The 144179-nt window shown below is 38.6% G+C and overlaps 2 protein-coding genes across 2 annotated transcripts; one reads left to right on the plus strand and one right to left on the minus strand.

The window, feature by feature from the left end:
* Nucleotides 1-10175: 10175 nt before the first annotated feature.
* LOC149142370 (pentatricopeptide repeat-containing protein At1g18900-like) lies at nucleotides 10176-115624 on the minus strand. The gene is made up of 3 exons (XM_089447105.1): nucleotides 115185-115624; nucleotides 12333-13184; nucleotides 10176-12203 (listed from the first exon to the last, which is right to left on the minus strand). Exons 2-3 carry the CDS (start codon nucleotides 13179-13181, stop codon nucleotides 10323-10325), a joined length of 2730 nt encoding a protein of 909 aa, XP_089303231.1. The 5' UTR covers nucleotides 13182-13184; nucleotides 115185-115624; the 3' UTR covers nucleotides 10176-10322.
* LOC149142371 (uncharacterized) lies at nucleotides 81909-83330 on the plus strand. Its single transcript, XM_089451464.1, has one exon. It carries the CDS (start codon nucleotides 81909-81911, stop codon nucleotides 83328-83330), a length of 1422 nt encoding a protein of 473 aa, XP_089307590.1.
* Nucleotides 115625-144179: the final 28555 nt, after the last annotated feature.

Raw genomic sequence — 144179 nt, forward strand, 5'->3', positions numbered from 1 at the left:
AAGGAATCACATTTTGTGATAAAACTAAAAAATGGATTTGGTATACAAAGGTAAGCTTCCCTTCAAGCACTTTAATTGTGGGAAAGTAGGACATTTTGCAGTTAAGAGTCCATAAGAAAAGGATAAAACCAGCGATAAAGAATAAGACCATAATGTAAATAAAGGAAGCAAACATCAACAACAACAAAAAAAAAAGCCACAAACATGAATATTGGGTAAAATATATTATTATAAGTTTTACCTAATATCACTCCCCACCCCCTCAACCTTTGGTGCAAGGAATATTAGGTAAGACATATTATTATAGGTTTTCCCCAATATTCTCAGCTCACCCTCATATATATGTGGGAGTGGAGGAGAATATTGGGTAAAACATAATATATGTTTTACCCAATATTTCCACCTTGGGCCCCCTTCCTCATACATAAGGGTGGGAGTGGTAGGGAATATTAGGTAAAACTTATAGTAATATGTTTTACCCAAAATCCCCCCCGCTCCCACATGAGGGGATATTATGTAAAACATATTATTATAAGTTTTCCCCAATATTACCACCCCTCACCCTCATATATAAGGGTGAGAGTGGGTGTGAATATTGGGTAAAACTAATAAGATATGTTTATCCAATATTCCCATCCCAACCCCCCTCCCTCATACATAAGGGTGGGAATGGGGGGAATATTGGGTAAAACATAATATTATAAGTTGTACCTAATATTCTCCACCACTCTGAACCTTATGTATGAGGGAGGGGAGACATGTGTGGGAATATTGGGTAAAACATATTATTATTAGTTTTAACCAATATTCTCCCCTACCCACACCCTTATATATGAGGGTGGGTGAGGAAGAATATTGGATAAAACATATTATTATATGTTTTTCCCAATATTAGGTAAAACTAATAATTTTTTTATTAGCTAGTATTCCCTCCCACGATTGTCATTATTATATGTGAGGTGGTTTACATATTTAGGTTTACAAGATGGCAAGAGGCTAAGTGCAGGACCCCTCCAGCTGAGGAATATTGGGTAAAACATATTACTATAGGTTTTATCCAATATTTTCCCTGTACCCTTGTGTTCTACACAATATTTCCACCCACCCCATCGCCCTTATAATTGGTGGTGGTGGGGGGCTAAATATTGGGTAAAACGTATTATTATAAATAATAAGATTTATCCAATATTTCCCCCAACCTTATGTTCTACCTAGTATTCCCTACTACCCCTGTCAGCCTTATCGATTGCTGGGGGGGGGGCGCGGGTTGGTCGAATATTGGGTAAAACATATTATTATAATTTTTACCCAATAACCACACCCCCTACCCCCCTTCCCGCAAATATGTGAGGGTGGGGTTGGATGGGAAATATTGGGTAAAATTTCTAATAATATGTTTCCCTCACCTTCCCCCACCCTCACACAATATTTTATTAAACATATAATTATAAGTTTTACCCAATATTCCCCACCCCCCACCCCCAACTACCCTTATCAAAGTTCCTCACTAAAGCATATTCTTCAATAGTAATTGCTTAACTGATCATATAAAATATATAATCACAATATATTACCTTTCAACAATTTAAAATCATAAATATTCTTCTTCATTCAACTCCACATCTATATCTACCAGTTGAAAATAGAAGTTGAAAGGATTGGCCATATCAACATCATCATCAATGTCATTTTTGATAATTTTATCTCCAAGAACAATGTCATCTACATATATCTAAACTTCTTCGACTTCTTCATTTGACACATCTACTTACACCAAATCATCTACATCATCTTCTTCTCCAATATCATCTCCTTCTACATTTTAAACACCTTCTTCTCGGATCATATCTAACAATGTACAATCAACCCACTTTACCTTGAACCTCTGAGTAAAAAACCTACTCACATTGGCTTGGAAAAACATAATTCTCAAACTCAACTAAATCATCCTTGTATTAACCACGGTAAAGCCAATAACATGCTTAATAATAGTTCTTTTATGAACACATTCATTCATCTATAACTTATACCATTTGACTTCAAACGAGACGATTTTAAATGATTTACAATCACACTCATGTATATCATCGAAATACCCATAGTATGTATTTTCAAATGCTTATGCATGTATGCTACTTCTAGAGGAAACATTAACAACCTGAAAGATTATAGTTATTACACAATCAAAAGATTTCTTCTTGTCAACCAACTCTTTGATGCAAAATTTATGGCCATTACACCAAATAGACTTAGTGGTGTTTCAACTACAATATGTCCACACATAAAAATGCATTGTAAGTTAATAAATATATTTATACATATAAAATATTTAAAGAAAAAATAAACCACATACATTAATATAAAGGAAAGAAACAAAAAATTATCGGTGAATATGCTTACCTGTTTATCTTTTAAGCCATACGCTAAATCAATTTACCTATGGATAATATTAGTAACTTGATTAGAATGAGTGTCGTTAACCATTGTAGCCACCCCCTTCCCATGATAGCCTATTGTAACATTCTATACATCATTATATCCATACCTAGATGAGGTTAATCTTCCTTGCAGTTCACTCATTTGCTCTTAGTAGGCATGGGTAGTGTTAAAAAGACTATTGGAAGTGTCATGAGCCATTATGGTCTAGTGTCTTTATACATATGTTGTTGAGTTAGTTTCCCTTGGTCCTATGCCTCATGCAACGTTAGGGATATGCCATCACACAATTGTACTATAATATTTTTATGCTTTGTGTTGTGGGAGAGGTTTTCATCATTGCCTTTGTCTCTGTAGATCATTCCTTATCAACTTTGGCACATCATCTAAGGATTGATCTAGAAGCTAAAGTACCTTGATGAGTGTTCGCCTCATTGGTGATCATCTCACATCTGACAGGGCTAAGCATTATTGGGTCCTAATTGGATGATCTTCATCAAGGGTTAGACCTTAGATCATCTTTTCACACTGATGAGTTGTACATGACCTTAGGACCCATTAGCCTTATTGGTGGGTTCCTTCACGTCTAGCAGATGTTTTCATCATTGGCACCTGACTAGATGACTTTCTCCCAGCTATCGACTTCAACTCATTTCCTATTGGTAGGAGTGCACTATCAAGACAATTTGTAGCTTGTAGGTGGGAAAGCATGGTCATTATTATATTTTCAGTTGAGAAACAAAGATATCATATAGTTGCTTCATAGCTCAGTGGATAGACAATCATTGAAAATTCATTTCTCATTAATCAATGACACAGGTTCATGTACAAATATTCAGTGGTTCTTAGCATCATGTGCGAGGATATCATCACCTTGAGTCGCCAGTGTTAACCCTAATAGCACTTCTTGCGACTAAAGGGATAAGTTCCAATAAGACTCAATCACACTAACCTATTTCTAGACGATTCATGGCATAACCGTTGATCATAGGAACTTATATATTCAATTTCATCAGTGTCTAAGAAACTACTATTATGGGCAATCTGCGTTTTCAATATTCAAACCGTTAGGGGCCCATACATCATATTTGACTACTTCTTGATTTTGGTGAAAAAGCGAGTCTAATGAGGTTGTTTTCACGCAAATATTGAATGACAATTTTTCCTCTGCTTTTGTTCTTTTTTGTTTTTTTGTAATTCTAGCCCAATATGTCATTTGGCCAAAACTTGTGCTTTTGTACCTTTTGCTTTTCTGAGGACGACTACCTTTTTAGGCATGTATATAATTAGTAGATTTATACATCTGGTAGGTGCAAGTGTTGGTCGTGGTTCCTAGCTAGCAACTGAGGGGTGGTATGGGCTTCCTTTGCATGGAAAAGTGAAGAGTTGAGTAGCATTCTTGTCATCGAACTTTATCTTGATCTGACACTTGGTGTGGATCTAAATCATATCTTTAGATACTTTTTCAAGAAATATGACTTCAAAGTCATAAATTGTGAAATAATTAAATAATTAAAATTTTATTTAACTATTTAATCACATGGAAAAGGAGTCAAATAATTTTAATGAGAGAATAAGAACTTTTGCTAAATGTCTTCATGAGTAAAACTAGAAGAAAAACAAGATTTTTCCAATGCAATGAGGAGATGTTGATGTTTCCACTCAATACTTGAAGCAAAGAAAGAAGACTTTGTGTTTATGCCAAAATAATTGCAAGTGGAAAAAGGAAGAAATGATGGATTTACTTATAAAGCTTTTGGCCTTACGAACTTTTCCTTGTTTTGAGCCATTGGATCAACTAGTTTGAGAAGGGAAATATTTCCTCCATATATACATATTGGAGCACCAAAACAAGTGTTGAATTTTTTTTCTTAGATGCTTTGGCAATAGCAGAGATCTCACCTTTCTATGTTATTGTCTCTCAAACCATTACCACTACCACAAGTGAAGAAATTCACAACAACCTATCACTCAATACTCATTATGGTGCAACCAAATTCTTGTATAATTTGTGTTTTTATTCAATTATGTTTCATGATAACTCTTTGAATGTATTAGAGGCCATTGAATGATTTTTTATGCAATGTGATGGTATATTGAAGTGCACTTACTTCAAATTATTTCACTCGAGGCACACATTTGTTTCTTGTATCACTCTCAATTTTGTTGCTACTATTACTTTCACAAAACTAATGTCAACCATTATAAATTTCATTCTCAAGATTTACTTCACCTTTTGTTGCTTATCAACAAGTCAAAAGTAAAACTTTGTTGTATGCTAATCAAATTGAAGTTTTACATAGAAATATTAAGTGGATAATAGCATACAACATCTAGGGACAACCCTGGACACTGGAAAACACCAATCCAAATGGAGAGTTTTTCAACTGTGACAAGATTCACCGTCTAAAAGTGTCATGCAAGTTCATCAATACATATTTTCGCGATAACAAGTAGCAAATTCAATTTCAGGACGTGAAAAGGGTGGTAGTCATAATAATTCTAGATCAAATTTCAAAATGTCTCAATACCTACTATTAATGTTTCTAAGTGATCAAAATTAATTTATAAAAAAAATAAAAATAAAAAGAAGAAGATGATATTTTAGCAATATCCATACCTATGCCAGTAAGCCTTGAAAGCATGGCATATAGCATGAAGAGGTTGGCAATAAATCGTATTGAGGATCCCTATCACAATGAGACATGAAAGCACAACATATGGCATATGATATGAGGAAGAAATTGGCCTTTCCAATTTTTCCTTGTTTTAAGCCATTGGATCAACCAGTGTGAGAAAGGAAATATTTCCTCCATATGTGCATATTGGAGCACCAATACAAGTGTTGGACAATTTTTCGTAGATGCTTTCGCAGTAGTAGAGATCTTACCTTTCTATGTTCTTGTCTCTCAAACCACTACCTCCATCACAAGTGAAGAAATTCACAGCAACCTGCCACTCAATACTCATTATGGTGGAACCAACTTCTTGTATAATTTGTGATTTTATTCAATTATGTTTCATTATAACTCTTTGAATGTATTGGAGGCCATTAAATGATTTTTTATGCAATGTGATGGTATATTGAAGTGCGCTTATTTCGAATTATTTCAACCGAAGCACACATTCGTTTCTTGTATCACTCTCAATTTCGTTGCTACTATTACTTTCACAAATCTAATTTCAACCATCATAAATTTCATTCTCAAGAGTTACTTCACTTTTTTCTTATCAACGAGTCAAAAGTAAAACTTCTTGTGTATTAATCAAAGTGAATTTTTACTTAGGAATATTAAGTGGATAATAGCATACAACATCTGGGGACACCCCCGGACACTGGAAAACACCAATCCAAACGGAGAGTTTTTCAACTGTGACAAAATTCACTGTCTAAAAGTGTCATGCAAGTTCATCAATACATATTTGCATGATAACAAGATAACAAGTAGTAAATTCAATTTCAGGAAGTGAAAAGGATGGTCGTCATAATAATTCTAGTTCAAATTTCAAAATGTCTCAATCCCTGCTATTGATGTTTCCGAGTGATCAAAATTAAAAAAAGGAGGACGATATTTTAGCAATATCCATCCCTGTACCAATAAGCCTTGAAAACATGGCACATAGCATGAAGAAGTTGGTAATAAATCGTATTGAGAATCCCCATTACAATGAGACATGAAAGCACAACATGTGGCATATGATATGAGGAAGAAATTGCCCTTTCCAACTTTTCCTTGTTTTAAGCCATTGGATCAACTAGTTTGAGAAATGAAATATTTCCTCCATATTTGCATATTGGAGCACCAATACAAGTGTTGGATAATTTTTCTTAGATGCTTTGGCAATAGCAAAGATCTCACCCTTCTATGTTATTGTCTCTCAAACCACTACCACTACCACAAGTGAAGAAATTCACAACAACCTATCACTCAATACTCATTATGGTGCAACCAACTTTTTGTATAATTTGTGATTTTATTCAATTATGTTTCATTATAACTCTTTGAATGTATTGGAGATTATTGAATGATTTTTTATGCAATGTGATGGTATATTGAAGTGCACTTGTTTTGAATTATTTCACTTGAGACACACATTTGTTTCTTGCATAACTTTCAATTTTGTTGCTACTATTACTTTCACAAATCTAATTTCAACCATTATAAATTTCATTCTCAAGAGTTCACTTTTGGTTGCTTATCTAATCAAATTGAAGTTTTACATAAGAATATTAAGTGGATAATAGCATACGACATCTAGGGACACCCCTGGACACTGGAAAACAACAATCCAAACGAATAGTTTTTCAACCGTGCCAAGATTCACAATCTAAAAGTGTCATGCAAGTTCATCAATACATATTTGCGCGATAACAAGTAGCAAATTCAATTTCAAGAAGTGAAAAGGGTGGTAGTCATAATAATTCTAGTTCAAATTTCAAAATGCCTTAATCCCTGCTATTGATGCTTCCGAGTGATCAAAATTAAGAAAAAAAAGGATATTTTAGCAATATCCATACTTGTGCCAATAAGCCTTCAAAGCATGGCACATAGCATGAAGAAGTTGACAATAAATTGTATTGAGGATCCCTATCACAGTGAGACATGAAAGCACAACATTTGGCATATGATATGAGGACGAAATTGGCCTTCCCAACTTTTCTTTGTTTTAAGCCATTGGATCAACTAGTTTGAGAAAGAAAATATTTCCTCCATATATGCATATTGGAGCACCAATACAAGTGTTGGACAATTTTTCTTAGATGCTTTGATAGTAGCAGAGATCTCACCTTTCTATGTTATTGTCTCCCAAACCACTACCTCCACCACAAGTGAAGAAATTCACAACAACCTATCACTAAATACTCATTATGGTGCAACCAACTTGTTGTATAATTTGTGATTTTAGTCAATTATGTTGCATTATAACTCTTTGAATGTATGGAAGGGCATTGAATGATTTTTTATGCAATGTGATGGTATATTGAAGTGCACTTGTTTTGAATTATTTCACTCGAGGGACACATTCGTTTCTTGCATCACCTTTTAATTTTGTTGCTACTATTACTTTCAGAAATCTAACTTCACCCATTATAAATTTCCTTCGTTTCTTGCATCACCTTTTAATTTTGTTGCTACTATTACTTTTAGAAATCTAAATTCAACCATTATAAATTTCCTTCTCAAAATTACTTCACTTTTGGCTGCTTATCGACAAGTCAAAAGTAAAACTTTGTTGTATGCTAATCACATTGAAGTTTTACATAGGAATATTAGGTGGATAATAGCATACTTCATCTAGGGACACCCGCAAGGACACCTCATACACTAGAAAACACCAATCCAAATCCTGACAAGATTGACTGTCTAAAAGTGTCATGCAAGTTCATCAATACATAAACTTTGATGTATGCTAATCACATTGAAGTTTTACATAGGAATATTAGGTGGATAATAGCATACTTCATCTAGGGACACCCGCAAGGACACCTCATACACTAGAAAACACCAATCCAAATCCTGACAAGATTGACTGTCTAAAAGTGTCATGCAAGTTCATCAATACATATTTGCGCGATAATAAATAGCAAATTAAATTTCAAGCCGTGAAAAGGATGGTAGATAGTCATAATAATTCTAGTTCAATTTTCAAGTTCTCTCCATCCATGCTACTGATGTTTCTGAGTGATCAGAATTTCCGGAGAAAAAAAGGAGGATATTTTAGCAATATCCATACCTGTGCCAGTAAGCATGGCATGTGGCATGAAGGAGTTGGCAATAAATCGGATTGAGAATCCCTGTCACAGTGGGACATGAAAGCACAATATGGACATGAACGCACAACATGTGGCATATGATACGAGGAAGAGAATTGTATTCGATTCCTGAACCATAAATCGTATCCTCGGGAAGAACGTCAATATCAGTGGGACTCCTGCCACTTGCATTGACAATTTCCTTCGTCCTTCCACTAGAACTTCCACAAGGTGGGTCTTGGGAATTAAAAGAATAACCCTTTATAGCGGTTTGTTGTATTTGGTCCCACGCAGACTTATCCAATTATAAATCGTCCAGTGTCGTCACAGTGAAGGGCAGAAAACTGGCTCTTGTTTTATGTAAAACCAAATGGAAGAGAGAATTGCGGGAAGTTGCCTACATCCAAATTGCCAAAAGTTTCACTGATGTGTGGTGGAAGTGGTGCTTACCTATCGCATAGATCGCGACTGAGTTGTCAAGCGCTTGCATTGATGATTATCATTATTACTATACTGATGCCCTTGTGTCTTAAGTTATTCTTCTTCACCCAGTAACAATTTTGAAGGCTCCGATAAAGGTGAACTGAGACATCTAACCATGTCTATGCTTTTGTAGTTGGAATATGTGGCATGCATTCCAATAATTTTAATACACAAAATGCCTCCTGGAAGGCAGAAAACTATCCATTTCTAATTGATGGATGAACAAGGCTATGAAAAATCGTCGTGAAGCTCGGGCTCGGCAGTTACAAAGCAACCGAAAATTGCAACAGAAATAGTGTCATGGGCAGTATTCTTATCATCTTGGTTTGCTTTTTATCAGGCTATATTTTGGTTTTTTTTCCAAATTTATTTCTGGAAGCAGAAATGGATGCAGAAGCATGATGTTGACATACATACGCACATTATAGTGCCTCATATCCAGAGTCTGCACCAAGTCGATTCCGTCCAACTCGAATTACGACAACTATCGTTGTCCCTCCAGCAACTCCAGCTTGTCCAGAAAGACTTGCAGTCAATTGGAAATGAAACGACTGTAGGCATTGTTGGTGAAGGTGCTCTCACATCTAAAGCTGAGATGGTTTCTGGACACAGCATAGTGGTTACGAGCTAAAGCAACACTTCTTAATCCAGGCAAAGCAAATAATTATCTTTTTCCGAAGATTTGGACGGAGTGCTAGATGCATTCCGTATCGATCGGGCGGCTTTGATTGTTAAAATTGAGGGTGAATATGCTGCACCCTTCAGCATTTTTTTGTTGACGGGGAATCATTCTCTCAAGCCCTCTACAGAAGAATGTATAAGTTATGCTGTGTTTTTTTATATTAGATTTTGGAAGGCAGGGCACATGAGATGGTATGTTGCGCTTTCATAGGCTATATTTTGCAGAGCGGAGTGCGTGAAGAGACCGTAACTCCATACGTTTGGGCTATGCATGAAGTGAAGGCAGTGCAGAACTAGGAACTAAGATGGTGATGCCATCACATGTAGATCGGTGGAATGGTCACCATGTCAAGACCAAGCAGGAAGCTTCCAGAAATAGCCATGAATCAGTGTAATAAATTATTTTCTACGTTTAAAATTCCAAAAAATAGATGAAAATAATTATTCTCTGTACTATATATGAAACACTATCAGGAAATTTGTGTTAAAAATCAAATTATTGTTAAGTCAGGTTTCACAATTTCTAGCATTTGTGCATTTAGCAACGTCTAAATTGAAACTTATTTAATACAAAATGAAGTATTGAAAGTTAAACTCCCCTGATATGAGACCCAGTGAGACGAACAAGCATGTGATTGGTGCAAATAAAATATTTGATAGATTTTCAAGTTGAAACATAGGGAATAGTTTAATAAAAATCTCCTTTGACATGCAAATTAATGGTAAACACATTAATTGATTCAAAATACTACAGATTACAAATGCTAGAGGAAGAGATGAGATCTCTGAGTTTTGGATTTAAAAAAGTGGCTACACAAAATTGAAAGACAACCAAAACATCCGTGTCATCTTAATTTGAAAATTTTATGTACAGTTAAAATACAATCAACACCTGCAAAACTCAAACCACAGGGCCATTAAAACAGTGTCCTCTATTTGGTTTGTTAGTCCAATAGTTGTAGACTTTCTAAAGCAGATGCATCCGTGCCACGTATGGCTGATGCAACCAAATGATCAAAGGATTCCCAGATCCAACTAAGCATCCAGAGTTCCCATCCTCAACCTGAAAAGGAGACTCGAAAAGATTAAGTAAATGTTCAATTGATTGTTTTACTAGAGAAGATCCTATTACTCTACTCCGTCTACCCCATCCTGTTATGATATCAATACGATCTGGCCCCAGACCAGATATTAGCAGATGCTCTCTAAACCATGCCAGTGTTCTAGACAATGCAATTAGGGCAGTTCCTATTGACATAACATGAAGGTTGATTAACCAGTACATAGGTGCCTTCTGGGTCACAGCATAGGGATAAAGATTTTTCTGCAATGCAACTTCCCACACAAATCCAGCCTCTTCTTTGAGATCTGATTTGTGAAGAAAATTGATCACTGAATCGACAAGACCCCTCTTACTCTCCCGATCTTCACTGTGAATCATATCAAAGAAACTGGCTGCATGATCTCTAACATTCTGCCCACCAGGTTCAGCAGCAGGCAAACCCAATAGAAAAGAATGTGCAGGGTGTCTTGTGCTAGCCATGAGACTAGAGCATAAATCCCTATCCTGCTGACAATAACTCTCAGTGTAATAGCTTAGTAGCAATGTATATGTCTGCAAAGATGGATACAGGTTCATCTGTAACATAGTCTGGAGTACCTTCTGTGCATCACTAAACATGTGAACTCTCAGAAATGCACTAAGAAGAGAATTGCATGTAGGCACATTTGGCCTTATACCTGAATTTAGCATCTTGCTATACCATTCACTCGCTTTGTGGACATTACCAGCTTTACCCCACATGTCCACCAGAAGACCATAAACTGTTTCATCGGGAATCCAGTCACCCTGCTGCATTTCTGAAAATAATGCTTCTGCTTCCTCAATCTGACCACAATGACCAAGCACCTCCATTACAATGCTGTAGGTTACCTTGTCTGGGGAAAACCCAGCATTTTGCATGTCTCTATATAGCTTTAAGGCAGTTGCATACTTTCTTGCCTTTGCATGCAAATCAATGATGATATTATAGGTAACCAAGTTTGGGATGCAACCATGATCAATCATCTCACAGAAAATCTTGTATGCAGAAGATAGATTACCTGCTTTGCCAAGGCAATTTATAATGACACCATAGGTGAAAGTGTCTGGCAACAGCCCGGTCTTTTGCATTTTGTCATACATATCCATGGCCACATCCAGAAATCCAGCTTTGGCATGTATGTCAATGAGAGTACAATAGGTAACTTGATCAGGTTTGCACCCTGCTTCCTGCATTTCAAAAAACATATTAACAGCATCCCTTATGTAATTAGCACGACCATAGCAATGAATCAGACGATTGTATGTTACTACATTGGGTTCACATCCATCTCTCCTCATCTCAACAAGCAACTTCTTAACAGCCCCAAACTGCCTTGCACGCCCCAGAATACCAATCATAGTGGTGTAAGAATGTCCATCGTGCTTGAACCCACTTTGCCTTTTCATCCAATAGAAAAAGTTAAGTGCCAAACCAGGATCCTGCTGCAATTTAAGGATTTGATTCACTTGATAAACATCCAACTTTAGATTCAGATTATTAGCAAGAGCCATTTCAGTTGCAGGTCCCCAGTTCATCTGTCTCAGTATATTTGCTACCTGCTCTATTGAACCTCCACCTAAAGGCCGCCAAGCCCGCTGAATTGCACCTGCATGTATCTGCTTGTTTCTAGCCTCGCCTTTATTAATGCCCCTACCAATGTTCTCAGAATGTCCCATATCACATCCATCCGTCCAAAACTTCCTGGGATTATTGCCAGTTGATGTAGAACTTGCAAATTTCCTAATAGGTTTTGAACCTGCAGGCTGACAAACATGGAGATAAGTACCAGACACCAGAGATGGAGCTCAAGAAGTTAAATCACCAAAATATTGTTGCTTACTTCCAACGAAACAAGCAAAAGGAATTTGCAATTCAAGAGATTTGCCAAATACCTTTTGCTGCACATGGGCCCTGGACATATGACTCCCAGCATTCACATTTCTTACAGGATTAGAACCAATTGATTCCTGGCAGTGCTTCTGGGAATTAGTTGGAGCCTTTAGTTTTGGGTTTACAACATATGTTGCACTTTTTACAGATTTTGAATGCGAAGGGCCTCCATCATATCCCTCAGAAGCAGGCCTCTGGTTTAGTGATGAACCAGTGCTTCTATCCAATACGTTCACTTCATGCACATCTCCTCTTTTTATGGAAGACGTTTGATAGGTCCTTGAGAAAATACTGGCTGACTTTGGTTTTCCTCGAGGAGCTCTATTGCTTGAATAGGTTTTATCTGGATTCACCATAAAAAGCACATTATTGTTTTGGAAATATGCCAGCCCTGAAAGAAAATCCATGGTTGCAAGGCCTGCCCAAACAAAATTGTCAATAAATGATACTGGTTGGCATGCCCCAACAGGACCCACAATATGCATCTGTGCATTTTTAGTAGTGGCTTGTGCCTGTGTTGGACCTTCTAGCAAATTTTTTGAATCCACAGTATCCTTAAAGCAAAGTTTAGTAGGTTGAGGGTTAGTTGGAACGCCTCCAGGTGAAATAATGCTTCCAGTTGACTCTTCAAGGCCTTTCTTAAGAAAGCTCTTTGTTGCAGTAATGGATGGCAATATGAAACACTTCTGAGCTGGATCACTAGATGAGATGTTGAAATCAGCTTTCGAGTTGCCTGTGTCATCCTCAAAAAAAGAAGATGAAACCTCATACACAGATTTGTTTTGTAGAGCAGCTACTAGCAAGGCCCTGCCACCCTGGCATAAACAAATAAACTGTTTTGGCCTCAACATTGTCTGCAAACATGGAAAAAGGAAATTTATTAGAACTAAATTCAAGATACATCATACTACTAATAACCCCTGTAATATTTTACAAAGTTCTAATAAAACTTTCAGCATCTGTTATTTTAAGAATAATTTTAACTTTCAAGACAACTTGACAGTCGGTCTTTTTTGGCAAATCATGATCACTATGGCTATTTTAAATCTACAATTTATAATCTAAAGTAGTGTGGACTGAAATCTCTCAAGTCAAAGGAAGTTATACATCAAATAAATCTCAATTTATGGATTCACGTCACTTTTCACCTTTCTAACCCCTACAATCTATCCTCAAATCTGTACTTTCTTTTGTCCCATCATAAATCTTAGAAGGTCAAACTTTATTGCTCGAATCATTCTCCTCCTCGCCTCCCAATTTCTAATTAAAGTTTTGTATCTTTACCAAACTCTCTCTTTTTAGATGTTATCTAGAATAGTTGTTGGTACAGAAACCTAGATCTGGATCTAGAACTGTGCCAAAATGTGCAACTATTGTAGACATTCCACCCTTCTTTTTGTTCAATTTTAGAATGATGAGTCTCTTGTCTAGATCTAGACAAATTGATATCATGGAGGAGGAGGTTTTCCAAGTTAGATTGGTTATTGGGGGTAACCTTGCAGGGAATTAGTATAACAATATGGCTGGTTTAGATATCTGTTTCCAAGGAAATATTTATTTAGAAACATTTGAATGATACTCCTATGGTGAGCACTGAATGCATGTTGGCAAAGTGACCTAAAGATTTAGCTCAGTGTTCATCATGCTAGTATTATTTATTTCGACAAAGAATTTTGACTAATGGTATAACACCCAAGCATGGTACCATTCTTCTCACAAGGTGTGCAACGTGGATGTATTGAAGGTAGTGTAAATTTTCCCTTTAAAACGATAATGCTTCAACAAGAATAGTACTTATTAGTTCTAAAATAAATCTCTACAAAATTCATCTTGGTGATTTGGTATTGATGGTTCATGGATACACTATGGGATGAATTAATAATTAAAGGTTCATTATGTATCGACGGTTCATGAATACATGCTTATCATTAAAAGGTTCGTCATTTAGAATTGACAGTTCATGGATACAAGTTTATTATTAAAATTTCATATATCATCAACAGTTTGTGAGTGCTATAATCAGATTTGGCACATAGTCACAGGTTTTCAATATTCTTGGAGTTCTTGCAAGTGGTCTTCAGGAAAGCTATATTCAGAGAGAGCAGGATCAGCAGGTTATATGCATATCAGTGCATATCTTGACAGATTTTACAGATTTCTCCAGTTCAGTAGTTTCCCCACGCTCGAGTTTCAAATGCAGTGCTTGGTGCAGGCATCACAAGTGATGACTTGAAATGGGTAAAATCAGATATTCAAGATTCACTTTCTTCAAAAAAAAAATTTTTAGAAAAATTACCTTTCTTGAAATCTAATCACATATTTGGACACACTTTATGAAAATATGCATATGATTCAATTTTGGTGGTATTTAGAGAGTTAAAATTCTGGTCAAAGTTAGGTCAAAATAGCAGTTTCTGCACTTTGAAAAATAATTATACTTTTGGATACCTTTATCAAGGTTGATATGTAGTGTTTTGATTTATGTGATGATCCGAGACTACAAAAAATTAAGTCAAATTAGAGTTTTGAGATTTCAGGATTTGGTCATATTTTTGAGTACCCTATATGGTGAACAGAGTGGGGATCAAAAGTCAAGTCAATTAAAAAATTCAATAAAATCAGGTTTTATGCACCTTCTACAGGCAGCGATTGCCCCAAGATTGCTCATGATTTTTCATGATGATACTTTAACCTAGTAATGTTTTCCTTGCTTGATAACCAGCCTAGATCCATCTTAACTCAAAATCTATCAAGCACCGAGAGGGATCAAATCTCTCGAGGTGAAAACCTCTTTTTTGAGTGCAAAATTAGAGGAAATATTTGCACCTTGAGCGATTTGATCCCTCTCGGGTTTGATTGATCCAGAGTTAAGCTGGATCTATGCTGGTTTGCAATATCTATACATTGTGACTTTTATATGTTACATATTATTATTATATTTTTATTTCTCTCATGATCATAAAATTAAAGAAAAAGTCCTCCAATACTAAGTCCATCCAATCTTTCTTTTCAATTTATCATTTTTTAATTATAAATTACAATATGTAAATATTTTATTTTAATAAAATATATTATAAATCTACACAATATTTATTTTCTATAAATTAAAATAAAGTAGTAAAGAGTTTAAATTTAACATTTTAACGACTATTAATATCTATAAAACCCTTTGAAAACACTAATAACCTAAGTCACATGCCACGAGGACACGGGACATGAAGGACACGTAAACGAGTATTCGACGTGAGACATAGTGACCTCGGAAACAGGACACGGGGGACAGATTTTATATCTATATATAGATATATATATATATATATATATGTTACACCGGAACCGCTCCCGAGAGGTGGGAAACCCGTTCCAATGGTTCCCGTGTTCCCGGGAGCTTTGGAACTGTATGGGAACGTTACCTTTTCAGTGGGAGTTGCAGTGGGAGCTAGGGAAAGTTCCAAGAGCTTTAAAGACTTCTTTTTTTAGTTTCGGCGTTCCCTGGGGTTGGGGAATACAAACCCTGTAGAGAAATGTGCTGAACTGCCCACTAAACATGAACCTGTGTTGAAACCTTCGCAGGAAGAAAGGCCAAAGACATCCTTAACACCGATATCCTTAATTGAGAAACTGGAGCAAACTCTTGATGGGTTAAGGTAGCGTGTGGCACCTCGACGTAAGGGCGATATCTGGGATGTCATGCTGATGAGTATTTCTTTTGTTGTTTATGTATATATATATATCACATAAGATTGTGTGTGCATATTGTATGTGGCAGTCAATGCTTAAACATTAGAGTTGTTTTGCTTTTTCTCTTAAGAATAACCAAAGAAACATATGTAAAACTATTCATTTGTATTTTTAAGTCAGATTGTTTCAAAGACTAGTCATGTGTCAGAGAACTGATAATGAACTTGACAATTTATATATATAAAAGGGAGAGACTCAGGGAGAGAGACACCCAAAGAATATTTTTATATATAAGAGAGATTGTATATTTATTATTTATATATTTAAATTGATTTTAATATTTGAATATTTTGATTCAATATTAATTTTGATTATTATATAAATTATATAATTAAAATAATATTTTTTATTTTTATATTTTTAATTTTTTTATTATATAATATTACCGCTCCCGATTATCCGTTTTCTGTAAATTTTAGAGAAACCTCTGGCCGTTCTCGACACCCATACCCAAATTCCCAACGTTCCCAAATTCCAGAAACTCATGCAACCTATGAAACCGGATTCGTCCAAAACCCTGGACGAATCCCGAATCGGACACGATTCTGTCCTGACACGTGTCATTATGGAAGGACTCGTCGTGTCCTCTTGTGGCACGTCGTGTCCAGGGGCGTGTTCAAAAAATCGAAAACGTGTCACGATTTTCAGATCGAGTCCTGGTTTCCGATTCGTTTTCGGGTCTGCTGCTAGGTTTAAAGGGGTTGTCTCTCCCATTTGACGGCAATTGCAAAGGAGTCGGGGTCGTAAAACAGTACCGGATCTATTTTTCTAAGTTACCGGATCCAATCCTTTGGGGTCTAGGATCCACAGATCTGATCCGGATTCACCTAAATGCGTCCCATAACCAACACGTGGTGTATCTATGTTGCGTGGAAATGAATCTTGAAATCTGGAACCAGATCCTGAAATATGGAAACGGATCCTGTGTAACTTTTCCATGAGCGTATAATTGGAGTCATCTCAACGCGTAATGTTTCCCCGCGTTCCACATTTTATGGACAAAGCTCATTTGAAATCTTTAACTTTTAATGTAATCTTTAATAATTTTATTAATACGAAAGCACATACCATTTTTAATTTAATTTTTAATATAGTTTATATAAAATATCTCTTTGTAAACATAATGATAAAGAAAGATAGTTGACGGAATAGGTGATGTTTTCATTCTTGTGCTTAAAAAACCTACCCATTCACTTTGAATCAATCACAGTTTGGCTAGAATAATAATATGGCTACGCAAATTAAAAATATATACATGTACGTGAATTATTAAAAAAAAAAGGTGGATGCATCTCCATCCAAACCAACAAAGGATAAAGGGAAGTTATAAGCCATGTTCGTACAATTTTGTACACAAAGAGGTTAAAATTATCTCCCACGTGTATTTAGTACAGTTTGGGTTCATAGCTACATTTATTTGAATTTTGTATGTACTATGCATGCTAATAGCTATAGATGAAGAATCAAGATCTATGTTTGAACTTTGAAATCAATAAATTATTAAATTTGTATCATTAATTAAAATTTGTATAAGAAATATGCTAATATCTAATTTTTAATGTATATATATATATATATATATATATATATATATAATATTTTTATATATATATATATATATATATATTTTTAATAAAATAATATATAACGTGTCCTAATATGTCCTGTTCCGGGGGTCAGCGTGTCCCGAATCCGACACCACGAATCTCGAATCCTACGTGACCCGAATCCCCGTGTCAGGTGACTTAGCATGCAACATATACATATATATATATATATATATAAAAAAAAAAATATTGAAATATAGTGTCTGATCCATATTTTTTAGAAATTAGAACATCTACAGATATGAATCATGATGATATCTATTTAGTAATTTACTCATTCAGTATTTACAATTTTACAATTTTAGAACTAGTTAGTTTATTAATTTACTACATCAATGATGTTCTCAGTTCAATGTTCATTGTTCATGTTATTAACAATTGTTCAAGCACATAGGAAACTAGAAATTTAGAAGTAGAACTTTGATATTAAAACCATAAATTGCAGATTTTTCATTGAGTCTTCAAAATCAAAATGTATTACATTGATACCGAGGGAATGCCACTGGAAAATACAATATATAGAGCAGATATAAAATGGGTAGGAATAGCATATCTCGTCAATGGCACTGGCCATGACTCACTAGTCACGACTCTATCAATAATCCAGGTCCTCCTCCATGTCATAATCACCATCACTACAACTGTCATTTAACTCTGCTCCATCCTCCTCCTCTATGCCCAATCCAAGATCTCTTGCTGCATTTGTTGGTGTGGAGGATGACCCCTCAAGAGACTCATCATCAAAAGTGACTGGCTCTAGCATTGGGTCATTAGGGTCCATGTTGGCTAACGCCTCACGAACAAACACGAAATTGATAGAAAAAATGAAAAAAAATCAAGACGCGATGTTTTTTACTTTGGGATTTTAGTGGGACACGTCCTAAAATCAGGACACGTTGGGGCATGTGTCCGACATGGCACAAACACGTGCCTTGATTTTAAGACATTGAAAAATTTGTCAAACACGTTTTATGGGTCGTGTCGTGTCGTGTCCGACACCCAAAATACGGGACACAAGACCCCTAAGGACGTGTCCTGTGACTTAGCTAATAACCTATACAAAACAATATTATAAAATATTATTTACATTAATAATTAAAAATAATAAAAAAATCTCATTGTTGAATTTTATAGTTAAATTTATTAATTAATAAGTTTTTTGCATGTTATAAAAATGTTTAACCTTAAATTTTCTTCACATATTGGTAACATTCTTCATATATTGGTAACACTACAGAATTAATCATTATCACTTTGAATGCAAACATAGTAACCATTGATTCAAAACTTGATTATGAGCCTAGATGTGTGGTCCAAAAAAATTAAATAGCCATTACTTATGATGCATTGTTGAAGTCGGTCTATTTTATTTTTGGGTAAAGTGAAACAACACACACCAACTAAACCCAAAAAACCATTCCACCAATATGCCCTAAACCCCAAATCCTATTCCAAATATCCCTGTTGCCACCTAAATCCAAACCTAGGTTAACGTGGTGAAAATCTTTAACTCCACTTGGTGTGGCCTTGGGGGCAAGTCTCGAGTTAAGTAGTTGTCACTGAAATCTCAAATCCTCCATCTAGGCTAACTCCAAGCGAAGCCAAAGGGGTTGGACCCTATGAGACAAAATAAACTAAGGCTTGATTAAACTAAGAAAAGGAAATCAAGTTCTAAGAGTTCAAAAAATTAGACAAGATACAATCCACCATCAACAAAATGAACCATAGCATATACTTCAAAGCATTCACAAGTAAATAACCATAAGCATCATGAATCATAAACCATAGATTTAACATTGCTAAACAAATGAATGAAGTACTTAATAAGCCAAAGATATGACCAATAAAACTAGTGCCAAGAGAGTGCTCAAAAGGTAGATGCTTGAAATAAAGTACTCCAAAATGTAAAATGTTGGAAAGTTAAGTACTTGGAAAATAAAGTGCTTGAATTGAAATGTACTTGAAATTGGAAATGACAATTGCCTCAAAGTATAAAAGCTTGCAATGTAAGAAGGCAATGATACAATAATCAAGTACAAAAATTTTGCAAGATAGAATGTGATGGAGTGTACTTGGTTGATTTTAGATCAAATCAGATTTTCACTTGAGATTAAGTTAATTCAGTGTGTGCATGCACAACATGCAAATGTGATTGCAAAAATTAAAACTAATCTATGATTAGCTTTCTCTTCAGGCCTTATCCTCGTTGGGTTGAGGAGAGTTGCAAGGGGATCCTATAAGGGGAAGCCTAGGCTTCAATGAGTACCCTCGAGAGGCCACAAGTCAGGCCACTTGCAAGGAGGTCCAACTCTAAGTGAACAAGCCCAAAGTCTTACTTCTCAAGTCAAGCATTTACCAATTTCCCCCAATCTTAGAATAAGAAGACATAGAAGAAAAAGGGTCCCTAATTAATCTACTTCAACCAGCAAGTTGTTGGAACTTGTTGGACGTTTATTACTCTTTGCAAAAATGAAATCTAACTAATGCAATAAGATATAATCTAAAGCAAGAAAGGAAAATCGCTCTAGATTGCTTCAAAAAAATGGAAACTAAACTAGATATCAACTAGAATGTTGAAATGAAAGAGAAACTAAGCTAGATTGCATGAAATGAACGAAATTTGCAACCTACTCTAATGTTATGACGCGATTATCTACTCTAAGTTAATTTTAAATCCAACCACAAAAGCAACCACGAGAAAAATGGGGAAGATGAATGCTTAGGGGGATCTCCCTTAACTCCCAAGAAAGGTTACAATGGTTGATGAGATCCCTTATGAATAAAGGGTTCAAATCAAAAGAAGAAGTACTCCCTCGTGAATAAAGGGAGTGAGAGTAATTGGAGGAGTTACAAATGGATCCCTTGAAAAATCAAAGGGTAGAAAAAGCTCTTGAAGAGGTTACAAAGGTAAATTTCGCTTGTTTTCACAATAGGTTCATAGTTGCTCTTCTTCGGGTGCTTGAAATGTTCAATCTTGGATGAAAGTTACTAGCATCTCCCCTTGTTATGGTGAAGACCTGCTAAAAAACAGCAAACAAATACCTCCAAGTGTGATAGAAACGAGTTTTAGAATAGGTGAAAAAAGATAGCATGTTAGCAAATAAAACTTAATAAAATCCCTAAAATTAATCTACCAAATTCCTACTCTAATTTGCTAAGGACTTTGTCATGTCCCTTCCCAAATACATTTGTAACATGTTTATCTCTACACAATTTTGCACATTTTTGCCAAGGAAAAGGACCCAACAATTTTGACTTAGGGACTTAGGAGAAATTTCAGCCAGATTAGTTTGCTAGTGGAAGGTAGGGGCCACCCATGTGGGAATTCGAACTAGGCCATTTGAATGGCTTGGAGGGAATTCAGATAGCTGATTGGAGGGGCCCACATGAGGCAAAGGAAGGCCCACGAAGTCATAAGGAGAAGGAGACTCTCACTTGGTCGTTCATTCACTCTTGTACATCGAATTTACTTAACTGTCTGCTTGAGCTGCTTAGCTGAGTCAACTGGCTGTTCAGCCACGAATCTCTCAAGTGGGAGATTCAACCTTACCTTCGGGGGACTTCGAGTGCCACCCTAGGAAGGCAGTTCCACAGCATTTTCAGGAGTTCCGAGGAGTATCTACAACACAGTCACTCAACTATCTTCAGGGAGTGCATATTTCTGGGCCAGCAGTGAGAACACGCAAAGGGAGATAGAGCCACCTTGGGTCAGCCATTAGTTGGAGGAGCCAAGGAATCTGAAGGACATTATTGGGCCAGCATTCAGGAGGAGTTTTGGGGTTACAGAAGGCAGCAAACCAGCAGTTCGAATTCCAGGCTTGGAGGACAACGCAGAGGGCCAGTTCAGCTAATTCGTGGGTCTTGAGGGAAAGAGCTACAACCCGGAAACTCATCCGGGAAGGAAGGAGATTTGTAGGAGGGATCATCTCAGAGTTTTGGGGCACTTTCAAGGAGGTCTTACACCTCATTCCAGTAGACCAAGTTTTGCAATTGCAGTTGAGGTTGGGCTCCTTGTGGGTCGAATTTCAGAAGTCTGAACCAACTCAAACCCTTCCTGGGTTTTTCTGGGTTTAGGCCAAGGAGAAAGGAACTGAAATCTCATAATTTATAAGCACGAGAAGTAGTGATTCCAACCCTTCGAAGTCAGCAGACGATGAAGTTTCTCGACAGTGTAGTTCTGTTTTGGTGCAACAGTTGAGGCAGCGTTCAATTCAACATTTACTCACCTGGGTTTTGTCATGCTTGTCCATTAAGATAAGCCCAGGAGCACCATTCTATTTTGAAATTGTATCTTCCCTTGAAGAATTAATAAAATGGCTCAGTAGTTCTCTATTTCCATCATTTTAACTTTTCATGGGTGCTTGATGTATATTTCGTTTTTCTGATTGCTGGATTGTTTGCATGCTTTGTATATCACTTAAATTCTTGTTTAGGAACATTACAGTGGTATCAGAGCCTAGGTCTTGGCTCAGCTGTGGGGATTTTCTCCTATGAGAGAAGGGGACCAACAAAACATCACATACAGGAGGCAGAGGTACCAGAGTAGAGAAAGAGAGTTGGAAATAACTCCAAACATGGAGGACAGGCAGAAAGCAGTGGTAGTAGAGGAAGATATAGTAGAGCCCAAGAGCAGGGAGGAGATGGCTTTTGACAGCCTCTTGAAGGCTTTAAATGATTTAGCGAAGGGCCAAAAAGAGATGCTGGAGGAGATAAAAATGCAGAACAGAGAGAGAACCACCCGTAGAGGATTCTTATTTGGGGAAACTTCTGGAGCCTCCCAGCAATTCGATCACCCTTCACCGGTAGCACAACCCCCATCAGCTAGTGGGCCAACTCGAGCCACACTGCCCTCTTTCGTACCTGTGGCACAGATCGAACCAACAGGGGGTGAAGACCCCACACAGATGGGAGAACACTTTAGAGAGTGGCAATCTATGGGTGTAGACTTCAGGGAAGCATTCTCTTTTAGAGATTTCTACAAGCTCAAGCAGAATGAGAAGAGCAAGGGTTATCAAGGACAGGGCACACAGAGCTATGAGCTACAGAGGACCATAGGGAGGATGTACTTCCCTACATTCGATGGCACTACCAAGTGCACTGCTAGGGCTTGGGTTGAGAAGATGGACACCTATTTCCAACTCAACCGAATGACAGAGTTGGAAGCCATCAAGATGGCCACGCTGCACATGGAGGGGGAAGCCCATGACTGGTGGTTTCATGGTTTGGCCACCCTAGGGCATGCCAATGTGGCTTCATATGAGGATTTCACCAGGAGGGTGGTGGAACGCTTTGACCAGAGAGATCCGGAGACCCGTTTTAGGGAGTTGACCCAACTGTGCTAGACAGGCAACCCATGGTAGTGGCCATTGCAGGGAGAGAGCTGAGGCAAGCTCTCATCGCCATACTTACATAAGAGACAGCAAGGGAAGGTATAACCACTTTCGATATTCGAATGGTCATTTCGATTATAGTCATGTTGTTAATGATGAACGTAAAACATGGCATCGAAAAACATGTACCTTTTGTGGATGAGTTGACCCAACTGCGCTAGACAGGCAACCCAGAGCAGTATATTTCAGATTTTTTGCGAGTTTCAATGATGGTCCGGACCTATCGGAATCTCGGAGGGTATATACTTTCATAGAGGGCTTACTTGAGCCCCTGCGTTGACTAGTGAATTCACGCAGACCCTCCACGCTGCAAGAGGCAGTTATGTGCACCATAGATCTACAAGAGGCCATCCCCAAGACCAGAGCGCCTTTCCTTGCACAAACCCCTTTTCCACATAAGGGGCATGACACTAGACCCCCACCTCAGAGAACCACCCAGGGACAGGGGCAACTGGATGGCGAGACACGGAAAGACCTTAAGAGGAGGAAGTTGTGCTTCATTTGTCGACAGCCCTCAGCACCAGGCCATTGGTGCACTGCTGGCAAAGCACATTATATCGAGGTATTTTCAGACAATGACCAGGAGGATGAGTTGGAGCAAGAGTGTGGTGTGGGAGACGTGAGAGTCTGACAGATAGGGGACCACCACCACCACCTCCATAGGGAAGGGCATCCTTTGCCCCATCTGGGGGAATCCTTGCTTCTTTATGCGGGGTCCCCAAATTCTTGACATTGAGGATCAGAGGCACTATATAGGGACAATGGGTGTCGGTCTTAGTTGACAGTGGGGCAACCCACAACTTCATAGATGCCCAGTTGGTTCAGAGGAGGGGCCTCACCACGACTGAGCTTGAGGGCTTTTCAGTCCTAATACCAGGTGATCGTACCATGCAGTGCACTCGATATGTGCCTGCTTTGATAGTGGTTATGGGGAACTACTCTATGACGGACCACTTCTTTGTGGTCGATGTGCTAGACACCAATGTGGTGATGGGTGTCAGTGGTTGTACTCCCTAAGGCTGGTCACTACAAATTGGAAGAAACTGGAGATGGAGTTCACCAGGCTGGATGGAAAGTCAGTGGTCCTTAGAGGCATGCATTCATATCCACCCCAAACAGTCTCAGCGCATAGGATGGAGGTAGATCTGCGACATGGGGACATAGCATGGGCAGTGGAGTTGAGGGTTTCAGAGGTTGGGGGACAGGTCCAACCACCACCTCCAGACATACAGGCCTTGTTGGACAGGTACACAGTGGTGTTTGGGGATATTCCACCAGGGCAGCTGCCAGACAGGGGATTCGAGCACACCATTGAGTTGGAGTCGGGTGTGTAGGCGATGATCACTACCCCTTATACGCATCCTAAGGCCTATAAGGAAGAGATTGAGAGGGCCATCAAAGATTTGTTGGCATTGGGCCATATCAGGCCAAGTTCCAATCCCTTTGCTTCTTCAGTGGTGTTGGTGAAGAAGGATGGAACCTTGTGCATGTGCATTGACTACCGGGCCCTCAACCGGAAGACACTGAAGAACCAGTACCCCATCCCCCGCATAGATGAGTTGATGGATGAGCTTAGAGGAGCCAAGTACTTCTCTAAGATAGATCTGCGTTCGGGGTACCACCAGATCAAGGTGAGGGATCAGGACATCCCCAAGACAACTTTTCGGTGCCATTATGGGCATTTGGAGTTCCTAGTCATGCCATTTGGGCTAACCAATGCTCTGGCTACCTTCCAGTCGTGTATGAACCATGTCTTCCGAAGGCAGTTGAGGAGATTTGTGCTGGTTTTCTTTGACGATATCTTGATTTACAACAGGACTTGGGACGAGCATCTCCAGCACTTGGAGGAGGTTTTGCGTATTTTGGAGGATCAACAGTTTTATGCCAAATTGTCCAAGTGCCAGTTTGGCCTGACAGAGATGCTCTACTTAGGGCATATCATTGGTGCAGATGGGGTGAAGGTCCATGAGGAGAAGATACGAGCTATCCGTGATTGGCTAGTACCCAGAGATGTGATAGCGTTGAGGGGCTTCTTGGGTATCTGCACTTATTACCAAAAGTTTGTCAAGGGGTTTTCACAGTTGGCAACACCCCTAACAGATTTGACCAAGAGAGGGGCTTTCACATGGACTGATGGGGCACAAGCAACTTTTGATCGCCTCAAGGAGGTGATGAGCAGTTGTCCAGTTTTAGCACTTCCGGATTTTTCCCAGCCCTTCACCGTGGAGTGTGATGCATCTGGGGAGGGAGTTGGAGCAGTACTATCATAGGATGGGCACCCCATTGCTTTTGAGAGTCGGAAGCTCGTCACATGAGCGACCATATTCTATATATGACAAAGAGATGTTGGCCATCATGCATGCATTGGCCAAGTTCTAATAGTATTTGGTGGGTACAGGTTTTGGGTGAAGACTGATCACAATAGTCTTCGTCACTTCATGGGGCAGCAAGGCCTCAACGACAGGCAGTAGAGATGCTTCAGCAAGGTGCAGGCCTATGACTTCGACATAGAGTATGTGTGGGGAAAGCATAATGTGGTGGTCGATGCTCTATCACAGAGACCCGCAGGTTTGTCACTCATGAGCATCTGCCATGATTGGAAGGCCCGACTATTGGTGGAGTACTCAAAGGACAGGAGGACATGTGAGATTCTGGAAGGTACCCACACAGATGAGCGCTGCCGGGTGATGGACAACGTTACCACAAGGGGCGCATATTTATGGTGTCCAACTCGCAGTTGAGGGAGAGAGTGCTCCAGGCAACACATGACTTGCCATTATCAGGGCATCAGGGGTTCCGGGAAACATACATGGCAGTCAGGGAGAGATTCACATGGAAGGGCCTCAAGGGGGACGTGCTGAAGCACGTACTAGAGTGTGAGGCATGTCAGAGGAACAAGGGAGAGTTGATTCACCTTGCCAGATTGTTATAGCGACTTCCCATCCCCGAGGGTAAATGGGAAAGTACATCCATGGATTTCATCATGGGGCTCCCCACAGTGCAGGGCAAGGACTGCATTTATGTAGTGGTCGACCAGTTGACCAAGTATGCCCACTTTTTCGCCATCCCCACCAGATATTCGGCTGCACAAGTTGCAGAGTTGTTCTTTAGGGAGATCTTCCGGTTACACGGGCTTCCTAAGAACATTGTGAGTGACAGGGATAGCAGGTTCATGGGAGGCTTCTGGCAGGAGCTTTTTAGGTTGGTCGGTACCGAGCTCACTCCTAGCACGAGCTACCACCCCCAGACAGATGGCCAGACAGAGCGAGTTAATCAGTGGTTGGAGGGGTATCTGAGGAACTACGTGACTAGACAACAGAGGGCTTGGATCCAGTGGCTGCATTTGGGCGAGTATTGCTACAACACCACCCACCACATGTCCATCGGTATGACTCCTTTTCGTGCCTTGTATGGTTATGATGCATTATCTTTTGCTGATGTTGTTTTTGGAGACAGTCGGGCCCCAAAGGCCAAAGATTGGATCCAAGAGAGCCAAGACATCCTCAAGGCTCTCAAGGATAACTTAGTGACAACACAGAACCAACAAAAGGTGTACGCAGATCGGCACCAAACCGAGAGACATTTCGAGGAGGGGGATTTGGTGTACCTTCGGTTACAACCGTACAGGCAGTCCACGTTGAAGCAGAAGGGGGTCGAGAAGCTACAACCCCGCTTCTATGGGCCATACCGGGTGATCAGGCGAGTTGGGGAGGTGGCCTACGAGCTGGAGCTGCCTCCGGGGAGCAAGATTCACAATATATTCCATGTCTCGTGCCTTAAAAAGGTGTTGGGGCAACAAGTGACAACAACAGTAGAGTTACCCCATTGGATGATGAGGGCCACTTGGTTTTGGAGCCTGAGACCATCTTGGAGAGGAGGGAGAGGAAGCTAAGGAGCAGGACCATCAGGGAGTTCTTGGTACGCTGGAAGAACTTGCCAGATGAGGATGCCACCTGGGAGGGTGAGCACATTTTGGAGCACCCAACTCTGAAGTTGCTTGAGGGCAAGCAACATTTGGGAGGGGAGGATTGTCATGTCCCTTCCCAAATACATTTGTAACAGGTTTATCTCTACACATTTTTGCCAAGGAAAAGGACCCAACAGTTTCGACTTAGGGACTTAGGAGAAATTTCAACCATATTAGTTTGCTAGTGGAAGGTGGGGGCCACCCACGTGGGAATTCGAACTAGGCCATTTGAATGGCTTGGAGGGAATTCGAATAGCTGATTGGAGGGGCCCACATGAGGCAAAGGAAGGCCCACGAAGTCATAAGGAGAAGGAGGCTCTCACTTGGTCATTCATTCACTCTTGTACATCGAATTTACTTGACTATTTTCTCGCGCTGCTTAGCCGAGTCAACTGGCTGTTCAACCACGAATCTCTCAAGCGGGAGATTCAGCCTTACCTTTGGGGACTTCGATTGCCACCCTAAGAAGGCAGTTCCACAACATTTTCAGGAGTTCCGAGGAGTATCTACAGCATAGTCACTCAACAATCTTCAAGAAGTGCATATTTCTGGGCTAGCAGTGAGAACATGCAGAGGGAGATAGAGCCACCTTGGGTCAGCCATTAACTGAAGAAGCCAAGGAATCTGAAGGACATCATTGGGCCAGCATTCAGGAGGAGTTTTGGGATTAGAGAAGGCAACAATCCAGCAGTTCGAATTCTAGGCTTGGAGGACAGCGCAGAGGGCCAATTCAGCAAATTGGGCCTTGAGGGAAAAAGCTACAACCTGAAAACTCATCCATGAAGGAAGGAGATTTGTAGGAGGGATCATCTCAAAGTTTTGAGGCACTTTTCAGGAGGTTTTACAGCCTCATTCCAGTAGGCTAATTTTGCAGTGTCAGTTGAGGTTGGGCTCCTTGGGGGTCGAATTTAACAAGTCTCAACCAGCTCAAACCCTTCCTGGGTTTTTCTGGGTTTAGGCCAAGGAGAAAGGAGCTGAAATATCATAATTTTCTGAGCACGGGAAGCAGTGATTCCAACCCTTCGAAGTCAGCAGACAATGCAGTTTCTAGGTAGCGCAGTTCAGTTTTGTCGCAGCAATTGAGGCAGCCTTCAGGTTGCTCACCTGGGTTTTGTCATGCTTGTCCATTGAGACAAGCCCAGGTGCACCATTCTATTTTGCTATTGTATCTGCCCTTGAAGATTTAATGAAATAGCTCAGTAGTTCTCTATTTCCAGCGTTTGCATGGGTGCTTGATGTATATTTCGTTTTTTTGATTGCTGGATTGTTTGCATGCTTTGTATATCACTTAAATCCCTGCTTAGGAACATTACAGACTTGGCCTTTCTTAGCACGAAGGACTGCAGCTAGGACAACAGTGCAAATACAGCCTTAGACGTTTGATGTGACAATGTAAGGCACAACAAAGAACCAAGACATATGTGATAATCAAATGAGAAAGGAAGGAGAAAGTTTGGGGAATATTTAAAGCCCACTTGAGATCTTTTTGACAGCCCTTTGGAGATCACTTGGTGTGGTGAGAATAGTGCTTCGCAAATGGCTGGAAGGTGGTTGATTCAACCGAGAATATGGCCAACTCCAAGCTTAGAGAGTAGCTTATATCACAATAAAAGAAAATTTGCACAACAACATTAGTAGCATAGATGACTACTTACATAATGACAATATTAAACATGTTATTCAACCAAGAATATGCATGTCCTAATCAAACCTAGAATATAAGCAAGCCAAGAAGGCAATAAACACTTATGACCTTCTCCTTTGACAACAATGCCCCTAGCTAAGACCTAAGCTACGAAATTGAAAGAAAATTCAACATAAAAACACATACAAGTTGCCTCCAATAAGCTCAATGCACACCACACAAATCTTGCACCATTAGACCTCCAAAGTCTTTGTTTATTGAATGATATGAACGAGTACAAAATAATATTGACAGTGGTTCCCCAAGCTCAAGCTTCCAACACTCCCTTGCAATGAGAGGTGGGGGTTACATTTATACAAATTTGGGACAAATCCCAATGAGAAGATGAATTACAAGTGTCCAAGAGTGATGATCCCAAGGAGCTGCACAAATTTCCATGTGGCTGAGTGACTGCTGTGTGTGGCAGTTAGGAGGAGCAGTGTATATCTAATGAAGGAGCTCCACAAATTTTCATGTGGCTGAGTGACTGCTGTATGTGGCAGGAGGAGCAGTGCATATCTAATGAAGGTGGCAGCGTAGATATCAAGCAGCCAAGTGTAGAAGAGGTGAATTGAAGGGGAGACAAATCCCCACTTAACTCGTGGTTAACTTAGCCCATTACCAAGTCTAATCCCTGCTGTCAATCCGTGCTAGATCTAGCTGTCAAAAACTACTGTGTGGACTGCTAGAGGAGGCTGCATATGGCCTTTGTTGGAGCTGCTAGAATGGCAGCATATTAGATAACTGCCAAGTGTGAAGCAAGGGGAAGATAAATCCCTCCTAACTGCCACCTTAAACAACCAACTGACAGCAAACTCGGGCCGTCATATCTCCAGTGATCTCAGTCCCTGCACATGGGCAACTCAACCCTTTTAACAGGCAGTCAAGGGGCAGCAAACTCGGCCCCCCTTAGGTGGCCTCCAAGTCAGCTCTTAATTTCAATTTCCAAGTCACTTCACTTGACTAGTGGTGACTTTCTTTGACTGGGAACATGTTTTTAATGTGTCCCAATTTATTAATTTTTCAATTTTCTGTGTCTTTTTCCTCACTTTTAAGTTTTGAGTAAAAGTGAATTTTGGTGAGGAAAAATCAATTATTTGCACCCCAAAGTGGGTACTAGGATAATATTGGTACTCTGAGTATGAATTTTGTTTTGAGTACTCATATGTCATGCAACATTTCCTAGTGCCACTTTTTAACTTATTACATACAAATTAATTAGAAATTCATATTCTGCGGGGAATTTTTAATTATTAAAAAAATCTAAAAAGTACCTAACACAATTCCATAAGACTCTGGGAAATGCCTAGCATGGTAATATACAGTGACCCTAAACTTAGAAACACACTCAAGGCTCAACTATTAAGACACTCCAACTTTGGAGGTTATGAGTTTAAAAACTCGATTTAGTTATTTATCGTTGAAAATTAAAAATAATTAATAAAGTAAAAAAAAACTCTAGAGTAACTTCCTTAGTAACCAGGTGTTGATAAATCTAGGGCATTAGCATTAGGTGATTTCTCTTCTATTAGTGACTGCTTGTGAAAGTTTTTTACTTCTTTAAATTAGGATCTTCTTCTTCTTAGTTTATTAGTGTTCTTCTTCATCAAACAATGACCAATGCATGAACATAAATAGACAAGAGACACAAAATGTAGGCTATGAGCCAGGGCCAAAACCTCTCTCTTTGAGAGGAAAACCTGCACAAATTCTTCTTATAGATATTCCAATTGACGGATACTAAGACCAAGACCCTTGACCTATTAGCCACTCCAAGACCAAGACACTAGTTCTCTATTCTTCTTCTTGACTCCTCTTCGACCTTCTTCAAACTGAAATCATCTCTTCAACGAATTGAATATATATTAGGCATGTCACCAAAACATGTCAATGTAAAGTCACCAAGATATGACCATTGCAGCAACATTGAAACACAGTAATATACCATTGAGGAATAGCTCCTTCAGAGCACCTGAATTGTGGCCTCTCTATACTAACGAACTATGGTTTCTTGACCAACCTATGATCTACTACTGTGGCACCCAGATTCTCCTTCTCAAGTCCGAATTGTTGTTCCTTTACTTGTCATTACCACTGTGATCCGAATTACATAGGTGAACAGAACTTCTTGAATACTCACCAAACTATAGCCTTCACTCAAACCATGTGACTGTGTTTAGGGCATCGAAACAGTCACACTAATCTTAAAGATAATTTGAACTTCTTGCTGCTTTTGTTCTTCCGAAATCATAGAGGGACCCATCCGAACTTCACTGTGTCATCATTCGAACTTCTCTCTGTCTTTGTCTACCAAAAAACTCAAAGATATATCAAATTGTTCTGTGTGCTAATGCGAAAATCCTTCACTCCTATTTATAGTGGTTTGTCCCATATATTAAGCCAACATGACATTACGAATAGATGTGTTTCCATATAAGCTGAGCCGACATGAGTTTCTTTTCTGTTTTGAGGCCGACTTCAAGAGCAGAACTAGTGCTTATCGTTCGAGGGCTTTCTAGGCATATTAGAGACTCAAATACATTGTTATATCCCAAAGAAGGGTTCTTCATACATGACATAGACTCTTTGACTTTTAATGACCAATCCTAAGGCTCTCAATGGGAGCCATCTAAAATAAATCACTTGCTCATGAAACCCATGAAAGGCTTACAAAAATAATTTTATTTTCTCATTACATCATTTACAAAAGTCACAATTACATGTGATTATGAAGACTGAACCTAGTTACACTTTTCAACACTCCCTCTTAACTAGGGAGGTATTCATAATGGTACTTGGTCATTTTCAATCTAAAGAGTTTCTCATAAGAAGAATCGGATTGGTAACCCATCTGTCTAGCATCATATCAACCAACATTGTCACATTGCAAGGCCTTGAATAACAACTCTATCCACGTGATCAGAGCACAATGATGACGAGACCAATGATTCACAGACACCATAATCATTGTCTCTTAAGGTACATGCTCTGCCTGGGTGTTCACAGAGTATGACCTTCTTTAGACTATTCTTATCTTGGGTAGCTAATCCTCATAGAAATTGTATGCCCTATCTCAGCCTCAAAGAGCATCGAATGCCATATGATTACTTGATCCTCCATTCTGTCTTCCCAAGTGAAGACCAGAATTATGTGTCTATCTGTCCCTCTCAATTAGAGAGGACATATCAATTCCAACAGTGAAATGTACTCATTCCTATAGAACAAATGTACCTAAGCTCCCCCTTAGCTTAGGAATTTGCATGTTTCTTCCAAGTAAGAAACTTGTTTTCAAGCTCCCTCTTAATTAGGACCTACAACAACTTCGCAACCAGCTACCTTCCTTTGATGTCATGAATTTCTTTGCATAGACCATCCATCACTTTCATCCATCAGCCAGTCATGTCATTATTCCTTTCATCAGAAAGTGATCCATTAACCTTCATCTAGCCTTGCTTCATGTCATGTTGCCTTCTTCATGCCATATTTTCCAGAAGGATCTTACATCCTTCTATATGGTCCTCTTGGAAGACATCCACAGTTCTTCCCTTGGAAGACCTACATAAACCCATCCAGATATTTGTTCAAGAATAAGAAATTAACACTTAAATCAAAATTACCTTTGTGATGGTCTTTCATCATGACATCTTCTTGTAGGTATCAACGTCCTGCATATATGTTTACACATCTCCCAAAGATATCCATTGTCAAGGGTCTCCATCTTTTTCAAACTTCCATCAGGGTCTCCATATCTTTCTAGGAGATTTCCTAGTCAAATCTTTCTTGGTCTTCTGGATGTTGATTGTGTTTATCATGGTTGCATATCTCACAATCTCTTCCTTCCTTTCTTCACACATTCCATTCTCAAGAGCTTCCAATCAAAGTTCCTTAATTGTAATCAACCACCTCATACTCCATATGAGGACATATTATGTTGATTTCATCTAGTGTGACTTATGCCTTCCTGCATCCTTTCAGAGGAGGAGATCATTTTCCCTTGATCATGCTTCTCAAGATAGAAGTAGTGATCCATGTTACCTGCAACCATATGACATGACATTATAATATTAAATACAAGCATACATACCTCATTTACCTTTAGGTCATCTAGGCTTCTTTCAACAACTTCCTTGATTGAAAAGATCTTCAACCCCTTGATCTGCTTCATCTCTTATGTCATCATACCATCATCCCATGAACTCCACAAGTTGGAGTCCCTGATGAAACACTTGCTTCTTCTCTAGATCGGTGAACCCTCTGATGAGGATTCCATCAGACAATCTTGAGGATCTTGTATATCCCTATCCAGCAGATGTTTCCTTTTTTACTTGAGATATGATGAGCCTTGTCCTAGATGACTTCTTCCTTTTCTTAAGTTTGCAATGAGGTTCCCAAGAGCTATATCCTTAATATTTGATTGTCATGAATTTTGTTCCATCCGTCCTTCATGATTCCCTATGGTGATGTTACGAGCTCTTGATTTTTAATGCCTCCATGATGCCACGATGCATCTTATTATTTATTATAGCCATATCCTATGACATAAGATTTAGAAGTTATGTCAAGACCTTTTGTGAGGGAGACTATCTCAGTCATAGTAGAGATCTCTTACTTCCTCTTTTCTTGGACTTCTTCTCTTCAGCTTCCTCCACTTCTTCGGTGATATGGGCTTCTTCTCTTCTTTTGATATTGTTCCTTTAAGACAATCTTTCTCGTAATGTCCATAATTTTTACATCCATAGCATTGAATCTCATCTATGCTCTTTTTTCTTTTCTGAGGACCAAACTTTCCTTTCTTTCTTGCAAACGTTTGAGTCCTTTAACCTTCAACACTTTTGCCCCCAAATTGTCTTTTTCTATCTTGCATAGAAACCACAAGTTGTCAAATGAGGTAACTTTCTTATCCCCATGGACATTTGTTACCTTGTTCATTCGATAGTGCATTTAGAACAATGATGATTATCTTCTTATCATCTCTCCCAGATCTCGCAGTTGAGATCTTATGAAGATATCCCTTCATTCTTTGATACCTTCAATTTTGTGTAGATCAAATCTAAGTCATGTGACCTTCTTTATCGCATCTTCAGAGAATATTCTTACGAGCTTATCATATACATCTATTTGATGTCTCAAATATTGCTATATGAGGGGACCTTTCATAAGAATCCCTTTCCATGAATTTAGAGGAGACCTTTTTCATTGATGTGTTCAATGACTTCACTTTCTTTGACGACTATGTCTATCCTCCTTTTTCATGCAAGGAATTTCATGACCCAACCAACTTATGGATCTCCTTGCAAACATGAAGTCATTTTACCAAATTGATTAAAGAATGAAAGATACTTTCTTGACAAGTGAAGATGAAATCTTCAACTTGATCACTTTGATGATGGTTGAAGAAGATGTATTAGTGCTCCTTTTGGATGATCTTCTTCCAAATGAAAAACCCTTCTTCAATGAGAAGAGATTGCACCTTTTATGATGGCAATGCCTTTAGATCTAGCTCTCTTTGATGATGGTGATAGATGAGGATGTTTTGTTGCTTCCTTGGATGATCTTCTTCAAGGACAAGGAGAGGATCCTTGCTTCAATAAGAGGGAACTTGCCTTATAGCTTTGAAGATGATGGTAATGCCTTCTCGCGTTCAAGATACTTCGACTTCTCTCGTAGTGTAGACCAGAAATGCTTCTAGGATTTCGACCAAGATGATGTGATCTTCAACTTTAAAGTACTTCGAGCTACCTTGCTTTGTAGATAACTTGATAAGGGTCTTTGTGGTCTTTTGACGATGACTATAGGATCAAAAGCTCTTGTTGTTGTAGACTGCTTCTTCGATCTAGGGTTTAATTCTTCAATGTAGATCTTGATCTTTTTCTTTGATAACCTTCGATTTGCTTTGATGCCTTTCTTGAAACTTGATCTTTGAATGTCTCTTTGATTAAATGTCCTTGCTTTGACTTCAACACCTTAGCTCTGATCCCATGTTGAGAAATCTAAGACATTAGCATTAGGTGATTTCTCTTCTATTAGTGACTGCTTGTGAAAGCTTTTTACTTCTTTAGATTAAGATCTTCTTAGTTTATTAGTGTTCTTCTTCATCAAACAGTAACCAATGCATGAACATAAATAGACAAGAGACACAGAATGTAGGCTATGAGCCAGGGCCAAAACCTCTCACTCTTTGAGAGGAAAACCCGCACAAATTCTTCTTATAGAGATTCCAATTGACGAATACCAAGACCAAGACCCTTGACCTATTAGCCACTCCAAGACCAAGACACTAGTTCTCTATTCTTCTTCTTGACTCCTCTTCCTCTTCGACCTTCTTCAAACTGAGATCATCTCTTCAATGAACTGAATATATATTAGGCATGGCACCGGAACATGTCAATGTAAAGTCACCAAGATATGACCATTGCAGCAACATTGAAACGCAGTAATACATTACTGAGGAATAGCTCCTTCAGAGCACTTGAACTGTGGCCTTTATATACCAACGAACTGTGGTTTCTTGACCAACCTATGATCTACTACTGTGGCACCGAGATTCTCCTTCTAAAGTCTGAACTGGTGTTCCTTTACTTGTCATTACCACTGTGATCTGAATTACATCGATGAACAGAACTTCTTGAATACTCACCAAACTGTAGCCTTCACTCAAACTATGTGACTGTGTTTAGGGCACCGAAATAGTCACACTAACCTTAAAGATAATCCTAACTTCTTGTTGCTTTTGTTCTTCCGAAATCATAGAGGGACCCATCCGAACTTCACTGTGTCGTCATCCGAACTCTCTGTCTTTGTCTACCGAAAAACTCGGAGATATATCAAATTGTTCTGTGTGCTAATGCAAAAATCCTTCACTCCTATTTATAGTGGTTTGTCCCATATATTAAGCCGACATGACCTTACGAATAGATGTGTCTCCATATAAGCTGAGCCGACATGAGTTTCTTTTCTATTTTGAGGCCAAATTCAAGAGAAGAACTAGTGTTTGTCATTGGAGGGCTTTCTAGACATATTATAGACTCAAATACATTTTTATATCCCCAAGAAGGGTTTTTCATACATGACATAGACTCTTTGACTTTTAATGACCAATCCTAAGGCTCTCAATGGGGGCCATCTAAAATAAAATCACTTGCTCATGAAACCCATGAAGCAAGGCTTACAAAAATAATTGTATTTTCTTCATTACATCATTTACAAAAGTCACAATTACATCTCATTATGAAGACCAAACCTAGTTACACTTTTCAACGCCAGGTCCCAAGGGTCTAAGCTTGTTGCATAATTTCATCATGCTAGTGTCATTTATTATAATTCTCTCGCAGGATTACAAAATTTGCATAGAGAGAAGATGGACAGAAAAAGGGGTTGACATGCCTTGTTCGACTTCTGATCTTCAAAAAAATTAATAATTGCTCTGTTCATTGGGCAATGGGTCTTTGTTTCTCGCCATATACACATGAGCATGTAACAATGCCCAAAAAATTGGGAGAAGAATTTTAAGAGTGTGAAAAAGTGAAATAATGTGGTAAGAGTTTATAATTTAAATTTTAATGGCTCTATTAATATCTATAAAACTCTTTGAAAACATTAATAACCTAAACATAATAATATTATAAAATCTTATTTACATTAATAATTAAAAAAATAATAATAATAATAATCTCGCTCTTGAATTTTATATTTAAATTTATAATTTTTTTGCAAGTTACAGTGCAGAACCGAGTCAATTATAAAAGCATATAAAAAGATAAAAATGTTTAACCTTAAATTTTCTTCACATATTGGTAACATTCTTCATATATCGATAACACTACAAAATTAATTGTTATCACTTTGAATGCAAACATAATCATCATTGATTCAAAACATGATTATGAGCCTAGATATGTGGTCCAAAAAAATTACAGTCATTACTTATGGTGGTGCATTACAGAAGTTGTTCTATTGGGTAAACCCAAAAAACCATTCCACAAATATGCAAAAACTGAACCCTAAATCCTATTCCAAATATGCCCAAAGATATGGGAGAAGAAGTCTAAAAGGGGAGTAAAAACATGGTGAATAAAAAAATGGTTGATTGCTACTCAACTTTTGTCTATGCAATCCTTTCCTCCAGACTACCCGCAAACTCTGTCCATTTTGTGTATCCTTTCAAGTTTGATTGCACATATTGCTTCTAGTTTGTGTTGATGCTTTAAACCAATGTTGCACGAAGCGGGAGCGAAGCAGAAGCGCGAAGCGGAAGCGCGGAGCGCGGAAGCGTCATTTTCCAAAAATCTAGGAAGCGAAGCGTCCGCGGAAGCGTCTGCTATATATATATATATTTTTATATTTTTTTGCATTTATACTCAAAACAAACATCCCAAATACCAAATTAATTGTAGAAGACATGAAAACATGCATATTTTTGCATAAATCAAGATAGATATGGCATCCATGATTCCATTGTAGTTACTAGTATGTAGTATGTACAACAATCATCTATATTCTAGCTATTACAAAAATACATCAAATTTTTAAGCATATTATAAAACATAAAACATTTAAGCATATTATAAAACATAAAACATAGAGCATATTATGATTTATCTAGCAAGTGAGCAACTGTCAACATTTGTCATGTCCAAAATTCAAATAATAATGTTTACAAAATATGTCACTTGGTCACCGCCAAGCCAAAAAGGTTCAAAATTCAAATTCACAAGTCTACAAGTCTAATGAGTAATCTATGACAAAAAGTAGTAGTTCACAATCTAATGAGTAATCTAAGAATTTAACATTACCATGAGGGAGCATCTGCTATATTTATATTCTTTTTTGCTTTCATTTGTCACCCTAACCCAAGGTGGACCCACCCCCAACAAGCAAACTCACCTAAAATTTAAAAAAAAATTGAAAAAAAAACGATTTTCTAAATGCTTTTCCGGAAGCTTTTCTGGAAGCGTCCAGGAAGCGTCCGGGAAGCGTCTAGGAAGCGCCGTACGAAGCGCGCTTCGGCGCTTCGGAAGCGCCAACGCTTCCAAATTTCCAGGAAGCGTCTAAAAATTTCGGAAGCGCGCTTCCGGCCAAGCTTCCTAGGCGCTTCCGTACGGGACGCGCTTCGGGGCTTGGAACCGGGGGGGGGGGGGGGGGGCGCTTCGTGCAACACTGCTTTAAACCTAATTTATAGTGAGCATTTTAAATATTAAATGAAATTAACCCTAAGTTGTAAATTATAAAATATTATATTGAGAAATATATTATCCTATGTCTCGTGCTTTAACCCTAACCAATCGATATAAATCATATTAAAAGATGTTATGTATATTTTTTTTTTTGAAATGGTCGGTTGCTATATATTATATTCTGAAAAAAAAACGAGGATGTAGAATCCTCTTGTACATAGATTGCGCAGACTGAGAGGAGGCAAGGGGTTTACAAAATGAGGCTGCCCCCTTGATCCTTAGATTACTTTTTTCCCTACTGCTAGAGATAGCGCTAGTATAGATTCTAATAAAGGAAGATAACAGAAAAATACATTTGAAATTCATTCAGTCAATCATTATGTGTTGTATGTGTCTTGCTGTTGATTCTTCTGGCTTCTCATCTTTGGCTCCATGATTTGCACTGGAGGAGCTGGTGGCGATGGTGTGCTTTTCCAGCCAGAATTTCAGAGTGGAGAGCGATTCCTCGACATGGCCACAGCGGTTTGAGAGCTGCTCAAATTGCTCTTGGAGGGAGGACACCCTATGCATGAAGAGCTGGATTTCTGCTTTATACTTCTCGGTATTGATGCGGTCCTATTCATAAAGTCTCCTACTGTGCTCATCAAGGCGCCTGTCGTGCTCTTCTAATCTTGCAGCTAGCAGACCCTGCTTTTCCTCTATCAGTGACTGCTGAGTCCTTATTTCTTCAAGCTCAGCTTGAAGGTCAGCACAGTGTAAACAATCCTCACTGCGCGCCATAGAAAGGAAGATATAATAAGGGAAAAAAGTCCAGAAGGCGGGAGAGATTAGAATGATGTTGAAATTGCTGTCTTGGAGACGGAGATTGGAGACGCTGTCAGAGAAGGTAATAATTCCCACTTCCTGAGCGACAAGGGTAGAAGGTAGATTGGGCGGGGAATAGGCGCGCAAGCCAGAAAGAACCAGAAGACTATAGGGGCAGATGGGGCAGAGGGGAGAATAAGAGAAGCGAACGGTGGAGAAGAGGGAGGCGGGAGCTGGGGGAAGCTTGCTGCAGGGGCGAGAGGATGATATTGAGAGCGGCTGGCAGAGGCGATGAGGGGAGAGCGAAGAGAGCAGGGATGGTGGAACAGCTAAACGAGCCACCCTGCAGAGACGGTTCCTGAAAAACACCACAACAGAAGTTAAAGTGGAGTTAAACAAAGCAAAATGAAACAATACCAGAGACTGGTTTCTTCTGGGATTCTGAACAAGAGCTCCTGCGTCAGGCCGATGTAGCTGCTCTTTCGCATAACCTTGAGTGACAATTCTTGGCTTGCTTCTGCCCATATTTATAGAGTGAATCCAACGATAGACTGAATGCCTAGCTGGAACCGGACCCTCGGAAGTGATGAGATATTTTTCGAAATCTCTTATGCAATCTCCAGTTGCAGTGTTTTCGATCTTCAGGCCAGCACTGTATTGATTTGTTTTCCTTGGATGGTAGATTATTCTTTGGATCGATGCTTGGATTTGACTGCTTGTGCATTTCATGCTCTCTGCAAATTGTCCTGATGCTGTAGAAGCCATGCCCTTCGCACACTTGATGGACCTGCGAATCTGGGCAAAGTCAGGATTTTCCTGAGTCATGGCAGGGGTTGGAAGGTATCTCTTTTGTTGTGCCTCAACGCACCTTCCTGCTTTCCCACTGTGTTATTCGCATGCTTATCTGCTTCCATGTTGAGCGTGCGAAGGATATGATAAAGTTTGATGTTTTCAAAAAATTGGAGGAGGAGTTTAATACGTCTAATATGTTGCTGGAGGCTGCTGTTCGGAGATCTCTGGTTACGATTCATGAGGCGAATTATTATAGAAGAGTCTCCAAAAACTAAAGCTTTTCTAATACCCAGATTTTTTAATTGCAACAGACCTTGATAGAGAGCTAAGGCCTCTGCAATGTTGTTTGTTTTTTTCCCCAGGCTCCATTCATAACTGCAGATTTCTTCCCCTGATTTATTTAATATTACTCCTCCCGCTCCTGCTGGTCCTGGGTTGGACTTTGAAGCACCATCGAAGTATAAAATTGGACAATTGTTGCTCTGGATCCACATCTTATAGTCCTGGGTTGGGAGTCTAATTTCCCACTCCCTAATCTGATCCTGATGCTGTCTATCTGTTCTTTGGGTATCCTGCTGATGACCTGGTTGATCTATAATGTGCCTGATAACTGATCTCTCTTCCACTGAGTAATCTGCTGCTTTAATTTTTCCTGTGTATTTTGCTGCAATTGTCTCTTGCGCCAAGATGTGAGCTTTGTTGCATGTCATCCGGACATTGCTCTCTTTGTTTCGGAAGATTTTTTTATTTCTTGTGAGCCAAATTTTCCATAGAAGATTGTGAGGTATGATAGCCCAAATTCTTTTGACAATCTTGCTCCTCTTGTCTTTCCATGGGCAGTTCCTTCTCCATTCTTGAATTGCCTCTGCAATGTTCTGTTGGGGTTGCCAATTTATATTGCCCAAGTTGGACAAGTTGATCCAGCATCTCTTCGCGAAGGGACAATCAAGGAACAGATGATGGATGGTTTCCTTTGCTGAGCAGCAGTTGGGGCAAATTGAAGGTCCATTGATCCCTCTCTTTCTTAAATTTTCAGAAGTGAGGACTTTGCCTTTTAACAACAGCCATATGAAAAATTTAACTTTGGGAATGGCCTCGGATTTCCAGATTGTTCTCCATTGGTTCCAAATAGGAGTCTGATAGGTACTGTTGCAGATATATTGATAGCCAGACTTGATGGTGTAGCTTGAGCCCGTGGGATCCCATCGAAATCCATCTGCTGCTCCTTTTTTAATGGGTGCTCTATTCTGGAGATTTTTTTGAAGGGCTTTGAAGCTTGGTTCTAGATTTGAAGGGATGACTGGAAATTCCCAACTAATCCAGGCTCCTGTATCTGCATCCCATTTTGATATTTGATCAAGCCTCTGAATGCCTTTACTATTGAGATGGAGAATGTAAGGGATGGCTTCTTCAATTGTATTTAGAGGTTGAAGACCCATTATCTTGTCAGTAGCATAATTGATGCTGTCCCCTCCCCCAGGGATCTTTGAGATGTTTTGCTTGAGGATGGGAATTGCTTTCTTGCAGAGATGCCAAATCTTAGTGGAGTCTCTGCTGGGAATGTCAATTTCAAAAGTCTTTGCCTTTTGCCGGTAAGGTATTTGCTTTCTATGACCTGTTTCCACCAAGCTTTTGGCTCATTAATTAACCTCCAGGCCATTTTGATCCCAAATGCTAGATTTAGGATTTTAGGAGCTCTAATTCCCAGACCACCTCTATCCTGAGATTGGATTACGCTTTTCCAACTGACCAAATTGAATCTATTTTTTTCTTTTTTCCCTCCTTGCCATAAGAAATTGCGGAGGGCAGTTTCCAGCTTGTGATAAAATGTGGCAGGAGCTTGGTAAAGAGTAAATCAATATAGAGGTAAGGAGGATATACCTGATTTGAGCAGAATTAATCTGCCTGCTGGATTAAGCCATTGAGTTCCCCATTGCTGAATCTTCCTTTTGACTTTGTCTATTATTTCATTCCAGGTAGCGGCTTTTAAAGAACCCAGGGTGACCGGCATCCCAAGATAGGTGAAGTGATCCCAGTTTGCTTTGTAGGCAACTCCAAAAATGTTAGCTATGCTGTGAGCAGTTTGATTGGAGATATTCCATCCATAGATGCAGCTTTTTTGAAAGTTGACCTCTCCCCCTGAGTACTCCATGAATTGGTCGAGAAGGGTCTTGAAGCGCCTTGCGATAGTAGTGGAAGCTCCTCCGATGAGCAGAGTGTCATCAGCAAATTGGGAGTGATTGATGTTCTTAACTCCGTTTCCGAATTTGATACCAGAGATGAGGCCAGCTCTTCTATTGTGATCTAGAGTACTGCTGAATGACTCAGCCATAATAATAAAAAGATAAGGGGAAAGAGGGCAACCTTGCCTTAACCCTCTTGAGGATTGAAATGCTTCACAAGGGCGCCCATTTATGAGAGGCGAAATCCAGGGACCTGAGATACAAGCAGCAATGGTGCTAATGAAGGCAGAATTGAACCCCATTTTCCTCAAGACAGCAAACAAGAAGGAGTGTCTTACTCGATCAAAGGCATTGGCTAAGTCGAGCTTAAGAACAAAACCTTTCTCTTGCCTTGATGTGCTGGAATGAATGGCTTCTTGAACCAAGGTGATGGTGTCATGAATTTGCCTGTTTGACATGAAACCTCCTTGATTTTCGGATATAAGGGAAGGAAGAAGGGGTTGGAGCCTAGTAGCTATAATTTTTGTGAAGATCTTATAAGAGGAGTTACACAATGAAATTGGTCGAAACCTGGAGAAGGAAGTGGGGCGGTTTTCCTTGGGAATGAGGACAAGGAATGTTGAGTTTGTGAAGCCCCCCATTTTCCCTTTTCTTTGAATTCCCCTCATCATCTTTACAAGGTCTTTTTTAATCAAGTGCCAATGATCCCTGTAAAAATTGATTGGGAACCCATCTGGACCTGGAGACTTGTCCAGTTGCAGGGTCCAGATAGCTTTTCTGGTTTCCTCCTCTGTTATTTCTCGATTTAGACTGTCATTCTCCTCTGAAGAGATTCTTTTCGGTAGATGCTGTAAAAGCGCCGAATAATCAGCTTCTCCTTGATTTTCCGTGAGGAGGCTTTTGTAGTGAAGGGAGGCAGCTATTTTGATGGATTCTTGGTCGTTATGTTGGCTGCCTTGACTATCCATTATAGTGTTTACATTGTTTCTTGCTTTTCTAGCAGTGGCTTGCTTGTGGAAGTAAGCCGTGTTTTTGTCACCTTCTTTCAGCCATAGTTGTCTCGATTTAATTCTCCACTTAATTTCTTCCGCTCTCTTGATTTGCATTAGCTGCCCTTGAGCTTCCCATTCTTTGCTTTTCAGCTGGTGGGTGAATCCTTGATCTTCTATTTGTTTTTGGATTTCCTCCAAGTCCTGCTGTATTTTTTTCCTAATTTTTTCTGGCTCTTGATAGCTGCCTTTTGCCCAGTCCTTGAGAGCTTTCCTTGTATTTCTGATTTTTGTTTCCCATATATGGCTTGGGGAGCCTTCTACATGATGTTTCCATGTTGCTTCTATGATAGCTTCGGCCTCAGCGTTGTCTCTCCACAAAGGATTGTACCTGAACGGAATTGGTCCCAATTGAGAATGGGAGTCCAGCGTTAAGAGAATGGGAAAGTGGTCTGAAGTTGTGGCACTGAGAATTTTTGTGTGGCCTGCAGCAAAGGAGGAAAGGAGGGAGACATTAACCAAAATTCTGTCCAATCTTTCCATAATATTGCCTGGCCCCAACCTTCTGTTATTCCAGGTGTATTTTCTGTTTTTTGGGATGATATCCATCAATTCATGTTCGGACATTATCACTTCCATCTGTCTTCTGAAGGAGTCGGGGGTGAAATTGCCCCCTCTTTTCTCATTCGCATGGAGGACTAAATTGAAGTCTCCAGCTAGAATGACATTTGTATTCTGCTCGTTGTCTATATCTTCCTTCAGTTCCTTCCAGCACTGTTCCTTTTCCCGATAATGATTGGGGATATAAACATTATAAATGATGAGGTCACAGCTCTCTTCCTTGTTACTAAGATTAGTCCTTACCCAGTTTTGATTGAGGACGGAAGACTTACAGTCCCAGTACTGATTGTTCCACATGGTTGTAATTCCTCCAGAAGCTCCTCTGGAGTTGCTACTGGCCCCTGAGAAGTTTTTTTGGGCATCTACAATTTTTTGCATTTCGCTCTGACTTTGTTTGGTTTCCTGAATCAGAACAATTTCAGGTCTTTCTGTTTGAAGAAGATCTCGTAGGGCAGCTGATTTAGAAAAGATGTTATGTATATTAAATTGTATTAACCGTAGGTATAAATTATAAAATTATATATAGAGAAATATATTATTATGGTCGTGTCAATGCTTTAACCCTAACCTGTGGTTATGAATTATATATTATAATAAACGTTATGTATGCCAAATTAGATTAATCGTAAGACACTTGTAAATTATTAAATATTATAATTTTAGCCCACTAAGAAAGATAATAAAAAATGTTGACATACATACTTTCTTACATTACACCTACACATTGTTGAAATTCTAATGCAAGAGGATTTCTAGACATGATAATTACTTGTGACTATTTGTTTATATGTTTTTCATTTATTCATTACTTCATTCATTAGGTCATCAAGCAATTATACAAATGCAAAGCACAAATGACAAGAGACACCAAAAATTAGGCCAGAGGCCAAGGCAAAACCCACAAGGGGAAAACCCATCAATCCTTTCCTTATAGATTCTTCATCAACAAGAGAAATCCAAGTCAAACTAACCAAGGTTCCAAGTGCCAAGTCAGCCCTCCAAACACTGTCATGTTTTGTACATAAGGTAGTCAACCAATCTGTCATATGTCTGTCATTTAGATGCCTCGTCCCATAGAGATATAGCTCATATTTCATAGAAGTTATACCCTTCTTGCAGCTCACATTATACACAGAGAATAGCCTTCATATAGCTCACATCTTAAACAAAGATTAGCCTTCCTGTAGTTCGCATGATACACAGAGATTTGCCTTCTTGTAGTTCACATCATAAATAGAGATAATGTTACTCTTGTAGCTCGCATTCTTTAGCAATCATGGTCTTCTTATTGCTCGTAATTTCACAGAAACATAGTGTCTTATCAGGCCCATGTACCACAGAAAGGTATTCCTCATATTTCCAAATTTTTCTTACACAAATGTGCACCAAATTGCTTGCCAAATGGAGGAGACTAGGTGCCAATATATTGTTGTTCTAAATTTGGGTTTATAATAAAGGCAGTTTACAACATGCAAAATGTATGATAATAATAGCAAAAACAACCCACAATTAATGATAAACAATAAATAATCAAGGGTTATTAAAAGGGAAAACAAGGGAAAAGGTCAAAGCAACTTTTCAATGGCTGAAAATGCAGAAAAAAACTATGAAATCCTAGATGACAGCCGTAAAATTATGGCTAAAAATGCATAAAATGATATTTTCCTTTTTCAATTCAAGAGATGCAAACCCTAACCCTAAGATTATGACATTTAAGGTATTTTATGCTATTTAATACAAATTTTGCCATAACCTAACCCTAGTTTACCATGAAAAAGAAGAAAAGATAAATATTTTAAAAAGATTGGCACATAAGGACTAGTTGCTTATCAATCTTAGGTATATGGAGTCAATAAAGGGCAAGGTCAAAGGTGGAATACCTTAGGTGGAGTGAGTGAGAGAGACAAAACCTCTCAATCAAACCCTACCAATTTTCAATCAATTAAATATTTAAGGTCATGGAATGTTATTCTAAGTTTTCTTAATGGATACTAGGTTGCAAATCATGCAAAGAAGATTTTAAAACCATAAAATATTCAACATATCATGAAAACTCCATGGAAACCCTAATTCTACAACATTGCAAAATGGAAGAAGATACTCACAATAAAAATAGCACAATTCACCATAACATCACTTCATCAATCCAGGAGAAAATCCTCCAAGAAATTTTATCCTCCCCAAGATGATTCGCTATCCTTTGGTGATTGATTCCATCCAACAGACAAGAGAACTAATGCGCACTCTCTCAGAAGAGAATACATGAGCGTTTGTGACAATGATCCTTCTAAATCAACTCCTGTTTATTTATTTGAGGGCAATCAAGTTGATTTAGGGGAAAATTATACTAAAATCCCAAAAGATAATATTTTACATGTTTACAAGTTAAGTAGGTCACAAGTTGGCCTAAAAATTATCTCTCTCAATAATAAAACATAAGAATTAGCCTCTTTTTAACCCACATGTGTGAGTAAAAAAAGGCCTACAAGTGTGATATCATCCTCTAAAAGTGAACATCTCCATCAAAAGGTGCAAATGACGGGTCACATGAGTGCTCTTCACTCAAAGCCATCTCCTCATCAATAAGGTGTCCAATCATCAAGCCAAACCCTCCTCATCAAAGATATCACCGTCAACTAAGCCCATGTCATTACACTAAGCCTCATGAGGGTAACCTCACAAGGTTAGGGCATGACGTCATCATCAAGAAAGGCGTATTATCTCTTCAAGAGGGATCTCAAGTCATTGTCATCATCAAACTAGCTAGGAACAAGGCAATGTCCATCTTGTGGTCTTGGGGCACATCATCTTCCTCGACAACGTCCTAGCTTCATTGAGCAATGTTGCAGGCTTTGGAGGATCAATCCCAAGGACAACACTTTTCTCAAAGTGATCAAAGTCTTGGCTATTGTGCCCTGAAAGGTCATTAAGTGGGGTTAAACATGCACTCTAATGTGCTAGAGAAGTCTCATTCAATCACTCAAGGGATAACAACTGTACTAGGGAGAAGACATCTAAAATATACCCTCAAAATCAAGTGAGATCATCATCATAGGTAAAGAAACCATAAAAGTATCACAGTGGACCATATTTAATGCAAAAGGCATAAGAGTACTTCATACAAGCATCATCTTCAAATGTATTTCTAGCTTAGGGTTTGTAAACAAGCTACCATGTTTAGGTATGGCAGGGTTATCCAACGGCCCTACTAGGTGCTTCCAACCTTAAGGCGGGGAATAGTTGTTAAATTTCCATTAAACCTAGCAGTCAGTAAATCATTAACCCAGCAAATTGCAGATCTACTAAATAAACACAACGAAGTTCTTAACATTCAACGAAAGCAAAAAATAAAATAACCAAACTCAAAAAAATGACACAGATTCTGCCCAATCAAAGTTTTTCATCAACAATCCAAACTTACTTGGGCTCTCTTCCTAGGATAATGGCGCAACTAAGCAATTACATACAACCCTAGATCTGATCCAATTGATCAACCCTCCTTGGCTAATTTAGATCTCTTTGTTGCCCTTCCTTGAACACAACACACTAACTGAGAAGCCTCTCTCAATCTTGTGTTGTTGTATTGCGTCTTTCCCATCTCCCTAGCCTTGCTTTTATAACTTTACATTGAGCTAAATCCCCAACCCTAAACCTAATCTCCAAGGTGATTAACGACCAAGATTATATCTCGCCTCACTTGAGATAAACAATTAAGATTAAAACATAATCACTAAAGTAATTTACTTTACTTTTACTAAGTTTCTTTAGCTCAATTAGCCAACATAATAATTATTTGTTTTTCCTAAGTTAAAAACTTAGGCTAAGTTACACCAACAACTTGCTGACACTTGAGCAAGTGTTCTAAGGAGATCATGGGCAACTTCTTGCACGCCTAGACACATAAGCCTATGTAGAAGTACTTGTCCGAGCTACAAACATCAACATTCTCTCTTAGTGAGTGAAGTACTTCTCCCCCCTAGAACTAGTTCTGATACTGGCCTGCATTTGTTGCCATGGATACTCCCTTTGAACTAGAAGACTTCCTTGCTATAATCCTTGGGCTTGAAGAGTGCTCCTTGTGAACTTGTTCCTAGAAGCCTCCTACTCGTGGACATCCTTTAAGGTCATCTCATACCAGGATACCTTCTTGACAGATTTGGTATCGACTGCTCCTCCCCTCCTAAACGTGAAGGTGAACTCCCTCAAAGTTGCTCATCCTTCAAAGCTTCCTGCTACTTGTTCTCTGTCATTACTCTGCTTCATGTCATTGTCCGAATAGGCTGGCCCTTTAGCCTATACATGTTGCTCTCTCTAACTCCAATATCGTGGACATCGTCTAAGCTAGATCCCCTTGTTATGTTCAATGCCAGTCCATCTTGGAACGCTACACCAAACCCATTCTTCTCGGTCATAGACACTGAGAGCAATATCGACCTCAATTTCAACACCCATAGCACGTCCTTCACTTACATCCTGCCTCCTTACTCAAGTTGGAATACCATTGTTCCAACCCCCTTTACCGCATGCTTCGTATCAACACCTAACTTCACAACCAATTTTGAGTCCCACTAGGTTAGAGTGGTGGACTGCTCTTGTGCCCTTATCATATGTCTTGTGGCACCACTATTTAGTAGCCACACACTAATTAGTGAGGTGCTAGAGGAAACATAAGAAACAAATGCAAACTCCATTTCAAACTTCCTTGCAAACTCTTCCCAAGCTTTTCTCGACATAGCTATATTTGACTGTGTGTCTTTTCCTCCCTTCTTTCTCTCTGGACATTATGAAGCATAATGCCTTGTTGTCACCCAAATTGTACAGGAAAATGCGACAATAACACAGGGCGGAGGTTGCCACTCTAATCCTTGCCCTCTCTGTTCTAGTTGTCTCTCTACGTAGGCTATGGGGGGTAGTCCCTATGAAATGTGAAGATGAAAGGATTATCGGGAACTAACAAGTTCGGAAGACACAACTGAATGGCCTAGCAACTTGGTTAATGATGAATAACAAGTTTAATTACTAACACGATTTAACTAGATTATTTGAGAGACCAGTGCCTTATGGAGTCAAATCACTTGCGCAATATAAATTAACTACCAAGTTACCGGATGAAAAATTGTTGATTAGGATGCACACTATCCTATATGCGATGCAACACCTAAAACTAAGTGAAATGCAAACTCTTGGTTGATTTTAGATTAGATGCCTATCTAAGTGAACCCTTTCTCTCAGCTGATTTGAAGCTAGTCTCAATTGTAGGTTGTGGAGAAAAACCCAGGAGAAGATAGAAAAGGCTATATTAACGATACCTCCATTGGAGTTTTAACCACTTGAATGCCTCCAATGCTACAGACTCTGTGGCTCTGACGACCGCAAGGCCACCGTGCTAACCACAAGTGAGGGTCTAATTTCACAAGTTGGATGAAAAAGGTGATCCTATCGTCTTTGAACCAAATTTATACTTGGAGGTAAATTAATTAATGCACCACTACTCCTAGAATGCAAGTGCAAAATGAGTGATTAGCTTTGGGTGAGATCGTTAAATGCTTTAAGTACTTTAAGACAAATTATCCCAAAAATATTTGATTTTGAGCAATGAAAGGAAAGTACTTAACAATTACAAGGACGATCTTCACCAAAGATAGTGCCCAATGAACCAATTAGATGGCGCCAGAAAATGTTGTATAACGCAGTTCAAGATTAGCAATCTAACAATGGGAAATCACTTGTGAAATGAAAAAATCAATGTGCAATGTTAAAGGGCCAACTGGATAATGTCAATCCTTTAACAAGATGTCAACACAATTAGAAATTCTTGAAATTACTTAGATTACTCTTATCATAATATGGAGATCAATCAAGTGCTTTAAAAGTGAGTTACAATGTTGCAAGATTATGATTTTAGATAATGATGCTCACTTGCAAGATAATAAGTTAGTATACTTATTACAAGAAAAGTAAACAAGAAATGCTAATTACGACAATAACAATGCAACTACTTATCCAATAGCCAATGATAGCAATGACAAACACAATTATTCCTCTAAATCCAATGTCACAAGAAATGCTACTAATGCTTTTCAATGTCAATGAAAGGAAGAGAGCATACCAATTTGATAACCAATGTAAGAATGCTTGCAACTAGAAGCACTTGGCAACTTATACTCAACAATATTATTCTTTACTTGATGCTTATGATATTAAATGAGCAAGAGCAGACTTATGACAGTAGTAAGCTTATGTTATGTTAAGAATTCCAATTCAGTCCAAGTGATTATCAAGGAGCATTTATCTTTTTATTTAGACCACATACATCTTGTTAATTAGATGAGATTCCTAACAGTGAATTACTTAGGAATGCAAGAGTGCAATAGATGGATGCAAGAGACCAATGATGACAGCAGCAAGAAGACTACTTTGCCCACTACAAAACCATTACCAAAAATGCAAAGAATGCTAAGAAAGAATTGCCCAACAAAATAAGATGGCTGCTAATTACTTTTTATACCACTGTTAAGTTTATGATCAGACCTTACAGTGTTTATATCAGACCTCCAATTAGTATAGCAGTCCTCCAAAATCAGTGAGATAACAAGCAATGTATTAAGCCCAACAATGCAAATAACTTGCCAATGAGATGCGATGATTAATGATTACCCCTTATGCCACTGTTATGTGTCTTATGCCACTGCAAAAGACGTATTTTGAGGATGCAAATGAAACAGTGATGAGAAGAGAGGGTAAAGAGGCAAACCACTAGACCTTATGGCCTTGTTGGTGACTAGTTTGATTGCTAGAGATCTTCTAGTGAGTCTATCCACCTGCAACCACAATGTTAGCTCCAAAAAACCACTGCAAAACAAAATGTTAGTGCAAAATACTAATGCAAGGCCAAGCAGTGATTGAATGAGGTCTAAAGAGGGCAGCGATGGAAGAGAAGGGCTGGAAATGACCCTGGCTTGAGGGATCAAGGCCCAATGAGGCCACGGATGAGAGGGAGAAGGCCTTAAAGGCCTGCGGAAGGGCATAGAGAGGCCACTAGGGCCTGTGGCACACCAAAGAAGGGAGGAAGAGGAGCTGCCAAGAGGAGAGAGAAGGCCTATAGGCCTGCAGCACCAAGGAAAGAGGCCTGCGGCAGAGGATAGAAGCCCTCTAGGGCTGACGACAAGGCTAGAAAGGGCCTCGACACAATGGAAAAGGACCTTGAGGACCTATGGCTCACCCAAAGACGAGGAATAGGGTTGCGGCTTAAGAAATAGAGGCTCCACCCTTCAACTAGGCCTTGGAGACCTCCAAAAGAAATCGGACCCCTACAAACACCAAAAGAGTTAGCAAATACACAGAAATTCACCTTGAAACCTCAAAAAATTACCTTGTAGGGCCTATGGCCCTCCTTGGCTGAACGTTGAAGTTCTTGGGCCTTAGGAGGCTAGATCTAGGCTTCTAGGGCTTGGATTAGCCCTTCTCTTGTTGAAGAATTCGTCCAAAAGGCTAGACAACTTCTCTTGGGGTAAGAAACCCTTGAAACCCTAGCCTCTAGGCTAGCTTCATCAATCAAATTCAAATTTCCTTTGATGGCTTGAGAATTTTCTTGCACAAAATGAAAGAAAAATTCCTAAAACCCCAATATATACAAAATATCTTAAAACCCCAAAACCCCAAGTACTATAGAAAAATTAAAATTAAAATATAAGAAAAATTATTCAAAATTATTTACAATATTTACAAAATCAATTTTGCCCTTACCAGAATGTAAATTTCGTTATAGCACGAGAGAAAGAGATTGAGAAATTTTGTAGAGATTTTAGAGCAGATGATATGGATGAATAACTTCGAAAAATCACTGCCCAAAACCCTCCTGTAAAATAATTCGTCAAAATGAAAGCCCAAGGCTCAAACAAGGTGGATCCTTCCCCATAGTCTGTGAACCTGAAGTCTAAGGGCTAGTGTACCTGTAGATCTCTATTTAATCTTGAAAATAATTGTTAGATCATATGGTGAACCAGATCACCTAAGATAGCTCGTACCAATAGAATGTTCTTATCACCAACAAATGAAATAACTATTATAAATTTTTGGCACAATATAGAGCATGAAAAATAAAATACTAGCACATACCACAGATCAACAGATAGAACACTGTGATCTAAAAACCCAAAGTCTTTCTATTATGAGAAAAATAATTCCAGCAGAACAAGGCTTAGCACAAGCGCTACAAAATTACATCATCCGGAGATTATCCAAAGATGGGAAATAGAAGCTTGATAGCTTTCTTATATAGGGAAAACACTTCCAAGTGGAAAATAACAGCTAGTTGGCTTGATCCTTGTCAAAATAATCTCGTCCATTGAAAATAACTTGATCTTCTTTTAATCTCCACTGTTGATTTTTTATTTTAGAGGAAAATTTCGAACTTTTATGGAAAACCCTTTTTTATTAATCCAAAAATTAATATTTGGGATTAATTTCCTCAAAAATTTGACTTTGATTTAACCACCAAGGTCTAAGGGGTCAATTTTTTTTTTAAATCCATTTTTCCCTTTGTGGAGGACCTCCAAAAATTAAATCTTTTTTGACCCACGATTTTTTCATTATTTCCACTTGGAGAGAATTTAATTTCTCTATAATTATTTTTTGACTCAAAATTAATTAATTTTCTGGCTTAGTATTTTTATTTAATTTTGCCAAAAAAAATAATTAATTGACTCTAGAGGGGATTAATTATTTTTCCACCCTCAAATATTTTAACCATGGTGTCTAACTATGAGTAACCATGCACTAAATATTTTTAAAATTTTACATCAAAATAAATTAATTCAACCCTTAGAAGGGGAAATACACGTTTAAATTAGACCCTCAAGACATTAGCCAATTTTGCAATACAATATGATCTAGTATGAAACCAAGTGTGTTTATAATAAAATAATTTAGTCATGGTGTCTAACTATGAGTAACCACGCACTAAAATTATTCCTAAACACAGTTTTACATAAACTCGATAAACACTGGGACTCCCCTAAGACCTTGTCAACAAATTTCGCCCTAGCTTTAAGGTTATAGCTGGAAGAAAAACTTTGTCGATTATTCATGTTTAAAAACACACATAATTCGGGGAGGTTAAAAAACTTCCTAGGATGAAATCCTTTGAAAAAATCATAGTTTTACCTAGGTGCAATTACATGATTCAATGGTCATACTAGCAACATTTAAAATAAACTTTGCAGGAATTGGGTTTGCAATGATATAACTGGAAGATTAATGATGATGTTGATTTGAAAAAATTTGATTTGTTGCTTTGTACTCAGCTTCTTGGACTATTGACAAAGTGTTGTCAACATCTAGCTCTACTTGGGGACACATTGCTTCATTGAAGAAATGTGAGAATCTAGAATCTTGTATCCAAGAAAACAAAGATACATTAGGTAGATATCTACTCAAAATCAACATCATCATGTATACATCATCAAATATAGATCATTTGCTGAAATAGAAATCATATTCTAACAAACGACATAAAACATAAATGCATGGAAAGAAAACTAACTAATGACAAAAATAAAATCTTATCTAAGAGAGTAGGGTTAGAGATACAATACAAAGGATGCCCTATGGCATCAAATGCCTTAAACGAAGTGCACACTGAGCATCTACCGACTTTTAGGCAAGTCCATGGGTTGTTTTTATGATGTGCCATGCTAGATTTTGAAGATCCTAGAACTTTGACCTATCCGAATATCATGCTGCTCTCAGCCATTAGATGGATCAAATTTATTTATTCTTTTCTACCTAATCTGTAAAATGCTCATAAGGAAAATTTGGAGCATCCAAGACTTCTATGACATGCTCTTCTTCCTTTTCATGAACCTACTCTATCAAGGCCAATGGATCAACCTTGCAAGCCTCAACCTGATTTCCCTCAGTTTCCTTCATGCCTGGGTCATCTTCATTTAGCCATTTCTCAATGAGATCAATGACCTCTTCATAACAAGATGAAGTTTGCTTAAGCAGATTGGGATGCTTATGGTCTATCAAAAGTTCTTTGTTCCCTTTATGTTCATCATCTGGTTTATGTTGAAATTCCTGCGCTTGTGATCTTTCCATTTTGTCCAGCCTATCCTGAATAGCAATCATTTCTTTGGCATTATTTTCTTCCATGGTATCTATCATGTTCTGAAACGCGATCATCTAATTATAATGAGTAAATCCCATAGCCATTAATCTGTATTCCATGGTACTCATTTGCTTAGCATGATCTGTTATCGATTTCTCTTGACTGAGTTCAACGGTTTTCATTAAATGTGGTTGACTGAATTGCATGTCCTTGATCATTTGAGTTAATGCATTGATAAGATGCTTATCATTTTCTTTCTCGTCACGAACATGGTCTTCTATAGACAAGTGAGGTTTCTTATCAACAATATTAATTTGATCACTAATCCTTGATTTTCCACTATCGAGGATTCTTCTTGCAACAACACAAGTGGATTCACCATGAAATTTTTCACAAGGTCTGCAATATGGAAAAGATTGATACAACTCATTCTCTTGAAACCTTTCCAGATTATTTAGACGATTTTGAAGAGTAGTGACCCAGTTCCTATGATCAACTTTCATGTTCTTAACGAGTTGAGTTAGTTCTTCAACAGGATAACTTTCATTTTCTTTAATCTTTGTTTCTTGTGATTCAAGCTTCCTAGATGCTTTTCTGAACTTCTCTATTTCCTCAGCAAAAGTCTGAGCAGCGTTTACAATAGCACATTTCCCACGCATCAGCTCATAAGAAGTGTCAGCGTCAAATGCATCAATGAAAGAGAGCAACATAGACTTGTTAGGAGGTTTGTAATCTTGAGATAAATCTCTCACAATGTCATTAAACCTCTTATTAAATTCTTTAACAGTAACATTCTCACTTTTTTCATATTGTAAATAGCGTGAAGTAAATACTTTTGGTTCTTTTGATCTCCATATTCATTCATAAAGGCATTGATTATAGCTTGCAGAGAATCAAAAGAATCATTAGGAAAATCATGAAACCAATCCATAGCATCATCTTCCAAAGAAAGGGCAGAGAGTCGCATCTTAATGTCTTCATGATTATAGTTCACAGTGTTGCCACACAAATATTAAATTTCTTGAGATGATCGTTAGCAATAAGTGTGTTATTACACTGAAAAGAAGGCAAATTATCAATGGCCTTCTCTAGAATATCATGAGGATAGCCTTGAATGTTAGTAAACGACCAAGGGCGAACAAGTCATTCATGATGACTTGCTTAAGGGCAAAAGGAGCTAATGGATGTCAGAGAAAGATCCCTATTCAAGAAAAACAAGAAGTCTACAATTAGCGAGCTTCTAGAAAAAAATGAAAGAAGTGGAGTCACCAATTGAACATGAATCTAACTCTAAAATCCAAAAGGCAAAAACCGAAAAGTTAGTAAAGAATCAAGAACAGAAAAACTCTATTCCTAGGTTAGGGAAAAAGCAAGTGGATATTGGAGAGGGCTCCCTATCTAAGAAAAAATGAATGCTTACTAGAATGTAATTTGTTTAACCGAGCTCCGAGAGCAGGGCTAACCAAGCTCCCAGGATTTCTTCTAATATAAGCTCTTGTCAAAGGATGAATAAGTGGAGTCACCACCCAAATAGGAAACTATCCCAAATATCCAGGTGCTAAAGGTGCAGATAGAAACCATAAAATGATGGTGATGGTGGATCAAAGGATAGAAGCAAAGATGATGTCAAAGCGCCAGAAAATATGCCACTTAATGGGTGAAGAAGATGATAATGAGAAGATGAAGATGATAGATGGAGAAAATGTCGTTGAAGCGCCAAGAACAAGATAAATTTATCCCCGGCAACATCACCATAAAATGTTGTCGCCCAAATTGTATAGGGAAATGCAACAACTCAAGGTGGGGGCTATCACTTTGATCCTTGCCCTCTTTGTTCTAGTTGTCTCCCTACAACAGGCTATGGGGGGTAGTCCCTATGAAATGTGAAGATGAAAGGCTTATCGAAAACCAAAAAGCTCAGGAGACACAACTGAATGGCCTAGAAACTTGGTTAATGATGATTAGCAAGTTTAATTATAAGCACGATTTAACTCGATTATTTGAGAGACTAGTGCCTTCTAGAGTCAAATCACTCGCACAATATAAATTAACTACCAAGTCACTGGATGAACAGTTGTTGCTTAGGATGCGCACTATCCTCTATGTGATGCGACACCTAAAACTAAGTGAAATGCAAACTCTTGGTTGATTTTAGATTAGATGCCTAAGTGAACCCTTTCTCTTAGTGGTTTTGAATTTGGTCTCAAGTGTAGGTTGTGGAAAGAAGCTCAGGAAAAGATAGCAATACCTCCCCTTGAGTTCTAACCCCTGAATGCCTCTGACACAACAAAGACTGTGGCTTTGACAACTGCAAGGTCACCGTGTTAACCACAAGTGAGGGTCTAATTTCACAAGTTGGATGAGAAAGGTGGTCCTATCGTCTTTCAACCAAGCTTATGCAAAATAAGTGATTAGCTTTAGGTGAGATCATTAAATGCTTTAAGTACTTTAAGACAAATTATCCCAAAAATATTTGATTTCGAGCAATGAAAGGAAAGTACTTAACAATTACAAGGACAATCTTCACCAAAAGCAATGCCCAATGAACGAATTAGATGGCACTAGAAAATGTTGTATAAATCAATTTAGGATTAGCAATCTCACAATGGGCAATCACTTCTAAAATGCACAAATCAATGTGCTTCTTAACAATGTTAAAGTGCCAATTGGATAATGTCAATCCTTTAACAAGATGTCAACACAATTAGCAATTCTCGAAATTACTTAGATTACTCTTATCATAATATGGAGATCAATCAAGTGCTTTAAGAGCGAATTACAATGTTGCAAGATTATGATTTTAGATATGATGCTCACTTGCAAGACAATAAGTTAGTATACTTTTACAAGAAATGCTAATTATGACAATAACAATGCAACCACTTATAATAGCCAATGATAGCAATGACAAACACAATTCTTCCTCTAAAGCCAATGTCACAAGAAATGCTACTAATGCTTTTCAATGTCAATGAAAGGAAGAGAGCATACCAATTTGATAACCAATGTAAGAATGTTTGCAATTAGAAGCACTTGGCAACTTATACTCAATGATATTATTCTTTACTTGATGCTTATGACATTAAATGAGCAAGAGCAGACTTATGACAGCAGTAAGCTTATCTTATGTTAAGAATGCCAATTCAGTCCAAGTGATTATCAAGGAGCATTTATCTTTTTATTTAGAGTGCATATATCCTGTCAATTAGATGAGATTCCTAACAGTGAATTACTTAGGAATGCAGGAGTGCGATAGATGGATGCAAGGGACCAATGATGACAGCAGCAAGAAGACTACTTTGCTCACTACAAAACCATTACCAAAAATGCAAAGGATGCTAAGAGTGAATAGCCCAACAAAATAAGATGTTTGCCAATTACTTTTTATACCATTGTTATGCTTATGATCAGAACCTATAGTGTTTGTATTAGACCTCCAATTAGTATAGCAGTCTTCCAAAATCAGTGAGATACCAAGCAATCTATTAAACCCAACAATGCAAATAACTTGCCAATGAGATGAGATGATTATTGATTACCCTTTATGCCATTTTTATGTGTCTTATTCCACTGCAAAAGATGTATTTTGAGGATGCATATGAAACAGTGATGGGAAAAGAGGGTAAGGAGGAAAACCACTAGGCCTTATGGCCTTGATGGTGACTAGTTTGATTGCTAGAGATATTCTAGTGAGTCTATCCACCTGCAACCACAATGTTCGCTCCAAAAAACCACTACAACACAAAATGTTAGTGAAAAATACTAATGCAAGACCAAGCAGTGATTGAATGAGGGCTAGAGGAGGGCTAAAGAGGGTAACGATGGAAGAGAAGAGATGGAAATGACCCGGGCTTGAGGGATCAAGGCCTAATGAGGCCACAGATGAGAGAGAGAAGGCCTTAAAGGCCTATGGAAGGGTAGAGAAAGGCCACTAATGCCTGCGGCACACCAAGGAAGGGAGGAAGAGGGGATGCCGAGAGGAGAGGGACCTATATGCCTGTGATACCAAGGAAAGAGGCCTTAGGAGGCCTCCGGCAGAGGATAGAAGCCCTCGAGGGCCAACAACAAGGCTGGAAAGGGCCACGAAACAAGGGGAAAAGACCTTCGGGCTTGCGGCTCACCCAAAGAGGAGGAATAGGGCTGCGACTTAAGAAATAGAGGCTCCAACTAGGCCTTGGAGGCCTCCAAAAGAAATTGGACCCCTGCAAAGACCAAAAGAGCTAGAAAAGACACAAAAATTCACCTTGAAACCTCAAAAAATTACCTTGTAGTGCCTACAACCCTCTTTCTTGGCTAAGTGTTGAAGTTCTTGGGCCTTAGGAGGCTAGATCTAGGCCTTTAGGGCTTGGATTAGCCCTTATCTTGTTGAAGAATTCGTCCAAAAGGCTAGACGACTTCTCTTGGGGTGAGAAACCCTTGAAACCCTAGCCTAGCTTCTTCAATCGAATTTGAATTTCCTTTGATGGCTTGAGAATTTGCTTGCACAAAATGAAAAGAAAAATTCCCAAAACCTCAATATATACAAAAAAATCTTAAAACCCCAAGTATTATACACAATTTAAAATTCAAATTCAAGAAAAATTATTCACAAATATTTACAATATTTACAAAATAAATTTTGCCCTCACTAGCATGTAAATTTTGTTATAGCACAAAAGAAAGAGATCGAGATTTTTTTAGAGATTTTAAAGCAGATAATATGGATGAATAACTTTGAAAAATTACTGCCCAAAACCCTCTTGCAAAATAATTCGTCAAAATGAAAGCCCGGAGCTCAAACAAGGTGGATCCTTCCCCATAGTCTAAGAACTTGGAGTCCAAGGGCTAGTGCACATGTAGATCTCTATTTAATCTTGAAAATAATTGTTAGATCATATGGTGAATCAGATCACCTAAGATAACTCGTACCAATAGAATGTTCTTATCACCGACAGATGAAATAGCAATTATAAATTTTTTGGCACAATATAGAGCATGAAAAATTAAATGCTAGCACATACCATAGATCAGCAGATAGAAGAACACCGTGAATTGAAACCCCAAAGTCTTTCTATTATGAGAAAAATAATTCCAGCTGAGCAAGGCTCAACACAAGCGTTACAAAATTACATCATCTAGAGATTATCCAAAGATGGGAAATAGAAGTTTGATAGCTTCCTTATATAAAGCAAACCCCTCCAAGTGGAAAATAATAGCTAGTTGGCTTGATTCTCGTCAAAATAATCTTCTCCATCGAAAATAACTTGATCTTCTTTAAATCTCCACTGTTAATTTTTTATTTTTGAGGAAAAATTTGAATTTCTCTTGAAAACCATTTTTTATTAATCCTTAATATTTTGGATTAATTTCCTCAAAATTTTGACTTTGATTTAACTGCCAAGAGGTCAAATTTTCTTAAAAATTTCAATTTTCCTTTGGTGGTGGATCTCAAAAAATTAAATCTTTTTTGACCCATGATTTTTTTATTATTTTCCACTTGGAGAGAATTTAATTTCTCTATAATTATTTTTCGACTCAAATTTTTTTATTTAATTTTGTCAAAAAAATTAATAAATTGACTGTAAAGGGGATTAAATATATTTCCACCCTCAAATATTTTAGCCATGGTGTCTTACTATGAGTAACCATGCACTAATATATGTTTACATCAAAATAAATTAATTAGAAGGGTAAATACACATTTGAATCAGACCTTCAAGACATTACCCAATTGTGTGACACAATATGATCTAGTATCAAACCAAGTGTGTTTATAATAAAATAATTTAGTCATGGTGTCTAACTATGAGTAACCATGCACTAAAATTATTCCTAAACACACTTGTGCATAGACTCGATAAACACTAGGGCTCACCTAAGACCCTGTCATCGAATTCCACCCTAGCTTTAGGGTTATAGCTAGAAGAAAAACTTTGTCAATTATCCGTGTTTACAAACACACATAATTTGGGGAGGTTAAAAAACTTCCTAGGATGAAATCCTTTAACAAAGTCATAGGCTTACCTAGGTGCAATTACATGATTCAATGGTCATACTAGCATCATTTACAATAAACTTTGTAGAAATTGGGTTTACAATGATATAACTGGAAGTTGAATGATGACATTGATTTGAAAAAATTTGATTTGTTGCTTTGTACTCTGCTTCTTGGACTATTGACAAAGTGTGGTCAACATGTCCTATCTTATGACAAGAGAAACACTTGAACTTAGTCAAATCCTTCTTCTTCGACTATGAGACTGACTTCTCACTCTTGGTCGAGCTCTTTCCTTTGCCTTTTGCAATCAAAGCCACACTCTTGTCATCTAGTTGCTTGCTCATCTTGGCCTTCGACTGTAACCTGATTTCTTCTTGTATGCAGTCATCCATTCGCTAATTTTTCTCATACCAAATCTGATTTATTTTACTTAAACAATTTATAAAAACCCTAAAAAATATTTATCTCAAATATTTCTGAATTTACTGAAAAATAAATACAATAGTATATTAAATTAGAAATGCAGTGGAAATAAAATGAAGAGATCAATCACACCACAACAACAAATTTACACGCAACACAATCTTCCTTCATTAAATTTCTTGCAAAAAATTGCATTAGACACAGAGAATACGTAGAAAAATGCAGTTGTTGGACACCAAGAAACTCGACCCCACTAGGAAAATCAGCCTCAAAGAATTCGGCCTCTGGAAATCGAACCACCTTAAGTAACTTGGCCCTAGAGAATTAACCAATCTCACCAACAAAACGACCTCTCTTTCCCCCTGTCCCGTACGGCCCCACGCACAGCAAAATCAACCTCTCTAGATAATTCGACCTCATCCATAATTCAACCCTCTTCTTCAACAACTTGGCCTCCCTCTTTCTTAAACTTGGCTTCCTTGAATTTCTCCCAAATTTCACTGTTGCACTTCTCTTCAGTCTCGTTGAGCCTCTCGCTCTCGAGAAAATTGCTTCTTCCACAACTGTGTCTTCACCTCTCCCTTAGGCTTGTTTTATAACTTCATTAAGCCAAAATCCCTAACCCTAATATCCTAAGTGATTAATGGTTAGAATTAAATCCTATGCCTCACTTCAAATCAACAGTTGAGATTATATCTAACTTCTAAATCACTTAAATAATTTTATTATTTATCCTTAGAACTTTGGCCTAATAGTCCACAATAATTAATTAGATTAGTTATTGCACTTTTCCTAACTTAATCTTAGGAAAGAAATCATAATATCACTTACTCCACCAAGCAAACACCTTTAGAGGCAATCAAATATCTTCTACAAGCTAAGACACCAAGCCACTGTACAAGACCTTCTTAAGCTACAAAAATCAACACCCTTAGCCTATCAAAAGTGGGAAGTATATCTCGAGCACAAATTTCGCTAATGAACAGATCCCATGCCTCTGAGAACCCATTCAATGCCAAATTTACTAGTTCTTTGTCTTCCACCTATTCTCCCATTGTTGCAAGCTAATCAAAGATTTGCACGATCTTCATCAGATAACTCATTATTGCGTCAGACTTGGTCATCTGCGTGATCTAAAGCATATCCTTCAATATTATCTTCTTGTTTACTGTTTTGCTCTAGTATAATCCTACCAAGGCATCAAACATCACCTTAGTTGTCTTTTTCTTGGACAAGTGAGGAATTAGATGATCCTTTACAACGTCCAAGAGTACCCCCTGTGCTCTTATCTCCTTCTTTGCTAAGTTGGCCTTCCCCTAAGGAACTGAAGGCTTTGGGATCTCGGTCTCAACAATCTCCTAGAGATCGTTTTCCTAATCAAGGTGAGCCTCGCCTTCCAAGGTAAGAAGTTTGAGGCTCCCTCCAACTTGTCTTCAAAGTAAAGACCTACTATATTCATTTTTAACCAAATCTCGCCGAAGAATTTCTACCCGGTCCTTTAGGCACCCAGCTGTGCTTTTGATTGGTAGGATCACCCTCTCTTTCTGAGGGTTACCTCCAATTCTATTGGCAAATTTGGTATTGTCCTTTGTACCCTGTTACCACGTCACTACAAAACAACTATCTTAATTGCAATCTGTAAATTGTCGTTACTTGGCTTGTGTCAAATATGGTTGTTGTTGTTACGTACAACTATTGTATGTGTACATCCATGTTAGCAACTATATGGCTCGATTTATCCTTTTGTTGGCTATGAACAACTTGCTAGCTCCTATACCCTGCTACGACTTCCTTTTTCGTTGCACATTGCTACCCACAACTTGATTCTTCAATGCTTGTTGCGCGGCAACTGTCCTCTGGCAATCGATTACTGTATTTGGCAACTATTTACTATTTCCAATTGGCCCATGCACGTATTTTCCTCTGTTGGCTATCACCTCCTATTGATAGCCTTCCCCGAGTGATAGTCAAGTTGTCTCTACCCACTGCATCAACCTTTTTTTCTACTGTGCAACAATTGACAAACCTATCACAGTTGTCTCACCACTCAGTGATCATTTTTCTGCCTTTGCCGTGTCTAACAACCTCACATTAAGCAGTTGCTAGAGGTTGCAGTGGTAGCCTTGATTCCTTGTCTCCTACATGGGCCCATGTCCACAGTTTGACGCTAACTATGACCTAGATGCCTTTTTTACTAGCGATGGCAACTCGCTTTGACCCTTCTCTAGATTCGACAATTGCTTTGGCCCCGACATTTTACCACCTATATTTCTCCAAGATCCCTGTGGCCAAACTTGGCACAACAATCCTATACAAACCTGGATTCCTATAATTTCGAGATTGGTTTTCAAAGTTCTAGCTCTTATACCATGTTAATTTTTTGTTAAACCTAGCACTAAAGCATTAACCTAGCAAATTGTAGATCTACTAAATAATTTACACAACTAAGTTCTTAACATTCGACAGAAGCAAAATTAAAATAACCAATCTCATAAAATGACACACAGATTTTGCCCAATCAAAGTTATTAATTAACAATCCAAACTTACTTGGGCTCTCGTCTTGGGATAATGGCCCAACTGAGGAATTACATACAACACTAGACCTGATCTAGCTAATCAAACCTCCTTGGCAGATCCAAATCTCCTTGTTACCCTTCCTTGAACCCAACACACTCACAGGGAAGTGCTCTCAATCTTGTGCTATTGCATTGTCTTTCCCATCTCCCTAGCCTTGCTTTTATAACTTTACACTGAGCTAAATCCCTAACCACAACCCTAATCTCCAAACTGATTAATGACTGAGATTAGATCTCGCCTCACTTGAAATCAATGGATGGAATTAAAACATAATCACTATAGTAATTTACATTACTTTTCTTAAGTTTCCTTAGCTTAATTAGCCAACTTAATAATTATGTGTTTTTCCAAAGTTAAAAAATTAGGCTAAGTTACATTAGCAACTTGCTCACACTTGAACAAGTGTTTTAAGGAGATCATGGGTGACTTCTTGCATGCCTAGACACATAAGCCTGTGCAAAAGTACCTGCCAGAGCTACAAACATTAACAATAGTTCCTAGGATGACTCATCAATTAGCAGGTGCAAGTGAACACTGGTATGGTAGTGGTTTATTTCATGAAGGATGCCACCATCTATGTACTAGCTATGAAATACCATCATTCTCGCATGTTATAATGTGAAGAGGGAGAAATCATGGGACTTAAGTTACCCCTTTCCTTGGCCTATTTTTACTACCCTTCATGTGCACCTTTTTCTTTAATGATTTTCTTATTCTCACATAGCTTGGGCTACAAGCTTTATTTATGCATTCATTACCCTTTAACGATGAAGCAATTTATTGTTCATCAAGGTCAAGATATAAAACTTCTTATTATTTTGGATTAACTCGTGTATTTGCTAGGAACTTGCTAGGGGCTAATGAGGGGGCTATGACTCAAACTAGGCTTTTGTCCATGCACTTTATAATATCCTAGCCAATATTTTGCATTTATCATTATGGATCATGCTTTTTCCTTTCTTTCTATTGCATCAACCTCTTAGGCCAAAGTTTTTGAGCCCCTACTCAAGAATGAAGAAGTTAAGGAACCAATATTGGTGATAGATAACAATCAGCCTAAAGATTGGGACATGAAACTAGGGGAAGATAGTGTGTGCATGAATTGAGAATGTTACTAAGCTTAATGTGTGTGTAACATGTAGTGGGAGTATGAGAAAGATGAGCAACATGAACGAAAAGGAAAACATGAAAAAGGATTTCAATGGTTGGGGAATGGTGGATGAAAAAGAGGCTGGTGCCTTACTTGTTTGGACATTAGATTTGTATAGCAATTTTAGATGACAATTTTAAAGGAAAATTAGGGGATGGCAAGCAATCATTTGATGTGCACAACTACAACCTTTTAGTTGTTTGCGTGATCTACGAGTACAATGGTGGAGAGGGTCTATAATGGATCCATGACTTAAAACAAGCTTCAAAGGTGGCCCCTAGCAAAGATTATCTACAAATATACCTAATTAATTGATGTAGAGTAATGTTTTATCTTGAAGGTAAATCACAAAATGGAAATAAGAGGGAGGAAGCCATTAGCCTAACTTTTTCTGATAAGATAGATGCACCTTTATTTGACCATTGATTTACCTTTGACATCCATACACTTGCAATGAAAATTCCATTTATAACACATTGAGCAACTAGCCACACATAAAGGCATCATGCTAATATTAATCCATAAGTTAGACAAAATAAAGACAAATAGTATTCTAATGCCTTGGAGCTTCTTTCATTACACCAAGAATTCCCCAAGTTGCAAAGGGGTGGAGCAAACCCTCATACAAGTTTTAGCTGAACTTTGTCATACAAGAAAATGGTATTTTTTTCCTAGATCTACTTTTCTCTCCAAGAAATACAATAGAATATGACTCTTAATGACTTGCTTATGAAAAGTAGCAATAAATTTGTTGATATCTTCAACTTCCTCCAATAAAATATTCTAGGAAAACAAATATACTAATATCCTCATCTAACTAAGTTAAATAACCAGGTCAACAATAATAAAATATTGAAGTTAGTTGCAACTGATTTCCAAAAATAAAGCTAAGAGATAAGGGCAGCTTCTTAGCTTGAGTATAGATCAAGTCTAGGCTCCAAAAATAGTAAGTAGACATCTATCTACTTGTGTGCACTCCTAAAGAATGCCATGTTTGTGTCAATGAATAAATGTGCAAGTAACTCACATGTGTGCATCTCCAATACCAAGTCATCCCATGAAGAATGTGCAAATGATCCCCATGTGCCACATGTTATCGTCTCAAGGGAGTAGATCAAGTAGATATGTAGTCATCCTCAACAAGTAGCATATGAACATGTGCAATACTTCTTCCTCAAATAGATATATGCATCGACAAGTGGAGGGCTAAAGCAATTGTTCCAACTCCAAGACAACCGACTTTCCATGTGGCACATGTGCATGATCCCAAAATAGAAGTAGTGGTAGATGGCATGGAGAAGTGCGTAAGGTGACTATTACCCATCCAATTGGGTGAACCGTTGGAGAAAACTTTTTGTCCCATTCTGTTCAGCTTGCTAGTTAGCAACCCTATGAGATCTACAAATAGTTAGCCTCAAAGGCTCTCCATATATGCTTCAGTCAGTGTTTGTGAAATCTAGCTTACTTATCAGATGAATGTGGGTTATTGATGATAAGGTACATTAAACATGCTTGTAATCAAGTGCTCTCATTTAATGTTTAAGAACATATTAATATGAATCACAGGTTGAATTGGATGATTGACCGCTTTTGGTTGTATCCTTGTTCCCATTCTTCACCTTGGTGGTTATTCTTTGTCGCTAGTCTTTGAGTCCTTTCTTTCCATTGTATGGGAGGGGCACAAATAGGAGGCACTAATTGAGGTTGTGCGCCCATGCACACACTATCTTAGGAGTTGTTTGAACTTTAAGATAACCTATTGTTGGAAGCGAGGATGCAACGCTTGAAGAGGACTCTTCCTATCATTCATGAATTCTATTGACCTAGGGATGAGCGTGCCCTACTAGGAGGTGGACTTTCACTTCAATGGACAATTAGTTCACTTTATTTGACCTTCAATGTAATCCACTTCTTTATAGTTCAATTAGACTTCAGTTTTGACATGACTCTCTTGCAAAAGCCTCAACCTGTTATATTTTAGAGTGACTTGCACATCAAGAACATCTATTTTTGCAAATTGGCTTCCACCCCAAGCAACATATATTGAGATAGAGCGCACCACTTGAGGGCTTCATTCTATCTTTGTGTAAAAAATCCATGAAATTCCAATTTGCTGATATGAACAATCTGAAAGACACTTTCTTTTTATATAAACACATAATTTCTCTACTAATTTTGAAGCGGAATAGGAACAAAAATAAAAGCACAATCACACAATTCAACAACACAGACTTGTCTAGGGAACCCAATTGGGAAAACCCTCTGCTTGTTATTGAGAATTATTATTGAAGAAGAATGATAAACGGATCTCTTACAATACAATAAAGTTTCAATAGAGAACAACCATGTTCTCTCTGCTTGCACTAAGTTGAAAAACCCTTGCTTGTACCTTGATCCCTGCCTCCTAACCCAAGGAATTCGTCCTTCTTCAAACTCCCACAAGCCTCTCCTAGGCTTGTTCTCCTTCTCTCACAAGCTCCACGCACAAACTCGTGCTTCCTATTGCTTGGTCTCACCAACTCGTGCTCACCAAAACAATGATCAACAATGTGCCTTTGCTCCTTTATAACAATTCAGATGGCTAAAATTAATGAATTTCTAATTAAGGAATGATTTTGTGATTGATTGAGTTAGTATGAGTTCACTGCTCATGCAACTCGTCCTATTTCAAGTCAACCACTTAAAACTCAATCACTTATTTTCCTCAATCAAGTCACACTAGAAAATCAAGAACTTGACCTTCAATTTCAACACATTAGTTAATTGCTTCCTAGCTCAACCTAATTATAGGGAATCTCCTAATTTTTAGAAAATTGAGTATGACAAAGAAGAAACTCAAATTTGAATCAAGGCACAAATCAAGGAATCAACTTCTGGCTACTATTTTCAACACTCCCTCTTAACGAGAAAGGTGTTCCTGGAAGAACCTCGTCCACATGGATTTGCCTCCAACACTACTAAGTTCTCCGTTGTTGCAATTGCTCCCTCTGAACTAGAAGACTTCCCTACTTTCTTCTGTGGAACCTGCTTTGAAGACCTGTTCTTTCCCACCATGCTCTGCAAGTCCACACTTTATTCATAACTGCCATGTACCTTGTGTGTCTGCTTCTTGATGCTGGGAGACTCAACTCTCTTCTAATCTCCCTTAACCAAATCCTCTACCCACTTGCCTCGAACTTTTCCTATACTGGAAGTCTCTGACTAAATGGTTGCCTCCACTAGCCCTAGTCTATGGTACTCATCATCACCATCCTACTGTTCAGCGCAACTGCCAACTAGCTTAGCCTGAAACTGAGATACTGGTTGAGGCTCCATCTTGAGAGCTCTATCCTACTCTCACTCAACCACCACATCTCTACTCTGAGAAATCCCTGCCTCACTGCTCAAGGCTACAACTATCTCTACCTACAACTTGTAGAGATTCTTCACCCTCACACCGATTTGCTGCTTACATCCAAAAGCTAAGTATTGGAGGTACGCCTTACATTTGCTAAAGATGATATCATATCCCTTGTCCTCAAGTGTAGCTACCAAAACAACATTTTGCCTTAATCCTGGAACATAGAGAACATCTCTAAGATGAAGAGGATTACCTGACTCCCTCTAAAAGCTAACAGGACCAACTCCTCTAGCTGCACACATGTCATCATCTCCTAGCTCAATCTGAAACTGCATGTCCTCCTTCTGGTGGTTGAAACTCTTCATGTTCCTAGTCATGTGGAAGGATGCTCCTGAATCAATATATCATATATTGTTATCTGCTGAGCTTGCCATGCAAGCAATAAATGAGAATTTTTTCTCGAATTGGGCAGAAAATGCATCTACCTCCACTGATGCAGCAACATGATCCTTACTGAACTCCTTCCGATTAGGACACTTACTAGCATAGTGTCCAAACACATGGCAATGGAATCACTTGATCTTGCATAGATCCTTCTTCTTGCCCTTCTGACTGGACTCGGCTTCTACTTGGACCTTCTTGCCCTTGGCCTTGCTACTCTTGCCTACCAAGGCAAAGTTCACCTCATCCTTCTCAACCTTGGCACCCTTGCTACTGTTGCTAAAAGCCTCAACTAGACTAAGCCTTAGCTCCTCATAAGTGAAGTCACTCCACAAGTGCTCCCAATCTGGTAACTTATCTCGTCCAGTCATCCCTTGAACAAAAGTAGCCCACTCCTTCATAAACCCATTTATAGCAACTTGTACTAGCTCTCCATCCATCAGCTTCTCTCCTGCAACTGCTAGCTCATCTCAGATTCCTTAAATCCTGGTGAGATAGGAAGCTACAGTCTCACCCTTCAGCATCTTGATTGTCCTCAACTTCTCTTTGAGAATCATCTTTCGGTTCTCGGAATGGTCTTGATAGAGCTTGACTAAGGCATCCCACATCTCCTTAGCTGTATCTTTACCTGCAACATGAGGGACTACATGATCCTGGAATCCATCTAGGATCATCCTCTTGGTCTTGGCCATCTACCTTTGGAAAATCCTTAACTCATCTAGATTTGAAGGTTTTGCAACACCTTTCTCAGCGAAATCCTTCAGCCCAAACTCGTCCAACAAGAACATATCCAGACTTTCCAAACACCAAAATTTGTTGCACCATCAAGTCTATCCATCTCTCTCAATCCTACCCCAGCGTGTGTCATTCTAGCTACTTAGAGAACTCACCAACACCTACCCACTAACAGTCTTGTAGTCCTTCACAAGAGACTACAATTAGGGCTTGTAGGTTGCCCACTATGATTGTCAATCATTCTTCTCCAATAGTCAACTTAGGGCTTATTCATAAACCCACTTGGATGGTCCTTAGTCCTTTAAGAACTAGTGCTTAGGGCTTATTTGCTTCTTCCCTTCTAACATTCCTTAATTTCCTTTATAAGTGAGTGTATTTAGGGCTCCCTTGGAACCTAATAAAACCCTCCTTACTATCCTTAAGATGTCAATCCAATATTGTCTTAAACTGGACAATCACCTAGAAAAACCAACCACCATTAAAGGACATATACACCTCAGAAAGAGTCCTTCTTTTTGCCTCTAAAATACTTCGGCCTGTGCACTTTCCTCGGGATTTTTGGCCCTCTTTTAGGGCACACTGTGATACTACAGGTTTGCTTCTGTCCTGGCCGAAAATACCTTCCTTATCTGAGCTAACCCTCCTCAAAAGTCCCCAACTTCTGTGTTATTTCTCCATGAGAATGCGGCCCCTTTTAATGTTAATCCAACCCTGAAACATACTTCAATTAGGCCTCTTCTCCACCTGCAATAACTCAAACATGTTTGAAAGATCCGGATTGGATCATTATATTGTTTGTCATCCATCTCGATGCATTTGGAATGGAAAAAGTGGAGGAACCAACTCACAGGACCGTTTTTACCGGTGGGACCCAGTTTGGCAAAACAGGGTCTGAAACCTTCCGAGAGTGTTTTGAGGCATCAAACGACGTTTTTTGGGGTCAAAACTTTGCCGCTTTGGCGTTGCACCTTTTCATGCTATTTTACACATAGAGATATTTCCAACAACGCAAGCAACACGTCAATCGGGGTCTGTATGCAAAAGTAATGCTAGTCAGAAGTTGACCTTCTTGTTTTCACACCTATAGTTCGAAAGGATGTCACGTCAGCTCACATTATTCATGGAAAAGGAGCTAGCTACATGTTTGTGATGTAAAAGAAGAAGATTCTATATTGTAACTCTAGTTAAGAGTTGATGTAGTCAAAATTAGCCATTAGTAGGCTATCGAGTTGTGTTATAACTAGGCCACTAGGAGGAAGAGGCATTCCATTTTTTCGAGAGCATTTTGTTCCATAGCTGAGCAAAGATATCCAGGAGAGATAGAAGGTAGAGCACACAAAGAGGATTTGTGCACTGTCGTAGCCCACGGGTCACAAGCATTACTTCTTTGTACCTGCAACCATATTTCGAGACAAAGAAAGAGAGCGAAGCGGCCTCACCTTCCAGCTGGGTTTTCTCCCGAAAGGATTTCCCATAGAGCATATCTTGTGTCTTATGTGTGTGTGTGAGCTTATTTTGTCATTCTCTACTTTTCTTCATAATTTCCATTCGCATGCATGCACTAATTACAATTAAATCTACAGATCTTAAAGTTTAATAAAATTGTAATAGTGTAGAATCTCATATTTTTAATATAATATTATCAAATTTGTTGTGATGAACTGTCCAATGGAATATCCATGGTAGTTTAAGAATCATTTGGTATCAGAGCCAAGTTTCTTTGGGTATTTTGTGGAGATTGCAGGGATCTAGGTCAGCAAGGCCGAAAATCATAAAACCCTAATCATGGCCGACGAATCTGTAAACGAACCTCGTGATTCTGTAGAGGTGAGGTTTACGTGGTTAGAACCACAAGTTGCAAATAGCAACCGCAATCTAAGCCTCCTCATGGCGGCCTTGAATAGAAAGTTGGGGATATTTGAAGAAGACGGGGGTTTGAATGCAGAGGAAAAATCAGAGCGGAGGTCAGAAGATCGGGGAGAAATAGAGAACCAGTCGAAGAAAGGACTCGAAAAAGATCAACCCAGTTCGAATGTCGTGAACCAATCATAGTTCCTATTTAAAATGGAAGCAAAAATCAATATCAATTCATACTACGGCGAGATCAACACTTTGAATTTGAACCACTAGTTGCAGCCATTGGAAATTTATTTCAGTGTCCATGAGATTGAGGAAGGGCAAAATATCTCATTCACGGGGCTGAAATTAGAGTGCCATGCACTAACTTGGTGGGAGAGCCACACGAAAACCCTGAGGTTGGAGGGATAACCTCCAGGGAATAAGTGGGAGGATTTCAAAACCCTCATTAAGTCACAGTTTTATTTCATTGGATACATGGAGGACCAGTGGATCCAATGGCATTACTTCAGGCAAAAGTCGGGCCAAAGATGGCTATAATGTTGGGTATCTCTCCAAAGAAACCAGATGTACTCCTCACGTATTTGGGGGTTCCGCACCGCCATTTGCGCGAGCAAGTGGTGTTGTTCAAGCCCAAATCGGTGGACATGGCTTGTGTACAGTTGCAATACCTGGAAAACATAGGCCTAAAGAGAGCGCAATCAAGTGGATCGAAGCAAAAGGAGCAACAAGATGCTTCTAAGGAGGGGAAGAAGAAGCAAAAAGGGGGAAAAGATAAAAAATGACAGCCACAGCGCACCAGTGCAAAGATCCTAACAACCACTGCAACATTGATGGCCATACGGAGGAGAAGTGCTAGAAGTTGCATCCAGATCTAAACCAGAAGAACAAAAAGAAAGATAACAAAAGAAGAATCTCATGGCTGCTGATTCGAGCAACCAAGTTGAAAGCAACTCAGATGTGGATGAGAAGATTGTTTGTACGTCAGTGCAGAAGGAGGTGAATCTGAGTAGCCTTCAGCAATAGGAAGAGAAAGAAATGACCAAACTCTTCCATATAAAGATATGGGTCAAGAAGACAAAGATTGATGCTCTGTTTGACTCAGGATCATAGACAAATCTCATTGCAGCAGAGCTGGTCAAGAAGTTGGGGTTGGAAGTTCGTGATCATCCAAATCCATATCCACTAAGATGGGTAAATAAGGATGCAGAGTTGAAGGTAACAAAACAGTGAAAAATTAGATTTGCTATCAGTGTTGATTATATTGATGAAGTAGATCTAGATGTTGTTCCCCTTGATGTATGTGGAGTCATGTTTGGGAGTCCATACATGTACATGTGCGATGCAATATTCATGAGGAGAGCCAACCAGTACCGACTTATCAAGGATGGAAAATCGTTCATCATCAAATGCAAGTCGAAAATTTCACTGGTAAGTGCCAACCAAGCCAAGAAATTGATCAGTTTCAGCAAGAAGTATGTTTTATTGTTTTTAAGAGAAAGTCAGTTTGAAGAGGAGTCAATAAGAGGCAAGGCATACTAGAGGGGTGTACTAAGATACAAAAACAACAATTGGAGGAGTTGTTACAGGTATACAGTGATGTGTTCCAAGAGCCCAAAGGGTTACCACCTAAGAGAGAAGTGGAATATGAGATCCAGCTATTGCCAGACTCCCCATTGCCAAATATTGGGTTGTCCAGTCAGTCTGTTATAGAAGCAAATGAGGTGAAGAAACAATTGCAGTAGCTGCTGGAACACGGTGTCATTCAAACGAGTGCATCACCAAGTGGGTCACCCATCATCATTGTGCCGAAGAAGGATGGGACTTGGCGGATGTGTATAGATTACAGGGCATTGAACAAAATCACGTTCAAGAACAGATACCCCCTTCCCAGGATAGATGATCTGCTAGATCGGTTGCAGCAAGCAAAGTACTTAACCAATTTGGACTTGAAGTCTGGATATCACAAGTTCGAGTCAAAGAAGAAGATACATGCAAGACCACCTTCAAAACCAGGCAAGGTTTATATGAGTGGTTAGTTATGCCATTTGGCCTGTGTAATGCACCAGCTACATTTATGAGATTAATGAATGATGTATTGTGCCCTTTTATAGATTCATTTGTTATTATATATTGGTATATAGTGCTACATGGGAGGAGCATATGTCACATTTGACACAAGTGCTGGAAACATTGAAGAAGCACCAACTGCTAGCAAATCTCAAGAAGTGCGAGTTTGCACAACAGTCTTTGGTGTATCTAGGGTATGTGATCGATGGAGGAGAACTGAAGATAGATCCTTCTAAGATGGAGGCCATCATGAAATAGTCAGTGCCTACTAATGTTTCTGAGGTCAGGAGTTTCATTGGGGCAGCACAGTACCTAAGGAAGTTCTCAGCCTCATTTTCAGTGGTAGCAGCACCGCTCCACGCCATAACAAGTGGCAAGAATTTCCAGTGGGAAAAAGGTTAGCAAAGGGCTTTCGAAGAGCCAAAGAGAAGATCATCCAAGCACCATTTCTGGAATTACCAAACTTGCAGTGACCCTTTGAAGTGGAGACAGATGCGAGTGGGTATGCTATAGGAGTTGTCTTGATGCATGGGGGAAGACCTGTATGCTACCATTCTGAAGTATTTCATGGGGCAGTCCTCAAATACCCTACCTACGACAAGGAGCTCTATGCCATGGTGCAAGCTATGAAGAAGTGGAAGCTCTATCTGATGGGAAAGGAAACAATAATCCTCACAGATCACCAATCGTTACAGTACTTGCAAGCCCAAAGTAAGCTACAGCAGACCAAGCATTACAAGTGGATGGGGTTTTTACAGCAGTTTCATTTAGTGATCAAGTATAAGAAGGAAAGCACAAACAAGTTGGCCGACATACTTTCAAGGCGACCCACATCAAAGATTACAGCTTTGGGGACTCTTATGCACATGGAGACATTCACTCATGATCCATACAAAGAGGCATATTCAGAGGATGAGGACTTCAAGGAGGTGTATCAACAATTGCAAAGTCAGAGCCATGTGCATGATGGCGACAGCACCATTGACTACCATCTCCAAGATGGGTTACTCTACAGGCTAGATAAGCTATGTGTTCTTAAAGGTGAATGATTGCAGTTGATTAAAGAGGCTCACACCTCCAAGGTTGCAGGGCACTTTGGTGTAGGGAAGATCGTGGCTAACTTGCAGAAGTATGTTTATTGGCCCAAGATGCAAGAGCAGGTAGCTAGGTTCATAAGAGGATGCATGCTTTGTTGTACCAGCAAGCATAGTAATAGGAAATAGGGTCTATATCATCCCTTACCTGTACCTACTCGTCCTTGGGAAAGCATTTCAATGGACATTGTGGGAGGTTTACCGACAACCAGGAAGGGACGTGACTACCTGTTCGTGGTAGTTGATAGGTTCAGCAAGATGTGTGTTTTGATGCCCTATAAAAAGACCATCAGTGGGAAAGAAGCAAGAAACTTGTTCTTTGGACAGGTCTAGGTGCACTTTGGGATACCAAGGAGCGATCGTTTTAGACAGGGATACAAGATTTGCAATTTGTGAAACGTTGAAAAGGATCAAGGTCTACATTCCTTAAGGAATAGGTGTTTAGCCCTATTGAAGAAAGTTTTATCGTTGAGCAAGCATATTATCTCTAAAGGAAGCAGTCTATTTGAAGACCTATAGCAGCTCATTCTTGGAAGCCTCTACTACAGTCAAGAGAAAATAGACCAGCTTGAAGTCCTCATCAAATTCAAGTAAGTATTGTTATTACTCTTTATGTTTTAGTCATCTAAAAATATGTCTTCAGCTTGCAAGAAGAACAAGCCCAATGGAACATTAATCTTCCAATCATAGAAGTCTAAGGTATGTAATCTTGAGGAATGTATAGCATGTTCATTTGTTAAAAACTAATATTTTAAGGTTTAGTTGCTTGTGCGATCCTAGGGTTTGTAAGTTCTCATCATATCTAGGTATTGTAAAACCCTAGATAGTACATATGAAAACCTCATTCTCTTATTCCCTCTTAGAAACCCTATCTCATAATGTCTAGGGGGTTCGTTAGTAGTTCAAGAAATATGGCAATCCTTGGCAAGAATGAAATTGAATGATGTCTAGATTTTGTAATTCAAATCCATAGGAATTCATTCTCTAAAAGTTTAATGGAAACCCTAGATCATAGTCTTGTACTCGGTGGTACTTGTCAAGTAAGTGTTACAGGTATATTCTACAAAAGATTGTGGCAAGATTCAGAGAGAACTCTTCAATAAGGTAACCCTACAAGGTTTGTAAAAGGAGCAACTCAAGGTATGTTTAAGACTACCAGATTTATAGCTAATCCTCTTCATTAAAAGGTACGAACATTTTGAAATTTGCTTTGTATTACTAACTCTCTCATGTCTAGGGTTTTGAATCATCAAGATTCTTATTCAGGGTGATTAATCTTTGAATTAAATCAACCTTTGTCATACTCTCTATCTTTTGTTCACCTTGGTAAAAGCCCAATCTTTAGGGTTCACTATAAAACCCTAACCTACTTAGGGTTCATTGATAGTCTAGAACATATAATGAAAGCCTAATCTCTTGATGCATGAAACCCTAGCCTTTTAGGGTTTGTTGTTGATGTCTAGGTTATATGATGAAACCCTAGGTTTTTAGGGTTTGGTGAATTAGGGTTTATGTCAAATTCCTAGGAATGAAATCGTAAGTGTATATGCTTTGAATGATTGAAACCCTAGATTGGTCAAAATTGTTGAATATCTAACATTGAAGTTTTGATGTTTGTATCTAGGGTTTACAACAAAAACCCTAGTAGAGATTAATATGAGGTTCTAGGGCATGATAATGAAACCCTAGATGTAAAATTCTTTCGCTATGATTGAATTTAGTTGCTAATATCTAAAGTTTAGTTTTGGTAAAGGAATCTAGGGTTTGTGACAAAACCCTAGCATAGATTGTTGTGAAAGTCTAGGGCATGAAAGGTGTAACCCTTGTTGATTGTAAACCTAACTAGGTTTAGGTTTTGATATCTAAAGTCTGATTTATTATGCTCCCATTATGATGACATGCTAACCCTATATTGATAAAGTTGACTTCATGCTCTATATTTGTACTTGGTTGAACTTGTTGAAGATTTGCAGGTACATAATCTTCAAGATGTTGAAGATGCTTACCTACCTCATACTTAATGATGACTTGATGATGATGTTGAGCATGATGAAAAGAGGGAGTTGTAAGAATCTTGGTAACATTGAAGTATACATTGTTGATGACCTTGTTTCCAAGTGAGGATAGAAGGAATGATGTTTTGGAAGGTTGAAGTTCTCTGATGATGTGATGACGCAAAAGAAAGAGCCTGTGTGGCTAAAGTTGATGAATTTGTCCCATAGTAGAGAAGAAGCTTGGATAAAGAAAGTGTATATCTCCCTAGTTGAGAGGGAGCTTGGTTGAAGAAAAGTAAAACTCCTCCATAGTTGAAAACATGATGTGAAGGCCATGAGGATGTTTGAGATCGGAGAATAGCTGAAGCACTACAGATGGTTATTCGTGAGTTGTATTCGTGATTAATAAATTTGTGATTGATGAAGTTGTGAACAAGAATTGGATGTTTTGGAAAGTGTTGAGGCTGAGTTTGGTGTTGTTGGAGAAATTGAAGAAGGAAGCTTTCGTCGAAATGTGTTTGGATATTGTGATGACCTAAGCAGCATCAAAATAGTTGAAAGACCCCGAAGATTATGCTAGCATACAAAAACATGTACATTGGAAGTTTGGATATTGATTGGGGTCGTGAAGCTATAGTACGTGCCAACAAATGAACATGTATCTGATGTGTTGACAAAATCTCTTCCCAATAAGAAGTTAGTTTTAGGTGCATGCTCGGATTGATGGATGTGTTAATCTCTTCCTGAAAAGTTGGTGTATTGATAAATGTCTCTGATTTGGTTGAGATGGAGAGATGAAGTACCATAAAATTCCCTATATGATGGTACTTGGGAGGACATTGTGGCATGGTTAGTATTGAGATCGCAGTTGATGTCTAGATCCCAGAGGGAGGCTATCTGTTTAAGCTCCGGTTTAGGTTGATACTTGGATCCCTGTGAGGGTTAGTGTTAGGGCATGGAGGCCTAGATAGTATCTTGTTGGATGGCTACCAGGGTTGTAGCCTGATGGTACCTATACTGGCAAATGCCTAGATGACGCCTTAGTCCCTATTGGGAGGATACCTTGGCAGTAAGAGTATCCCAAGCATTGTGTATGTTGTTGTATTCTTCTTAGAACATTTCAAATTGAAGTCAACCTTGTACCAATTTAACAATTATGAATACATCCCTAGTGAAGAGGGAGTGTTTAGAAATGTGACTAGTATCGGTTTTCATAATTGTATTTGAGCCATGATATGATATATTTGTCAAAATAAAGAAAAGAAAAATTATTTATAAGCATGGGTTTCATGCTTTATTATTTTATTTCTAGGTCAAAGCCTCCATTGAAGGCTTCTAGGGTTGAGTCATGAGTCTATGTCCTTGGCATTATGATCTAGACCCTTATTGGGCATTTTGTATCAAAGAAATGAAATTATTTTGATGTAATTGAGTCATCTACTCCTCCACCATCAAGTCGGCCTGCTCACTATTCAACTCGGCCCCAAAAGGAGCTTCGAACTACTATATATACTCATGTATTCAACCTATTGAGGAACATATACACACATGAAGTCGATCTGTAATTTTCAAGTGAAAAAGGAAGTGCGAGGATGTCTAAGATAGAGGTCTTTTATCATCACAAGAAAGGAATTGTCATAGCAAAGGAAGAGATCTTTTGGAGCCGAGATTCTACCAAACGTGTGAAGGAAACTAAGACATATTGCAGGGCCAAAGGTGCAGACTAAGCCTCAGAAGCGCAGAGCAGAGCGAAATTCTTGTTGGCTCATTTTGGAGGAGCAGACTTATGTTGACTTGTGAAGGAAGGGGCTAGAAGTTTGACTTGGTCACATAAAAGTTGACTAGGTGGATGGAGGGAGTCTTTTTTTTGTCAAAAGGTCCAGGTTGTCTCATTTGATTTGATTCTAAATGATCCATAAATTGTTGTGGATATTCCACTGGACAATTCGTCACAACAGATTTGATAATATTATATTAAAAAATATGAGATTCTACATTATTACAGTTTTATTTAATTTCTAGATCTGTAGATTTTACTATAATTAGTGCATGTATATAAAAATAAATCAAGCAGAAAAGTAAAGAACGACAAAATAATCTCACACACACATAATACAGAAGATATGCTCTCTCATAAACCCTTTCGGGAGAAAACCCAGCTGGGAGGTGAGGATGCTTCGCTCTCTTTCTATGTCTAGAAATATGGCTGCAGATACAAAGAAGTAATGTTTGTGGCCCATGGGCTGCTACAGTGCACAGATTCTCTCTGTGTGCTATACCTCTTATCTCTCCTAGCTATCTTTTCTCAACTATGGAACAAAATGCTCTCGAAAGAATGGAATGCCTCTTCCTCCTAGTGGCCCGGTTATAACACAACCCAATAGCCTACTAGTGTTTAAGTTTGACTACATCAACTCTTAACTAGAGTTACAAAATAGACTCTTTTAGAGTCTTCTACATCAATAACACATGGCTAGCCCCTTTTCCATGAATAATGGGGACTAACGTGGCATCCTCCCAAACTATAGGTATGAAAACATGAAGGTCAACTTCTGAGTGGCATAACTTTTGCATACGGACTCCGATTGACGAGATTCTTGCGCCATTGTAAAGCTTTTTGTGTGTAGAATAGCATGAAAAGATGTTGCGCTTGAGCAACAAAGTTTTATCCCCAAAAAAACGTCATTTGATGCCTCAAAATACCCCTGGAAGGTTTCGGACCCTGTTTTGCCAGACTGGGTCCTGCCAGTAAAAACAGCCTCGTGAGCTGATTCCTCCACTTTTTCCACTCCAAATGCATCGAGATGGATGACAAACAATATAATGATCCAATTTGGATCACTAAAGGAAGAGAAGAAGAATTTCTGGTCTTTCCCCTAGAAAAGGGGCTTTTCCCTGGATGAGAGCCTACATTTTGTGTTCAATGTGATCTTCATGTTTTTGGCATTTATTTGATAATAAAGAACACTAATATAATCAACAGAAGAAAATTATAATATCACAAGTAAATGTCAAGTAAGAGAAATGAAAAATAAGTTGCCATAATGCTACCCTAATGGATTTCTCAACAGGACTCTGTGGAAAATTTGAAGTAGAGTACCGGGAACCACTTGGGTTATCCTACAAATATTCAATGTCTTCTTTATGAAGGGACACAACTTCATGATCAATTTGAGCTACAGGATTACCATATTTCAAAAAAATCCACCATAATCTTGAACTTGAGGCTGTGAGGAGCACTTTGGGATCCAAGAACCCTAGAGGTTTTGTCTCCTATAAGGACACAACACAAGGGAAGGGCTCTAAGCCATTGGATCTGCCACAGTTCAACCCTGAACCTTACATTGTTGAACAACAGCAACAAGCCCCAGCCATGTAGGTAACCCTAACAAAGGTAAATCAACTTTGTTATGTTCTTCAATCAAGAGCAATGATTTGAAGATTCAATGGTTCTTGGCCCAGATTCGATGCTTTGCATAAATGGGTTTTTACAACCTAAACCAAAAATTGTGACATATACCTTTGCTCAAGAGGTTTCTTCATCATTCAGTTCGACACACAGAAAGATGTGGAGAGAGCACTGAAATAAGGGGCCTAGTTTTGGGGAAATGCAAGACTCTTCATTACCCCTTGGTTTCCAAATTTTGATGCCACAACAATGGTGGTCTCAACAATGCTAGTATGGGTGAGGCTACCAAATCTTCCACTTCCCTTTTGGCATCACAAGGTTCTTGAAGAAATTGGGAACACCCTGGGGGCATTAAAAAAGATGGACGTTGACAGAACAGAGAAAGGGTTATTTACCTTCGCCAGAATCTGTGTAGAAATTTACCTAAGCAAAAGTCTACCTGACCGCATCCAGCAAAAACATAAAATCTTCTAGTGGACCCAACTTTTGGATTATGAAAAACATCATTTAGATGTTGATCACGTTACCAAACAAAACACTTGCGGAATACATGCCCTTGGGCAAAAAAAACCCAAAAAAAGGGGCCGGCTCGCAAAACAAAAGGATGGCAACCTTCATCCCTACCTCACGGAGGAAGAAGAAGAAAAAATCATAGAGAACCCTCTAAACCAAGAAGCAGAAGATGCTCGGGTTTTGAACAACAATGCAGCGCACAAGCAGAATGGTACAAAATCAAAAGCAATCCATGAACCAGAACAACTGAAAAAAGAGGCACACCAAGAGGAGGGGATGATGGGGTCAAAGAGAGCTCATGTTTCAAAAAGTTTAAATTCAGATAAAGAACTCCCACCAAGACAACCTAAAGCGATCTAGCAATAGTTCCAGTTGACCCTGTTGGAAACACTGAGAGGGGGGTGAATCAATATTCCTTAGCAATTATCACTTTTAAATATTTTCAGAGCATTAGTTAATCTTCAATTATTATTAATGTTTATACAGTAATAACAGTAAATAAAAGAACACAATAGACACAAGAGTTTTAGGTGGAAAACCCCCTACGCGTCAAAAACCACCAAACGCTTTTCTAATAAATTCTTTAATCTTCAACCCCAACTGAAATGAAAGCAAAAACTTCCTAGAATTCTAGAAAAGCATTCTTCTCTAGCTCCCACTGGAAGGACGCCCCAACGCCCTGGTTTCTTTAGTAGTCAACTGAATGGATGCCCCAACATCCTAGACCAACCTACCACACTAAAGTGTTCATAGAATCCAACCTATAGGCGACTTCATGCACTAGCCTAGCACCTCCCTCCCACCCTATAATGACTAAAATGAGACAAGAGTGTGGATCCCCGTACCAGGGACAACGATCCACGATTCAATATGATTTTGACCGAACACCCAATCACACTATGACCTGCAACCCAACCGTGACATCATCCCAACAAAGACTCCTATACCTCCAAATAATGCCTTTTCGACTCTAGGCAGATTGACTCTTTCACAATAATGACTCTTCCAATGATGACACTTTTACAAATGACTCTTTTACAACTTTACAATGATGACTCTTGGCCTTGACACTTCTTCACAATGGATGGCTATCATGTCTTCAAAGGATGTCCCGTTGTAATGCTTCCTTTGATTTGATACTTCTGCTCTTGAATTCTTGCTTGAAGTTGTACTTGAATCTTCTTCTACCTGCATGCAAAATTTGCCTTGCGAAACCAATCCCAAAACAAAACAAAATACCCTTCAACTTACCTCTGTCTGCGAAACACATGTAAGTGCATAATAATGCATAAATACAAATTAAAATTACAATGTGTACCTGAAGTGTGCTTGTCACTTTTGTTATTGACTTGTTGTAGTAGTAGACAAAGACACCCACTCTTGATATAGGCATGGACTCTATGCAAGACTATATCCAAAACTAACCTAAAGATATATACAATAAAAACTGATGACAGACCCTAGACTTGTGATGGACCAAGTTCTAAGTACAACAACAGAGACCATTCTATCAACTATGACAAGACAAGTAACATGAACTTACAAGACCCACGAAAAAAACCTCGCTGCTGCTGCGCGCGCGCCTGAAACCCGCGCCTAAGCCTGCCTGCGACTGAGCGATCTGAATCATGGATCCTCCGGATCCGCCCAGTGGGGATCCGGAGCTGCAACGAGCCTTCTCAAACTTGGTGAAATCTCTCCCTCCGCCAAGACCTAGACCAACAGCAACAAAATTTGTGAAGAAGCTGGATGTTTTACAGGAAGTTCTTCTGCCTCCGACCATTCCACGCATGGCAGCCATTTCCCTAGCAGAGAAAGGGTTAATCGGGCAATTCACAGGACTATGGCCATCTCCCAAAACAGTGCAAAGATGGGTCGAAAGAAATTGGTCGGACAAGATCCAGGGCAAAATATCCATCAGATTCTGTGGTAGAGGATATTTTACCTTTCACTTTGAAACCAAAGAAGATAAAGATCTTATATTCAGAAACGGACCTTACTTTATGGATTCCAGGGGCCTCTATCTCAACAAATGGACCCCGGATTTCGACCCTGAACTTGATATTCCAAACGTTGTTCCAGTCTGGGTTAGACTTCCTCATCTCCCACTTCACTGCTGGGGGGACGACTCTGTGAAAGCAATAGGGAACGCGGTTGGAAAATACATAGACCGCAGTGAACCCAAAGACAACATGCAGGCCTGTGCGCGGATTTGCGTGGAGGTTGATCTGGGCCGTGGACTACCGGAAGCAATCAAACTGAAAGTAGATGATTGGTGCCATATCCAGCAGCTGGATTACGAGAAAATACCCTTCAAATGCAAGGTATGTCACGAATATGGTCACTTTGCAAATAGATGTCCCAAAATAGTTAATGTTGAATCAGAAGAGCAAGATGGACAATGGGAAACTGTTAAAAGAAAAAAATCATCCCTTCCCCTCAAGCCCTCGGACTCTGAAGCCCCTGGTCCTTCCCATCAGCACCCTCCCCTTCAATCCCAGCATCATCCCTCTTCCTCCTCCCAGCAGCCCCCCCTTCATCAACCTTCCTCTCCTCCTCGGATTACCGATCCTTCCATCCCTCCATCCTCTAATCCCTTCGCTTCCCTTTCTGAGGAAGAATCAGTGCCTGATTTCCCCTCCTCTGACCCTCCTCTCCACCCCTCTCCTCCACTCATTTCCCACCCCCCCCTGACTCCCCCTCCACCAGGATTACCAGAAGTTCTTCAAAGGATCATGGGGCGCCCAGCGAAGCTCCAAAGAAACATGGGCCTGGCAGAAAATCGGCTAAACAACAGAGAGAAGAAAGTACCCAGAAAGACATAGCAATGGGCTCTCAGACTCCAATAGAATCCTTTATTCTTGGGCATTCGGATAAAGAAAACAACAACAAGGGCAAAGAGAGGCGAGCACCTCTCCATGTAACCAGTAAATCATGATGAATATACTATCCTGGAACAGCAGGGGATTAGGGCACCCCTCCAAGATAGCAGCCCTCAAGGATTTAATCCAAAGCGAAAAACCCGAAATCGTTCTCATCCAAGAAACAAAGCAAGATCAATCAGAAATTAACAGAGTCATCAACCAGCAAAAGCGTTACAGTGGATGCGCAAGCGAAGCAAGAGGAGCCTCAGGAGGCATTTTAACAATGTGGGATAGTAATAAATGGAATTGTAACTCCACCAGAATACACCAGAATTGGATCCGTGTTAATCTAGAAAGTAAGACAGGTGGAGCAGCGGTCGTAATCTACAATGTATACGCTCCGAATCAGTATAGAGAGAAAGAGGTATGCTGGAACACTTTGGAGGCTAGTATAGAAGAGGAGCGGGACAACAATCTCATTATTGCAGGGGATTTAAATTTGGTTTTGCATGAAAACGAGAAAAGAGGGGGACTTTTCAACCCGGATCCTTTCAGAAATCGTCTTGAGAGTATAATGGAGGAGCAAGACCTTGTAGATATCAGGCCCAAGAACAGAAGATATACCTGGAGCAACAGAAGAATAGGAGTTGGCAATATTATGGAGCGCCTTGACAGGTTCCTCATAAGTGTAACGTATCTGTCCACTTTCACTACAGGCCAGTCAAATATCCTTAATGTCTCCGCCTCTGATCATTATCCAATAACGCTCACTTTGAATAGTCAATGTCGGCTAGGACCTCTCCCCTTCAAATTCTGTTCCATATGGAATCGTATCTCTGCAGCAAATGACGTGGTGCGGCAGGCTTGGATACAACATGTGGAAGGCTCCCCAACCTATATCTGGGAAACTAAATTAAAAAGAGTAAGACAGGCTCTAAAAACTTGGGCAAAGAACAACTACCAAGAGCCTGAGCTGAGCAAAAAGAAAATAAAGCAAGAGCTGGAGGAAGTGCAGCGAAATATTGAAGCCTTTGGGCTGTCTCAGCAAGCCAAAGAGAGTGAAATAAAATTATACTCTCAGCTGAGACAAACCACAAACGACGAAGAAACCAAATGGAGATTGAAGTCAAGACAGCTCTGGCTCCAGGAGGGAGACAAAAATACTTCTTTCTTTCATAAGCAAGCTACGGTTCGAAAGGCTAGAAACACAGTGAGCACAATTAAGGACAGTGAAGGGTACAGCTACAATACTCAGGAAGCCATAAAGGAAGCAGCCACCGCTCATTTCAAGAACCTTCTGACTGAGGATAAAGGAGAGGAAGACTACTCAAGTTTATTACAGCATCTACCCAAAGGAGTTACCCAAGAAATGAACAGCAACCTCAAGAAAGAAGTAGAAGAAGAAGAAATCCAGAAAGAGATTTGGAGTCTTCACCCAGATAAAGCTCCAGGACCTGACGGGTTTCCAATTAGCTTTTACAGAGAGCATTAGCAACTGATCAAAAAGGACCTCATCAAGATGATACGCTGGGTTTTAAAGAAAGGCAAAATGGGGGGATTCACCAACTCTACCTATCTAGCCCTAATCCCGAAAGAGAATAGACCTTCCACCTTTTCTAGATTTCGGCCAATATCTCTATGTAACTCAGCATACAAAATAATCACAAAACAACTGTCATCTAGGCTCAAGCCCCATCTTCAATCTCTGATCTCAGAAAACCAAGGAGGTTTCCTTCCCAATAGGCACATCTCCGACTCTATTCTTCTTGTGCAAGAGGCTATCCACTCAAGCATAAGCAGAAAGGAGAAAGGATTTGTTCTAAAGTTGGACCTTGCCAATGCTTTTGACAGGGTAAGGCATTCCTTTCTTTTTGCTGTCCTTCACAAAATGGGTTTTGACTCCTCCTTCATCACAATGATTAAAGCCTGTATTTCGGAACCCTGGATCTCTCCTCTGATCAATGGGAGACCGTGTGCTGCCTTCCAATCCTCTAGAGGTCTTAGACAAGGCTGCCCCTTGTCTCCCTACTTGTTTATTCTCATGGCCGAGTCCCTTAGCCAAATCTTGGACTTCAATAGGAGAATAGGGCTAATCACAGGCATCAAATTTGAGCAAGGAACAAAGAACATCAACCACTCCCAATTTGCGGACGATACCCTTCTGATAGGAGGAGCGTCCACCACGATAGCAAGGCGCTTTAAAAAGATATTAGATCAATTCATGGAATACTCAGGGGGGAAGATCAACCAGCAAAAAAGTTGCATATATGGTTGGAACACTTCAACTCACACCATCCATAGCATTGCAAATATATTAGAAGTCTCCTACAAGCTTGTCTGGAGCCATTTCACCTACCTAGGGATGCCAGTAAGTATGGGACCGCTGAAAGCTGACACATGGAATGAAATTCTTGACAAAATAAAGAGAAAAATCCAACAATGGGGCACCATGTGGTTGAACCCAGCAGGACGGCTTGTACTTCTCAAATCAGGTTTGGCCTCTCTTCCCATTTATCGTTTTTCTTTATGCCAAGCTCCTGCTGTTTTCCATCTTAAAATGGAAAGAGCTCTCAGACATTTTCTTTGGCAAGGAGGGAAAACGGAAAAAAGAAAATTCAACCTTGTCAGCTGGAAGAATGTCATCCAGTCTCAGGAAAAGGGAGGGTTAGGAATACGATCTCCAAAATTGTTGAACTTAGCTCTTGGAGCTAAAATAATATGGAGAATGATCATAGGACCTACAGCTTGGTGGATGAGAGTTTTAGAGGCAAAATACTTGAACAGCTCGAGGCAACAGCTTCTGGAAACCAATATTCCCAACAGAGATAGCACAAAAATTTGGCAACTCTGCAAGAAAGTCATACCCTTCATGTCTCAAAACATCTCAAAAGTCCCAGGAGGGGGCAGTAGCATCAATTTCTCTACAGACAGAATTCTTGGACAGCATCCTATTGGTTCAAAAATGGAGGCTACCCCTGCCATAAACTGGCTAAATGGAAAAGGAATACGGTACTTAGCTCAAATATCACATTGGGACAACCACTCCCAAGCATGGGTAGGTTGGAAATTTCCGGATTACCCCAGGGAGCTAGAAACCAGTCTTGCTGCCTTAAAGAACCTCCTCCACAGTAAAGCTCCGATTCAGAAAGGCAAGCAAGATGGTTATCGTTGGGACCCAACAGGAACTCAATATACGGCTAAAGCAGGGCACCAACATCTATGTGATAGCACCTTCCCACAGGATATCTGGAATCAATGGAAACTTGTTTGGAGAGCAGAAGCACCCCCCAAAGTCAAATTCTTCATCTGGCTGCTCCTGAAGGGGAAAATATTAACAGCAGAGAATCTAAAGAAAAGAGGTATAATGGGACCATCCAGATGCCCGAATTGCTGCAGGTCAGAGGAAACCATTCAACACTTGTTCATAGATTGCCCGGTTGCAGATGAATGCTGGAGAAAGTCGGCCTCAATCGGGGGTGCTCCATGGGAGCCTCAGGCAACCATTGCAGACACAATTCATAAATGGAGGAAAAATTGCCCATGGAAAGGAAAAGATAGTAAATTGACGCAAAGGATATGGAATGCCATTCCCCTAACTCTCCTATGGAGAATCTGGTTGGCTCGAAATAGACGGGTGTTCCAGGAGAAAGGCTTTAACATCAGAGCTATGTGTCTCAAGGCACAGAACTTAGCGGTGGAGACAATCACAGTCCACACCAAAGGTAAGATAGAGATTACTAATTACAGTATAGAAGAGAGGAACCTGATCAGTTATGTCCAAGAGAACATAACTAGTGCTCAGGAATTAAGCCAAGGAAAGACTCAAAGGAAAGAAATAAACAGGGTCTGGAAGCTGAGGTTAAAGGAAGCGGAATTTGCAAGCTAGTTGAGAAACTGTAATAAGTTTTACTTATTCTTTGACGGCGCTTCTAAACTAAATCCGGGTCAAGCCAGTGCAGGGGGACTTATATGCAATGCTAACGGCGAAAACATACTTCAGTTCGAATGGGGACTGGGGGAAATGTCCAACAACAGGGCAGAAGGGCTAGCATTGTTCCAGGGCCTCACTCAGCTGATTAAGTTAGGAATAAGGAAGGTTATAGTGTTCGGGGACTCAGCAATTATCATTAGACTCATGGCGCAGAGGCTGAGCACGCCGAACATCCTTCTGCAGCAGATAAACTACAGGAACCAGATTCTTCGAGCCTCAATGGAAGAAATCACCTTTTACCACATCCTCCGTGGACTGAATAAGGAGGCTGATAAGTGCGCCAACAGGGCATGCGAGCGCCCCAAAGGAATTCTGAGCTGTAACAATAAATCCTCCTTACAACCGTTACCATGATCATTCCACATCTAGTCAGCAGCAGGTGTACCGTGGATACTAGAATCTATGACAGCCGGCAAACAATCAACTCAGTTGGCAGAACAGGTATGGTAGGCAAGATTTTGTTCAGAAGCAAGATTGGGAGATCTACTCAGAGTATAGGAACCAAGCGAAGCGCAGGTGAAAATTGTCCTCGCAGGCAGACCACATGTGCAATTCAGGTTAAGTCTTTGACCATGAACTGGAGCATTGGGAGATGTAATTGGACCCTTTCCCGCTCCTCAAGCCTGAAGACAGTTTCTATATATAGATTAAGCTACATGAACCTCCAACACATTGAGAACGACTGTGTTCACGAGCAGACGAGCAATCCCGCTTCCGCCAGTCTTCATATAGTTCGTGGGAGCCAACAAAAGCACAACAACTCTGTGCGTGCTGAGGAAGCAGTTTGCAACAAGCAGAGAGATCCGAGCCCCTGTGTTAAAGAAGAAAATAGAGCAGTCAAGAACCATTCAGCGTTAATGGATCGCCCGGAAGACTGCTTTCATTGCAGAGATCTTCAGGCTGAATTTGAGGAACTGCGAGCTCAGCAGCGGGCCATGGAGGATCAAGTGCGAAGTCTGGAGGCAAGACTGGAAGACCAATACCGAATCCTTAATGAGAAATACCGGGCTGAGATAAACCTATTCCTTCACAGGGTCAGCTCCTTACATGAGCAATTTAACAATCTGGCCAATAGATGTAGCCATGCTGAAGAATCGCTCACTGTCCTCAAATTCATGATGGACAAGCATTTCAAAGATACTCCATCCTCTTCCAGCGCTAAACAGAATGAGCCTGATCCTAATCCAGAAGCGTCTACTGCAAGGAAGATCAGTCACATAGAGATAGATTAATTATGTTATGTAGTTGTAAATTTTGGTGTCTGCAGTTTGTTCGGATCTACAGTAGTTTAAGAAGCCTCAAAGGCAGGAATACTAAAACAAGGATCAAGAAAAAGAACTTTTTTGTAATTCCTTGGATCCAGAATGCTCATGAAGCTCTATATGTATGGCGAACAACCTTCTCTTTTTTTCAGATCAATATATAGCACCCGAACTTTGTCTAAAAAAAAAAAACATGAACTTACAACATCATATAGATTTAGTAAACTTGGTGTCGCATCAAGAATATGTAGCATCAAATGTGTAGTATCAAGAATAAGACATCCGAAATGTGGTATCAAAACTAACTGTGACATATAGAGACATAGAGATATGACCGAGTACTTACGTTGTCTTGCAAAAACATATGTCAAAGATGATACTCATATTTCAAATGTCAACACTAATCATACATACCTTGTTGTAGGAGACTTACCCTTGACTGTTGATGTGTGGTCCTTACTGCAGTGATCCTCAAATGCATGTTTTTTCTTGCCTTCTAGGAGCTCGATATTGAATCTGTTGTATCTATGTAATTTCGGATCTCCAGGGTCTGAAATTTCGTCCTGTGGTAGCCCTCTGAGTCCTCTTTCCAACCCCACAAGTTTGATCAAGATTGGATTCTTCAAGAAAGAGTTATGCCCAATCTCCCACAATGACCTGATTATAGACTAGTTTAGTAGAGTGAACTTGTATGAAGTGCCACGTGTCACTGTTGCGACCTTCGGCCCTGAAAACGCTACTCAACAAACTACAATCCGTCCTCTTTATGTGACTATTTATGAAATTTGAATCCAATGATCAGAGAGAAAGTTATGACGATTTTCCCAACGTCACCTGTTTGACATGGAATTCGAGAGCCTGCAAAAACCCTAACTTCCTCATATCATATCTCTGAAAAAATAGCGAACCAAAATCTAAAATTCGGTCACGAGGTTCATCAAGATTTCGACTCAAATGGGTTTTAATTTCAGCTTCTGAAGCTTCGCACATGTTTGAAGCCACAAAATCCCTACTAGAGGAGGATATGAGGGTCATTATTTATATGAATGTCTAGAGTTGAAAGGGTCCTCAACAAGTGAACGTTGGAGGGATTTTAGGAGCAATTTCTTTTTATTAATTATTGACTATTCAATGGCCACAACCAATTATGAATGCCATGCCACAACCCCATAGGGTTTTAGCCCACTAACTGGGGATACTAACTTCAAACATGAATATCTCTCAAACCATGAAGAATTACTTGGCGTGCCATATATCAACAGAAACATATCGACGAGTAGAATCCATCTAGAAGATCCTTGACTCAGAATAGAGTAAGTGGTCAAGTTAAAATGCCCATGCAAGATCAGGGTAGCCCCTAGTGCTACTTGGGTTGACATCAATGACAACCACTGATCAACAAACCCCAACTCAAAGGGACGACAGAAGGTCTGGAAAAACAAAGGCAAGAATGATGAGTTAAGTCATTACTATCATACTTAATTTCGCATGCTTTTGTTACTTTTTTGGTTCTTTCATATGCTTAGCAACTGAGAGGCTACTCTTATTGAATGCAATTAGCATCTACAAGATGTAATTTTGTTCCTTTTTATTAAGTCGAATAAAAGTACGAGATTTTTCCCTTTGGAAAAAAGGGGAGAAAAACATCAAAATTAAAAATTAAAAAAAAAAATTAAATAACCCTTTAAAATATCAAAAAGACATTTAAAATAAAAGATAATTAATAAAAATTAATAAAACACTTTTAAAAATAAAATAAATAACTAAAAAATATATAAACCCTAATTAAAATTTAAAAATAAAATAAAAAATTACTAATATATGTTTTTTAATTATAAAATAAAAATAAAATTTTAATTTTTCAAAATTATTAAATAAAAATTTAAAGAAAAATAAGAAATAAATTATAATTTCCGCCGACAGGGGTGGGCAAATGGTTGGTATTCGGATATCGGGGTTGCCCCCTCCCCCGCGCAACACGCATGCGAACTTTAAAGTATGGTTTATGGTGACGGTACCTCTATTGTGAGAATTCTCCACAAGCTACGTCTATGGCGTTATAAGTTGTTGTGGAAATCATTCCAATGTTGGTATCCTAGGCGATGAAATATGGGTGAAGGGAGAACAGCAGGGCTCGTGACAGAGACCATGGCTCACCTGGGTGTTGTCTTAGTTGGCGCAGCGCACTCGCTGGCCGACCCACAGTGGAATGGATCAACTTTGATTTTCAAATTAGTATATGGGACCCAAGCACGACTCTGCGAGGCAGATTTTTTCTTGGTACAAAGCCTGGCCAGGAACTCAAGCACTTTATCTCCAATCTGGACTATGGGTTCACCGTTCAAGGTGGGCTGCTCTCTTTGCATCGAGAAGGTAACCCCGCCATATTGTTTATGCTTTTCTAGTTGGTCTGTCATTTATTCTATGGGTAAACTTTGCGAGTATTCCAGAGGGGATTTCATGGAGTGGACAAGGGATCAAATGGAAGTCCCTGAAGACCTTCTCCAAGGGAAGCTCTAATGTCTGAGACTTGGAGTGTTAATTGCTCACGCTCTGGTTGTTGTTATAGATTCTATCTTGTGTTTGTGCAAGCTCGGTTTCGACTCTACCATTGTTTTGGTTTAGCATATGTGACCACCCTTTTTTGTAGCTTGGATCTGTGGTCGTTAATTTCTATCCTTCGCCCCTTGTGCTCTTCAAGTTGTTGTTGTTTGGGGGCCAGTGCTTTGTGGGTAGGCTCTCTAACTAATTGGGTGTATGAAGTTAGTATTTGGGAGGATGTGGGCTTCATTGACGCAGTTATCCCTAGAAATTTCCCTGTTTGAGGAAGTCTCTCTTTGTCTGTTTCAGAACCTCTCCCCATCGGGTGTTTAACGCTTTAAGAAAAGGCAAGTTTCCTCGTGCTTCTGGTTGGTGTTCCTACTTCTATCCAATCAGGAGATTTGGAGTCCTTTCGAAAACCCCGTTTGATATTCTTCTAGGTTCGAGGGTAATGTCACGACATAAAGGGAGGCAACGTCATGGGAGTGGCCATCATTTCAATGTAGGTCGTCCAGCCAACAACCAAAGCTCTTCTTCTAGAAATTCTGCAGGTGTGGAACGTGAAGGTGAGGTGGCTCACACTCTAGACCACTCTCCAAGTCGTGTAGTCGCACTAGCCTCTTTGGACTCCATAGCGAAGCAACTAAGAGGCATTCAGGCCAACATGGATATCATTAGAGAACACAGGTACGAGGACCGTAATGAGCTAGTTGCATATATGAATGACATTCAATTTAGTCAAAATGAGATTTTGGAACAACTAGACAATCTCTGACGGAGCCATCGTTGCAGTAATGAGCATCTTCACGATTTGGAAGCTCAAGTTGAACACATCGACTTCCACATGCATGAACGTGTTGGTTATCATGTTGCTCCCCCTGTACTTCCTCCCCATCCCCTCCTTGACATGTTGTTGTTAGTATTTTTATTCTTTTTGTCTCCTTTGTGCGATGTATGGCTATTAAGCCTGGCGGAAATAATGCTTGTAAAGGTCTATCTTTGGCATACTCTGTCCCCCAATGCCAACAAGTCCAGTCGGAATGAGTTACCAGGGGATGTAGAGACATCTTTTGTACTACTTGTTTTTATGAGAATCTAATAGAAGAAATTTCACAGAAAACAGAAAAAACCAAACAAACAAACAAAAAAAATTGATTTTAAAAAAATAAAATTAAAATAATAATAATAATAATACTTTGATGTTTTTTTTAATACATACTTATTTAAAACTTTATTTGATTTATTATAGTTTTGTATATAACTTTTTTAATTTTGTTTTTTTTTTCTCCTTTTTAACAATTTTTTTAAATTTCTTGCATTTTTTTTACTTGGTTTAAATTTGTTTTTAAAATTATCTTAATTTTTTTGTTTTAATCATTTTCTTTTATATATATATATTGGAAAATACCTTGTTTTGAACTATTTAATTTGTTCTAAAAAAACCATATTTTTTTAATAAAAAATTGAATTACATTTATTTTTTAAGGGCGTTTTTCATGATTTTGCGTACACTAATAGTAATTTTATAAATGATAATTTAAAAATATTGTAATTTTAGTGCATTATTGAAGATGGGTCAAGTTGTTTTAGGGTAAGATCTCAAGAGAACTACAATTTTAACTTTAAAGAGGAAAATAAATTGTTCTTGGTAGAATTACTCTTTGATTTAGGTGTCGAATTTTAAGGTTTTTTAGTAATTATATTTGGTTTATAATGCCATGGTTGAAAAATGTTGAAATTTAAGACTTTTTGTACTCGTGATCTTTGGTTTTAATTTCATGGTTGAAAAATGTCAGAATTTTAAAGGTTTTCATAATCATGTTAAATGATCTTTAATGTCATGGTTGAAAATTGTTGGAATTTTAAGGTTCTCCGTGATTATTATTTTGGTTTTTAATGTCATCGCAAAAAAATGTTGGAATTTTAACCTTAAAAAGGTGATGTAGCATCACCACTTTTCGATTTCGGAATGTTTTTTCATGTTTTTGCGCAAAAATAGGAGTTTTTTGGGCTAGAGTTCTTATTTTTGAGATTATAGTTCTCGTTAAGTTGGTAACATTGTTGAAGTCAAGTGTTTATTACATGACCATTTCTTCACTCAACTACAACAAGAGATTTGGTTGATGTACAACATATTGGGTCATCATTTTGAAGCATGCAAATGATTGAATTTTCAAATTTATACATTTACTAGTGAATAAAGGTGGGAAAATTCTTTGTTGCAGCAAGAAAGAGAACAAGTCTAAAAGGTAGGTGCTGCCACATAAAAAACAACACTTCAAAACTTGCGGTTGCCACACAAGAACCAACCACAAGAAACTCAATTGCCACTCAGATTTTCAAAGAGGGACTCAATTGCCACTCAGATTTTCAAAGAGGGAAAACACAGTTCAAGAAAATCAGATGCAAGGTTGCATGAGGGCATGCAACATCTTTTGTTGGGGAAAATGTTCAGTCATGAAAATGACCATCTTTTTACCTCCTTTTTATTGTCTTTTTACAAGCTTTCCCTTGACCTTTTATCCTTTTTCGCCTTCCCATGACCTTGTTTTACTCCATTTTTATGCTTATATGTGGGATTAGGATCAATATTTTCCAACACATTTATTTTAGTATTTAAATGAGTTCATGATTAAATATTTGAAAAATAACGTGTTTTCACTTATCTTTGAAAGTTGGGTGAGTTTGGTGATGGTTATAGGTATATTTGGAGATTCCAACAATGCAAATTTTTACTACTAAGGTCCAAATTCGAATTTCTTCTTCAAACCTTGAAGATTTGATGAGGATTGGGGAGGATCACTCAAGTATCTTGGATGAAAAAGAAACATGCAAGACTTGTTATCAAATATTTTGCAGAGACTTGTGACAAGATTTTTAGAGATGTTACTTGCTAATTATTAACAAATGGTTGTAACCAAATGAGAAATATGTGGATCTGAATTTATTATTACTTATCTTAATTTAAAAGAAATTATTTGTATAAATAAGAGTGTCTTCTCCATTCCGAAGGGAGGCCTCTTGGAGCCTATATCCAACTTATGATGGAACAGAATAAAACTTCTTAATATTTCATTTTACATAGATTGGCATTCCCTCATTTTAGATGCAGTATGTTTTGATTTAGGTTATGATGTTACAGAATAGTTCGCTACTTTGTTCTTGGGAGAATTGAGCTCACTCCACATAGTTCATTGTTGCCTTTTATTTCATTTTATATTCTATTATTTATTTTATGCAATCTCATTCGGTGTGCATTATTCCCTGGTGAATATTTCTCTCTATTTTCATTAACCTCTCTTATGTATGTTTATATTAGTCTATGTTATATATGTGTATAGATTGCAACAAGAATTTAATTTGACAGAGTAGAGATTGCTTTTTAACCAAGTCTAAACTTGTTTCTTGGCAAAGATTGGAGTGGTCTACAAAGTATTACTACAAGCCTCTTTCAACCACAAGAGTTGAATAGATATGCTATAGCCTATTTTTCTACCCATGGAGACCCCAATGGATGTTAAAGAACTAGCTAGATTTGACCAAGTTGCTTTCATTTGATTTCATTTAAAGAGTCTTTCTATTTGATGTGTGAGTGTTACAACTCTTTCTTAATCAACAAACTCCACAAGTGAATGGAGTATTGTTGTTGGAGCCACTTAAGGCAGAAGATCTCACAGCCTGCTTTTTCATCTATGAAAGCTTTGGTAGCATCAGATTAGAAAGATTAGTTCTTGTTTTGCATTGAAAGTTACATTGTTAGTTTAGAATTTTATCTAAGCTTGCTAACAACAAGAGCAATAGTCCATGGAAAATGGTGCAAGGAACTAACATGGTGAGAGCACGATCCCTACATAATAGCACGAAAGATGCCAAGTACATTCACAGTGCCAAGATTGATTGAGCTTGCTTTTGATTGATGGGGTGTTGTGTGCTTCATAAGGGTGGCAAGAGCGGGGAGGGGTGGAGGGGTGGAGTTATTCTTTGCCCCATTGAATCAATTGAAATAACCTACTCATGGGGCTTAGGATCCACATCCAATAATCAAGTTGGTGGGGTTATTCTTTGCCTCGATGAATCAATTGAAACAACCTATTCATGGGGCTTAAGATCCACATCCAATAATCAAGTTGAGGCTTACGCGCTTTTGCAGGGCTTAATATTAGCACATGCTCAGAAGATATCTAGCATTTCAATTATTGGAGACTCTAGAATCATTACTCAAAGTCAAAGACACTCCCAAATGACATGCAATTCTAAAGAAAATCGTGGGGAATCTACAGGAGTTTTAGTCAAATGAGGTTCATCATGTTTTGAGACAACAAAATAAGCTTGCTAATTTAGGAGCTACATTGGCCTTGCTAATTTTTGGTTAAGTTTAAGTTAAACCTTTATATCAAAAGGGGATGCCAAATTGTGGTTCAATGGGAATTGTGGCATGCAAGTGATGTTATAAATTGATAAGAGAGCAAATGGTGTATGCAGCTCCATCATACTGTCAAGTGTCGTGATTATGGTGTCCTTTCTCTGAGGGTGTTCCAGCAGTTGCCTATTATGGATATGATGTTGGTCTTCATGGCATTTTCTACTCCCTGTGTGCAAAAGGAGGTCCTCAGTCCTTTTTTGGGAATGATATTTCTACCTAGAAGATGTTCTGGTTCTGGCCATGCTTATGGACTTACAATCAATCAAGCTCACTCGAGGTGGGGGAGGCGTTTGGAAGATATGCGGTGAGAAGAAGTTGAGGTGGTGATAACACAAGGGTGGAGTAATAATGGTGTAGATGCCTTCCAAGCTCAAGTTGCTTTCCATAAATTCCACGCTCAAGTTGCTTTCCATAAATTCCAAGCTCAAGCTGCTTTTCATATATTCCAAAAGTCTTGGTGAGTTTTCCAATTAAAAGTTCACAATTGTTTTGGTAAGCATTACTCCTTTAGTCTCCCTCGTCTGCGAGCTCTTTGTTGTTTATATTTAGAACTTTGTAATTTGGGGGATGTTTTGTACTACAAAAAAATTTTAGTAGTTGACTCTGGTCCAACCCTATGGAGTTGCTATTCTCTATAGCAAGGAATTATTGGAGTGGTCAAGGTCTTTAAGATAGCATATGACCCATTTTCACCTTAGGTGGGTACAGAACATTGTATGTAAGGTGTTTAGGATTATTCATTTAGATAAGAGAAGGGGGTTTTTAGTTCATCAGTGCCTGGTTTAGGCTTAATGCAAAGGAAAGGGAGTTCATAGAATGGCATGCATTTAGGGGTCCCATAACCCCCCTACTTCGGAATTCTTGATGGTGATTTACCCCAGTTTCAAGGGACGCTTTGTGTACTTTTGAATGGTACTATTAGGTTCTATAGTACTTCACATCATTGGCTTCCAAGGATGTATTCAGTAGACAACAAGTGGTAAGGAATAATTTGTTTAAGTGGATAATTGTTATATTCTCTACTATTTGGGGTTGGTTTGGCCAAATTAGTCTTAAGCCTTTCAAAAAGCTTCGACATGTCTCAATCACTATGGAGACCCCTTCTATCTTAGATTCAAAAAGTTGGTTCATCTCACCTTTTTAGTGTGGTGCAATCATGCCACATTAGCCAAGAAAGGAATTTTAGCAGATAATGAAAAGGATTTCTCTTCTTCAGGAAGAAATCCTTTCTTTGTAACTCTGTCATAATCAATTGGTCTCTAGCTTGTCTGTTACTATGGATTTACTAGTTGATCATCGGACCATGATATGCAGAACAAAGGACAAACTCTCTAGTTTTTGTCAATAGATTAAGAGCTAAAAATCTCCAATAACAAGCAACCTATGGAATCTTCAACCTCATGTAATGTTATATGTGATTCAGATCATTATATTCCTAATCTTAATGTTCCAATCCCCTCAACCAGGGGAAAAGGAACTGACAAGGTAAACCCTCCTCCTAACAATAAATATGTGTTGTACTTATTAGCAAAATAGGCATAGCAGATTAGATATTAAGGAAGGAAGGATTTTTTATCCTGCAAGAAACCCAAAAATAGAAAGGAGACTTAGACATTTAGTGGGCATTGCTCCCCTTTGATGTAATTGTTGCGTTGATACTACATATTTTATTAATACAAGGTTCTTATTCTAGTTTAAAAAAAAAGAGTGGTTTGTTCCATGCAATTGATTTCATAAAGTAGATTGAGCAATAAGTATTATAGATAGATCTTACTACAAACAATCCAATTCTGCACATATAGTGTTTACATTTCACAAGTTTACGAATTTCGGATTGATAATAAAATGTTACATAGTTTATGCAAATAAATGCCCTAATATAGATGTTACAAGTTCCTAGATAGTTGGTCAATTGGGGTTATCTCGAGTGGTTGGGTGGAACGCTTGTTATCTTCCTTATCAATTTTCCATAGGACTGAATTGTTCTTTGCTTTGATAATTGCATTTATACTTTTCATTATTTATTTATTCATTCACCCCATAGCATCATGTGCAATTATATATAAAGAACAACATCATCAACGGTGCAGCGGAAATAAAAGGAACATCAGAAGAAAAGAAAGAACACATAGAGACACCAGGATTGGTTGCTGACCAGGGCGAAACCCCACAAGGGGGAAAACCCGGAATTCTTCTTCTTCTTTTATTAGATTTCATCAATTTGTTTCGTTGAGATACAAAGTACATCATTATCATTGTGAATCACATTAGGCCATCTAGGACCAGTCTAGAGAGGTTCACAACTACGTTTGTGAACAATGCGAGATACGGTAATACTACTTCCTACTAGCTAAGAATTAGAGCTTCTCTTATGATGTTGCCATGCCATATCAATACATTGATACTTGTGTTGTTCTACCAAACCATTAATGTTCTTAAGATACCATTCAATATGATATCATTATTGCAATGCTTGCCAATACTATTCTGCATACAATTGTCAATTCAGTACTCACTTACTCTCAATCATTGTAATACTGTCATCATATATAGCAAGTTTAAATAATTATGGTTATTGTCAAATTCTAGGTTCCAACCTATATCGTATAGGTAACATAGATGTTACTTCTGTTGATACATAGGATCACACCTGAGACATACTGTGTCGTCATATACTCTAGTGTCGGGAATCAAAAACATTGTGCCAAGAATCCTGTATTTAGAATTGAGACTACGGAACCCAAAAATCACATATATATAAGTTACAGTGTCGAATTACTATACCGAGACTTCAATGCCGAGAGGCAAGACTTATTGTCCCAGGACTAATCATAAAATATATTGATGCCAACTAGATGTGCGGAATATGGAAACATGTTTGTGAGAGATATGCATACCATCATCAAACTGTATGAGCCAATGTGAGGGGATACAAGTCACCTTGAAGATGCATTGATCCATTATAATCAAAACGTAGTTATAGAAAGTCGCAGAGAGTCATGGATCACTGTACTAACAAGTTTTTGTAGAGAACTTAGTGGCACTGTAGTTTAGAGTCATTAAAATGATATGCTGCAGAGAATCATAGCCACTGCAAAAACAAAATTCTTTAATAACATACGTACCACAATGATACCAGATTTATCCGAGAAGAAATACAATTGAGTTAGGAGACAAAGTAATCTCTCGTCAATACTAGATGTGAGGCCAGCAAAAATAATATGTAACCCTAGAAAACATTACAGTGACACGAACCACGACAAACAGAGATACATTACCAATTCATATAACAAGTCAAACAGAAGTGCAATTGGATGCTTGTATGCTTTGATGCTCACAGATATTTAGCAATGCAATGCCCATATATGTATGATGCGATGCAATACTGGTAGGCCCATCCAAAAGTCATGTGTGAGCCACAGTGATATTATCCGAGAGCCATATGTGTGGGAGCTGCAGACTATTGCCATAACGAAAGTCTTGTAACCTAGGTACAATGGACCTGAGTATGGGAACAAGACATACAGATAGCGAGAGATGTGTGTCAGTATGCGAGAGAGAGAATGCTAGACCCACCGAGAGCTACAACTTAATCCATGTCATCCATCGCAGAGATAAACAACCTAGATTTCATTCGTATCTCCAACATGCTTCCTTGTTACATAAGACAATCCTTTATAGAGATGTTCATTTGACCAAAAAGGATGACCTTTAATGAAGCCAACCAAAAACATCTTGGAAGGAAATTCAATTTGAATTTTGAATTTCGCTTTTAAATATATTCCCTATTTTAATAATTTCTTGCCCAATTAATATTTTTTTTTCATAATTCTTTCTTTGGTGAGATGGGCTTCACATGTGGATTAGGGTTTCCCTTAGGGGGAATTTGTCCCAACGCTGCCAAATTTAACACTCCCTCTCAGCTAGGGAGAAATTTCCAACATCATCATAAGCTTCATCATGACATATCACGAGAGCACATATCTCAATCATACAAAAGACAGTTAGTCGAATCGTCATCAAAAACCCATCTCATATTATTTCATACCAAGGAAAATCATATGGCCTTCATCTCAACATAACTTGATTCCTTTGATCATCAACTCAACAATCTCGATCTAAAGAAGAAGAAAAATTATCATAGGGGAGTCCATTTCAACCCACATCATTATCATAGGGAAGCATCCTCGCACATGTGGGGAGAGAGAGAGAAGCCCAGAAATCTGTACCCAATCAAGATGAGAGAGAGAAAGATGAATGAGAGTGATGTGTCCAAATGAGGATGAGGCATCATGTATTTATAAGCAAACCTTGAGGATGAATAGACGTGACTATTGGGCTTTTGAGCCTACATGAGTTTGCTAGCCAACCTTGACAATTTGTCCGTAATCAAAATAAATTCATAACTTCATTTGTACATGTCAGAATGGGATGATCTTTAGATCAATCATACACCTCTCGAAAAGAGGAATCCAAGAAAAATATCAGATGCCTCATGAGAGCTATCCAAAGTGATGTTTGGCCCTAGTTGCCAAATTTAACAAATCCCAAGTGCTGATTGAGCCTCAAAATATCAACAAAAAGTATAATAAATGTATCTCATGATCATGAGTCATCTACAATGAAATTAGATACATAAACTAGTGATTTCCTTTGCCCCTTATACGGGCAAAGGTAATGGCCTTTTCTCTAGAGGAAGAAGGCCCTAGGGCTGGCATTGGACTCTAATGTCCTCCTTTATTTTGCAAACCCTTCTCATTTTTTGCAAAATGAGAGGAAAAAAGTAAAAAAAAAATCACTTAAATCCAAATTTACTAGTACTGGATCGTTCATCGATCTGGTAGAACCCAAAAATGTGAATCAGTTAGGAGTTTTAAAAAAATCGGACCCAAATTTCAATCGACCAAAAAACACATAAATATACAAACTTTGAAAAAAACATATATATTCATGTGCATCCATATGAATCCAAACCATACACAAATATGCAATTTTTTTCATATATATAGCAAGGGTGCATATCATCAAACTAGCATCGAGTGCAATCCATTTTTGAACCAAAAATACATCAACAAAAAAGTTCGAGATGGCCCCAAAATAATTTTAGGTAACAATGGCATGCTCGATGCTTTAGAGCAATTTTACTTCAATTTATTTATAAGCCCAATATCAAGATCCAGTTTAGCAATCACATCAACATGATAGTAAAAAGAAGATAGAACATAAACATAAACAGTAGAAGACAAGCCAAGACAAGAGGACACAAGATGTGGCACCAGCCGGGGACAAACACCAATGTGGGAAAACCCTTGATCAATTCTTCTTATATTCTTCAATAGTTCAGCAGAGAGAGAGATAGTACAATTTACAAATCTGATAATTTATGACAGCAGCAAAAGAGCCCTAACCAGAAAAGTCAACGTTGGTCAACAGGGCAGATTTCTTCCTCAATTTAGCTCGGTCAAACCCAGTCAACTTCGGCCTCCAACAGCAAGTCTAATCAACCCAAAACAGTCCAAAAAAGTCCAGTCAAAACTGGTCAACAAAAGTCAACCCTGCGGCCAGCCCTAGTACAGTCAACGCTAGTCAAAACAGAGGTCAAATTGCCTCGGTTTTTGTGCCCAGATCTGCGGCCTGCTAGGACAGAGATTCCTCACCCAAACCAAAGTCAAAACAGGTCAACGCATCAAGTCAACGCAGTCAAACAGCCTCCCAGCAGCTTTGTCAACGCTGGTCAACGCAGCAAACAGAATTTTGTCCTTCTTTCCTTCGCACGTGTGAGAGAGAAGACTGCCCAGAAATGCGTACCCAATCAGATGAGGAGAGAGAGATGTGAGTGAATGAGTGTGTCCAAATGAGGATGAGGCATCATGAATTTATAGCAAACGTTGAGGATGAATAGACGTGATTGTTGGGCTTCTGAGCCTACATAAGTTTGTTGGCCGACCTTGACAATTTGACAATAATGAAAATAAATTCATAACTTCATTTGTACATGTCAGAATCGGATGATCTTTAGATCAATCCTACACCTCTCAAAGAGAGGAATCCAAGAAAAATATCAGTTGTCATAAATAAGATGACCCATGTGGAGTTTGGCCCTAGCTGCCAATTTTAACACTCCCTCTCAACTAGGGAAAACTCCATCTGCTAATCCATCTGCCAATCTGTACTATTTCTGCCATCAATGCACTACTCTGCTCTGCTCTACTAAACTATGAAGAAGAAGAAGTGATTGAGAATGTATCATACCATTCTCTACTGACCCAAAGTCAGTCCCAATCAAAGGAGTGTGTGTCATACCACTCTTACTGACCCAAAGTCAGTTCCAATCAAAAGAGAGTGTCTCATACCACTCTTACTGACCCGAAGTAAGCTCCAATCAAAAGAGAGTACCTCATACCACTCTTACTGACCCGAAGTCAGTTCCAATTGATCCCAAATCAATATCGGTCATCCTAGCATAAGGAGTACGGTAGTACACGATGCATCCATCGGTAGTACTATGGTCCCTATCCTCATTTCCCTACTCATTGGCCAGATGAGAGGTACTTCCCATGAGTCCCAAACTGCATGGGTAGGATGTCTCAGCAGGAGAAGGATGAACCACTCATCCTACCTACATGTCGCCAAGGGGTATCACAGGGGAAGGCTAAACCACTCACCCTGTACACAACAAACCACTAGGGGAAGGTTGAACCACTCACCTTATGGTTGCTCATCACTCCAAGAAGTACCCCAAGCCCCCCGAAGCTCCCAGAGCTCAATGTCCATATCATACAGGACCCTCATAAGAGGGTCTCTCCACGACTCCAAGTCATTCTTGGAAGGCCAAGAACTTGACCTTTGCTAGGGGCTTTGTCATAATATCGGCAACCTGCTCATCAGTCCCAATGTGATGGAGCCTTATTGCTCCTTGTTGTACCATATCCCAGATAAAGTGGTACCTGATATCTATATGCTTGGAGTGATCATGAAACACGAGATTCTCTGATAATCGGATCCCGCTCTAGTTCTCACAGAGGATCACGGTGGTATCCAGCACATGTCCAAACAACTAACTGAAGAGCTTCCTCAACCAGATAACTTCACAGGAGGCCATACTAGCAGCTATGTATTCGGCCTCAGTGGTGCTCAAGGCAATCGATTTTTGCTTCCTGCTCATCCAGGATATCGAAGCAGAACCCAAAGAAAAACAGCATCCAGAAGTGCTCTTACGATCCACCACACTGCCAGCCCAATCAGCATCAGAATAACCATGCAGCCTCACATTTCCGACAGTGTATCTCAGTCCATGAGTGATTATGCCCTAAAGATATCTCAAAAGATTCTTGGCACCGATCCAATGTATATGATGAGGCTCAACCATATATTGGCTCAATGTGTTAACTACAAAATATATGTCTAGATGGGAGTTCACCAAGAACATTAGTGCTCCTATGAGTTGATGATACTCAAAAGCATTTCCCAATTCAGGTCCAGCAGCACTACCACATAACTTCTTAAAGTTAAGTTCCATCGAAGTAGTCACAGGCTTGCAGTCCACCATCCCAAATCTTTCCAATATCTTCACAACATATTTTCCTTGAGAGAGGAAAATTTCACCTAGCTTTTGCCAGACCTCCAACCCTAGGAAATAGTGCATCGGTCCTAGGTCCTTCATCTCAAATTCAGAAGCCAACTCCCTCTTACATTTGTGAATGAGAGGGTCTGCACCTGTCAAAGAGAGGTTGTCCACATAAAGTACTAGACTGAGAGGTTTATCATTTTCAACCTTAAAGTAAAGGTTTGGATCGGCTTCACTTCTAGTGAATCCCAGCTTCATCAGATAGTTATCAATCCTCTCATACCAAGCCCGAGGTGATTGCTTCAACCATAGAGAGCTTTCTTCAACCTGCATACATGAGATTCTCGGTCATGAACCTCAAACCCCTCGGGTTGTTCCACATAAACTTCCTCTTTGATCGAACCATGAGAGAAAGTGGTCTTGACATCCATCTGATGTAGGTTACATCCTTGTGAGGCAGCAAGGGCTATGATCGAGCGGATGGTGGTGTATCAGGCAACAGGTGCAAATATCTCATCGTAATCTACACCTTCCTTTTGAGAGAAGCCTCGAGCAACAAAGCGAGCCTTGAACTTTTCTGCACTTCCATCAGCTCCATGCTTGATTTTGTAGAGCCACTTAGAGGTGACAACCGATTTGTCCTGGGGTCTACAGACCACATCCCAGACATTATTTTTCATAATTGACTCGTATTCTTCATTCATAGCATCCTTCCATACTTGTTGCTTCACGACTTCTTCAAATGATGAAGGCTCATTTTGAATGATAATGCTCATGACGGTCAAGTATCCTTGATACCTGTTCGGCTTCTTGCTTTCACGGAAAGTCCCCCTTGGTGCAATATGTCTCTCGGCATCTTCGAGAGTCTCCCTAAGCCATGAGGGTCTCCTCTTGGAGGAGGAGGGCTCTTGAGGAGGAGGATCAATAGGATCCATAGGTTCATCAACATCCGACATCATTTCATCTTCTTTTGCACCCTGTTTTCCAGTGTCAACTTCTTTGTCCTTCCTTGGGATAGGAACGTTGTTGATCTTTCTGAGGGCCATATCTTCATCAAAGGTGACATCATGATTTATCTCAACTTCCCTTTGACCAGCCACATAAATTCTATATCCCTTAGAATTTTCATTATAGCGCACAACGACTCATTTCTTCCCTGATGCACCCAATTTGCTTCTTTTCTCTTTCGGCACATGAAAATATACAGGGCTTCCGAAAATTCTAAAATGAGAGACATCGGCTTCTTACCAGTGAACATTTCTTCGCAAGTCTTGGAGTCCAATGCTTGATGAGGGCATCGGTTTTGAAAATACACAACTGTATTTACAGCTTCAGCCCATAGTAACTTCGAAAGCCCTTGATCATGAAGCATGGCATGAACAACTTCTACAATAATGTGATTCTTCCTTTCAGCCACACCATTTTGCTCAGGAGTGTATGGCGTTGTAGTCTCCCTCTTAATGCCAACTTCTCTACAATAATCTTGGAATTCATTGGATTCATACTCGGTCCCATTATCAGTCCTCAATATCTTGATTTTCTTCTCGGATTGGTTTTCGATCAAGGCTTTGAAGTGTCGAAACCAGGTAAACACTTCATCCTTCTTCTTCAAGAAGTAGATCCAGGTCTTGCAAGAATAATCATCCATAAAGGTGAGATACTATAAGTATCCTCCCAAAGAGTTTACGGGCATCATACCAGATATGTCAGAGTGGATCAATTGCAATATATTTGTGGTCTTGCTATTACTTGAGGGGAACGATCCCCTTGTAAGTTTTCCTTCAGCACATCTCGGACATACACCTTCATGCTCTACTTTGAACTCGGGCATACCTGTCACCGTCTGTCTCACATCGGGTAGGGTATTATAATGAAGATGGGCAAACCTCCGGTGCCATAGTTCAGATTGTAGAGATGTGTCGCAAGACATAGCTCCCAATGGACTTCCTCCAACTTGATACAAAGTGTCAACCCTGAACCCTATTAGAGAATCTAGGGCAAAGTAGTGTTGTGATGATTCTCCATGATTTGATAGCAATTTGTGAAGTCTTTTTACTTTTCTCGTTAGCTTATTCTTCTTCTTCTTATTATTAGTGCATATGTGTGTGCTTCATCAAACTGCTACCAAAACAAAATAACAAGAACACAAAATTTGGCTCTCTGTCAGGGACAACCCTCTCCACTCTTGAGAGGAAAACCCTTTGTAAGATTTATCTTATTGAAGCTTCTTATTTGAACAACTGCCAAACCCTAGACCCTTGACTAGGATATCCTCCAAGCATAAGTCAAATCCTTCCTCTTTCTGCACTATCACTTCCGATACTTGAACCTTTGTCTTTCGGCACTTCTGCTCCTTAGTACTTCGTCCTTTTCTGTTGCTTGTCTTAGTGAGGAAACCCTAGTATAATAGGGCTTCTCTACTTTGCTATAAAGAGAACCTTCTTCACACTTCTTTGGATACCTTGTAGACCTCAATGCACATCTGAATGAGGTTGCTTATGTTGCTGCCCTTGACTGCTATTGAATCCGCAAAAGTTTACCTTGCTGAAGTCTTCACATGTGTGGACAGAAACCCTAGAACAATCCTCCTTTCTTCGCTTTCTTTTTCCTCCTCCTTTGCTAGATGGGGAGGCCTAATAGACCTTGGCTATTGGCCCAAAACAGAGATATGATTTCCAGTTGTACTTGATCGCAGACAGATCCCTTTCCTCCTCGCATGTGTGGCTGTTGATGCCTAATAACAGTCTTTTCACTTTCGTTGTTTTGTTTCCTTGTCTTGTTGTTCTTGCAACCTTTTTGTCTCAGCTTTCTTGCGTCCTTCTAGTCCTCTTCTTGTTTGCGGATTTCAGAGAGAGTTGTGTGCCAAATGAGGATTGCACAACCTCTATAAATAGAGGTATGTCCTTCCTCTTTTAGGCTGACTTGACTGTCTTCTAGGCCAACTTGGTAGTTACATTATATTTCATCTTTTATTCATCATTTTGTTGCTTAAAGACTTCGTTGATGCTAGGAGAGGATTTGACTTATCTTGGAGGTGTTCCCTGACCTTGTATATTGATTTACTTGATGTAACATGCCCTCAAAGGGTCTTATCATAATTATATTTTGACTTTGACTTTCTAGAAGCACAAAAATGTGCTTGACCTATTTTCAATGAGCAAGAAACTCATTGACAAATATTACAAAAATAGTTTCTCTTTTCTTGAATAAATACAAATATCAAAATTACATTTATGAAGACCTAGCCTAGTTACATTTCCTTCAACACTCCCTCTTAACTAAGGAGGTATTCATACAATATTACAAGGTGTTTGGCAATTTTCAATCTTGAAGAATTCACATAAGAGAAACCAGATTTGCAATCCATCTGTTACAGCATCATATTCATCAGCATTGTCATAGTGCAAGTCCTTGACTAACAGCTCCATCTCTTTACGAGACCATGAGCTACAATGTTTGCGAGCCCAATGATTTATAGACACCTTCATCATTGTCTCTCAAGGTACATACCCACCCGGGTGTTCTCCGAGTATGACCTTCTAAGACTATTCTTATTTTGGGTTCCCAGCCCTCAAAGAATAACGGTCCTCTTGCCTACTCTTATCTTGGATGCCCTACACATCCTCAAAGAGTATCAGATCCAGATGATTACCTAATCCTCCCATTCTTTCTTCCCAAGTGAAGACAAGAATGTTGTGTCTATCTTGTGTCTACATTTCCATTCATGGCCTTCATTTAGACATACGTTTGTTAGTCCTGGTCTAGTACATGACCCATGAAATGGAAAACACAATTGTCACTCCTTTGTAATCAGGGGTGATCCAAAAACTCCTTCTTCATCAGGGACCTGTCAGAGCTCCCTCTTAACTAGGGACTCTTTCCTTCATCAGTAGCTCCTTCTTCGTGGGTCCTTCAGCTGCTTGATCTTCTTCCTTTCTTGATGTCATGAAGTCTTCAATCGAACTTCTTCTTGGTAGGGCACCATCCATCAATCACTTTCCTTGGTTTGTCATGTCATTGCTTCGTGGAAAGTGACTATCAGGTTTGTCATCTTCGCTACTCCTTTGTCATCTTGTCCATGCTTCGGAATACTACCCTCATGGGTGCTTCATAGTACTTGCTAGGTTACATGCTTTGACCTAGTAGCCCATTATGACTTCATTATGATATTGCTTCAACATTGCTTTTTCTTTTGTTGGATGGCTTCATCACGACATCTCTATAGAGTGGAATCAGTTATCTGAACCTTTTGTATCTCCAAGGCCTTCAAAGGTGTCGAGGGTCCTTTCTTCTTTTATCAGAGTTGTCCTGCCTTCTTTCGGGAGATGTCTTATTAAGGCATTTTGTCAGATAGTGATTCTTGGTGATCGTGGTGCTCTTCACATGCTTGATCTCTTTCTTAATTTGCTTCTCCTCAGATAGATAGGTCAACCATCTAATGCTTCTTGTAAAAGCATTCCTTCATTGCTTGCTTTCTGGACTTGTCAGCATTTCTTCTTGCTTCTTAGTCAACAATCTTATGCTCCTTATGTGAGCATATTCTTTTGTTGACCTTCATCGCATTGTGGTGCATGCCTTCAAGCATGTCCTTGGTGAAAGAGATTCTTTCATGGTTGATCATGTTATAGAACTATACCCATGACTCAATAATATACAAATGATAACATCACTTAAACTTTGATGTATACATACCCCATCTTCACCTTTGATCATCCTTTGGTGTGGCCCTTCTTGCTTCATCTTAGCTTGCCTGCATATCATCCTTTTCTTGAAACCCATGAATGTGATTCCCAATGAGACATCTGCCTTGGTTCATGAACCTTCTTTCGAAGATTCCATCATAGGATCTTAAAGATCCTAGCCTTGCACATGTTTCCTTTCTTTTGACGATGTAGGTCTTCTAAGATTCTTATCATGATCAATTTTCTTTCATCATATATTTGGTCATATACGAGGTATGCTTCTTCTACACGAATATCTTGATCTATATTTGTAATGCTCCTATATTCTAGAAGATATTTCTACGTATGCATTTTTGTTCTTATCATAAATGCTACATCTAAATGAGTGTCTAGAACTCTATGTACATCACGCTGCTAGATTCTAGAGGGTGATTCTAGCCATGCAATTTAATTTATTCCTACATACTCCTATTCTACTCAAAACTTTGAAAGAAGTAAAGAGTTTGACCTAGTCATAGTAGAGATCCGGAGGATCTTCCTTCTTTTGCTTCTTTCCTTCTTCTTTCACCTCTTGAGTTATGTGAGCTTCTTCCCTCTTCCTTTTATTATTGTTGTTCTTCTTAAGCTTAGGAAAATTCCTTTGTAGTGTCCATATTCTTGGCATCCAAAACATTGGATCTTGGACATGTCTTTGTTGTTTGTTCTTCGTGGACCAAACTTGCCAAATTTACCCTTTCTTTTGGCCATGGTAGCAAATGCTTGCTCCTTTGATCCCACATCTTCTTTTTCCTTAAGTCTGGTTTCCTCTATTTTGCATAGAGACCACATTTCACTAAGAGTGGTTGCTTCATTCTTGGCATATATGCTAGATGTGAAGTTTCCCCACTCCTCAGGTAGAGCATTGAGTAATACAGTTGTCATCTCTTTGTGAGACATGACTTCCCCAAGCTCTTGAAGTTGATCTCTCATTTCAGAGATTTTCATGAAGTAGGGAGCTTCCTTCCTTTGTTATCTTCATCTTGTACAATTCATTCCTCAGAGATATTAGTTCTCTGGTTGTGGATACCGAGAATAGCTCTACTAGCTTATCATAAATTTCTTTTGATGTCTCAAACTTGGGGACATAGGGAATGAGAGAGTCTTTAATTGATTCTATCATAATCCTTTGAGCTCTTTTCTCATCCTTATAGTACTTGGCTAAGGCCTGAGTCTGTTCCTTAGCAGGGATAGTGATATTCCCTTTGACATGCTCTAGGAGTTCATTCTCCTTGAGTAGTAGATCAATCTTCTTCTTCCATGCAAGAAAGTTATTGGTACCTACCAATTTATTGCTTTCCTTGCAAAACGACATTGATGTATATTTAGAAGGGGACATGTACTTATTTGATAGATTTTGAGATGTAATGGAATTGCTTCCTCCTTGAAGGCTTGGTGGCTTGTCTTCCCTGGATCTTGATCATCTTCAAGTTGCCTTCTTCAAGTAGACTTGCTTGATGATGAGATTTGCTTGATGACTTGTAGCTTGATGTAGGTCCTGCATCAATCTGCGCTTCTTTGTAGGTGCCTTTATGTAAGGCTCTTCTTCTAGCTTTGTAGACCTCCTTGATGAATGATGGATTGCAGACCCTTCTTGTCCTTGAAGTGGTTGAGACTTCTATGCTTGATGCTTCAACTTTGTAGATGCTTCTTTTGATGAGTGTTCTTGAGTTGCCATTTCCTTGATGTGTCACCTACGCTCTGATACCATGTTAGAGAATCAAGGGAAAAGTAGTGTTGTGATGATTCTCCATGATTTGATAACAATTTGTGAAGTCTTTTTACTTTTCTTGTTAGCTTATTCTTCTTCTTCTTATTATTAGTGCATATGTGTGTGCTTCATCAAACTGCTACCAAAACAAAATAACAAGAACACAGAATTTGGCTCTCTGCCAAGGACAAACCCTCTCCACTCTTGAGAGGAAAACCCTTTGTAAGATTTCTCTTATTGAAGCTTCTTATTTGAACAACTACCAAACCCTAGACCCTTGACTAGGATATCCTCCAAGCATAAGTCAAATCCTTCCTCTTTCTGTACTATCACTTCCTGTACATGAACCTCTGCCTTTCGACACTTCTGCTCCTTAGTACTTCGTCCTTTTCTATTGCTTGTCTCAGTTAGGAAACCCTAGTATATTAGGGCTTCTCTACTTCGCTATAAAGAGAACCTTCTTCACTCTTCTTTGGATACCTTGTAGACCTCAATGCACATCTGAATGAGGTTGCTTATGTTGTTGCCCTTGACTGCTATCAAAAGTTTACCTTGCTAAAGTCTTCACATGTGTGGACAGAAACCCTAGAACAATCCTCCTTTCTTCGCTTTCTTTTTCTTCCTTATTTGTTGGATGGGGAGGCCTAATAGACCTTGGATATTAGCCCAAAACAGAGATATGATTTCCTGTTGTACTTGACCGCAGACAGATCCCTTTCTTCCTCGCACGTGTGGCTGTTGATGCCCTAATAACAGTCTTTTCACTTTCGTTGTTTTGTCTCCTTGTCTTGTTGTTCTTGCAACCTTTTTGTCTCGGCTTTCTTGCGTCCTTCTAGTCCTCTTCTTGCTTGCGGATTTCAGAGAGAGTTGTGTGTCAAATGAGGAGTGGACAACCTCTATAAATAGAGGTTTGTCCCTCCTCTTTTAGGTCGTCTTGACTGTCTTCTAGGCCGACTTGGTAGTTACATTATATTTCATCTTTTATTCATCATTTTGTTGCTTGGAGACTTTGTTGATGCTAGGAGAGGATTTGACTTATCTTGGAGGTGTTCTCATGACCTTGTATATTGACTTACTTGATGTAACGTGCCCTCAAAGGGTCTTATCATAATTATATTTTGACTTTGATTTTCTAGAAGCACAAAAATGTGCTTGACCTATTTTCAATAAGCAAGAAACTCATTGACAAATATTACAAAAATAATTTCTCTTTTCTTGAATAAATACAAATATCAAAATTACATTTATGAAGACCTAGCCTAGTTACATTTCCTTCAACAAACCCAAGAGTAAAAGCATCTTTAAAATTTCTTTTCCAAACACGTACCTTTCCATCGATGAATGCCATCTTGAATCCTTTGTCTTCCATTGCCGAAATGGACACCAAGTTCTTCTTGAGAGCAAGTACATATAGTACTTCTTGTAAATGAATAATGTTACCTTGATTCAATTGAAGGGTAACATTCCCTACTCCCTTCACGGGATAGGTGGCATCGTCTCCAAGGATGATCTCCAAGTTTGTCTCATTTTCTATCAGATTAGAGAGAGCTTCCTTGTATCCAGTGAAGTGCCTTGAGGCACCACTATCAATTAGCCAATTCCCCAAAGTGTATGGTGGAGAGGCAATGGAGAGGGTCGATATAAGATAGTACTCCTTTTGCTTGTTGTTAACAACATTTGATTCTTCATACCTGGAATTCCTTGCTTTCGTGGAGGGTCGACCATTTCCTTGATGTCCCGCATTCCTTTTTCCCTTGCCATTGGACCTGCCATTCCTTTGATCGTTTATGTTGAACTTGCCCCTGGAATGATTATGATCATCATCATGCGATGTGTCCCTTCTATTTGGACACTCCCTTGCATAGTGGCCAAACTTATTGCAAACAAAGCACCTGCCCTTCCTTCCTCCCTTAGATCCAGGCTTTCCATGGAGATGACCTTTAGACCCTGCATAATTTCTTCTTTTTGCATGAGCAGAGAATGCAGTGGGGTTGCTTCTATTAGAAGGCGTTTCTTGTTCCACCATTCTTGATTCTTCTTGAATGCATCTCGACATCAATTCTTCAAACACTGAATTCGATCATTGTCGAGTATAGTAGTTCTAAATACATACCACTCAAGTGGGAGTCCTCCAAGGGTGGTGAGAGTAAGTTCCCTGTCAAGAATGACTTCTCCAATCGAAAGTAGATCATTCTTGATCTCAGTGATCTTTAAGAAGTAGGATTGAATATCCTCGTCCTTGCCCTTCTTAATATCCTTCAACTTATTTTTGAGAAATAAAATTTGATTAGCATTACTAACCTTGAACATGTTGATCAACCTATCGTAGATCTCCTTGGAGGTCTTCAATTCGGAGATGTAGGCCACCAGATGCTTGTCAATGGAATCCTTGATAATCTTCTTTGCTTTGACTTCAGCCCTATTGTACTTGGTCTTCGCAGTAGCCGGTGCATTTGAAGGAGGTTCAGGGATTTTACCCTGCACATAGTCCATCACTTCTTTTTCTTCCAAGGTCAAATCAAGAGACATCTTCCATCCATGATAGTCAGATTTATCATGGATCTTGTCTTCAGCCAGGAAGTAAGATGAGGAACCCATTGAACCTTTTGTCCACTGTCTTTGGTGATTGCTCATTCACTCTTGATTGGGCTTTGTCTTCACCTCAGCTCTGATACCATGTTAATTTTAGACAACAATGGTATGTTCTATGCTTTAGAGCAATTTTACTTCAATTTATTTATAAGCCCAATATCAATATCCAGTTTAGCAATCACATCAACATGATAGTAAAATGCAAATAGAACATAAACATAAACAGTAGAAGACAAGCCAAGACAAGAGGACACAAGATGTGGCACCAACGAGGGACAAACCCTACTGTGGGGAAACCCTTGATCAATTCTTCTTATATTCTTCAATAGTTCAACAGAGAGAGAGATAGTACAATTTACAAATCTAATAATTTATGACAGTAGCAAAAGAGCCCTAACCAAAAAAGTCAATGCTAGTCAACAGGGCAGATTTCTTCCTCAATTCAGCTCGGCCAAACCCAGTCAACTTCGGCCTCCAACAACGAGTCTAATCAGCCCAAAACAATGCGAAAAAGTCCAGTCAAAACTGGTCAACAAAAGTCAACCCTGCGGCCAGCCCTAATACAGTCAACGCTGGTCAAAACAGAGGTCAGATTGCCTCGATTTTTGTGCCCAGATTTGTGGCATGCTAAGACAAAGATTCCTCACCCAAACCAAAGTCAAACAAGTCAACGCAGTCAAACAGCCTCCTAGCAACTCGGTCAACGCTGGTCAACGCAGCAAACAAAATTTTATCCTTCTTTCCTTCGCACGTGTGAGAGAGAAGACTGCCCAGAAATGCGTACCCAATCAGATGAGGAGAGAGAGAGATGTGTGTGAACGAGTGTGTCCAAATGAGGATGAGGCACATGAATTTATAGCAAATGTTGAGGATGAATGGACGTGATTGTTGGGCTTCTGAGCCTACATGAGTTTGTTGGCCGACCTTGACAATTTGACCATAATCAAAATAAATTCATAACTTCATTTGTACATGTCAGAATCAGATGATCTTTAGATCAATCCTACACCTCTCAGAGAGAGGAATATCCAAGAAAAATATCAACCATCATAAATAAGATGACCCATGTGGAGTTTGGCCCTGGTTGCCAATTTTAACAAAATTTCTATACATCTTGGAACAATTAACGATAATATAAAAAATTTACTTTGAGAATTTTATATTATCATTCTAGGTTGGCTTGTGGTTCCAAAAACTCCTAATCCTCAATGAGAGAGGTGTGAGACAAATGGTGGGGGAGGGGTTCTCTATATAGTGCACTTTTAGGGTTTCAAGTGAGAGAAACTTTAGTTTAGAAAAAAAATGTTTTTCCACAAAATGGCATTGTCACTTATAAGGAACCAACCCAATACAAAGTTCGTCTAGTTGGATCGGTTTAGTACCGAATTAGGTCCCCAAGTTGGTTTGATAGCCAAGTCAATGCCCTCAAGGGTCAGCTTGATCAACTCGGTCAAGTCCAAGTCCAAGTTGGTAGAGTTTTAAAACACTAACATAAACAAAGAGGCAACAAATGACCTCTAAAGTCAAAAATAGCCTACTATTAAAATTTAAGTGTAGTAAGTTTTAGTTGACTGAGTCCAAGTCCAACTTGGTAGAGTTTTAAAACACTAACATAAACAAAGAGGTAACAAATGACCTCTAAAGTCAAAAATAGCCTACTATTAACATTTAAGTGTATTAAGTTTTAGTTAATAACTACTAGATTCTAAAATCTAATCATATAAAAGAATCATCGGAAGATGCCTCATCGTCTACATCCTTCACATGAGTAGACTCAAGGGAAGAATGGTATTCTAACTCAATTCGTTGGGCCTAAAGGTCTAACAACAATGATAAGGCCTTACAATTAACTTTGATGTTTAGGATTTTAATTTTTATTGGTTTTATGTTTATTTTTGAAGTGTTTTTTGTGGGCTCTAACGCCCCCATCAGATCATGTACAAAACCAGCCATTTCTAGTCGGAACAACTGATTTCCATCGGAAAACCTCCAGAGTTGGTTCAATCGGCTAGTTCCACTAGTTTTGAGTAAGTTCTGGAAACACTGCACGGAAGTAGTTTTTAGACTATTAGTGTTGAACAATGTTTATAACTCACAAGTATTTCAAAATGATGAACATCTTTTTCAATTTCTAATGAATTGTCGTGAATCTGTGTGCTATATAAACTTTAAGTAGTTCATCAAAGGAGTTCAGAATTCATTTGGTTAACATTTTAAATGAATTAGATCCATTATTTTAGTTAATATGACCAAGAGGCCATTTTTCTCACTACAGCCCTATTTTATCAAGTATATGTTCAAAAAGCACAACTCATAATCATCAAAATTTTCTTTAGTGAAAAATTACAAGTTTGAGATCCAAGTAAACAACGTTGATTTGATCCAATACAATAACATGTAACTAACTAAATATGTTCTTTGCTATAACTTTTCCCAGTTCTCTATCATTGACAATCACAAAACTTTCACATTCAATCTTCTGCCTTGAATGATATACATGAAAACAAAGTTTCATCCTAGACTTCTATTCCTTCTTTTAATTATGTGGATGAAAAATTAGGTCATCCACTGAAGATAGTGAACCTAATTCAATAATACTAGAAAGAAAATGCCCAATTGCTTCTAGAGGGTTGAAAGAAGTTTTCCCATTTAGACTTTAGTATGCTTATCAGATAAAATTCTTAGTCCACACAGTAGTTATAATGAACAACCCATTTTTACATTTTCTGGTACTTCCTAGACTGTAAATTTTTGTTATAGTTTTCTATAATGACAACCTCTGGCCCTTAGTTACAATAAATGTCATGGATATGAATATAATCTTCCCACATGTCGTGGTTGGTTTGTGATGATTTCTTCCTCAAAGAATCAAAATTCTAAGGACCACAAATAATGCCAAAGAAACCTATCAATGATTTAAAAAATTAAATAAAACAATGTCAAAAGGGTAAAAATGAACTTATACACTAAGTTTCTGACGTAAGGGATTATGTAATAGCATTGATAAAATAAACGATGCACACCCAACGCTAATAATACAAGGTTTAGCTGGAGAATGCAGAAGGGGGGTTACAATTTCCAGGTGAGTAGGATGGGAATGGGAACAGTGGAGTTATATCAAGTTTTTTATTTCTCCGTTGATGAGATTAGAAAAAGTGTGATCTTGACTACAAGGGAAGTTTTTCAGGCCCATAGGCTAAGTCACACGGTTCAGGTTCAAGTTTGGGTTCGACAACCATTAGGTTTGATTCAAGTTTGAGTATTTTATGAGGTTCAGATGAGGTAGGGACCCAAACAGACATCATAAGAGAAGAACTGCAACATATGGATCGAGACGGTAAGGTGATGAAACTTCCGAGCAGTGCACAAAAAGAAGTTTGCAGCAACCTGCCCTGATATGTATAATGTAAGTTCTCCATAAGAAACATTGCAAAGAAAACCCTTTCACAATGATTTGAAAAGGAATGGAGAGTTGAAGTAGGTTATAACTTCCAAGCAGTGCACCAAAAGAAGTTTGCAGCAACCTGCCCTAATATGTAAGTTCTTCATAAGAAACATTACAAAGAAAACCCTTTCACAATGATTGGAAAAGGAATGGAGAGTTGAAGTAGGTTATACACTAAACATCCACTTGCTAGCAAAGGGTCGATATTTATTTGTCTTCAACTCCGCAGAGGAGACGGCAAAAGGTCAAGCAAGTGCATTGGTATTGGGACTCAACCCTTCTATCCTTCAAGGCTTGCTCTTCGTGCTTTTATCCATGAATAGAGAGTGCAGCAGCCCACCCCATCTGGGCGAAACTCCTCGGACTGCCTCTTGAATTTTGAAAAGAATTTCATTGAATTCTTTGGGCATTGTGTTGATAATTTCTTGGATTATGATGTTATGGCATCGAAGCTAGTGCAGAGATTGGTGGCACAAATCTTAATAGAGATAGATCTTCAAGAAGGACCTCCAGAATAAAGTGAAATTGTAGTGGGTGAATGCATTATAACCAACTTCTAGACCATGTCTGAGTTCCATTTCACTGCTCAAACTGTAATCCTAAGTACATGAATATTTACTGTAAATTTTGAATCTAGATTACTTCATTTTCCGACAGCTTTGAGTTTACCTAAACTCGGCTTTAAAACTTTAAATCGGAGGAGAAGTTAACTGTCACAAGCCAGAAAATTGAAATTTAGAGGCTAAAATCATCCAGCAAAGGTTAGAAAACTGATCCACTTTACTGTAGTGTTTTACATAAATTTGCTAATATCCACAGAAGGCAAAAGTGAGACACCCAATTTCATTTAAGCCAAGGTGGAATTTTCAGATGGCATCCCCCGGAAGAGAACGCGGTTAGTAAAACCATATACTTAGTAAAACCATATACAAGCCTGTATAACCATCCAAGGAACGGCGTCCCTCAAATACTAAACAAACATAAGCAGTTGATAATTACTTTAGTACGCCGACTATGTCAACCAAAAGAGGTACTAGTAGCAATTAATCTATTGGAAATGAAGACATTTTACATAATAAAGAACGTGTAAGAGTACCTGGAATTAGACAAACCCGAATGGGTTCTTGCTTCAACTGAATAGACAATTGAATGTAACTGGGTACTGTATCATGCCCAGAAGCCAAGCCCTCAGCTCAGAGACCTGGATATTCTTAAAGCACCTCCAGTTGCCCCCCAAAAATCAGAAAACAATGGCAAAAGCAACGCTGTGTAAGAAACGTCGTTATTATAGCCATCATATATTATGTTATCAGGAACTGGCACAACCAGAAATTCTCCATGGACTGTACAATTATACCACTGAAATACACGAGGACCAGGCATCGCCTTTGGCTATACCCAAGCCTTTTACCAAACATAATATTTGGCTCTTTCGCCCTAGTCATGATGGAAACTCGGAACATATCTACATCATTTCCCCGAGATAGAAAACGATATTTTGGCTGTGCCTTGACTTGATTGCATTGCTTCCGTGCCACCATTGGAAGGTGGGTAAAATAAGCACCGGTTATCTGGGATCCCATATAACTTTATGTCCCACTCTGTAAAAATATTAAATGCTTTGTTTCATTGATCGTCCAAATAATATAATATCTTGGATATCTCACGAAATTATTTTTAATGTGGCGTTTGAATATTTCTCCCAGTACAATTTAATTGCTTTGACTAACACGGATAATCCAGAGCACAGTTTGGTCGACATGTAACCACAGAAAGAGAAGGATGAATGCGGAATTCAAAATTAAGATCCAAGAATAAAAGAGAGTAACTTTTGTGCCTTCTCTTCAATCTCGAGTTTCGATGGTAATGTATCAAATTTGCAATATAAATGTTAAAACATTATGGATCACTTTCATTGTTTTGGATGTGAATGTTATATTTTTATTAATTTAAGTAAGTATTTAATAATGATAACAATAATAATCTTATTTTAAGTTTATATTTAAGTTAGATGTTAAATTGGTATATAAAAAACTTTGTTTGTGGGATAAGGGATGCATTTTTACATAATGATTTGACTACTAAAGTCTATGAAGGTGTACATCCTCTATCTCTCTGTTGACGGTGCTAGATCCGCCAACATTCAAGGGATCTCCCTGATATGAAGTGTCAATTAGACCTCACACCATTTGGTGTAGGAGTCCCATCCGGTATAAAGACCAGGTTGCCAAATCCTCAAAGATTTGTCTTCACTTTAGCTAAGCACAGGAGAGTAATGCAATGGTGTCTTTGAACAGTAAGGTGTGTGTGCAGCGCAACTGTGTCTAGGTTCTCTTACTGCAAATGGGAGGAGAAAAGTGAGCCTCTAAGTGAGAAGTAATAGTACCACCTAGGAAGAGACACACATGAACCAGAAAGGTTTATCCAACATCCAGCGGAATAGTCCATAGCGGATGCGACAGTCATTACAACCAATGAACAAGGGAAGATCCGTCTAACATCCAGTGGAATAGTCCACAGCGCATGTGATAGTGATTATAACCGAAAAGTAAGGAAAGATTTGTCTAGTATCTTGTGGAATAGCCCACAAGGATGAGACAACAATGACAACCATTACAGCACATTCCCAACAAGATAAGCACTAAAACAACTGAAATAGTTCAACTATCTTAGTACATGTGAAAACAAACATGAAATATAAATGCTCACAGAATAGTCTTACAAACATCCATAAGTCATGCATGGAAACGTGCTGGCCTGGAAGAGCTTTTGTAATTAAGCAAAAGTTCCAAGACGCATATTCACATTGTACATCACTGGCCTCGATAGTGGGACATTGGAGCTACTCCTTGCTCCTCAAAGAACTAACTGAAACTCTCTATGCTTTGCGGGAGGAGCCAAGGTGGAAAGTCCTTTGCTCATAGAATGAGGGGGTATATATAACCAAGGGGTGATGCTTGACCCTTGTGACTCTTTAACTACCCTCGTGACCAGGGAAAATTTTAAGGATGGAAATTCATCATAAAGTTTAAAAAGTTTGGTGAACCTCACTAGTCCATGATATGAAATATGTAAAATGCTTAGAGATATTTGAATAAAGATATTCAAATTTCTAATAATTTGATATAGTCTCTATATAAAAATTTGGAAATTTTAAAGGTAAAATAGTTTTATACCATAAAATTTAAGCAAAACTTTTCTAAAAAAAATGGAAATTAATGAATATTTTTTTGGAAAAAACATGGAAGATTAGCCCACCTGCGAATATTAGCCCCTAAATTTTTCCTTGCTCATGACTGTTCAATTTCCTATGACTTTTCAACTAACATGACTCTTCATATTCATGTGTGTCCATTAGACTTCCACTTTAAATTACATTCGATTTACAATAGACATCGCTCATAATAGTGATGTGGCCTTTGACAACTCATGACACGACTCAACATGACACTACTAACATGGACCAGCTTGCTGATGTGGCAATGTCAAGTCGTCTTTGTTGTTGAGTGATAGATGTGTTCTTGGATGCACTTTCTCTTCTCCTCTGCATAACTTGATGATGTGAAGTCTTCAATGATCTTTGGTCTTGAGAGGTGGTTGCATGCATGTGTTCCCTTTGCTTATTCTTGATAAGCTTCTTTGTCTGTCCAGCTATAAGTGAGTCTTATAGCATGTTCGTTCCTTCTTATCCTTCTTCATCGTCTCACCATGATCTAACAGTGTACCTGTTCCTACAGTTCACTCATGACGAGACGACATCAATCGAAAAACTCCCTAGTCTAAGATGATGCATTGTTACCCATGGACTGAGCCCGGGACAAGTGACAGGCTGATGGAGAGGGCCCAGTAACTGCACATTGCGTAACTTCAAGTGGCAGGGAGAGAGCTTGATCACTGAGACTTCAGAGAGCGCAACTCAGACTTGACTTGGGAACTTTTGAGCATAGTCCTCACTGAGGATAAATACGCAGTGGCCACTGGGAGACAGGATTGCGCAGTTCAAATCAGCAGTGGTTGGTGCAAGGTGAGGCCAAGGGAGGTCAGTTTCACGCAGTTTTCAGAGGCAGGGAGGACTGGGTAGCAGAGAGACCTGGAAGCCAAAAATGCGCAGTTCTTGAGGACAATGAACTTCGGTTGAGGGAGGACATTGGGGGACACTTCTGCGCGGTTTTGGAAGGCAAGGCAAGACGGGTTCTCTGCGCATTGCGAGGTTCCAGCAAGCAAGGGAGGAATCTTGAGAACTGATCTTGCGAAATGTGTAGTTCAGGGAGGAGTTATTGTGCAATTATGGGGATGAAGGGAGGTTGCTCAGCTCTGGAATTGCGTAGTGCAACTGCCCTTAGGGATAGTGACTGTGCACTATGCAATTCCAAGCAGTAAGGTTGCATCACTGAGAGTTGAAACTGCGCAGTTCAGTCGGGATTTGGTGAGAAGGAGTTGGTCGGTCGGAAGGATTTTCGGAGAAATGGCTAAGTGCGAGAGGAAAGTGACTTGTGAGGAACTTGAAATTGTGATCACACACTTAGCATACTTCGACGACACAACAACATAGACCATCAGAATAACAAGGTAAAGCATTACCTTATGTGAGATTGTCCTAAAACAAAAAGCAACAAGTGCGACACTTGAGATAGACTTTAGCACGACCGTGACGACACTTGTGCGACTGTGCTTAAAACTTTGTGTATGTGTGCGACAGGTGTTTACATGGCTAGTACAACTTGTATACACAAAGACCCTTCAAGATCACTAGAAAAGGTTTGCAAACATGACATAACAATCAAACATGCCAAAAGACACCAGTTGATCAAACAAGTGAAAGGGAGCAAGACACTTAGAGGAAACACATGGAATGACTTTCAGTGCTTGCAACCATACATGTCATTGAAGACATAATGATACGACAACGATAAGCAATCCTTCATGCTACACTAAGAGGTGTATTTCAAAAGATGCACTTTGTTTTCCATACCTACCCTCCAAAGAGTTATGCATCAAATGGAGTCTTCATGCAGTCTCGATCTTCTATCATACCCTGGGTTCCTTGGTCTTCTTATTTGATAACTATCTTTTCTCTGCGTCTCCTTGAGAGTCATCTAGCATGTCATCCTTCTTAATCGCTTTCTTCATCATCTTGTCATAACTTGGTAGAATTCATGTATCTGTAATCCACTCATGATAATATGACATCAGTCTGATAAACCCCTAGTCTAAGATGGTGCACTTGGATTCATAAACTAGGTCGGAACTAAGTGGCAGGCCAAGGGAGATGGCCTAGTGACTATATTTCGCAGTTCAAGCAGCCAAGGGTCAAACTTGATCACTGAGATTGCGCAGTGCACAGCTCAAGCCAAACTGAGGGAAATTTCTTCACAGTCCTCAGTGAGGGGAGGAATTGCGCAGTGCCCACTATGAGACAAAATTGCGCAGTTTAAGCAAGAAATGACCACTGCAGGATAAGGCCCTGGGAGGACACATTTGTGCAGTTTCAGGAGGCAAGGTGGACTGGATAGCTGAAATCCCAGAGGGACAAAACTGCGCAATTTCTGGAGATAGTGGGTTTTGTCTGAGGGGAGGACATTGGAAGAAGCCACTGCAAAGTTTTGGATTCCAAGGGAGACTAGGATTTTTGCGCATTACATAGTTCCAACATGCAAGGGAAAATCTTGAGGGTTGCAAATTTGAAGTGTGCAGTTCAAGAAAGCTGGATGAGGCTAGGTTGCTAGGAAAACTTCAGAAATTGGCTAAGTGTGGGATCAGTGGAACCGATGTGAACAATGATTTAAATTGATTATGATCACACACTTAAACACTTAGTGATACAACATAGACCATCCATAACATATGAAAACATGCTTTGCTTAATGAAACAACCTTTGTGGCAGCATATGACAAGTGCGACTCCAATGATGGACTTTGTGAGGATAAAGGAAACACTTGTGTAATAGTCCGTGAAACTTTGGAAATGAGTACGAAACATGTCTATATGATGAGAACAACCCATTTTCACAAAGATTTCCCCTTGAAGAAAAACAGACTTCCCTTTGCATGACAAGCGATAATCCCCATGCCCAAAGATGACACATGTTATATAAAGATGAAAAAGTGAACAACTCTTAAGATTTAGGAAGGGAGCTGAAATCATGAGCTTACCAATAAGTGACTAAAGAATGACGGATCATAGGATCCACGGTGGGCTCCAAAATTCAAGTGTAGGCCAAAGTTTTGGAGGTTGTTGTAGTCCCTACAACACTTGGCGACACACTGGAAGAATCCAACTTCTCTGTCTTGGTTAGTTTCTTTTGTGCAGGGCCTTGGTCCTTCATGGAGTATGGATTCGTCGTGCAAATTACTTTGCCTTCTCCACTTATCCCATATGCAGACATGGTCCCCTTCGTACCTTTTCAATTACACACGACATAAGATTCAACCAAATCATAATGTTTCGAATTAGGAAGGGTAGTTTAGCTTGCGAGCTTAAGATTTTCAGAGTATGGTTTTTCATCTCTAGTATTGCTCCACTACCAACAGGCCTGGACAGTACCCCAATGGAGTCACGCAAGAACACACGCATTGTTCCACTGCTAGCGAGCCTGGAAAGTACCCTGTGGAATTTCCTGCTTCATCTCTTTGCGCATGAAGCCTTTCTCTTCTTTCGCTTTATTTAAAGAGAGTTGTGCATCGACACTTTTTATTTTGGGGCAGAAGAGGGATCCTGACTTATTGAGAGCACGAGAGGTTGTTCCTTCAGAGAAGCATATAGAGACCTCTGATTTAGGTTTGTTCGTTTAGATCTTCCCCTTCTCCATTTCTACTAGTTGGATAAGCTTGAAAACACCAAAGCAGAAAACTAAGTATAGGCATGAGGTTCCCAAACTAGACACAGGTTCATGGTTGGACTGAAGCTCTCCTTACGGACTAATAGTATTTTCCGTCAGAACTTCATCGGCCAAAGATACAACCAAATACAAGGAAGGCGGACAAAGGACTAGCCAAGCGCTACAATGTCACAAGACTCTTTGAACTTTAGCCGCACACACACACTCGGAAGCCACAATGCAGCAAGTCACAACACTCATTTGCATGATGAAAACAAAAGGAAAACTCAACAAGAAATAAAACAAGGTAGAAAGAAAGAAAACACAGAACCAAGCAAAAAAAGAGAAGATAATAGAACAAAATGACTAAAGAAAACATGATGTAGGACCCGAATAAGAAAATTAGGACAAACTACATGGAACGAGTGCAATATGAGTGCAAGGAAGGGACAACTAATATGCAGTTAATCCTACCCTATCCTAACAGCTAGAAGGTCGGGGTTGCGTGTAATGAAATTTCCAGTGAAGCCATCGTATTCGTTCCTAACCTGCATCCACAAAGATATGATCGATTAAAACAGATATAAAGTGATGTGCAACAGAAAATACAAAAACTTGAAAAACTTGCACAAGAAAAGGAAGGTCTTGCATGTGGGCGGAAAGGTGTGTCACACCCACTACTTTTATCCAATCCACATGCTTACCTTTTCGATGAATACCATTTTTCAACAAACCTCGAAAGCCTTTTACGGGTGTGTCCTCATGTACACTGAGCTTCTTAGCAAGCACGAGGGAAGATTGAAACTTGATGTCTGCAACAAAGCTTGCCAAGTAATATTTTTCTAGCCATTTAGCGATTAGATTGTAAAATTCATAATGGCCCTCTTGAAAACCTCGTGATCTTTGAAAAGATGAATTTCTGATTCGAGAAGCGGGATCACAATGGGAATCTTGTAAGGGAAAATAGATCTTATCATTCTCGGCATTCATGCCAAGACAGTGAGGACCTGTCATAACCATTAGCGAAGGTTGAAGTGCCTCACCTGCTTGACAAAAATCTAAATAGAGAGATGTTGAACAATGAAGATCAAAGAGTGTGAAACAACCGTCATTGGATGTGTTGATGGGAAAATGATAAGTTGAATGACAGTCACCAAGGACATAGAAATGGTCAGATGAGCTGATTGAAGCATCAAATTCCCAGTTTGCAATAAACAAAGACAAATCAATTTGAACAATCTTGCAAATGCTCTAAATAGTCAAACCAAGTTCCTTGCGAGCCAGATATGACAGACCACCTACTTGCAACTGGTGACAAATTGTACAAGCATCATAGTCATCAAAAGAGTTTAAAAAGGATGCTAGCACCTTGAATGCATGAGACCAATTGAGGCATGGTGAATGGAGAAGAACTTGATTCGTGTGACAACTTGTGCATTCATTATCACACAGGGATATTTCTAGTGTGATGAGAGGACAAATTTGCAATATAAGATTCACAAGAAGACCGAGGAGCTGACCATTAAGGGAGAAATTTGATAAGTATGATTCTTGTGGGCAAAGATAGTCCTTGAGATGATCAACTTCACAATTCCATGACTTCATGAGAGATGGACATTCCCAACCCAAGTTTGATGTGAGAGATTTGCATGAAGACGAATGAATTGTAACAAATTCTTGAATTCGGTCAGAAGTAAAATCTTTAAAACTCGAAAGACTACACCCGGAATACCAAACATTTCCCACGTGGAAATCGACATCGAGTGAAACCATGCAGATAGATGGATTGTGCGAGAGAAACCAGATCTGATTTAGTTCGGGGGGCTTACCAGAGTCACGAGATCCTGACATAACCATCAATGGAAGTTGAAGTGCCTCGACTCTCTAGCAGGTCCTAGAAATTTCCAGAATTATAGAATCACATTTGAAGCTTGAATCAAATAATGCATGGTTTGAGGATAATTGTTGTTTCTTATTTCAAAACTACTCATTGGATGGCAGCCATCTCTGTCACAGGTTTCACCGGATTTTTCAACTTTGACAATCAGATTACTCAATTAGAGAGGCTCTTCTGATAGCACATTCAAAGATAAATGAATCGGTGAGACCTCATGAGCAAGTTGATTTTAAGAGTTGTCTTCATGCAAAGGAAGAGATGATGAGGGGTGGGCAGAGTTCTCTATGATTTTAATTTTTTTCAATTTCATCATGGACGGGCTCACCGCCTTGTGTCAATCGAGGGGATAACTCATCGGATGAAGAAACTAAAGAGCACGAAGTATCTCTGTCGCAAGTGGATGTGTTGCAAATGGTGGGACACAAGGGGTAGTGAGGTAAATGGGAAGTTTCAATATGAGCATCTTCTTTGACCGAAGTAGATTCTAGATCTAAATTAAAATCTTAATGAGAAACCTGAATATGATATGATGCATTTGGGAATTTGTCACGACATACAAAAATAGAGTTATCATCATTGGAATTATTACTTCCAAAGTTTGGGGGTTGATTAAAAGAATTGATTGTATAGGATGTTCCACCAAGATTGACAGATTGGGAGTCATTCAAGAATGGAAACTCATTGTTTGGATGCGAAAGATTTCGAAACAGAGCGGAAAAATTGATAGTGTCCTTACCTTTCTGCTCCTTTACTTATGAAATGTGACTGCCTTGTGCCTGATCGCAATTTGAGCCAGTAGTTTGAGAATCAATGGAATGTGAAGAACTATTTGATGGAGCAGATTGATCAAGCGAGTCATGGCCTATAGATGATAGAGGATAATAGAAATTTGGATCAGTCTTGAGATTAGAGTTGTGAACGATGACATCCTCTTGTGGAATGGAGGAGTGAGTCTTCATCATAGGCTTCATGAGCCATTTTGGAATTTCCTCCATTGAAACAGGGGAAGAATGAGAAGATGGATTGGAGATTTGATTCACAAATTTCCTATTTTTATGATCGCTGCAAGGAGGCCCCCACATTAGGACTGGAAAATGAGGAGGACAAGGAACAAAAGGGGTAGTAGGCTCCTCCTTTGCGATTTGAGGTGCCTCATGATTCACAAGAGTTAGGGAAGAAGGGAAAACAAGGAGTTCAAGCTCACCGTATAAGGAGACATGAACCAAGCACTTAAACTCTTCTCTCAAGAAATGCAAGTTCATTTTTTTTTTAGGAATTTCCCAACAGAGGTGAAGGAATGGATCAAAAAAATCTTCAACTAATTCATCAGGCTTCATTCTTAAATGATAGATTCTTTCACAAACATCTTGTGGTTATACTTATCAAAGGCTTTATGAAGCTTCTTAGTAAGTTATGACACCATTGACTAACATGACCTTCGAATGTGAGGGTGAGTAATCTAGCCCTGACATCTTTGGAGTCTATCCGTGATAAAGACAAACACGGATAACTTGAAACAGAGGTTCACGAAAAGTTGGTTCACCCTCATCATCGAACTTAAATACGGACAGGTCATGAATAACTTCCCCATGGATGGTACAATTAATCTCTTTAGAAAAACATCTCTAGATTATGATTTAGGGAAGATCCATTTTAAATCAGATATTCAAACCAGACTCCTACAGGCACAACGTGTCGTCTGACCCTCCTTCTAGCACAAAAAATGTTGATGATGTTGGATCAACCAACATTCATAAGATCTACTAGATATGAAGTCCCAATTAGACCTCACATTGTTTGGTGGAGGAGTCTCATCTGGTATAAAGGCCCGGTTACCAAATCCTCAAAGATTTGCCTTGACTCTAGCTGTCAGCACATGAGAGTAATGCAATGGTGTCTTCGAACAACAAGGTGAGTGTGCAACGCAACTGTGTCTAGGTTCTCTTACTGCAAAAGGAAGGAAAAAAGTGAGCCTCTAAGTGAGAGGTAATAGTACCACCCAGGAAGAGACACACATGAACCAGAAAGGCATGTCCAACATCCAGCAAAATAGTCCACAACGGATGCAACAGTCGTTACAACCAATGAACAAGGGAAGATTCGTCTAACATCCAGCAGAATAGTCCACAACGGATGTGACAGTCATTATAACCGATAAGTAAGGAAAGGTTTGTCTAGTATCCCGTGGAATAGTCCACAAGGATGAGACAACAATGACAACCATTACAACACATTCCCAACAAGATAAGCACTAAAACAACCAAAATAGTTCAACTATCTTAGTACATGTGAAAACAAACATGAAATATAAATGCTCACAGAATAGTCTTACAAACATCCATAAGTCATGCATGGAAATGTGTTGGCCTGAAAAGGCTTCTGTAATTAAGAAAAAGTTCCAAGACACATATTTACATTGTACATTACTAGCCCCAGTAGTGGAACATTGGAGCCACTCCTTGCTCCTCAAAGAACTCACTGAAACTCTTTATGCTCTGCGGGAGTTGCCAAGGTGAAAAGTCATTCGCTAATACAATGAGGGGGGTATATATAACCAAGGGGTGATGCTTGACCCTTGTGACCCCTTGACTACCTTCATGACTTTTCAATTTCTTATTACTTTTCAACTGACATGACTCTCCATATTCATGTGTGTCCATTGGACTTCCACTTTACATTACATTCGATTTACAATAGACATGGCTCATAATAGTGATGTGGCCTTTGACAACTCATGACACAACTTGACATGACACTGTTGACATGGACCAACTTGCTGAGGTGGCAATGTCAAACCGTCGTTGCTGCTAAGTGATAGATGTGTTCTTGGATGCACTTTCTCTTCTCCTCCACAGAGATTGATGATGCAAAGTCTTTAATGATCTTTGGTCTTGAATGACGGTTGCATGCATGTTTTTCTTTTGCTTTTTCTTGATAAGATTCTTTGTCCGTCCAGTTGTAAGTGAGTCTTCTAGCATGTTCACTCCTTCTTCATTGTCTCACCATGATCTAATAATGTACCCGTTCCTACAATTCACTCATGACGGGACGATATTAATCGAAAAACTCCCTAGTCTAAGATGATGCATTGTTACCCATGGATTGAGCCCAGGACAAGTGGCAGACTGAGGGAGAGGGCCCAATAACTACGCATTGTGCAGTTCCAAGGAATAGGGAGAGAGCTGGATCACTGAGACTACGAAGAGCGCAACTCAGGCTTGACTTGGGAACTTTTGAGCATAATCCTCACTGAGGGGAAAAATTGCACAGTGGCCACTGCGAGATATGATTGCGCAATTCAAGTCAGCAATGGTTGGTGTAAGGTGAGGCCAAGGGAGGTCATTTCCTCATAGTTTTCAGAGGCAAGGATAATTGGGCAACAGAGAGCCCTGGAGGCCAAAAATGCGCCTTGAGGACAATGAGCTCTGGCTGAGGAGGACACTAAGGAACATTTTTGTGCAGTTCTGGGAGGCAAGACAGGTCGGGTTCTCTGCGCATTACAGGGTTCCAATAGGCAAGGGAGGAAGCTTGAGGATTGATCTTGCGAATTGCACAGTTTGGGTTAGGCTGGGAGGAGTTATTGTGCAATTCTGGGGATGGAGGGAGGTTGCTCAGCTCTGGAATTGCATAGTGCAAATGCCCTTAGGGACTGTGACTGCGCATTGTGTAGTTCTAGGTAGTAAGGTTGCATTACTGAGAGCTGAGACTGCGTAGTGCGTAGTTCGGTCGGGATTTGGTGAGAGTGAGTAGGTTGGCTGGAAGGATTTTCAGAGAAATGGCTAAGTGCGAGAGGGAAGTAACTTGTGAGGAACTTGAAATTGTGATCACACACTCAACATACTTCAATGATACAACAACATAGACCGCCGAAACAATAAGACAAAGCATTACCCTCTGTGAGATTGTCCTAAAACAAAAAGCGATAAGTGTGACACTTGAGATAGACTTTAGAACAACCGTGATGACACTTGTGTGACCGTGCTTAAAACTCTGTGTATGAGTGCGACAAGTGTTTACATGGCTAGGACAACTTGTATACACAAAGACCAACCTTCGAGATCACCAGAAAATGTCCACAAACATGACATTACGGTCAAACATGCCAAAAGACGCCAGTTGATCGAACAAGTGAAAGGAAGCAAGATATTTAGCGTAATGTCCCCTAATAATAATAAAAATAATAAATAATAAATAATATAAAATAATATTAAAATATAAGAAAGTAAATGATAAACAATAAAGAAAAGATAATAATAGTAAATGAATAATAAATAATGAAGAAAATATGATAATAATAAATAAATAACAATAGTAAATAACAATACTAGAGTTCTAAATAAATATAAATAAAAGTAAACTATAAAAATAAGTAAAGTTAACAAAAAGTTAAATAAAATAAGAAAAAAATTAAATTAAGAGAACTATAAAAATAGTAAGTAAAATTATCAAAAAGTAAAAAGGAATAAAATACAAAAGAATTATATGAAGTGAATTATTAAATTAAGTTAAACTTAAAACAAAGAAATAAAAGTTGCATGTTGACACATGGAATGTGTCAGTTAAACTTAAAATAAAGAAATAAAAGTTGCATGTTGACACATGGAATGTGTGCATGCGGTCCCATTTCCATTGTTTCCTCTATTTAATAGAGGAAGAGGAAGATGAGATTCATCATTCCTTCTCCCATTCTCTGAGGAGAAAGTGTTCTGAGACAAAGGATTCCCTGGCAGTAGTACATTGATTAAGGGTTGGGGGGGTGGCCACATGTAGAAAGATTATGTGCAGCTGAGATTACGGTTGGGTGGAGAGTCGTCCCCAAAACTTTGTTGCGGTTAACGAGATAAAATAGCACTCAACTCCGGAATTACAAGTAATGAATACCATCACTACACGAAAGTTGTCTTTGCTTCTATTTCTCAAAAAAATCTATATCAATTAATTGAATAGAAGCGTATTAATTGTAAATAACATAATTGATCTAATTAGTTACGTACTTTACTTTCAAGGTTGTTATATAGTATCACAACGAGTTTTAGAAATAAAAAAATTAATATATATATATATATATATAATTGTAACCATGCTGGCCAAAACACTATTATAATATTATTTAAAAATATTTCAATATGAACTCCACATAGCTCTTGTTTACATGGATGCATATGTTTTTACGGCGAAGCCGCAACCTCTTTGAGAGCTTTCTCTCAAAGCTGCAGGGCCATTTAAGTCTAATCCTTGGTTAGAAAACGAATTTACTTTAGGAAATTTAATTTGACAGAATTTTATACAGAAATTTCTTCAAATCGATTTGGCGAAGCCTTGCTTGCTAGGGCTTTTCATAGAAACCGATGTTTTTTTCTTTTATCTTGTGAAGAAGTCATTCTCAGAAGGACAAAACGAATTTGTGGAACACTGAGAACTAAAAGAGGCTACCAAATTTTCTTTGGTGCGAAATTCTCTGCCGATTTGGACGCCTTGCAAGATAGCCATAAAATTTGAGGAGTCAAAGCTTTGAACAGTTGAGAAAATTGTTCATAAAAATCTGTAAAATTAAATTTAAATTTTGAGCCAAATCTCTTGGGCTGGCCGACAGCTGTTTAAGATCGATTTTCTCTGAAGTTGAGCGCTGGAAGAGGCTCCTTTTAGCGTTTGGTCAAAGGGTTTTTCAAGGAATATTTTCTTCAATTATTGTCGCAGACATTTCGATCCCTTTTTTTTTTACTTCTAACCGAGAGCCCTAAGTGCTGGTCTCTTTTACCTAGCGCGAGGGGTCTCTTTGGGCTTAAAGGATCTGCAACCAAAGCCATTTCTTTAAAGGGATTTGAGATTTTAAAATCTGAGGAAATAAATTTTGAACTTTTTCTTATCTAACTGAAAGCTTTTCCAGGCAAATACTCCTTACGTGCAAGCAAAATTTCCTAAGTCGTTGGTAGTCAACCCTTAAAAATTAATTACAAAAATCTTCGATATTTATTTATTTTGGAATTCAACGTTTATCCTTTGCTTATTTCCACATCGACTTTGGAATTAGATTTGGAATTGCATAGGCTTTGAAATTAGATCTCCTAAAAAGGAACCCTCATATCACAAATCAACCATGCTCAAGAATCAACGTATTAGATTTGGAATTGCATAGGCTTTGAAATTAGATCTCCTAAAAAGGAACCCTCATATCACAAATCAACCATGCTCAAGAATCAACGTATTGAGGGCCATAGTATGATGTGCATAGTTCATTATTCTAAACAAGGAGCCACGGTTGTGGCGCTAGTTCCTGCCGGTTAATAGAAGGGTTTGGTGAGTTATTATGATGAGATTTAATAGGTGTTTAATTTGCACTATCATCAGAGCTGGTTTGCATTACTAGTGTGTTGTAGGCATGCTTATTTGTATTAAGATTTAGTGAATTGGATAGCGAATTGTTGTATGGACTTTTTGACTTTATGCAAAGAGTGAAATATAATGAACTTTGCGTTTGTTAAGTAAGAATTGTGATAAATGTAAGAATAGTTTTAGACGTAATTTTCCAATGTGTCATGATTTAGAAAGTGTTTAGATTAATAATTAAAATGTAATAAAATTTAAGAGTGAATCATGGAAACCTTGACGGGGAAAAACTATAAAAAGTAATAATAATGCATTATAATGTATGAAGAATTAGAGAGTGTTAAAGTAAGTAATGTATTTTAATAAGCATGGGGTATAAAATATATTTAAATGCATAATAATGAATTCATGGTGCATAAAAGATAGAATTTTGTTATTTGTTTACATTTGAATATTATGGAAATATTCATAAAATGATAATGAGCAAATAAACATTATTATGAATATAAATTTGTTAATTAAATCCGTGGTGGAGAGTGTTCAATATTTAGATAAATGATTGTCGAAAGTCAAAGAAGAACTTCAGCATTTAAAAATTATGGAGTCTTGAACCCATAATTGAAAGATTAGATATCTAGTAACATGTTTGGACATAAGTGATTCCATTGGGGTTAATGTCAATGATTGGGGAATTATTCCATGGTCAAAAGAACAAAAGATATATTTATTTAAAAATATTGTTTATCATAACTTTAGTGTGAACTTTAAATTTGTCCAATTACTAATTAGCAAAGAAAAGCAAAGAAAATAAACCCTGCATCTAATTTCTAATTAGTAATTTGTTGCATTTAATTAGTAATTTGTTGTGATGCAAAATGACATGACTTTTGGTCTTTTTTATAGTTTTGGGTTAGTAAATATAGTATCTAAGTACAATAGCAAAGCAATTTTGATAAGTTTATTTTATAAATTAAAAACTAAAATAAACAGATTAAAATTAAAAAAACATTTAAACTCTACGAGTTGAAATGTAAATTGATCATGACCTGCAAGAAAAAATTCATTATCTTTTGGTGTTGTATACTCTTGCTTTTTGCAATATTTGTGTTCCATTTAAGCAAGTTAGTTTTCTTATTGAATTTTTTTCAAAGTATAATGAAGGCACTTACATCACAGATAAACAGATGCCATTAAACATAGTTGTTTTTCTATTTTGTGATTATCTTAATTAGGGAGTATAGTTTAATATAATTCATTTATTTGACATAACATAAGCATAGGAGATATGATGAGATATAGAATGACGAAATTTGGGATAATTGAAAATAATAAAAGAATGGAGATTGAGTATAGCAGTTCAAATTACTCTATTTATTAGTTAGAAATAATGTTTTGACACTTCAAATTACTTTATTTATTAGTTAGAAACTATTTATTAGTTAGAAATAATGTTTTGACACTTCAAATTACTCTTTATTAGTTAGAAATAATGTTTTGACAGCTTGATTTTTTAAAAGTTATTATGTTATTAAACTTTATACCTGGTGACAAGAATGACTTGCCTTGCCATAAGCTAATTATTGCAGGTTAATACAACTGGGAGAAATGATATTACATCGTATAAATTATGAAAGTCATATTCAATTACTATTGTTTTAAATAAAAAATAGATAACAGTTCATTTCAATGTGCGAATCTTTTTATTCAAGGAATTTTATTTCTTTGTGATTGGAAGTGTAGTCTTTCCATTATGAATACTGAATAATAAAGATATTATAGGGAATTTATACTTAGTTAAAACTATAAATAATTTAATAGTTATAATTAAATATGAATGGATAAGCAGTGTTTAATATTATATGGGTAATTTAAATTATAAAATGCATTATTTATTTAAACAATGCAAGATAGTGTGATATTACAATTAAATAAAAATAAATAATAATAATATTTTTATATTAGATCAGAGATATTGAAACTTAATTAAACATTAGCATAATGAATCAAGAGCCATAGAGACAAAATAAAAACTGCCAATGCAATTTTTATTAACTAATAATTAATGCATTAAACATTGGCATAATGAAAAAATATTGGAGCAGAGATATTGAAATTTAATTAAACATTAGCATAATGAATCAAGAGCCATAGAGACAAAATAAAAACTGCCAATGCAATTTTTATTAACTAATAATTAATGCATTAAACATTAGCATAATGAATCAAGAGCCATAGAGACAAAATAAAAACTGCCAATGCCAATTTTTATTAACTAATAATTAATGCAACATTCCAGTAGATGAATGTTCACATACAAGATGATCATTTAAGAACATAGGATTTGTGCTGTAACATTTTGCCATTCTGTCAATACAATGTCATTTTGCCAGCAATGGCAGCACTTCATTCCAAGTCTGCATGTTTCAAAAATTTCAGTTGAAGGGGATCCCATGGAATTTGCAGAAATTTATGCTTCTTTATACTAGCTTAACTGCTGAATTTTAACAAGATCATTTCCAGACTTTCCTAGAATGGCTGCAACTGTGCGTTCAGATGTTACAACTTCAACTGTAGTTTTTGTGATAAGCTGACCAGCTGCTTTCACACTGCCAAAGGTGATATACAATGCCAAGGACATTAGCACAGAAATACTGATCAGCAAAAGCACTATGATAGTAGCAATTGACAAAATTTTGCAAATGTTGTGTACCTTTCAAATCTGGCAGAAGTCTGTTGACAAAGAATTGGGTCCTCAAACTCAGAGAAATTGCCAATACTGTTTATATTGCGATTTGACTGAATTTTGAAACAAAGCATATAGCTAGTACGGCAGGGGTTCGTGTTTGCAGACAGATTTATGGTTAATTATCTTAAATAGAAATTTAATTGAATCAAGGAATCTGCTTTTGTTCTAAGAAATCAAAATCAAAAAGCAGCAACAGAGGGACAGTAGACGAATTGTTGGCAAATGTTGGAAAATGTCGGAGGGAGATCAAGAACTGCATACAAAATTGGTGCACTTGTTTGCTGTGGATTGCCTGAAATTTCAATCAGTGATTCAGATTTTCCTGGTCTAACTTCAAGAAGATTAACTTTGGCATGAGAAATCTGACCATACAAAGAAAACATGATCAGTAAATAAAGTGTGTTCATAGCAAGGCATCAACAATTGAGCTTGTTATTTGAGCATGCAAGAGTCCATGGTTATTTGAGCATTATAAGTTAATGGCATTGTGGTTGAATACTGAGGGTTTGTCTTAGCTGTGGTCGGCATGCGCTGTGGTGGTCTGATTGGCGGCCAGCTGTTCCTCCTCGAGATGCTGGAAAGTTCGGCTTGGGTTTTACTGTCTTCGTGGCCTTTGGGTTTTACTGTCTTCGCGGCCTTTGGGTTGGTATTGTTACTTGCTTGTTTAACTCTGCAGTCTGTGTGATTTTTCGTCTGTGGTGGAGTTCCTGGTTGCTCGGATATTGTTAGTTGCTTGTTTAGCTCTGCAGTCTGTGCGATTTTTCGTCTGTGGTGGTCTTGTGGGCGGACAACTGTCCCTCGTCGAGATCGTGGAAAGTTACTCGACTTGGGTTTTACCGTGTTCGCGCCCTTTGGGTTATTATTGTTACTTGGTTGTTTAACTGTGCAGTCTTGCCTGCTTCGTAGGTCCAACAGTATTGTCTCTTCGTTTGCCTCAAGAGTCCATGGCTATTTGAGCATTATAAGTTAATGGCATTCTGGTTAAATACTGAGGGTTTCTCTTACCTGCATGGCTTTTGTGAGCGATATAAGCTAAGTTGAACCAAGGTTTTGGAGGTTGGAAAGGTTGGTTTTGGGGGTGGAAAGGTTTTGGGGTGTTATTAGGGGCCTCGCATCGTTGGAGGTGAAGGGCATGTGGTCCGATGACTCCCAAGCCGTTGTGTAATGTTGGTATGAATCGGACCGTGTTCGCGCCCTTTGGGTTATTATTGTTACTTGGTTGTTTAGCTCTGCAATCTCTGAGATTTTTCGTTTGTATTTGTTGTATTGCCTGCGGTGAAAACACAATGCGGTTTCTGCCGGCCGTGATGCTGTGGACTTGTCTTAGCTACATGGGTTTTATGGAAATTTCTGTAAATGTCGGTTTCGACCGGCATTTGCAACGAGGCGACCTGAGTCAAGCTATGGAGTGTATTCAAGGTTTTTCGGTTGTATAATTTATGTGTATGTTTACTTTGGTGCATAATGTTTTTTTAAGTTTGTAATTCTGTTATGGATCTATGGATATTCGACTTTGATATTACTCCTAGAACGGAAGGTTGCTTTGTTGACTAAAGCTGTATAAGACTAAAACACATGCCTAGGATGGCTTGTTGCAGATTTGCAATGTTGACGACATCTGTTTTGATTTGCAAAAACAATTTATTAGAAAGTGAGTATTGTACATACCTGAACCAATTGATCAATTTCCAAAGCACACCGAGGAAGCTGTTCTCTTTGTAATATTCTAATATTGGCAGGTGTTGTGTGCCTCATATCAGAAGTCAGTACAGCACCCCTGCCAATTAGACAACACAATTTCAAAATAAGATCAAGTTGCTGAAACGTACTTTATCATATGCAATCCTATTACTGGTTACAGAACTGTATCTGCGATCAAACTTCAGATTCACGCTAACTAGCTAAACATGAGAATGCAGAAGGAGAGATCAAAAGTGTGAGGCTACAAAGCCATAAACTTTTGGAACAAGGCCTGTAGCATGTGCTTTTCAATGAGGTCTAATAGAAACATTGGCTGAAAATATTGCACAATGCTGAGGATGTAGGCAATTAAATGCAAAGAACCGACTAGAAATTTTAGGCACGGGTTTCATAAAAAGTTTTAAGTCCCCTCGCCGAAGTACTCCAAAGGTAGCTTCTGCATACACAACACTGTGTGTGAAGTGCACTTCAAATGATATAAAAAATGAAATGGGTTGAGGTAAACTTACTGCTTGGACATTCTTTATCATGCTTATTTTAAAACGCCAAATAAACCTTATTCTCCGCCCCATAAACCTTAATTCGACTTAGGAAAAACGCCAAATATTTCCAAATATCGCCGCGGTCAAGCCAAAGTCAGCGATCTATCGATCGCTTATAGTCCGCGGCAGGGACTAATAACTATGTGCCATGATCTTTGTTTTTTTATTCTCGAGTCAAATGAATGCAATTAAACTAAAACAGAATGCACACATAATCCAGACTAACACGTAGCAAAGTTTTAGAGACATATATGTAAAAGCAAGTGAAGCAGAAAATAAACGTACTTTCACGTTGGACTGTGAGCGGTTCTGTTTTAGAAGATAAAGAATTGCAAAAAAGTCATTTATATCTATATCTGAATCCAACAGAATTTGATGCGGTGCTCCATGCCATGGAAAAATTTGACAACTTAGGTAAGCTAACAAAAATATTTGGGAAAGAATAAACACATGTAACATTATCATGATGCTCTGTGACGAGTTGCACTTTGTATCATCAAGTGCACTTGCTCATGCAAATAAACTAGTTGAGGCAAAACAGTAGTCAAATTATGCAAGACTGAAATAACATGGAAGTGTAACCTAAAACATCTCAACTCAATTTTGCATCTAATAATATGTTGAGCCATAAATAAAACAAAGATGTATGGATAAGGTATTTGCAAAAAAACCTGAAATACTTGCAAACAGAAAGAAGCATCAAATAGTTGCAGATTGCACTTGCCTTATGTGAGCAGGGAAGAACACAATTTCAATATAAGATCAAGCTGCTGAAAGGTGTTTTATCGTATGCAATGCTATTGCTGATTACAGAATTGTATCTGCAATCAAACTTCAGATTCACGCTAACTTGAGCCTCCTTTTACCCTGATTGAAGCTGTTTTTCTTCTGATGCACCACCAAGTAAAACAGAACGTCAACAATGCAGCAGAAGATTCAAACTGATATAAAAGTGGTTTCCAACATTAATGCAATTGATATATCTAGCCATTTAGCTAACCAACGTATGCAAAAGGTATCACTCCATAAACCTCGTTCAGACTCCTTTATATTTGTAGATGCAGAATAACGCATTTTATGAAGATATGTACCAATATCATTAACATGATGTAACTCGTATAGGAACTCAGGTGCTAGTTCATATTGATATGACTGTATTGCTTCAACGTCATTGTTCTTTAAGCAAAAAAGAAAGTGGTCTATTAACGCATTTCGCAATTCATTTGAAGTATAACGAAAATGTAGAAGCATTTCGAACGAGTCAAATAGACAATCTCCTACAGTATATGAAAATGCATTTAGTCTAAAAAGACCATTTCTTTTTAATACAATATCAATGTTCTCAGGCAAAATGCATTGCAATCTGAATTTGTAATTGTCAACATCTATTATTTCTTCCATTATTTGCAATTGCTTACCAGAGTTGGCTTTTGCAATTGTGTTGTACAGCTTTGCAAAAAATATTAATGAAGTTAGCAAAAACTGAACATGACTGTCATCGATAGGCCACCAAACCCCCCTGAAGCTTCTCAATGCCAAAGTGTTTCCCAAAGAACGATGTCCCTTTTTCAACAAAACTACCAATGCAAACATTCGCAGTTTCGTTGAAAAAGGGAGATCGTTCTTTGGGAAAGACTTTGCCGTTGACAAGCTCCAGGGGGGTTTGGTGGCCTGATCTGACATATATACATTTAAATATAGATATGTAAAAAGAGGAGATATATATAGTAAACATTAATATTTTAAATAGCAAATAGCATATTTGTATAGTTGCCATACATACCTTTTCAAAGCAAGTGGTTGGTTTGCCTTTCCTAATTGAGTTATGTGGTCTATTTCTTCAGTTGTTTGTTTTCCTTTTTTAGGATTTATGCTATGTTATAGAATAGGAACATATATTTAGTTCAATTTCAAAGAGCATATAGAAGTAAACAATTAACAAGGAACATTGAAACCATAGAACCATACATATGTAAAGATAGAATGGATATATACTAAACATTAACATTCTAAATACAAATTGGCATATTTGTATAGTTGTCATAGACATACCTTGCTGAACATTATTATTCTAAATACAAATCAGCATATTTGTATAGTTGTCATAGACATACCTTTGCAAAACAAGCGGTTGGCTTGCCCTTTCTAATTGCGTTATGGATTCTATTTCTTCAATTGTTTCGTTTCGTCTCTGAAGATTTAGGCTATGTTATAGAATAGTAACATATATTTAGTGCAAACTAGAAGTAAAAACTGAACAAGAACATTAAAACCATAGAACCATACATATGTAAAAATAAAAATAGAATGCATATATAGTAGACAATAATATTCTAAATACAAATTACCATTTTTGTGTAGTTCTCATAGACATACCTTTGCAAAACAAGTGGTTTGTTTGCGCTTTCTAATTGGCTTATGCATTCTATTTCTTCAATTGTTTCATTTCCTTTTTCAAGTTTTATGCTATGTTATAGAATACCAAGACATATTTAGTACAAGTCAAAAGAACATATGAAAGTAAAACTTGAACAAGAAAACAAGATCCATAGAAAAGGAAAGGCAAAAAGAATATACTGTGTTTGTTTATGTTGCATGTTGTTGTTCTTTTTTCTTGGTTGTTCTGTTCAATTGAAAAGGGTTTTACTAGCAGAATCTGCATGCACAAATAGATGGGGTCATATCTGCAAATTTATGATAGGATAGTTCTGTTGATTAATTGAAAAAGTTGTCTCTGGCATAAGTTGCATTGATCAATACAGAACGCCATATATGTAAATGTAGAATAGAATGCATAGTATGTATGCTGTTATCACTTCGTTTACCACAAAAAGATATTGTAGTATGCTTTAGTAAAATAGATATGGTAAAAGCAATGAGATATTGCAAAAATGTCAAAATTTGGAATTTTGTAAACTGTTTCATGTGTATATCATAGGTCAAGGACAACAGATATTATATCATGGTCAGACCAATATGCATCCAATACGAAAATTCTATAGTTTATATTGCCTAGATTTGCCCAAACATGGTCAATCAATGATTTGTGCATGCTATTAGTTTTGTCAACTAGGAAATGAAGATTGTAGTTTTGCATGTAGGTTTCCAGCTGCTTTGTTTTTTGATTGCAATGCACCATATCAATATTCAAGTCCCCTAGTATAACTATGATATTGTTTAGATCTAACTGGTATAAGGATTTTGCAATGACGTTGAGGATATTGTTTAGGTTTGCATGTGGCAATGCATATATATTGAGTATTGCAATTTCTAATCTGCCAACTTTTATTTTTGCAAACAATGCTCCTACAAAGCAGTCTTCAAAATGGGTATGTTCAAGGATAATGATATTTTCCTTTATCAATATCATTACTTCATGCTTAATGCAACTTGAGATGCAATTGAAATTTTTGAAGTCTTCATTTAAGTCGAACTAAGGTTTACGGGGTAGAAAGGGTTGGGGGTCTTATTACGCGCTTTGCATGGTTCGAGGCGAATGGCACGTGGCGCACGTGAGGGGCACGTGGTTGCATGCGGTCTGGTGGTCTGATCGGCGGCCAGGTGTCCGTCCTCGAGATGCTGGAATGTTCAGCTTGTGTTTTACTGTCTTCGCAGCATTTGGGTTGGTATTGTTACTTGCTTATTTAGCTCTGCAGTCTGTGCGATGTTTGGTCTGCGGTAGAGTTCCTGTGGTAAATGTCTGCGTGAAGCTATGATTCTTAGTTGTATTGTTTAGAGGTTAAGTTCGGCTACTGCATTATAAGTTAATGGCATTTGGATATGGTTATACTATATGGATCTAAACAGAATTCAAGGATCAAGGAACCCAAACAAGGCATTGAGAACCAGATACGAGTAGTGCATAAGCATAATTCCATAACGCTTCTCAAGAAGATCCATCATTATGGGACACTGCAGGTATGATCCATATAAATGATGAACATGTAATATATTCAAAGGGCAGGTTTGGCAAACACAGCAACAATCTGCCTAAGCAAATTGTCCCAAGACTATTGGCAATTGTCGCATGTGAAAGAAGATGCCCAAAAATTACAGATCTTTGATGATTCACAAATTGTGGTGAATTCGATGAATGGAACAAATTGATTGGATAATTATAAACTTCAACCTATATTTCAGGAGATTCGACTTCGTTAAACAGAGTATTTAACACATTATGTTTGAACATGTTTACAAAGACAGGAACATGGAAACTGATGGACTGTCAAAAGCAAGATTACACTTGGTAGCATGAGCTTGGCTCATTCAACAGAGAGTGGAAGGAGAGCTGATGGAATGTCTTTTAAATGCCAATATCTATGTATAATTTTTTATGCCACTGTTTATGAACATATCTAGGACCTGATTCTTCATGAGACAAAACTGGTTTCAAATCTCTGATGTATGTCAGAATGGCCATGACAGGGTTGTCATATTGACATTTTTGAAAAAACTGGTTATGAAGCAACATATCTTCTCAGCCATACTTTTATCACTTCCTATACTTAAGCATATCTCTATATCTATATTTTTTATGGGACTGTTTATGGACATATCTAGCAGCTAATTTCTTATGAGATAAAACTCGCTTCAAAGCTCCGATATATGTTAGAATGACTATGATAGAGCTGTCATATTGACATTTTTGGAAACTGTTTATGAAACAAGATATGTTCCCAGCAATACTTTTATCACTTCCTATGCTTAAGCATATCTGTGAAATGCAGGAACATATATAATAAATGTAATTTTGTTTTCATAATAAAATAATTTTTTCTGTCTGAGCAGAATAAGGTAGTTGAACATCATATGAGAACCAATCTGGTTATAACTAGCTAACATGACATTTTAATCTAAGGTTTAAATAGACAAAATGTCTTGATTCATTATTATACGGAGCTAGTTGCATGCATTACTCAACTTCTACTTGTTGGGATCATCTCAAATAATATTGTTGTTATGATTATAACAATTGATAATATTAATATTAATATTAATGTAAACACAGAATAAACAATGACAATTTCATATTTGAATTCCAATATAATTGAATGACAGAAAAGATATAAATGACTGAATACAGCTTAAATACCTATGTTTTTTAAAACAATGACAGAGTAACTCGACTATAAATCTAGAGTAACTGAACCATAAACCTACACAATGCAAAAATTAAAAGCCTAACAAATTTACAAGAAGCAATTAATAGAAAAATTGACAAAAAGCAATTAGTCGAATAACAGCGTACCTGGAACAAAGCCGACTATTCAAATTGCTTCTCGTCTAGACCATATTCATGCACAACAGAGCCTGTACCAAGAACCACAGCTTCACCTAGGCCATCTCGGCCCAAATGACAAGGAAGTCACATGGTGCTCGAAGCTGACATTTACGGGAATTTCCATAAAACCCATGCAGGTAAGAGAAACCCTCAGTATCACAGAAAAGCTTATAATTTTCGCAAACGAAACATTTCATCCAATATATAAGCAACAACAAATGAACAACATCTAGTACCAATATAGCAAACCTTCAATTCAGCACTTCTTAAAAAAGCAAATGAACTTAACACTAACTAAATGAACTTAACAAAGTCGTTAACAAAGCAACCTTCTATTCTAGGAGTAATATCAGAGTCGAATATTCATACATCCATAACAGAATTACAAACTTGAACAAACATTATGGACCAAAGTAAACATATACATAAATTATACGAGCGAAAAACGTTGAATACACGCCTAAGATAGGAAACCGTGCAGTTACAAAACAGACTGCAATCTTCAATATTTTAACATTTGAAACAGTTCAAAATCCCCAATTTATTTAGATCTTCATGTGCAAAAACAGTTCAAACTACAAAAGACTGCGACTCAATCTGTACCAAGAACCATAGCTTCGTCCAGGTCCACTCGGCTCAAATGATAACGAAGTCACATCGTGGCTGAAACCCACATTTACAGAATTTTCCATAAAACCTATGCAGCTAACAGAAACCCAGAGTATCACGGCAGCCAGCAACCGCATCGGTCAACCCAAAGTCAGCGATCTATCAATCGCATATAGTCCCCAACAGGGATCACGGAGTAACTGGACTATAAACCTAGAGTAACTGGACCATAAACCTACACAATGCAAAAATTAAAACACTAACAAATTGACAAAAAGCAAGTAATACAAAAATTGACAAAAAGCAATGAGTAGAATAACACCGTACCTGCAACGAAGCCGAGCGTTCGAATTGCTTCTCGTCTAGACCATATGCATGCACAACGCAGCCTATGCCAGTACCATGAGAAAATGTGCAAATGACGAAATTGGTTAACGAACTCTGCACACAAAACCCTCAGTATTCAACCAGAATGCCATTAACTTATAATGCTCAAATAACCATGGACTGTTGCATGCAGGTAACAGAAACCCTCAGTATTTAACCAGAATGCCATTAACTTATAATGCAGTAGCCGAACTTAACCTCTAAACAATACAACCAAGAATCACAGCTTCACGCAGACATTTAGCCAAATTTCCATAAAACCCATGCAACTAAGACAAACCCTCAGTATTCAACCAGAATGCCATTAACTTATAATGCTGAAATAACCATGGACTCTTGCATCCAAGTAACAGAAACCGTCAGTATTTAACCAGAATGCCATTAACTTATAATGCAGTAGCTGAACTTACGAAAGCGACAGCACACAGTCGAGCGATAGAAGCTGCACCTGGAACAACACAACCGCAACCAAACGTTTGCGATAGAGTTAAGCAGCCAGGAACCGCATTGTGTTTTCACCGCAGACAATACAACAAATACAAAGGAAAATTCGCAGAGACCGTAGAGCTAAACAACCAAGCAACAATAATAATCCAAATGCCATTAACTTATAATGCAGTAGCCGAACTTAACCTGTAAACAATACAACTAAGAATCACAGCTTCACGCACACATTTACCGAAATTTCCATAAAACCCATGCAGCTAAGACAAGCCCTCAGTATTCAACCAGAATGCCATTAACTTATAATGCTCAAATAACCATGGACTCTTGCATGCAGGTAACAACAATCCTCAGAGCAGGCAGGAACCGCATTGTCTTTTCAGCGCAGACAATACAACAAATAGAAAACAAGAATCGCACAGACCGCAGAGCTAAAGAACCAACTAACAATAACAACCCAAAGGCCGCGAACAGGGTAAAAGCCAAATAACCAAGAACTCTTGCATGCACGTAACAAAAATCCTCAGTATTTAACCAGAATGCCATACAGTAGCCGAACTTACGAAAGCCACACCCAGCAGGCAGGAACCCCAGTGCAGATGAAAAATCGCATAGACTGCAGAGCTAAACAACCAAGGAACAATACCCGAGCAGGCAGGAACTCCACCGCAGACGAAAAATCACACAGAGTGCAAAGCTAAACAAGCAACTAACAATACCAATCCAAAGGCCACGAAGACAGTAAAACCCAAAGGCCGCGAAGACACTAAAACCCAAGCCGAACTTTCCAGCATGTCGAGGAGCAACAGCTGGCCGCCGACGAGACCACCACAGCGCATGCCGACCACAGCTAAGACAAACCCTCAGTATTCAAGCAGAATGCCATTAACTTATAATGCTCAAATAACCATGGACACTTGCATGCACGTAAGACAAAACCTCAGTTTTCAACCAGAAGACAAACCCTCAGTATTCACAATAATAATCCAAATGCCATTAAATTATAATGCAGTAGCCGAACTTAACCTCTAAACAATACAACTAAGAATCATAGCTTCACGCAGACATTTACCGCAGGAACTCTACCGCAGACCAAACATCGCACAGACTGCAGAGCTAAACAAGCAAGTAACAATACCAACCCGAATGCCGCGAAGACAGTAAAACACAAGCCGAACATTCCAGCATCTCGAGGACGGACACCTGGCCGCCGATCAGACCACCAGACCGCATGCAACCACGTGCCCCTCGCGCGCCACGTGCCATTCGCCTCGAACCATGCGAAGCGCGTAATAAGACCCCCAACCCTTTCCGCCCCGTAAACCTTAGTTCGACTTAGGAAATATGCCAAATATTTGCAAAAATCGCGTCCGTCAACCCATGGACAAACCCTCAGTATTCAACCAGAATGCCATTAACTTATAATGCTCAAATAACCATGGAGACTTGCATGCACGTAAGACAAAACCTCAGTATTCAACCAGAAGACAAACCCTCAGTATTCACAATAATAATCCAAATGCCATTAACTTATAATGCAGTAGCCGAACTTAACCTCTAAACAATACAACTAAGAATCATAGCTTCACGCAGACATTTACCCAAATTTGCATAAAACCCATGCAGCTAAGACAAACCCTCAGTATTCAACCAGAATTCCATTAACTTATAATGCTCAAATAACCATGGACTCTTGCATGCAGCTAACACAACAGGCAGGAACCGCATTGTGTTTTCACCGCAGACAATAGAACAAATAGAAAGGAAAAATCGCACAGACCGCGCAGCTAAACAACCAAGTAATCATAATAACCCAAAGGCCGCGAACAGGGTAAAACCCAAATAGCAATGGACTCTTGCATGCAGGTAAAAGAAACCCTGAGTATTTAACCAGAATGCCATACAGTAGCCGAACTTACCAAAGTCACACCGAGCAGACATGAACCCCACCGCAGATGAAAAATCGCAGAGACTGCAGAGCTAAACAAGCAACTAACAATACCCGAGCAGGCAGGAACTTCACCGCAGACGAAAAATCGCACAGACTGCAGAGCTAAACAAGCAAGTAACAATACCAACCCAAAGGCCGCGAAGACAGTAAAACCCAAAGGCCGCGAAGACAGTAAAACCCAAGCCGAACTTTCTAGCATGTCGAGCAGAAATAGCTGGCCGCCGATCAGACCACCATAGCGCATGCCGACCACAGCCAAGACAAACCCTCACTATTCAACCAGAATGCCATTAACTTATAATGTTCAACCAACCATGGACTCTTGCATGCACGTAAGCGAAACCCTCAGTATCTAACCAGAAGACAAACCCTCAGTATTCAACCAGAATGCCATCGACTCTTGCATGCAGGCCACACAGTAACCGAACTCACCAAAGGCTCACCGAGCAGGCAGGAACTCCACCGCAGACAAAAAATCACACAGACTACAAGCAACAATACCCGGGCAGGCAGGAACTCTACCGCAGACCAAACAAGCAAGTAACAATACCAACCCAAATGCCGCGAAGACAGTAAAACACACCCCGAACGTTCCAGCATCTCGAGTACGGACACCTGGCCGCCGATCACACCACCAGACCGCATGCAACCACGTGCCCCTCACGCACGCCACGTGCCATTCGCCTCGAACCATGCGAAGCGCGTAATAAGACCCCCAACCCTTTCCACCCCGTAAACCTTAATTCGACTTAGGAAAAACGCCAAATATTTCCAAATATCGCCGCGGTCAACCCAAAGTCAGCGATCTATCGATCGCTTATAGTCCCCGGCAGGGACTAATAATTGTATTAATAATTGTGTGATATTACCGTAGGGTCGTTTTTCATGGTGCAAAGCTCTAGATGGTATTATATATTAAATTGTATTAAATAATTGTATTTAATTAAAGAATAAAATAATTGAATAATACACTGGTTTTTTATATATATATTATAAGTGGGTTAATTAAGTATAAAAGAGAAATTAGATAAGTTATTTTTGGAATATTCCATATACATTAATTAGTTGACACATTATATTTAAAATTGTGAACCTATGAATTTTATAAATTTCATTCTTGATAATAATTTGAGTGACATTTTGAATATAATTAATAACAATATTTTGAATATTGATAGAATTTAATTTTGAATCTATGGTAAAGACAAAAGAAGAGTATTTTATTTACTTGGTGGAAAAATAAATTAGATAAATTATATAGAAACAGATTGAATTGTAAATAGTTGCAATTGAAATTATTTCCCAATATTCAACTTTCTTGATTATTGATTGGTTACCTAATATATACTTGTTTATTAATTTAGGATGTCAAATTTATTTACTGTTGG

This window comes from Pinus tabuliformis, chromosome X (assembly GCF_031772625.1).
Source record: "Pinus tabuliformis cultivar Carrire ecotype Pingquan chromosome X, CPIR1, whole genome shotgun sequence".
In the NCBI taxonomy this organism is placed as follows: Eukaryota; Viridiplantae; Streptophyta; class Pinopsida; order Pinales; family Pinaceae; genus Pinus; species Pinus tabuliformis.

Coding starts and splice junctions, on each gene's coding strand:
- LOC149142370 (XM_089447105.1), bottom strand. CDS start 13,181: ATGTTGAGGCCAAAACAGTTTATTTGTTTATGCCAGGGTGGCAGGGCC. Junction 12,204..12,332: donor GGGCCCATGTGCAGCAAAAG/GTATTTGGCAAA, acceptor CATGTTTGTCAG/CCTGCAGGTTCAAAACCTAT.
- LOC149142371 (XM_089451464.1), top strand. CDS start 81,909: ATGATGAATATACTATCCTGGAACAGCAGGGGATTAGGGCACCCCTCC.